Source organism: Papaver somniferum, unplaced genomic scaffold (assembly GCF_003573695.1).
Source record: "Papaver somniferum cultivar HN1 unplaced genomic scaffold, ASM357369v1 unplaced-scaffold_21, whole genome shotgun sequence".
In the NCBI taxonomy this organism is placed as follows: Eukaryota; Viridiplantae; Streptophyta; class Magnoliopsida; order Ranunculales; family Papaveraceae; genus Papaver; species Papaver somniferum.
Window position 1 is genome coordinate 9,080,660 of NW_020631041.1, and position 140,113 is coordinate 9,220,772.

The following is a 140,113-nucleotide window of genomic DNA, read 5'->3' on the forward strand; positions in this document are numbered from 1 at the left end:
AGAAATCACGCAAGGAAGCCGCGAAGAATGGTGCGCACAACCTCATTTTCTACACACAAAAACGCCTCCGTTCTCAGCCATCAGATCAGTTCTCAGAAGCATCCGATGGTCGCTCCTTCATAGAGCATCAAAATCTGAAGTCTCTGCCAAGCACCCCAGCGCTGAAATTCCAAGCCTTCAGATTAGATGGTAGTTGAATCCAACGGTTGCTCCCTTGCTGTTCATCAAAGTTTGATATCTCCGCCTTACACTACAGCACCTAACCTAATCTAGCACCGTTCGTTTCGTTGTATCACTTCATCCGACGGTCGCTCCTCGCTTGCCTCCGCATCACCGTCCGATCTACCTACCAGCTCCACATCTCACGGCTTAGTCTTGCTGAACATCAAAAATCGATGAACCCGACACACACTGGAACACCAAACCCTATACCAGCTACCCAAACGCACCCTTCTCCCAAACCATCGACTTCTTCCTCTCCACCTTACCATGTGCAGAGAGCTCTGCAACCACCATGTACGCCACCACCTTCTTCAACTCCACTGCCACCACCACACCTCCACCATCATCACCCCTATCTTTCTCCATCATTACCCCCTTGTTCTAGCCTCCTATTATATAGTTTTCTCCCCTAATTTCTCTCTAAAAACCTAGGGAAGAAATCAATAAAATAGGACGAGTTGGAAATTCAATTAGAAAGCATGGAGAGGAGCAGAGGACCAAGGGGAAGAATGGGTCGAAAGAAGACTCGTCAAATCACATGTTAGGTGAGTTTAATTTCAAACCCTAATTTCTCTGCCAAATTAGGTATTTGGGAAATTGTCCCCAATTTTCAATTGAAAAAGCATGGAGAAGAACAGAGATGATAGGGGTATGGTTGAATTAAGTAAATTAGGTGAGAAACCCTAATTATGTACTGTTTGATTTTGGGGATTTTTGGGGAGGAACCCTAATTTTGTAAATTTTGGAAATTGGGTCTGTGGGTATAAATAGGGACTGTGGTGTGATGTAGAAAGGTATGCTGGACTAGCCAGTGTCCAGGACTTTCAAGTTCTGTTAATGTTCAATTTCAGTTCAATTTTAGTTCAGTTTTCAATTTCAGTTCATGTGTGTTAGTTTCTTTCCATGTTTTTATGTTCCTGTTGATGTGCATGTTTTAATTTCCTGTTTTCATATCCTGTTGATGTTCCTGTTAAATGTGCATGTTCCTATGATGTTTGTGATGTTTGTTCCTTCATTGCTCAACTGTTGTTTGAGTTCAGTGTTAAGTTTGTGCACTGTTAAGTAATGGAATGTTAGATTAAAACCTGGGTGCATTGTGTTGATTGAGTAGTGGGGAGAAACTAGTGCTCACTAGTGACAATGAGCAAGCTAGTTCTCTTCCCACTCTAGATGAATGCCTTATCTTTGCTCTGTTAGCTTCACCATCTCCCTTGCCCTTGGCTTAGGCCTTGGTTCATTTTGCATTGTTCTCTGCTTGTTTTCTTCATTGTTTAGTCATTGTCTTGTAAATTTTCTCCATTGTCTTTCCTGTTAACTGCCTTTGTTCTTCATTGCCTTGTTTTGCCCTGTTTTGCTTCCCTGAGCAGGCTGCATTACCCTGCTGTTGTTGCCTCCCTTCCACTGCTGTGCAGTACTGCTGCTTTCCTTCCTCTTTGCCTTGTGCTGCAGCTGCCTTTTCCTTCTACTGCTGCAGCTGCTGCAACCCTTCTGCTGCTGCTTTCTTTGCCTTGTGCAGCTGTTGTGCTGCTGCTGCTGTTTTCTTTACCACTGCTGCTCCAAAGCTCACTTCAACACTGAGCCCAAGCTCAGTTCTCAGTTCTAAGCCCACTGTCCATTGTTTGTACAAACTGAAGCCCATTTCATTAAGGCTCAAAGCCCAGTTCATTAAGGCCCACCCACTGTTTAGGTTAAGGCTAAAAGCCCAATTCAGTCAACTGTGGGCTTAATCAAAAGCCTAATTCAGAGACCAAAGCCCAAGTTTACAATTCATCATTCAAAGGCCCAAAGCCTAGTGCACTTCAAGACCAACTGAGCCCAAGCTCAGTTCATTTCATTGTTAAAAACAAACCCATTAGACCCAATTTACTCAAAGGATAATCATAAGCCCAACATAAGGTTTTGAGACCAATATACCATATTTTCATGTTCTCAACCTTAAGACCATAATCCATTTCAGACCCCAATAGCAATTTAGAGCCCAAATAGCTAAACACAACAAAACACTCCCAATCTCTGTGGATCGACCCGTACTTGCACGAGCTACAACCGACGACCGTGCACTTGCGTTATTACTGTAGGCCCGCGTTTTTCTGCACTTCATTTTTATACGCTTCCCCGGGCCCACCAAGTTTTTGGCCGGGGAACATTTTGCATTTAAATTTAATATCTTTGAGGCCTGCCACTTCCCTCGTATCTATTCAACTTACTTTAACTCGGATTGATTCCAGAGGGGTTTGCTTAAATTGAAACGAATTCCCATTCTAAAGATTAGAAGCTGGTCTAGAAACAATCTAAGTGGAGTCATCATGCTTTTTGTTTGCTAGAAATCAATAGGTTTGATTTGGTTGAGTCAGCCTTGATCTGTGTTTGCTTACCCTTCCAATTTAGAAAATTCTATTGTATGCCTGAACGTAAAAGAGACGCACAAGGTAGATTTGTTAAAGAGAAACCTAATAGTTCGAAGCGTTTCGATTACCTTAATCTAGAGAGTCCGACTTTTGAAGAGTCTGTTTTTGAACGTCTTTTGACTGAGGAGAGAATCCATGTTGTTCCGATAGCGCCAGAATGGGAAACTTTGAAAGCTTTGTTGAATCCAACTAGGACTACTCGTCCCTCATGTATCAGGTTAGCTGAGACGGAAACAACTTATGAACTTAAACCTGGGACCTTACAACTTCTCCCAATCTTTTTAGGGAAAGAAAATGAAAACCCCTATTTCCATGTTAGGGACTTTGAGGAAATTGGTAGTACCCTCATGATTAGAAACTTAGATGATGATGCTTTGAAGCTTAGGTTATTCCCCTTTTCCCTGAAAGATAAAGCTAAATCGTGGCTATATAGTTTGGCTTCCGGGTCAATCGAAACGTATGAACAACTTACATCTGCCTTTTTGAACAAGTTTTTCTCTAGGCACAAAACATCGTCTATTAGGACGCAAATCTGCACGTTTTCTCAACAGGAGGGAGAAATTTTGTATAGGTATTTGGAAAGGTTCAATGATTTATTAGCCCAATGTCCTCATCATGGTTTAGAGAAGGTTAGGTTAGTTCAGATCCTTTATGAGGGTTTAGATTATCCCACCACAACCACAGTAGAATCTATGTGTACTGGTGGACTTGAGAACCAAACAGTTGATGACGCGATGACATATTTGCATGAAGTCGCCGAAAAGACCCAACAATGGGAAAGTAGTAGGGGACCCCAGAAAACAATTCTTCTCGGAAGAGGAAACGTTAATAGGGTAGAAGGAGGCTATGAATCAGATGCCAAAATTGTTGCTATAGCGAAAAGGTTAGAAGCTTTAGAAGTGGGTAACACTAGTGGTAGATTGGAGCCTTTTTGGGAAGGCCAGAATAATGAAAAGCAAGCCAATGCTCTATATAATAACACTAGGTTTGATAATCGTCAGAAGTTTGACCCATATTCAGAAACCTATAATCCTGGTTGGAGAAACCATCCGAACTTTTCATGGTCTAAGGGCTAGAGTCAGGGTCAGTCTAATAATTCTAATTCTCCCCCAGGACCTTAAACCACTACCCGGTACTCTAAAGTATGTGTTTTTAGGCCCATATGAGACTTTAACTATGATTGTAGCTTCCGATTTGGATAGTGATCAGGAAAGTAGGCTAGTAAATGTACTTCAAGACAATAAGGAAGCTTTAGGGTGGACTATAGAAGACATTAAGGGTATAAGTCCTACTGTGTGTATGCATCAGATTCATTTAGAGGAAGACTCCAAACCTTCTAGGGAGATGCAACGCCGACTGAACCCTAACATGAAAGAGGTAGTTCGAAAAGAGGTGCTTAATTTGTTAGATGCGGGTACTATTTACCCAATTTCAGACAGTAAGTGGGTCAGCCCTGTTCAGGTTGTCCCCAAGAAATCAGGTATCACTGTAGTCCAGAATGATAATAATGAATTAATCCCAACCCGAGTGACTACGGGATGGCATGTGTGTATTGACTATAGGAAATTGAACAAGGTCACAAGGAAGGATCACTTTCCCCTTCCTTTTATCGACCAAATGCTAGAGCGATTAGATGGACATAGTCACTATTGCTTCTTAGATGGCTACTCCGGTTATAATCATATCGTTATTGCCCAAGAAGACCAAGGGAAAACCACTTTTACCTGTCCCTTTGGTACCTTTGCGTATAGACGCATGCCTTTCGGGTTATGTAATACCCCTGCGACTTTTCAGCGTTGTATGATGAGCATATTTTCTGATATGGTAGAACGGTTTTTAGAGGTCTTTACGGATGATTTTTTCAGTGTTTGGTTCATCTTTTGATGAGTGATTGCATCATTTGACATTAGTGTTGACTAGGTGTAAGGAAAAGAATTTAGTGCTTAATTGGGAAAAATGCCATTTCATGGTTGAATCAGGAATTTTCTTAGGGCACATCGTTTCATCAAAGGGTATAGAGGTAGACAAAGCCAAAGTTGACCTTATTAAGACTTTACAGGTCCCAAAAACCGTAAAATATATTAGGTCATTCTTAGGGCATGCAGGTTTTTACCGTCGATTCATTAAGGATTTTAGCTTGATTTCTAGACATCTTTGCAATTTGCTTGCAAAAGATGTTAAGTTTGTCTTTGATGATGCTTGCTTAAAGGCTTTTGATAAGCTTAAAACTTTACTCACTACTGCCCCGATAGTCAAGGCACTTAACTGGAACTTACCCTTTGAAATTATGTGTGATGCTTCAGATTATGCTATAGGCGTTGTGCTAGGTCAGCGAGAAAAAAAATTACTCCATGTGATTTACTATGCTAGCAAAACTATGAATGATGCCCAGATGAACTATACAACTACCGAGAAGGAATTGCTAGCCACCGTATTTGCCTTGGATAAGTTTAGATCTTATTTATTAGGTTCTAAGATCGTAATCTATACTGATCATGCTGTTTTGAAATACCTTTTGTCTAAGAAGGATACCAAACCTAGATTGATTAGATGGATCCTTTTGTTACAAGAATTTTGTCCATACATTAGAGACAAAAAGGGTGCAGAGAATGTAGTAGGAGACCACTTGTCTAGGCTAGTTGTTAGTTCCCCTAATAATTCTCTTCCTATAAGGGATAGTTTTCCTGATGAACAATTGTTCTCTGTTTCCCAATCACCTTGGTATGCAAATATAGTGAATTATCTTGTTACTGGTCGAATGCCTCAACATTGGGGTAAGCAAGATCGTTCTAGGTTTTTAGCCGAGGTTAGGCATTTCTTTTGGGACGATCCTTATCTGTTTAAGCATTGTCCGGACCAAATTATTAGGAGATGTGTATATGAGAGTGACCAGTCTAGTATTATCTCCTTTTGTCACGAACATGCATGTGGGGGTCATTTTAGTGCTAAGAAGACTGCTGCTAAGATTTTGCAGTGTGGATTTTACTGGCCTTCGTTGTTTAAAGATTCCCATAGTCATTGTGTTTCTTGTGAGCGTTGCCAGAAGTTAGGAACCATTTCCCGTAGAAATATGATGCCTTTGAACCCTATTTTAGTGATTGGGGTATTTGATGTGTGGGGCATTGATTTTATGGGTCCATTTCCTATTTCGTTTGGTTATCTTTACATACTTGTCGCTGTAGACTATGTGTCTAAGTGGGTTAAGGCGGTTCCGTGTAAAACGAATGACCACAGGGTCGTAGTCCAGTTTTTGAAAGAGAATATACTTACACGTTTTGGTACGCCGCGAGCTATAATTAGTGACGGAGGTTCACACTTTTGTAATAGACCGTTTGCACTTTTAATGAAGCAATATGGTATTACCCCAAAAGTAGCTAACCCATATCACCTACAGACTAATGGTCAGGTAGAGGTCTCCAATAGGGAAATTAAGCGTATTTTAGAGAAAACAGTTAATCCAAATAGGAAAGACTGGTCGTCGAGGCCTACTGATGCCTTATGGGATTATCGTACTGCGTTTAAGACACCCATTGGAATGTCACCTTATCGTTTAGTGTTTGGCAAGGCATGCCACCTTCCTGTTGAGTTAGAGCATCGAGCCTATTGGGCTATTAAGAACTTAAACTTTTCACTTGACAAGGCAGGAGATCAAAGAAAGCTCCAGCTCAATGAGTTGGACGAGATTCGTAGAGATGCATACGATTGTGCTAAGGAGTATAAGAACAAAATGAAAATTGTGCATGATAGGAATATTTTACGAAAGTCATTTTCTCGAGGTCAAAAAGTTCTTTTGTATGACACTCGTTTGCATCTATTCCCCGGGAAGTTGCGCTCTCGGTGGACCGGTCCTTTTATGGTCCGTACTGTTTTTCCTCATGGCGTTGTTGAGATTGAGACACCAGATGATAGTAGTTCTTCGAAGGTTAACGGTCAGCGATTGAAGCCCTTTAAAGAGCCTTTTCCTACAGGTGATGTTGAGGAGGTCCCTCTGGAGGACCCTGTTTACCTTGATTGACCATTGAGGCGATTTTGTATGTTGTATAATATTTTTGTAGGTTTTTGGTTACACTTCATCCAGGTACTATATTTCCGACTTCTCTCTTTACTATTTCCTCATGTTACTTATATTTTTGGTACTGTTCATTAATTAGAAACATTGAGGACAATGTTAGATTTAAGTTTGGGGGTGGGGTAGAACTTTTTGTTACCTTTTCGTTGCAATAAATAAACTTCAGATCCTAGAAATTTATGCCTATTAAGGATGGCACTAACCAATCTAAGTGGATGGAAGCATTTTGGTTGTAGGAGTTGAGGAACCAATCTGACTAGATGGCAACATCTACAGAGTCTATTCATAAAAGCACAGAGATCAGGTGTTAGAAATAACATGATAGTTTCACCATATCTCGTTGAGTCCTTTTCACTTTTGTTTTTATTTTGTTTTGTTTTTAAACTATGTTTCTCTAAGTGATTAGGTGGGGCTCACGATTCAAGTTATTACCAATGCTAGGGTGAATTAGAGTGATTGAGATATATATATAAAAAAAAAAAGAGACAAAGAAAAAAAAAACAGAGAAATTGAGACCAGACCATCAGACCAACTGGAATAAATTCAATAAAGTCGACCACTGGAACCCTTGTATATGCCAGTTGTGTTGAACTAGAGTTAGGATTATCGACCACTGGTACCCTTGTATATGACAGTGTGTTGATATTAGTCAGACTAGTATCTCAGTCCATTAGGATAGGTTCATTTTGGCGGAGGCCTTCAGACAGATATGAGAAACACCGTTCACCTAGTAAACATCAAAACCATCTATGTTTTTCTCTATATCCATCTTCTTGATCTATCCATGTGATTAGTTTTGACTCCGGATATTGATGTCCATAGTGCGACTATCTGAGTAGAGCTCTGTCACTTATATATGAATTTTAGTATGCTTGAGTGCAAACTCGTGTACATCAATTGGAATTTCGCATCAGGGTACTTCCTCCTGTAGTCAATAAGTATGCCAACCAGGGAGATTCTTTAGTGCCTTCCAAGGTTCTGTGTAGATAGCTAGGGTCTGGAGTATAAAGGTTTTGTAGGTATACCTCTGGTAAGCCCTCCGGAGACAACACTCCGCCACTAGGGACACCTAGGGGTTTAAATTCTTATTGCATACGCTAAATGCAATCGACAATGCCTGCGATAATGAGTTAGGATTTTATTTCTATTTTATTTGTGCTCGAGGACTAGCAAATAATAGGTTTGGGGGTATTTGATAGACACATTTTTATGTCTAATTTGTCTCGATTCTATATGTTGTTAGAGCTCATTTTTGTACTTATTATGGTGTTTTATGTGTGTGTAGGTATTTTTGGTCAATAAACATTTTTGGAAAAATCGGCTCGAAAAGTTGTCTAAAGCACCTGGAGGAAATGATATTTGGACCCCCGTTTTGGATAAGGGGCACCCCCAGGACACCCCTTAAGGCAGCTGCTAAAGGCACCCCTAATCTGGATAGGGGGCATCCTTTATCTTCACCAGAATTTCGGCGGGAAAAAACAGAATTCAAATTCAGTTTTGCAGCGGGATTTTCAGGAGAGATTTTGCTGGAGTTTTGGCCGGATTCAATGGGCTCTTTGGATTGGATATATCCTGTTATGACTAAACAGGGCTGGTAGGTGTGATTGGATCGAATGAGTTGGGCTAGATAAGCCGGGAGAAGGAAACATAGGTGTTGCAGTCATGGGTTTCTGTTGGAGTATTTTTTCGACAATTCAGGGAGATTAAAGGCTAGAAAAGCTTCCCCAACACTCGTAGTTATCTAATAAAGAGTTTGGAAGTATTGGGAGAGGTCAAATACGCGTGAAGAGAGTTTGGCAGAAAGAAAACTCCGAAACTTGCTGTGGAGATAAACCAAGATTTTGGGGGAGATTTAATCGAGCTATGGCCTATAAAAGAGAGGGGATAAGTCATATAAGAGGGACGAAACCTTAGGAGAAGTTTAGAACACCACAGAGCTCTAGAGATCGAGTTGCAGGAAAAATACCTTATTCTGCTGCTGCTGCTGAAGAAGGAGAAAACGAAGAAAATTGGACCTACAGAGACAGTCGCAGTTGTGCTACACTAAAAAACTATCGTTCTTCTACAGTTTTAGAAGCTTGTAACAGTGACGTCTGTAACACCCTTACAGCGTTGCAAATCTCTGTGTTACACAATTTCTTCAATAAAACACCTTTTTGAGCTATGGATTATTATTTTGTGTGTGTTTTTGACATGAGGAGCTAAACCCCATTGCTGAGGCGATAGAGGAAGCTATTTTTCCAACAAAAAGTGGTATATTCTTATTTATTTATTTATCGCAATTATTTTTATGATTGTTTTGCCTTGAGTGAAAAATGTTTGAATGATTCTTGTTAAGCAATTGTTATTTCTTTTGATAGAGCATGCTTGGACCTAGGTTTTTGATGTTCTATGCTTCGGATTTACACTTGTTATTTTGAGAATCTACTTGTTGCAATAGTTTAGAATCAAATTGAACGAAAAAATTACATGAATACAAAGATTGGATTAAATCACTTTAAACTTGGAAAATAATGGAATCTTAGCCTCAGTGTTCTTTTAATATTGATACCAACTTTGTCGGTGTTTGTTATAATTATTAGCGAGTTTTCTATTTAATTTTGAGTTTAAGTCTAAAGTTATCCTTCACAAATTCGAGAATCGAATCACTTTTTACCACTATCTACAAATCACATCAACTGCTAAACAAGAACCAATATAAAAACAATAGTTGGATGAATAATATACGTAAATTCTAACTTAATAATGTGTACAAATTAAATAAAAGAAAGCATACTAGAACAATGGCAAAGCGTTAGACATGTGAGCTGGAGGTATCATGTTCAAAAGTTCGAACCCCAACCCGTTCCGTTTTTAGGAAGTTTTATTTCCACCTAACAAATTAAAAAATGGAGTTTCCTAATGAATCTGTCTGTGTGCTTTTTTCTTCCGAAGACACCAAACTTGTCATTATTTTTTGGTCTATTGCTATTAGCTAAAAAAGAAGATTAAAGTTACATACTTTTTTTTTGAAGCATGTAAATAATATAAATGCGATTAAACTGTTATTATACGAGTCAACGTGGTTCCCCTAGAATCGCTTAATAGAATTTGATTAAGAAAAGCCGGGTTCGCTCGGTCCTATATAGATGTTGAATAGTTTCCAGCTTAGCTATCGTCCGCCGCGTGGTTTGCTAGACCATCCGCTGCTTGATTTCCTTCTCTGTAAGTGTTCTGAAAAGCACAAAAAGGTATCTGACGAATTCGGTGTTTGATTTGTGTAACCATTTCTGATATATACCAAGGGGCCTCAGTTGATGTTCTAATGAAGTGTATGATACTTTCAGAATCTGCCTCAAATAGCACTTTACTCCATCCTCTTTCCGTGGAAGTTCTGGTTGCTAATATAGTTGCCCATGTTTCCGCTGTGAGTACTGAGGTAATTCCTAGCGGTTGAGCAAGAGACATTATTATTTGCGCATTCGAGTCCCTGCAAATGAAACATGTTCCCGCCATACCTGGGTGGCCTCTAGCCGCTCCATCAGTGTTGACTTTGATCTTGGTTGCACCAATCTACTTGAATTGTTATGGTTGTTCTGGTTATGTTTGTAGAAGTTCGAGTCGGCGGTTCTCCCGGGAGAATCGGAGGGGATCTTGTTAGGGCCCATTCGAATTCTTGTTGTTGCGCTAGAGCTCTTTCCATAATATCTTTGATAGTGGATGGAGCTTGATTGAACACGAGTTCATTTCGTGTTTTCCAGAGTTAACAGAATAGAAAACAACATGTTGTAATCGAAGACGTATTGCCCTGATTTTGGAGCATTTGTGATATTGTTGTTTGAGATGTTACGGTACAAGATTGGTTGTTTCCTTGGCTATGGTTTGATGATATGCGGGTTGAGAAGTTGGTCCATGTGGATGTTGCCACCGGGCAGTGAATAAGCATGTGTTCGGACGTTTCTGGTACAGAGTTGCATCTTGGGTTCATATTTTGGAGCATTAAAGTTACTAGCTGCAGTGGTTTTTTTTATAATGCCACACTCTTTATCTTATATTTTAACACGGGCCCCTAGCTCAGCTGGTCATCCCCGTTCCCCAAAGTTTCATGTGTTCCAGGAGGTCCCAGGTTCGAGCCCCCAATGACGTAATATTGCAGGAATTAACATGGATGGTAGAGTTAGCTTGCCCCCCTTGTGACACAATCTCAGCCCCCTCCCGCTTCGGCTTCCTTGGCTAGGTTATCCATGAGGCTCGCTGATAGGTTAGCACGGCAACCTGTTCAATTCATGTAGTAATGCGTTATTGGAGTTTAGCTTGTTAGGCTTCCAACTAGTTAATGTAATACTCTTTGCAAGATTAATCTAAAAAAAAAGAAAAGAAAGAAAGGTACTCCATATTTTGGGTCTATACTCTTAGAGGATTTATTTTCTATCGTGGCAACCGGCTAGCGGGTCATCAGTATTTTCATTGAATCTGTAGTGGGCCTCACTTCCTGGAACAAAACAATGTATTTAAAAATAACACTAGATAGTAACCCGTGCTTACCCACCGGGGCATAACACTTTTCTACTGAAGATTTAAACGCGCTTAACTTTTTACTTTTAGTGTTTTTAATTTGAAAGAGCCTGAAAGATTACGACTAAATTTGCTAAAGCTCCAATGCAAAAATATTGAAGTTCTATTTGTCGTTGCCTATCTATATGCTCGTAGCTATCAGTCAAATGATTATAGAGAAAATTGGGTTGGGGTCATATCTCCACCGTAGACAAGTTGAACACCATAGACATGTTGAACACCATAGAAAATATTGAAGCACTTTTCCTCCTTTGGTGTCTGTTGCATGACAAGTTGAACACCATAAACATGCTGCAGTTGAAAGGGGATGATATTTACAATTCTAGTGCTCTATGTGGAGATGATATGGAATCGCAAGAGCATATTTTCCTGCACTGTAAAGTTGCGCACATTGTCTGGTCGATGGTGATGCCAACTGACTGCTGGTCTTGGGTGATTCCAAGAAATTTCAATTCCCTGGCACAAGAATGGTACCATGGTCACTTCAGTGCTATAGGAAACTTCATCCGGGAACTGATCCCTGCGGCAGTGGTGCAAACTTTATGGGCTGAGCGTAACAAACGAATTTTTCAGCAGAAACATACGTTTAAAACAGATGATGACTTGGGTTTGGAAGTGCGTTCTTTGGTTTTATCTTGGGCAGCAACAGCAGGCAGACGTGTCCATTTAAACTTTGCAAACACAATCCACAACAATTGGCTTTCCATCTTTGTGTAGTTTTTGTTTAAACTTCCACTCCTGGTGGAATTGTTGTAACTCCTCTTTCTCCTCTTGATAAAATTCCTTTCTGTTCAAAAAAAGAAAAAAAAATAATATCTCCACTATTTTTGTTTGCGTTTGATTCCCTGTCCTTTGTGTGTATTTCTTCAATTTTGCAATTGTTTGTAGATTCTGTTTCTGTCTATTGATTTTGTCCCTTTATTCAATTACAAAATGTACTCAGGAAGGAGTTAGCAAGTAATGTTAAGTTAAATAAGTTAGTAATTCCAGCTAAAATGTCTATAGAATTTCAAGTGGTATCACTTGGATTTAGTTATCCGACAACGCAACTTTGAATACTATAGATGAATACATGACACAAAATATAAAAGATTAAGATGAATATATGACAAAAAATACAAAAGATTAAGATCAACACCATAAGGTGTGCTTTGACCATGAAACTGTAGTTCCTATGTACTGTCATAAAGTAGAAGTAAGTTCGAACTAACCCAGGTAGTTTTGGGAACAAACTACCAAGAACTCCAAAAATGTTCAGAATTGAAGTTATTAATGTTGAACACAAAACTGCATCAACCGCTCACATTTTAAACCAAATCCAATTTTAGTTAACAACAAAAATACCATGATTGTTAAGATCTATAACTTCAGAGATAGATAGACATGCGGTATCAGACAGACCTCATAACAAACTTGCTTTTCAAACCGAAGTAAAGTACCTTAGTGGGATCAGGATCACTCAAGACTCTTTCAAGCATTTGTGTATGAGTCAAATAAAGTTCTGGGTGTAAGCTTTCAATATCAGATCTCCACTTCCTACAGAGAGGCAAAGAATCCAAAAATTATTTTAAGATCCTGAAAGAAAATATCACATCTATTTTGTGAGTTTTAAATATGTGAGGCGTGCTCACCATTAGATTTTCTTTGAAGTCCAAGAATCATTGGATATTAGTGGAAATAGTCATTGACAACATTCGCCAGTGACATTCTAAGAGATATCTTACTAACAGTTGGTAATCCTTCCATTAATTGAAGAAATACCATTTCCTGATTCAGATGGATGCTTACAATAATCGGCAGATATTACTCATTGTTGTATGAAACTCAAATATGTCTTGTCTACTCCTGCATGTAATGCTTCATCATGATAGAAGTAACCAAACAATACGAAATTTTGAGTAAGGTTTGAAAAAGAAACTCACGTGTTACCTTATAGAGACTACTGAGAAAACTCATCCACATTCAAGCAAAACTAATACTCATGGTCCCCCATTCAACAATCAACAATGATACTCCATAATTATTTAGCTGGGCAAAAACATAGAGTTCAGAATCTTTTTAACGACTCGTTATGAATAATACAGTATAAATTATTAATTGTTGAACTTGCACACAATTTTGAACTACAATAAGAAATTTTTGGTTTTAGACCCAGTATTACCTCTATTCTCAGTATCATCTTCATCAATTGATACTGATTCTTTTTTTACGGTTGAACTAAACAACCACATCGCACAAAAAGTGAACATAATCATGAAAAGTAATTAGACAACAAAGAAATTTTATTGGATTTTCATATATGATCGATGTACTGCAAAGGAACAAAACTAATGGGTGTTACCTCAACACCCAAATCTAATGTGATAACTGTAGTACTTCGAAATTCAAAAGAAATTTATTGTTACCCTCTGCAACCAATGAGTTCCAACAGTTAGATAGAATTTTCATAAATATTTAATGAATAAATCAAACAAAAGAACAACGACAACTTTCCAAATAATCAAAACATCTCACTACAGAAATTTCATTGATGTAAAAAAAAGAAAAATGAATTGAAAACCTAGAAATGAAAATCACAATGTAAACACACTAATTCAACAAAACCTAAAATTCAAAAAAAAAAAAAAAACTCAAATAACTATGGATGGGGTACATAAGACCTGGAGAAAGAGATGGAAACCTCAGCAATACGAAACAACCCATTGGGTTTAACCGAAAGAAGTGAGAGGTTTTGTTTTCTTTTCCAAATTCGTGTGTTCCAGTTTAGTTGTTTTTTTTTCTCTGCGAGTTAGATAAACCTGATTAGTTAATGGGAAGCGGTGATAGTTGCAAATAGTAGTGGAGGCCTGGAGGGTGTATGTAAGTTGAGTAGAAGGTGCAAACATATATATTTGGTGGGGCCAGGGTGAGAGAGAAAGCTTTATTTTCCAATACTCTTATCATATTAATTCACATCATCAAAAAATGGAGACAAAATAAATGAGGATTGAGTATTTAGTTTCAACTATCATCTTGTTTGATTTGATACCAAAAATGCTCCCTGCAGATTACCCAAATACGCAAACTTAAATTAGTAAACTACTACAATCCCTTGTGTTTCTAAAAGTACAAAATGTTCAAAACTAATATATCTCATAAGAGATTTCTTTTTCCTTTGAAAGTTTAATAGTGGAACCAAGGCTAGCCGCTAGCTAGGACATCAATATTTTCAGTGAATATACAACAAACTTTACTGCTTGGAATAGAACAAAGTATTTAACACAATGTTAGTCAAATAACATACCAAAAATGCTCATAGCAGACTTCCCAAATAAGCATACTTCAATTACTCGACCACAACAATATTCTATGTCTCTGAAAGTACAAAAAGTTCAAAACTAAAATATCTCATAATAGATTTTTTTTTTCTTTAAAAGTTTAAAAGTAGAAACGAGGGAAGCCTGGTTAGATCCCTAGCATACACAAAGGAGTAACTAGCATGAAAAAAATATATGCATTGAAAAATAAGTATTTTGTGACCATTAAGGGGTATCTATCCCAGAATTAACAACCAAAATAAAATTAGAAATTCGTTAGAGATACGACATTAGATCCATAATTCATTCAGATGGAGGATATTCTCATACTCCTATTTTTATAATATCTCAAATTTTGAACGCTATTTTTTTTTAGAAACCGATAGATAGCGTATTTGAAGTTAATATTTTTGGATCTTTTTGTCTTATAAAGATCTACACACTTGCAAAAAATGAACACATTCTAAAACGTATAACTCAACCGCCTACTACTTTGAAAATCAACCGCCAAAAATCAACTAAGCTTCAAACGTTAAAAATAATATTGGTTGAAGGGTTAATGTTCCAAAAAAGTCATTTATTTACTACTTGGGTTTTGTTAACCTGTGCATCCATTCACAAGATAATACCCAATCATTGCATTGGTAAAGTGAAAAAACAATTAAAAAAAAAGGAGAAATAGGTTCAAAAAAACCGCCAACGGCTGAACAAAGCACACGGTGGACGAAGCTAATCCGCGGGCAGGCAGATAGAATCCACGAGCAGATTTAGAAAATACGCCAATGGGTAAAAACCCAACGGCTCTATTCTCAACGGATCTATCTTTCAAATGTTATAAAATCCTTCGTTTAAAACTATTTTCACTCACATGATTCCACTCTCTTCCTCTTAATTCTTCTAAACAAAATCTTGCTTTACAATGAACAATCTGGTCAGAATTTCCATCAACAGGTTTAAGCATAAAAGATATGGAAAACATGAAAAAATACCGAGGCCTGTCACAAAGGTAGATTATACTCAAAATCGTGATGAAGAGTTTGTTTCGCCGAGTGTCGTTGCTACTCCGAAATTAATTCCAGGTCATATATCGCGGAATTAAGAGCGTTCCGAGAATTATATTATATAATGAGAAGTTTTAAAGACTTAAATGTTGTTTATATTGGTTTACCCCTTGCATTCCGAGAAATTGTCAACAATTCTCAAATTTGTTGGAAAGTGGGAAAATCCCGGATCTTGGAGACTGGAATCACGACCAAGAAGATAATAATGGACGACACTAGAGAAATTGTAATTTATAATTCTATGTTAATAATTCTAATTTTAATTAATTAAAAGAATTGTTTCGAGTTGAAATTGAATTACATATATATATATATATATATATATATATATATATATATATATATATATATATATGTTTAAATTAAGCATTACGTTAACTTCACTGAGATATACTAGGTGGAACAACAACTAACAAGAAGGGTTGAAATTGTTCGACACCTTAAAGATTTGGAAACAATTTTAGAAACAAAAAAACATATTTTCATCTCTGTCTTTCCTCTTTGGATCTTGTTACTAACTCCCATCTGTTTCATCCCCGAGTCTATATCGATTGACTTGCATGGTTAAAGATACAAATTCACTTACTACTTTCTTAATTGTATTCAAACGATTTTCTATGTCGCATATAGCACGACGAATTGGGTTATGGGCATCCCTGCAGAATCTCTCGAGAATAACCACCCAAAAATTCACACCCTAATAGTGTGTTGAAGCAAGATGAGTTTGTAACAACACTTATTTTATACAAATTGATTCATTTTCTTTTTCAGTATATGGAGCTCGCCGAACTAACAGGGGTCGATCCATGTTTTGACAAATTTGTTGAAATGAAAAGGTTTTTTTTATAAAAAAAAAAGACAAAAAAAGAGTAAGGATATTTTAAGGTGTAAAATGTGTGAATTTGGAGTTGAAATGAGGATTATTTACAAAGGTGAAAAAGTTGTCGTTGGATGATGTCGTTGGATGTATCCTTTGGCGCTTGAAGTTTACCCTATGGTGAGTTAACATTTACAACTAGCGTACTATATTCATCTGCGTGGTTTGATTTTATCTGCCGGAGAATTTTTTTCGTCTGCGAGATTTTAGTTCAGACGCGCGGTTCTTCGTCGTCCACTGTCAACAAACAAGTAAATTGTCCATTTGCTCACTCGTTTTTCATGTTTGTTGAGTCCATAGTGAGAATTAAATGAAAAAAATCTCTTGTTTATGCACTCCAAAAGCATTGCTCTAATCGGACATATCTTAACCGAATTACAAACCCTACAATTAATTTCATATATCTTCTCTTATTTAAGGGAATAAATGTATGGGAATTTTGATAAACTGGTCCATTTCCAAATTCCGGTTTAAAAAGTTGCCCCTATTATTTTTAACTTTTCAAAACTTCCCCCCAGTTACAGAATCCGTCAAAAGTCAAATATCTATTGGTCAACCAAGTCAACACGTGGTCAAAACTCCACCAAATTTCCCAGTCCATCCCTTGGTTTTTATGACCTGTCGAGAGAGAGAGAGACTTTCATTTTCGTTTTTCTCTCTTAGGTTTCAGTTTAGGGTTAGCACCGGCGATTGAGAGAGAGATTTGTAGATCGTGATTGTTCTGTAATTTTAAGTGAAATCGAGAGTGATTCGAGATTGATTGAGAGATTTAACTTGGGTGTTTTCTTGATTTGAAGATGAACGAAAATGAAAAGAAGAAGAAGGTTGCAGACAGGTTAGTTTTATCAAAACCCTAATTTTGATTTATTCTTTTTGATGATAATTTCTTCGTTTGGGTGATGATTCTGTAGTTGAATGATGATGTTTATGTTATTGCATGATGGATATTCTACTTTATTCATCCTGATTTTGTAACTGTTATATGTTTATAAAGTTAGGGTTTGTTAGAAATTGGGTTTGTTAAAATGTAATTTTAAGTGAAATCGAGAGTGATTGAGAGATTTAACTTGGGTGTTTGCTTGATTTGAAGATGAACGAAAACGAAAAGAAGAACAAGGTTGCAGACAGATTAGTTTTATCAAAACCCTAAATTTGATTTATTCTTTTTGATGATAATTTCTTCGATTTGGTGATGATTCTGCAGTTGAATGATGATGTTTATGTTATTGCATGATGAATATTCTACTTTATTCATCCTGATTTTGTAACTGCTATATGTTTATAAAATTAGGGTTTGTTAGAAATTGGGTTTGTTAAAACTTGGGTTTTTTAAAAATTGGGTTTGGGAATTTTTAATGTTTTAAGATGAATTTTTCCCGAATCTGTAAAATTAAAAAAAAAAATCCTCATACAAGATAATTTGTTAACAGTATTTGATGCATGCTATTGTTTATGTTTGTAATGTATTTTTTTTTAAATTTCTTGAATTTGGGTATGATTCTAATGTATTTTTTATGATTCTAATGTACTTTGTATGCTTATTTTTCAATGTTTCAGTGGAAATACACCATACATGGATGTAAATTGTTATTATACACAGAGCCAGATGCAATTTTTATTGAAAAACCTGAACAAAGATGAACTGAGTTTGAAGATGCTTGAGAAAAAGATTCATAGTAGGTTACAACTGGAAAATATTGAAACTGTTGATTTAATGTGGATGGACAATGGAGTTGGTTATAGCTTAATGAGTGTTCAAGACTGCTTCATATTTTGAGAGAAAGCTGAAATGAATTGTAATGGTTGTTTAGAATTACAAGTAAGGATATTCAATCCAGAATGGGATACTTTGCAGGGAATTATGAACACACCTAAGAAGACTAGAGTGTCAAAGTCACCAATAGTACTAGTGAGAAGAAGCCCTAGACTGAAAGATAAAGGAGTTACAAATTCTACTTCAAAGAATTTGTTTGGTGATACAGGTGGTTCAAGTACCAAACCAGTTGTACTTGATAGTGATGAAGATGTAGAAATGAGAGATGCTCAAGATGAAGATATTGAAAATAGACAAGGTGATGAAGACATTGAAGATGTTGTTGTATTTAATCATGATTATTGGGTAAATCAAGCAATGCTAGATAGAGAAATGGGAGATGCTCAAGCTGATGACTATGTTGTTGAACTTGAGAACATTTGTGAGGATGAGTGCCACCATGTAGAGGACCCTGATGCTACACCAATATATGATAGTGATGAACATAGTGATTGTATGAATTATGATTCAGAAGAAGATAGTGCTGATTCAAATGATGATGCAAAAGAAGATAGTGGTGATTCAAGTGATGATGCTAAAGAAAACAATGATGAAGGTAATTGTTACACATTATTGCTTTATTTTTTTTGGTTGCCTTATTATGCTAACTCATGCTTTTTGATGTTGTTTAGGTAATCTTGAGAGCAAGGATGATGATCCTGAATGGTTCAAGAACTTTAAGGCTGAGAGGGCATTGAACTTTCCTGATGAAGTTATTGAACAAAGAGATAAGGGAAGAGATAAGGGAAAAGATAATAGAGGTAGCAGTTAGAAGTTATTGTACTAACTCAGTTTTGTTACATTGCTTGTACTAACTAATTTTTTGTTGTTGTTATAGGTACTGCTGAGATGAAAGATGATGACCCTGAATGGTTGAAGAATTTTAAAGCTGAGAGGGCAATGATCTTCTCTGAGGAAGAAGTTATTGAAAAAGAAGAGGAAGAATTGTTCCCAGAACAAGAACATGATGAACCTCTTGACTCCTCACAGATGGTGGTAGATACATTATTTCCTAATAAAAAGGCATTTCAAAGGCATCTTAGAGCCCATTGTGTACATGAAGAGCATGAATATAAAGTAAAGAAAAGTGATAAGAAAAGACTTAGGGTTTGGTGTCCATATAGAAAATAATGTAACTGCAATTGGTTTGTGTCTGCAACAGGATTAGATGCTGAAAACGGATTAATGCCATTGGGAATTGGTGTTTGCAAGTCTGAAACCATTGAGAACTGGAACCAATTCATCACTGATTTGAAGCCATCAACAGATGGTCATCCTATGCCTCCTACCTTCATCTCAGATTGGCAGAAAGGCGTACTTGAAGCTGGTCATGCTGTATTTCCTGGCAGGCCTCACAGATATTTTTGGAGGTATATTGATTCCTTAGTTTTCTTGTATGTTCATTGCATCTTATGATTTTTTTTTAGGTTTATTGATATGTTTGTATGAAATACACTGCAGACACTTGTATAAGAACTTTAAAAAGTACTATAAAGGACAGACTTTGAACAACTCATTGTGGAATGCTGCCAAAGCATACAAAAGGCATCATTACCAGGTAATGTATATTTCCAAGCTACTTTCATTTTTTATATGTAAAAAATTTTGCCTGTCATATGTAAACACTTTTGAGTGTTATATGTAAACATTTTTTACTGTCATATGTAAACATTTTTGAGTGTTATATGCAGCAACACATGGATGCTTTAAAGGCTGAAAATCCAGCAGCACATCAATACCTTTTGGATGATGGTCCTGAGTCTTGGTCAAGAGCATTCTTTTATGACACAAGTAAATGTGAACACTTGAATAACAATTTTAGTGAGTCTTTTAATGCAATGATCCCACACATTAGGGACAAACCTATCTGTAGAATAATCCTTTATAGTCAGTTGGTGAATCCTAAATGACATGAAAGGAGGCAAGAGGCTAAAAAATGGCCAGATGAAGGTTTGGTTCCAAAGGCAATGAAGTTGATAAAGAAGATGTGCAAGTTAAATGGTCCTTTTGATGTTAATCTATGTGTTTTTGGAAAATTATATGAAGTTACATATGTTCACAATTCTGTTTTCACTGTTAATTTGGAAGAAAAAACATGTTCTAGTCTTAAACTGCAAACCAAAATTGAAAGGATACAAACCAAAATTGAAAAAACATGTTCTAGTAAGGGTTTGTATGCATACATGCAGTCTGTGCATTGAAAGGATACAAACCAAAATTGCATAAGTAAGTTCACTTTATACATTTGTTTGTCTTTTTGCTCTTGTTAACTATTTACTTTTGTGTTTGTTAACCATTTACTTTTGTTGTTGAGCAGGTACCGCTCTCATTACTACTGTATGGTAGCATTTAGATCCACATATGAACCACATCTGAAACCATTGGATGATGTCAAATATTGGGTCAAGGTAAGCACTTTAAACTAGATCTGAAACCAGTAAATAAATTAATTGGTAGTTGTACATTTAATATTCACAATATTCTTCTTTATATAACATATATGATTCCTTTAGGTTTTCATTTTTCATTTCTCTTTATTGTTTTGTTGCAGGTAAAGATGGAGCTAAACCCTCTTAGAAGTGGCAGGAAAACATGAAGGCCTAGAGTTAAAAGAAGGAGGACATATGATGAACCTCCACCACATCCCAGAGTCTATAAATGTCGCAGGTGTGGGATTGGAGGCCACAATAATAGGGGATGTTCTGGTGGTGATGTTGGACAGAACTCTAAAGCACCAAGACAAAGAAATTAAGTTGATGGTGCAACTCTCACAAGCTTTGATACACCTGCAACAACTTCTTCAAGATCTAAGAAGAGGAAATCATATGATACTCCATGTGCATCTACTTCAAAACCAGCTGGAACTAAGAAGCAGAAAGTTTCTCAAAATCTCAGAAATGTTAGATCTGCTAAACAAACAGTGAGCCAGACTATGACAGATCCTAAAGGAAAGACAAAGAAACTTAACAAGGAAAAGAAAGGCTAAAGTTGCAATTTCCTTTTTTTTTTGGTATTTTTTATGAATGGTTAATTTGTGAACTTTTTAAGTTATTGTAAGAATGTAACTGATTGTGAACTTTGGTCTGTTTGAACATCTTTTGTTATGACATGATATGAAATGTAGTAATATTAGTTCTTAAAGCAACTTCTAACATATTACATATGGAGGTTTTTTCCTAACTGCTTACATATGGCAGCCGTTTGGGTTATAGATTCTCTAACCCTTTTTGTTGCAGCAATGAAGAGGGCATTTGAAGCCCATCTAAAAGATTCACAATCTTGACAGGAAAGGTAAGCTATGTTCTTATTGTGTTGATTTTTTCACATTTTCAGTATGAATTTGGATTTGCAGGTTGCAGAAAAGAAAACCTGATTATGTAGTGGACAATCATTGTAGCAGTGGTCTTTTTCTCCACAAGCACAACAACCTTTTGTTGATGGTAACATAATTTCCTTGGTTTTACAGTGGTCTAAAGCATCTTCAAGCCATTCAAAGTAACTGCAGGTAGGTATTGTGTACTTGAAGAACATTTTCTCATAGTTTTCAGTTGTTGTAGATCTAAGTAATGCTCTCACACCAACACATGGAATATGCTTGCACCTAGAATACAACCAAGGACATACTTGTGTGTCATGATTTCCTTGTTTACACATTGCACAATCAATCATGCCTTTTTTTCCTTATTCTTGCTGTTGCTACTACTTGGAGATTCTTTTTGACCACCACCCATTACTTGTTTGTGTTTTCTAAGTTTGAATTTGATGAGTAACTTAAAGAAAATATGGTTTGATTGATATGAATGAATTAGGGTTCTTTTCTGGTTTTTATAGGGTGGAAAAGATGAAGATATCCGTTTTTTTTGTCAGCTAAATCATGGTCGTTCATTTTGTGTGCACAGGATCATGCCACGTGTTTTTTGGCCGTTATGTTACCTGAATCCGTGTGAGTTGAACGTGCGACGAATTTCCAGCCTTGTTACTGGTGTGCGTGTGAGATGCACACGCGAGGGGTGCAAATGTCATTTGTAAGGTGACAGCTGACACTTAACCCCCTCTAACAAGCCGTTACCCATTTTTTGAAAAAAAAAGGGACACTTTTTTTTTGCTGTATTCCAAAATGGGGCACTTTATCAAAATTCCCTAAATGTATTCCCTCCTCTAATAAGCTATTACCTCAGCTTCTGGAAAAGTGGTATATCTACATTTTTGTTTATGTCCAAAGACATTTTGGGAATCATTTTTTCTGGAGCACAGTCTATGTAGGAGCTGTCGACGAATTTTGCCTCGCAATTGGTTTCGTGGTGTAGTTGGTTATCACGTCAGTCTAACACACTGAAGGTATCAGTTCAAACCCGGGCGAAGCCATTTAACTTTTTTTTTTTCCTTTGTTCCTCCCCCAAAAGTCCTTTTTATATTACTCCTCTCTCACAATTACTCTCCATTTTTCTATTCCCAAATCCAAAAAAATCCCCAACTGGTCTTCAGAGTTGTTGAGAAGGAGGAAGGGATCTTTGAATGGATCCACTCTAGAACTGCAAGTCTTCTTCATTCTAGAGTGTATCAACAAAAATGGGTGTACTGTTCAATGGAGCTCAGAGAAGTGATCTCAAACCAGGAGATCATATCTATACTTGGAGAGTTGTCTATGCTTATTCTCACCATGGTAATTGAAAACCCTTTTCTTTTCCTCTTCGTTTCATATTCAATTGACCTTCCTTTTACTACGAAGAACTCGATTTTGCATGTGTGTCTTTTCAACAGAAACCCTTGGATCTAGTTGTTTCTTTTGTTTTTGGATTATTTAGGAAGTAACCCTTTCTGGGTTTTTTCAATTTTTGGGATGTTTTTGGTTTTTTCTAGTAATTGGCTTTGTTTTGATGTTGATACTATGTTTAGTTGATAGAGACATGAACCCTAAAATGGAAATTGAACTGTTTTTTGTATGCAATTGGCTTTGCTTTGATGTTGATCCCATGTTTAGTTGATAGAGATTATGAACCCTAAACTAGAAATTGAACTGTTTTTGTCTGCAATTGGTCTGTGGGAGTCTGATTTTAGTTCATGAAATGATTAAATTTTGTGTTTTATGTGTCTAGTGGGTGTTTTGGTTGATTAATGGTGTTGGCTTCGAAAATTTGTAGCTGGAATGTTAAGAATGTATTTGTTTTGATTTTGTTTCGACTTCAAACAATGTAGGAATCTATATGGGGGGAGATAAAGTAGTACATTTCACTCAAGAACGGGATGAATCTTCGGGTTTTGGAGCTTCGTTGAATACGTCTGCGCCAACTTCGAGTATTCCGTCAAACTTGAAATTGCCAAACCCCTCAGCTTCAGCTTCGAATTTCCCATCAAACTTGAAATTACCAAACCCCTCAGCTTCAGCTTCGAATTTCTCAGCAAACTTGAAACTGCCCAATCCCTCCTCAGGTTCAACTTCGAGTAATCCGTCAAATTTGAGTTCTTCCAATTCCTCTGGTTCAGGATCAAATTTGGGTTCGTTCAATTCCTTTGGTTCGGGGTCGAATCTTGCATCAAGTTGTTCAAATTTCCCTGATTGCGGATTCAAAAACCCAAACAGTGGAGTAGTACTGTCTTGCTTAGACTGTTTCCTTGGATCAGGAAGCTTATACTTGTTTGAATATGAAGTTACCCCGTCCATTTTCTTTGCTAAAGTCAGGGGTGGGACGTGCACTACAGCCAAATCCGACCCTACGGATATGGTAATTCACAGGGCAATGTATCTGCTTCAAAAGGGTTTTGGTAACTACGATATTTTTCTAAACAACTGTGAAGACTTTGCACTATATTGCAAGACAGGTCTTCTGACTCTCGATAAGTCGGGCGTGGGAAGGAGTGGACAAGCAGCTTCGGTCGTTGGAGCTCCGTTAGCTGCCATACTTGCAACACCTCTGAGATTTCTAATGCCAGCTCCTGTCGGGATGGCGGTAACTGCTGGAATGTACTGTGTGAGCAGGTATGCTACTGATATTGGTGTCAGATCCGATGTGATCAAAGTGGCTGTGGAGGACATGTCAGTAGATCTTGGTTGGGTGCGTAATCCTGGCAAGGAAGCAGCTGAGGAGGATGAGGAGGTTTCTAAGAGAGAAATCCTAAACCATGGACTCGGCTCTTCTTCAAATCCAAAGCGGAAAAAGTCTAGTTGACATCAATTGGTTCTATGCAAGTGTGAATAGGTCAGTGTAGATATTTCCTACTTGACCTGTTGATGAGATTATCTCTTTCGTCTGTTGTCGAGTGGGTTTCGTTTCTAGTTAAATTTGTGCAGATTGAGACGTAACTTGTAAGGAATCTTAGTTCTATCATATAATAAAACCCAGTAGATTGCGAGTACATTCTCTGTTATTTCTTTTTCTTGTATAAGAATTATGACAGGTATGTTCTCTTATGTGAATTTGAAGTACTGACATTGGTAAAATTTCTGTTCTAAGCTTGTTGAAGGGTATTCATTACATTTTGCAGTTCTTGGTCATCTGACATAATAGGCTTGTGTTGTCCTTTCTTGTTTTCCTCACTTGTTGGTTTGGTGAAACCAGTCATGCTTGCTAATTCATTGACAGCGTAATTTCCACCAGCAATATTCCCCAAAAACAACGGATACTTTTAGAAAACTCTACGATATTCGGCACTTTGATACCCACGACTTCATGTAGAAAACTCTACGATATTCGGCACGGATACTTTTAGAAAACTCTACGATATTCGGCACTTTGATAGCTTCTGGTGACCAGTTTTGCAACCTCCATCCCAGGTGTATTTGCCTGTGTTGCTGGACTAAGTTCTGTAATTTCCGTCTGCGGAAGAGCTTTAACCAGTGATGGTAAGAGTGTCGTTGTTGGCCGGGGGATAGGTAAACACCTCATGGCATGTTGCAGTTCTTCAACTGCAATATACATCTCTCTGATTGAGAACTCTACACTGGAAGATTTCTTCTTTGTTTTGATCATGGCAGTCGGCTTTCTGAGAACTGCGGAAGCATGAGAGCTCAACCTTATACAGATATTTATGAGATGCTTCTTTGTTCTCTCATGTGCACTATATTTCAGTTGCAACTGTACAGAACATCTACACATTGCGCACATCTTCTAGCCAAGGCCGCAATTTTCAGATACTGATAATTCCATGAATGCCAAATTCAGAAATTGGCCATGAGAGGGCTCCCATGTTGCTAAATTAGCCTGCGCACTTCGAGCAAACTTGCACAGATGATGAGGTAAACTCAAACAAGCTCCTGGCAATCTCAAACATCCAGATCTGTCCACTTTTGCAACAAAGATGATCTTCTAGGAATGAAGAATGTAAAAAAATTGCACAACTCAGAAAAGGTTTTTCTCTTCTTCTTTTTTTCCCCTTTGATCTTACAGAGTTTTAATTACTGGAGAAAATTTTATCTCATTGCATTAACCTGATTGATTTTTTAGAACATTTATCAAAATTTCATAAAGAATTGTAAGTTCGTTGGCTGGATGTTGGAGAACCAACACCATGACCGGCTTCAGATAAATAAGATTAAATCTTGTGGTAAACAATTGAGAATATGAATTGTGGGGGTTAAATCTTGTGGCCTTGGGTCTAATTTTAGTTCAAGAAAAGATTAAATCTTGTGTTTAATGCTCCTTTAGTGGGTGTTTTGTATGATTAATGATGTTTTAGCTCAGTGTTGTTCCGGAAAATTTGTAGCTGGAATGTTGAGATTGTATTTGTTCTGATTTTATTTTGACTTCAAAAAAATGAAGGAATCAAATTCATTGAATCGTCTACCCCAAATTTGAGTGTTCCATCAAGCTTGAAGCTCCCCAAACCATCTCTGCTTTGAGTTCAAACATTCCATCAAACTTGAAGTTGCCAAATCTGTCAGGTTCAACTTCGAATGTTCCGTCAAATGTGAGTTCATTCAGTTCCTTCCACATCAAGTTGCTCAAATTTCCTGACTGCGGTTACAAAAATCCGAATAGTGGAGTAGTTCTGTGACTTCTGTCTTTCTTAGACTGTTTCCTTGGATCAGGAAGTTTATACTTGTTTAAATTTAGGAAGATCGAGTCTAAACTTGTAAGGATTCTTGGTACTGTAATATAATGAAATTGAGTAGATTGCAAGTACTTTTGTCAGTTATTTCTTTTCCCTTGTATAAGAACTACTACAGGTTAAACGTCTTAAGCGAAGAAGTAAAAATGCCAAGCCATGGACTCGGTTCTTCTTCAAATCCAAAGCGAAAAAAATCTAGTTGACATGAATTCCATCTATGCAAGTGTGAATAGGTCAGTGTAGATATTTCCTACTTGACCTGTTGATGAGATTATCTTTTTCGTCTGCTGTCGAGTGGGTTTCCCTTCTAGTTAAATTTGTGCAGATTGAGTCGTAACTTGTTAGGAATCTTAGTTCTATAATATAATAAAATTTAGTTGATTGCGAGTACATTCTGTTATCTCTTTGTTCTTGTGTAAGAATTATGACAGGTAAATGTTCTTATGTGAATTTGAAGTACTGACAATTAGTAAAAATTTCTGTTCTAAGCTTGTTGCAGGATCTTCATTACATCTCGCAGTTCCCGGTCATCTGACATACTAGGTTTGTGTTGTATTTTCTTGTTCTCGTCACTTGTTGGTTCTGTGGAACCAGTCATGCTTGCTAATTGATTGACAGCATCGACTATGTATTTGCTTCTTGCACTAATTTCCACCAGTAATGAAAATATGGTGACAAGTTTTAGAATAAGTTCTGTTATCTCCGTCTGTAATGGTAAGAGTGTTGTTGTTGTACTACACTTACTGGCATGTTGGAGTTCCTGTAGTGCACTACTAATCTCTCCAATTGAAAACTCTGTATTTGAAGATTTCGACATTGTTTTTTTGATCATGACAGTCAGCTTTTTGAAAACTGCCGAAGAATTTAAGCTCAGCTTTATACAGACATTACTCAGATGCTTCTTTGTTCTCTCACGTGCTAATATTTCAGTTGCAACTCCGCAGAGCTTCTACGCATTGAGCACAAGGCCCATTAGAAGGCTCCCTTCTTACTGAATTAAACCCTAGATACTTCGGTCAGCAAAGAAAAGACGGTCAGATTAGAAAATACAAATCATCCGTTAGATCAATATACTCAACGGTCTCAATTAAACCCTAGACCAACCAGACAGATTTGTACAAGTCTTATAAAAAAGAATAGTTTGTCCCTCATTTCTTAGTAAGTTCCCAAATCTGAATCCGAGTTAGAACCCAAACCCTAACCCTGAGATTTATCAGAGATCTCGATCTAGAAAGTCTTTGATCATGATAATTATGAATACAAGAGCAACAACAATAACTTGTCAGCACCGATGATATCTCCTCTCAAAAACTCAAGACAAGCTTCAAATCTTCACTTCAAATCCTCAATTCAAGTCCAATGGGCAACCGTTATTGCTGACATGAATTGTAAATGTAGATATTCCTAGTTGACCTGTGGATGAAATTTGAACTCTTGTCGAGTGGGTTTCCCTTCTAGTTATCTGTGAGCATAATGATATCTCCTTTCGAAAACTCAAGACAATGTCTAATCCTTATTTCTCTACAGTGTTTCACCACCAGAGGTTATCTTTCTCTGTTGAGTTTGCCTGAGTGCTTTGGCGGATTGATCTTCCCTCCGGTTCTTGGGCATAGAAAATTGTATCAGTCTAGAATCTCTGCATCTTCCTTTTGAAGCTCCTAGAAATCTAAAACATAAAGATCTTCCTTCTGTTCAGTTTTGCAACAAAGCAAAGTAAATGCCAAAGCATGGACTTGGTTCTTCAGGTCTAATACGAAAAAATTATAGCTGACATGAATTTGATCTATGTAAATGTGAATAGTGGGTTTCCCTTCTAGTTTGTGCAGATTGAGCCTAAACTTGTAAGGATTCTTGGTATTATGATATAATGAAATTGAGTAAATTGCAACTACTTTTGTCAGTTATTTCTTTTCCCTTGTATATAAGAATTACTACAGGTAAAACTGTCTTACGCGAAGAAATAGATAAATTACTACTCTTAAGCTTGTTGAAGAATCTTCATTTCATTTTTATCTTGCAGTTCTTGATCATCTGACGCAACAGGTTTGTTTTGTTGTTTCTTCTTTTCATCAATTATCGATACGGTGAAACCGGTCATGTTTGCTAATTCATTGACAGCACCGAATATGTCCTCGATTCTTGCACTGATTTCTACAAGTAACGAAGTTATGGTAACAAGATTTAGAACCTCCATCAAAGGTGTATTTGCTGCCTGTGTCGTCGGAACAAGTTCTGTTATCTCCGTCTGTGATTTAACGAGTAGCGGTAAGAGTTGTGTTGTTGGTGGTGGGATAGGTAAACACTTCATGGCGTGTTGAATTTCTTGCACAGCACTACCCATCTCTCCGATTGAAAACTCTATAGTTGAAGATTTCTTCATTGTTTTGATCATGACAGTCAACTCTCTGAGAACCGCCGAAGAATGAGAGCTCAACCTTATGCAGACATTGCTCAGATGCTTCTTTGCTCTCTCATGTGCATGTATTTCAGAATTGATGCAACTGTTGAGAGCTTCTATGCAATAAGCACAATTTCGAGTCAAGGCCCCGATTTTCAGGTACTGATTCCATGGATGCTGAAACCTGAATTGGCCATGAGACGGCTCCCATCTTGCAAAATTAGCCTGCGCAGTTCGAGCATACATGCATTTAAGAAAACCAAAAACTGAAGAAAAGAGACTGCAAAGTGCAAACATTTTGGAAATATGGGATAGTTATTCACCAGTGAATCTTCCGTCCCTTTCGTGTTCAGCGCAGATTTATATTTGAGAATTCTCTTACAGCGTTCTTCGTCGCCATCTATTAGCGTCTTCTCATCTTCGAAGTATTTGAGTACACATTCTGCATTTGAAGTTATTGATGAATTGGTCATCTGATGACATTGTGTTCTAGCATATGATTTTAATGTGAACTTACCATCCAGAGAATCAGAAATCTTTTCCAAGTTACAGACAATGAGAAAGTGCAGATCCTGACCAGCCCAAACGGGACGAATAAATATGCAAATGAGCATGCAAATGGCAGTTCCAAGTACAACAGTCGAAAATCGGTGGTGAGCTAATTCAAACAGTTCTTCAACACGGTAACCGGAAACAGAAACGAGGCTGAAAGTCAGAACAAATATCATGGCACCGTAGTCGAATCTCTGTTTAACTATTGGGATAAACCTAGAAAAGGTAGCTGCCGAAGCTGCAGGAAAGAAACATGCATAGTTAGTATAAGAAAATACATGCATGAAACTCAAAAAATGAAACACTACCTCCGTTTTAGGAAAAGTGATACTTTCCGACTAAAAATATGCGAAATCGAAAAATGAAAGTACCACTTTTCCTGAAACTGACAGAGTATTTGTTGCAAGTACTCTCATACGCACCGAGAAGGAAAACTGAGGTTCTGAGGATTGCAGCTTCAAAAGTTTCTCCACAGTGAGCGGCAACCCAGTGAACCCCAATAGCTAGAGCTCCTGCAAGAAAAGTTCCAGCTACCCGGTTTAAGCCTTTTGCCAGTGTTGCACCTATGAGAACAACAAGATGAAGACGTACATCAAGTTCGATTCAGGTATCTTAGACGTACAATTACTTTCATGAAGAGATTCATGTAAAATTTTGCAGCACTTACCAACAGTGTATTCAAAAACTACAACAACAGTAAGAACTGCCCACATAGCATTACTACCAATACTTTCATATAACGGTCTCATATAGTAAAACAGCGAAACGACCGTAAGAGCTAAACCCACTTTCAAACAGTGAAAAACTCTTCTCGGATCCTCAGATCCTACTCCGCAAACTTTACCCCAACCCTGTGATAATTTTGACATGAACCCTGAAAGTAAACCAGCAAATCCTAACCAAAATCTCTTAGCTAGTCCACGCTCACTCCGATCTTGTACCTCTTTCGATCCATGATCACCCGCTATCTGTACCTTACACTCCAACTCACTAGACACTTCTCCCTCATTAACCATCTCTAGATGATAAATGATTTTCCCAGCAGGCTAGAGATTGTTGTTGAATGTGCACCGAAGAAAGAAAAAGTATCGATAGTAAGTAGGGAGAAGCTATAACGAGTTAAGGAAGCACTTGAAATGTATAAATAAGGTCTCCTGAGTACAAATGTTGGGTCACAATGGAAGCTTATATAAGTATTGCAATAATCTTGCTATTTCTTAGGGTCTCAGCATGCACACATGTACTGCAATTATCATGTCTTCTCTACAGCGTCTCTGAACCGCTAATGTAATGTAAAAAAGAAAAATGCATGCTTTTTCAAAAGCATAACTTGAAAAGTTTCAAAATTCTTTTACAGCTAAGTTAGTGGTGCTAAGGGGTTGCAACTTTCAACAGTATACTCAAATTAGTGGACACAAAACTATTTGCTATAAAAAGATCAAAGCTCTTCACTTGTTTTTCAGCTACATGTGCCATGAAATTCATGTTCGCGATAAGTAACGAATCAAAACTTGCCTCGCATTCATCAGTTATCATCACCATAAGTACTATTATCCGATCCACGCGCTTTTTTTATACGGTTTATTAGCGAGCTTTCGGTGCTCCACATTAAAATAAGGACACGGTGACCTCAAGGTTAAGGACTAATTGAACAAGCATGGGCTATACATCACCAACTGCACTAAGATATTTTTAGACAATTGATATGCATGTAAGATGAAGTGAAGTCACTCTTAGAGTTTTCAGTTGTAATGCCATGCATAATGCATATTTTTAGAACTTCTTTCCCAGTTAGTGGGAATTTCATATATACAGATAATTTCATAGATAAGAAAAGTTGGCAACTGCACCAACTCTACCCACTATGTAGTAGCTAGATTTTGCAAAATCAAGCTTTACTTGGGTGAATACATTGTGCGGTTCGGGTAGGCATCGAACAAAAGTAAAAGATCAAGGTTGTACTGATCAAGAAGTCTTGAATCGATTCTCGTTAAACATAGGACGGTTCTACACATCACATAACAGCATTTTGATAGCAACTTCACAGAATAAAGCAAAGTTAAAAAAAAATAAGTTCTTTAGACCAAAGTAGTAAGGCCAGGATGGATATTCCTGCAGACATAATATACCTATAGAAATAGGGCATGACCTAATTTAGAGCCTTCTTCTCTAGTGGGTTTTTGCTTAGATATGAAAATGACAATTAGGCATGTTAGGGTATACATTTAAGTAACATTTGCAAGTTAGGTCAGTTTAATCTGTTCATATTTTCAGTGGTGAAGGTGGGATGATATCACTTGAAAAAGCAGCACTTATCTCCACCTTTAGTTGATCTGAAAAGCTAACACAACTATCAAAAATGACTTTGTTTAATATGCTAATTTCATAAATTAATATATGGAGCTTAAACTAATACTGTTTGTAGTGACACTAAACATGGATACAACTAATGTTTATTACAATTTTATGACAACAACAATTTTTTAGGCACTGACAAGAGAGCCATAATAAGTGGATTCTTAGCTTCACATTCTTGTCTTAAGTTTGCTGCTAATTCCCGGAGATTCTTCTGCGTAAGCATCTGTTTGTCGAGCCACTATTCGGCTAGAATCTACGCAAATCTTTGACGACGTAGACGCACGTATAAGTTTGCCGTACCAGAAGTTCACACCCATGTCACATTGCAGAATTGACCAACTTCTCGGAGAACGGATTGAACGAACCCAATTGGCGGCTTTCACCGCTCCCTTACAGGAGCACCTCTAACAATTTATAGCAGCACTATTGGTCATCTTCAATCTCATTTCAACTGGCAGTAAGTAATGCAGAAGCTTGATGGTTTGCCTGGCTTTTCACGGCCACCGTTTTTAAACACTTGAGGTATTCTATGATGTTTAACCGCGTTCTTTAATTCAAACTGATTGGGTGTCGCACTGGAGATTTTGCTGGTATTCTTTCAAATGTGGGATAATGCTGTCAAGAACTTTAGTTGGCTGCTGCTGCTTACTTGAATTGATCCCATCTGTTTCTGTTTGCTGTAAGAGGTTTGCTAGAGATAAAAATACATCCATTCTGGTTACGTCCCGGTGTGCCTGTACCTCGACAATTAACCTTGCCCAGATCTTATCGTTGCGAGCTTCCATCACTCCCTTCAGGATAGTTAGTCCAAAACCTCTTATTTTGTCTGCTATCTCGAGAAAGAAGCCCCGTTCTTCGCAAAGCATCTGCAACAATAAATCCTGCAGGTTAACACTGGACTCCAAAACAAGCTTGTGCAGTTCTTGTAGTGTATTAAGGATGACTAGCTAGGCTTCTTACCTCTACTAGCATTTGACCTTTGGAGCTGAGATCTTCAACCAGAATAGGGCAAAACATGGATTTTCCGCCAACTTCAAATGCCCAAGTAGCACCACCACCAAGATTTGAGTTTTCCTTTAGAACTACGCCGTTGTCTTCACTGATAATCTGAAATTGTTGCACATTTCAGAAAGTTAAGACAATGTCTTGAGCTGATTCTAACATATGCAAAATTGAACTAAGGAGGTAGCATTGTTACCTTTGGCTCCTCAGCTTGTTTGAGTGTGTCTGAGTATTTAGTCACACCTTGCAAGAAGAGCATGTGTTTGATAGTGCGGTCCAACAAGGAGTCGATGCTACACTGTTAATAGAACAAAAAATCAACAAAATCAACAAACTCTGCCCAAAAATATAAAAATTTACACAAAATGCATGCACCAAGATCCAGAAATATACCTTAGCTCCATTTGGCACAATCTCTCGCAACTCCTTAACACGATCTTGTATGAGCTGACGGTCTTTCGGCCTTGGTCTAGTGCTTTCTCCAGGCCTGGCTCTTTTCCTGGTCACTTTTCCTTGTTGTCCAGGTTCCTTGGAATTTGTGGTAACGGCACTCCCGGAATTGATGCTGTAACTGTCTTCAACCCATGCTCCTAACTGGGACTTCACAAGATTCTCCTTACAAGTTGTGTTCATGTCTGACTTCTCTATTTTCTCCGGGTTCGATTTAGCTGCGAAAGTGTCCATACTTTCTGCTAAGCAAGAAATGCTTGACGACTGAACTTGATTCCTGTATTCTGATGCACCTCCTGTTCTTGTTACTATACTTTCTGACAACTGCTCCTCTGACTTCGGCTTAGTATCCAAGAATGGATTACCCACAATTTCATTGAAAAGATTTTCAACTGAAAAATCTGCAAAATAATCTGCCTGGCTAGCAACTTCTAAATTTGAGATGCATCCAGAGATACCGCTACTCAAAATCGGATGACTAGCATTATTTGCTGGCATCAAAATATCATCCCAACATTCCTTCTCTATGCCACAACTAAAATCAAACTCCATGTTATCAAATAGGCTGCTATCAATAGGAAGTTGCATGCGAACATTCAAAGATTTCTCCTTCTCATCACATGTGTTGCGAGAATCCAACGTACTAACTGAATTTTGCATGGATGAAGCTGAGAAATTGACTGGGATACTGTCAAAAATTTGAGCCTCAACCAATCCAGATGGTGCAGCTGCAGCTCCAACTGCTTGTTCAAGATTGTCATTTGGTAATGCAGGCAATCCTGCATTACCCTGCTCTAGCTGTTGAGAACTCCACTGGGACATCCTTGGTCGAACGTCAGATGGAAATGCCACATTTGCTGTGCCATATCCAGCAGTCCTACTAGCCTCTACTGACTGTGCATTATTGACGGTACTACTTGGCGCACTGGAACCTTGCAAATTATGCAATGCAGTAATAATTGAATCCTCTTGCAAATTCTGAAATTTGTTTCCACAAGAAACAAGAGGTTCTGGATTTGAAGGGAAAATGTGCTGGGAACCCTGCATCCCCATCCCAGAAAGCAATTGCTGCTCGAATGAAGTCAGTGCATTCATCCTTGGATTTCTGGTGGCAAAATTCTGGGTCAAACTGGGATGTGGTAACTCAAGTTTAGGTGTTGATAATATCACTTGAGCTGGTTGAAATTGGTGTTTATGGTTGTTAAATGAGGACTGATTTGTCGAGTTGCCCATTCCAGCAGCATTATACAACCCTGAGGTGAACGGTAAAGGCAACGAAAGAGTTTTGGCTGTTTGGGTCCTTCTAATATGGTCATTGCTGGCACCACAACTGGAGTAATAGTTCTCAAAATCAACCGCAGATGGAAGGAACCCGCTCGGATCATACATTTCACTGTTCAAAACCGAAGGCGCGTTGCCTGAGAGAAGAAGCTCATCAATTCTCCCAAGATGTTGAAACAAACTTTTGATTTGATTCGCAAATTCCAACCTTTCTGGTATCTGTAACAGAAGTAATGACATAGTTAGCATCAAGTCCTTAAGGAATACTAGTTTAAGTACAGATCAAGTATAGAGTTTTTGCAGGTACTGACCCTTTGGGTAGATCCGAACTGAATTACGCCTAGTGGAGCTACAGAAATTACTGCAATTGTCTGCAAATATATGAAACACCTATCAATAAATTTCTATACCTTCTGAGATATATGCAAGAACATACAAATGGAGAGTAATTGAAGCAGAAAGAACATGTTCTTACCTCAATTCCGGAGGAAAATTGCCGGTAGAACTCAGAATTATCCTTTATAAACACAATGTACACTCAAATTAGTGCAACATCTTTACAATGTTCAAACGAACGGGCGAATGAGGAACAGAATTGGATTGAAAAACACAAGACAAACATGAACATAGTTCAATTTACCTGAAACACAATTTGACTGTCTACTGATTTCCACTTCCCGCAGTAAGTATCAGAAAACATCCATCGATCTTTACCCGTAACAGCGACTTCTCCAATTATTCTAAAACCCAAGAAAAAAAAAAGCAAAATTTAACGATAGTGAACCCCAGATGAACATGGAAAACAAACTGAAGAAGAAGAACAAAAAGACATACCCTTCTCCCATGATGTGAGCTTGTTGAGACATTTTCTCAATCAATATACGGACCTTTTCATCATAGTAAGCATCTTCCAATGTCAAGAACCTGGTGGTATCAAGCACAACCAAAAAATCACTCAACACCAACTTAAAGCTTCAAATCTAAACCCCTATTTTACATCCATAGCCAGAGGGGGCAATTGCCACTCCCCCAACCAAAAATTATTCAACACCAACTTAAAGATGCAAATCTAAACCCAGGGGAGGGCAGTTGCCCCTCCCCAACACATAAATCACTCAAAAGAGCCAAAGCCCACTAAAAGCTGAAAACTAGAACCCCCATTCACACCCATAAACCAAAGGGGGGCAGTTGCCCCCTCCATTTATAAAAGGAAAAATAAAAAGTAGAGAAACAAAAATCAATTTCTAGTACTAGAAGCTAAAATGGAAGTAGTTTTCTAACTTACATGGAATTTCTGAGATTAACACGCCAGAAGACACCATAAGACCAGCCATTGTTGGAGCAGAGATTTTTCAAAACCTCTTTGAGTTGAGTCACCATCTTTCTTTGTTGTTCTTGATGTAAAAAAAAAAAAATCAAATCTTTTGAGTGAAAATAATGAGATTTTTTTTTATCAGTGGGTTTGATTAATCTAACTTCCACGGCAAGATCCTCTTCCTGATTGTGTCTCCCAGAGATACCCGTGTCTCTCAAACTCTGGTTCTGTAATTTTCAACAACAACCTTGTTTCCATTAACAAACTTCCAGATTTCCTTTCAAATACAGATGAACAATAATAATAATAAGTTCTTCTTCTCCCACCCTAACTCCCCTTAAGCTTCTTCTGAAACAGGGGAATAAGTGCAGAAAACAGGGGAAGAATAAGTGCTTAAAAACAGGGGAATAAGTGCTTTTTTTGAATTGAAGTTGTTTTGTTTTTTTTGGAAGTTCAAGTGTTGGAAGTTGAGAAGACAAATCTGAGTCTTGGTTTGGTGGTATATATAAGTTTGAAAAATGAAAATGTAAGTGGTAATGATTCAAAAGTGGTGGTGGTAAAACAGGGGGAAAAGTGATTTTAAAAGAAGCTATTTTAAGTTTTTTTTACTTCCAAGGAAGAAGAAGACACTTAATTTGTGTTGGCAGAGAATGTTTGGTATCCACTAAACACAAAAACAGAGCCCTTTATACCGGTCATAGCCAGTCAGTCAGTCAGTCATTTCATTTGAAGAGAATCTACTGCATTTTTTTTTACCACTGACTGACTTATCTTGAAAGTTGAAAAAAAAAAAGAACCCATAATTATTATCAATTATTAATTACTAGTAAAAAACAAGAATAATAATTCGATTATTTTTTGTGGGTTTTGGAAATCAAAGTTCTTATAGGAAACAACAATAATTATAGAGATAATTAGTGTTTTCATTTTGAAGATAATGATCATTTCCACATTAACCTAAGAGCATAGGGTATCAAATCTCGAGGACCTATCGTCGAGATCTACTACGTAGCCGCACCTATCCGATTACCTATCAAAACACAGAGGTCTTGTTGTTTTTACATCAAAAGTGACACGTCTGAATCTAACATCATGTTTGTTTGGGTCTGACTCGCAATCTGAATTGAACGTATTTGTTCGGGATGATTCAGATGCGGATTGTTTGTTTTTTTTAACATTGTTACTTTTCTGATATCTGAATCGGAGTCGTTTTGTACTGACTCGTTTGGTACATACTTGACTGTAATTGAAGAATCTATTACTCTGCTAGTATTTTGTAATTTTTGATTTAGATATAAAGAGCAAGATTCAAAAGCTATGAGTCATATTCAAGAGTCAGAGATCCAGTCTCCAGACGAGTCAGTTAAATCAGAAAAAACAAACAATGTGTAACTCATTATATCAGAACCTGACTTATTGCAACCAACTCCAAATTCATTAAATACAAAGAATTTTAGCAAAATTTTGAATTTAGTTAGATATGTGTCAAATAAATCAGGTATAGTTTCGGCTGAGTCAGACATCGAGCCAGATTGACCAGATCCAATCAGACAAGGTGATCACAAGATCGAGCCACGTCGTGGCGCCCTCGCCATAAGGGAACAAATAATGTGCATTTCTATCCTTTTCATTGTCATGTTTTGTGTAGATTAAGATTCCGTTTTTAGGTGGGGCGGTAAGAAGCAGTAGGGTTCTAGGTGGTTCAAACTCTATGACCTTGCAGAGTGCAGCCTAGTAACACAAAAAAAAAAAAGTGCAGCTGCAATGAACTCAGCACTGTGGTCAAGAAGAATCTGAATTCATACATGACCAATGAAGAAGCTGTCGATCTATAGTACTACCATAAAACCTAGAACCCCAATTGATGTTGTGACCACCTGAAAACTGTCATCTCCTCATCTTCTTCTTATTCCAATGCAGCTGCTGGTCCTAAACATGCACCAAAAAAGAACCTATAGGTGATAGTTCTTGGTTTAACCTAAAGCTATATAGAAATAAAAACAGTGATTAAACAACAAAAGAAGGAAAAGAAGCAGAAGAAGAAGATTAGGGTTTTGCTTTTTAGTTTTACTGCTACTCCTTTTGCCATTTCAAACCAGACTCATGTTAACACGCTGCACTCGCGGTGATGCCATTTTTAACCAATCAGGAAGTCATTTAATTTGTACTGTACTCTACAGTAAACAAAAACTCATACTCTCAGGTTAAAAAAATATAAAGATGAATAGTACGTTTGTTTGCAAATGCTTTGTATAAAAAGTATACATGTTTTGTATATGGTTTGGATCTTTTAACGAAGCATCATCAAGTGTAATAGTACTAGAACCATGTGGTTCTCCACTTCTAGCTGCCATGATCCATGCATAGTGATTCAGAGTAAGTGATTGACAAAGGACTCGCGGACAATCTTTTTTACTCCAACTTCAAAATGTATGGGTGAGAAAAAACCGTTGAGAAGTAGTGACAGAAGCAGGATTGAAAATCTAGACAGACTAAAACAGTAGAGTCTACCAAATGCGAGTTTGATATCATTGTGAGTTTTAGAAAAGTGTTTTTCCTGTTATGCTCTCACCCATAGTTCCGGGTTGCGTAACTGTTGACCCATTTAGGGTTAAGTAGGTAAATTTGTAGAAATTTATCACCTGGTTTTATGGTGTAGTTTGTAGAAATTCAAACCTGGGCGAAGCCGAAAGTTGATTTTTTTACTTGCAAAATCCGCCATTTACTGGTAGTGGCTGACCAGTGGAAAATAATTAAGCTTGTAAGTCCCCAAAGATCCATCCAAGTGAGGAAAAAGGCAGCAGGCTAGGTGCTCAGCATTTTGACCCTTAATCCAACTACTACTACTAAATGCAAATTAGTGAATGCAATTAAAAGCAAAGCAACATGAAAATTTATATGATTGTTTGACTTGAAGGAAAAATTATAGCGCATGAGATATGGAAATGATAGAAAGAGGACCCATCTTAAATATATGCTTAGTTTGAGAATCTTGACTTGTTAATTGCTTTAAACAAAAACTGAAGTATAAATCATTTTTGTTTATTTTTTTGTGAAATCTAATCTTTCCAAGTGAAATATTGGCAGACCATCTCTCAAAAGGGTAATCAAAGATATCATCCAAAAAGAAAAATAAAAATTTGTTGATTGACATCACCAAATCATACATGTATAAAAGTATTTATTAGTTAATTGTGAAACAATAATAAGGTGATGTGATTTTATTTTATTTTTGACAGGGCATGGTATCCAAGCCTTTTAGAGCATCTGACTAATCCCTCGAGCAGATTATACAGTCTTCTGGTATCCAAACTTCTTAGAGCACCTGGTTAATTTCTGGAGTAGGTTAAAACTATAAACCTATGTATCCATACCTGACTTGGTTAACTGTCACTAATATTTTAATCATTCAAATCAACACCAATTTTCGAGGGCTTATTTTATTCGGCCGAAAAAAATTGAGCGGCCGAATAATTTAATCCTAATTATCGTTTTAAATATATTAATTTGTCTCCCTCTAAACTAAACTAAACTTCTAATTTTTTTTTTGATTTGGTAGTCATAAAAAAGCCTCATATTTTATGTGTGCCTATGATATCCGGAAACTATAAGACGGCCCCGGTGGTTACGACCACAGGGGTAAAATATTGGTTGCCCACGTGGAGATATCGGACGAACCAGCCAAGTTGATGCGAGGAGTCTGCGAAGCATGGAATCAATCCTCGAATCTTCTTCTCATTTTTTTAGGTGTGCATAGAGAGGAGGAGCTTGCTGCCTAGCTTGGAAATGAGAAGGATGATAAAATGACCCACAGACTAGCAAAGTGAAAGAAAATTAAAGCCTGAAGCTCTCTTCAAAAAGCTGCGACTCCACTATTGCAATATGCATCATTTCCAGAGACCCTTTGTGTTCATTTCTACATAGCAAAAGCTTATGATTTTGTCTCCTATACAAAACACACAAAGTGTTTCGTTTCATCATGGCCGTTGAGTTGAGTACCACCAAGTCAATGCCACACTTAGAATTTGTATCCAAAAGATTTCTTTCTTTTCTTTTTCTTTCTTTTTTTTCCTTCACTTTGAGCCTTTGCAGGTATTGGAAAGAGTAGTAGTAGAGACAAATTGCAAACAGAAGTGTGTTTTTTGAAGTGTTAGAAAGTGCTAATGAGTAAGGTTTAATTTTAGTACCTATAGAGCAGCTTCATGAATCAATATCCTCCTCCCACATGAAAATTTGAATACCAATGTTAGTAGTGCTCACTAGCTATTGTCAGTAGTGTAGTATTGTCATTACTGATCTTTACTTTCTTCACTTTTTACTTTCCCAAAATGAAGTTATTATCTCCTTTCAAAATGTCATTATACAAAAAGCAGGATTAATCCAGAGGATGCCAAAGTATTCCCAAGAGATTACCAATCTGGAGGATCCAACGGCGAGAATTGTCTTGTTTTATATGAATTTGGTAACCCTTTATATCAACCATGTATAAGAAAATTGCTTTGTTTTACTAATCCAAAGCAGAAGAAAATGCGCGAGAATGGAAAATCTCACATGAGATTACTAATCCAGAGCCTCCCGTGTTGAGAATTGCTTTGTTTTATACCAAATGTGCAAAAAAAATAAAATAAGTCATGGATATAAATAAACTGACAAGTACCAAAGTCCATGAAATCTAACTAATCTCAAAAACCGTCTCGCAAAGTCAGGGTTATTAACTACAAGATCATAAATGTGGGTTTTATCTCAACAACAACCTAATGCGGAAAAAATAAGAATAATCTACACCATGAGCTTAAACCATTTGTACGACAAAAATTATGCCAGGTGACTCCAAATTTAAGGTAAATAAATATTCCAGTTGATGGTAAAAAACCTAAAAGCTGCTCTTAGTTGTTATATGCATGACAAATTAAGATTCAAGGTTTTAGCTGAGATATGGAATCCAATGACAAAATGTAAACTTGATAAGATATGAATGCGATAATTCATGAATGTAAGTAATATAGTGGACAAAAAGGCAGAAGAGGAAGATCCTAACAATATATATGTCGAGAAAGAAAATCCATACTGCATCTCCTTTTTGTTTTCAAAGAAACAAAAACAAAAGAGTACTTAGGTTGTTATATATTATAAAAATATTATAATACAATATGATCTATCTATATCCAGTACAGATTTCGTTTCAAACCCATCTCCACCAACAGTGAAGCTGTTTCGCACTTGGTCATCCCTAATCTGCTTAGTTAGTGCGGCTTGAACTTGATTAGTTAAGATTAGTTTAGTGTTTTAATCTCCAAACAAAAAGGAGGGTGGTCTTTTGTCGTCATGTGCAGATAAGGTTTACCAAACTTTATAGTTATTCTCAAATCTCATCAGGAATCTCACAGTACTCCATGTTTTTTACCCATCATCCAATGTAGTTGGTTCAGTTGTATTCACTTTCTATTTCCAGGAGCATTTGGAAGAAGAAGAAAAAAAAATGACAATTTTATTTGTATGTTGTAACTCATCCAACTCATTATATTTCAATATGAACTTAGGGTTTTGAGCTCAGTTAGGATTCGAGTCAGATAATCTGACTTCTGACTCGGATCCAGTTAGATGTTGAATCAGTAACAAAGTAATTCAGTTAACACATAGCCTGTTGATCTGCTTGGAAATCAGTTAGTTTATCTGTTTTTTAGGGTTGTTTTTAACTGTCGTTAATGTGAGTGTGGAATTCAAGCAAGTTGATGCATGCCTTGGATTCAACTGTGTCTAATGGCTGCTCTGCTCTTGTTGAATAACCGTTTATAATAAAAATCAAAATTAAGTACATAAATGATGTTCCTATTAAAAGTACCAAATGAAACTTCATTTCTAAGTCTCTCTAATTGCATGTATATTAAAAATCCGAAAAGGCGATATAGGCTAGATTTGAAGGTGGACTTACATGGTGGTCTAAGTTCTACGACTAACACTTTGATGGTACGTAGCTTAATAGTAGGTTCAACTAAGTCATATTTATACAACCAACTACCAATATACTAATACTTTCATTTTGGTGGTCATCTTTTGTGTGCTTAATCCTTCAACCCCTAACCGTGGATGTATTCTTGTTAAAAAAGAGGGCATCAATGTTAAATAGTTCCCGGCAATGATGTTTGTTTCCTCATCGACAAAAATCTTGCTTTTGGCCTACACATAGATTTTGTATTTCATAACTATTTGTGTTATGTTATTATTTCATGACTTTAGCACAAAACTTCCAATTCCATAGACCAAATATAACTATTGCATTTGGATCCTGGATTAACACCGGACATGCATGTGGATTATGGCGTGCTTATGGATTGCAGCTCACAAACACATGAACTCGACCATGGAACAGGAAATCCACACACTACCAAAACTTCGCTCTGATACCATGTAAGAGACATCGAGATACACGTAATGTGCGACTATCTCTAATACTTTTTATCCTGACATAAATTTGGAAATGGCACCTGAAACTTTAAATCTTCGAAATGCTTAATCGGGTGAGGTGACTGTTATAGTCCGAAAGTATAAACTAACAGTTGAAAGTATTTGTATAATTGAAAGTATTTGTATAATTATACAGATCTATGTGAACAATGTGGACAGTTTGGAAACCATATGGATACATTGCTTGCTTGCCAAAGTGGCTTTAATTTCACAGAGATTTCAGAATCAAAATAGTAACCCTATCTCCATCTGGTCGAAATGATTTTTAAGTAACAGTGACAAATCATCATATATGCATACATAGGTCGACAGATGATCTCCATCCATTGGTTGACAAACAAAAGTTACTAAAAGGACGTGGTAGGGACATTTGCCCCCACCCTGAAAGTTAAAAAAGTTACAAAAGCATGACGTCACCTAAATGATTTTTACAGCTTTCACTCAATAAATAAGAAAAGTGAAAACTCTCTATCGAGCAGGGAATGTCTGTCTGTCCCTGTCCTTTTTTACCTTAATTTCAAAGATGAAAAAAAATAAAATAAAATGAACGGTTAGTATTTGATCAGAATGATTCTTTTTACTGATCGGATTAATCTTGCCCGTCTAAATTACTGACAGACTTGGTTTCTTTTTTGCATATTTTGACTGACGTGATAATGAAACAAAGGAGGGACAGATGATGAAATCTGTCGGTTGATAAGGAGACAAGTGGCAGTGATAGGAAATTGTACTATCAAACAAGTCGAAACACTACAAAATAGTGGTAAAGCACCACCACATAGGGTTCGGACCGCTAGATTCTCCTCGATCATCACAATCACACAGTAATAATGTTTGTTAATACAGCTCATAAGATTAGAATTTACATGACTAATGATATGATAATGGGGCTAGCTATTGTGTACTACTATGGAGGAGGAGTGGTCCTCCGCCTCCTCCGATGGTGGTGACGAGTGTTGCATCTGTTCGATCGTTGTTACTCTCTAATTAGGTAGTAGTAGTCGTCAAATCATTACTACCATGAGATCGATGTTCATCGATTACGACAATTACTAAAGTTTTTACATGGGAACCGAGATTAAATATGAAACAAAGTAAATTTACAATTCTTGTATACAACATAGTTAATATCGGCCAAGATCTTGCAAAGAATCTCATTTTCGGTTTATAAACGAGACGTTTTCTTAATCTCGTCGAGACAAGATTTGACTGAGAAACTCGTCGAGATTCCACTGATATCTCGTCGTGATAAGTTTTATTTATAAAACTTAGTAATATATAAAACAAAGACACTGAAATTTCACAGAGAATCTCACCGAGATAAAGTTATCTCAGTATCTCGATCCCAAACTGAAACAGACCATGACCCGAAAATATTAACTATATGAACCATCTGATGACGTCAAAACCGTAAACCTCAAAAAGGAGAGGGATGACCACTTTTTGGTGACCGTCGTGTCCTTCCTCAATTGCATAGGACATAACAAAGTGTGAAATGCATGAGATAGACGGCTTTAGGATTATTTTTGCAAACACAGTAAGCCAGCCGATCAGCAGGATGATTACAGTCTCTACTCATGTATGTTACATTACAAGAAGAAAAGGAAGTTATCATATCTTTGGTGTAGTTGATAAGATGAATATCTTCTCTTCTGCAACATAAATGAAACATATTGATATCGTCGGCAACACCTTTATTATATCTGTTTGTACAAGTAGTTTATTGCATCACATGTGGCGAGCCCATTTCAAAATCACAAAATTGGTCAATTAGCTCAATAACGACAATTCCTGGATGAAAAAGACATGTAAGATTTGATACTGTTTAAATGGACGAGAATGTAAAAATAGGAAGGATGTAAACAGTTTCATCCTATCCATTTTCAAATATTTTTTCTTATTTTTAATTTACATCAGGATGCATCCAGTTTCATCCTTGCTTTTTCTTAAGTTTAAGCCAGGATGAATCTAGTTTCATTTTTGCAATTTTTTTGGTGTCCATTTCACCCATACTAATTTTTACTCGTCCATTAGAATCATGTTTTAAAAATATTTGGACAAATGACCCACTTTACGTTTCAAAATTTTCATAGCGGCTAGAGCTCCGTCTTGATCAGTATCTCATGAAGTTTGTTGAAATAGCTTTTGCAGTTAAGAAGTCTCCTGCACAATTTCAAGGAACAAGGCCCGTACTAGCAGAGTTATTAAGGTTAGGTATAAATGCATTAAAGTTATAGAGACCCGTCCGGAGGAGGAGGAGATCATATGCAAAAATAATTACCAAGAGGAGATCATAGGAGCGGCCAAAATTAGGGCTTGACATTGGGATAAAAGTTGTCATGCGTTCGGTGGCAAGCTTGTAGGGCTGAAGTTTGCATCTCGGGAAGAGGGATGGCAATTGATTGTTGCAACCCTTCTTTTGGCAGCCAGCGGCATGCAGTAGGGTCGGCATGGCTTTGGCATATTTTAGGCGCGGGCAAAATTAAGGTTTTGGCAAAAACCGTGATGTTTGGCCTTGGGCCGGAAGTTTCCATGCGTTAGGTGGCGAACTTGGACGGCTGAGATCTGCATCTCAAATGGAAGGGTAGCTGTTGATTGTTGCAACCCTTCTTTTGGCAGCCAGCGACATGTGGTAGGGCCGGCATGGCTTTGGCATATTTTAGACGCGGCCAAAATTAGGGTTTTGGCAAAAACCGTGATGTTTTGCCTTGGGCCGGAAATTGCCATGCGTTAGGTGGTGAACTTGGAAGGCTGAGATCTGCATCTCAGATGGAAGGGTAGTCGTTGATTGTTGCAACCCTTCGTTTGGAAGTCAGCGACATGTGGTAGGGCCAGCATGGCTTTGGCATATTTTAGGGGCGACCAAAATTAGGATTTTGGCAAAAAACGTGATTTTTGTCCTTGGGCCGGAAGTTGCCATGCGTTAGGTGGAGAACTTGGACGGCTGAGATCTGCATCTCAGATGGAAGGGTAGCCGTTGATTGTTGCAACTCTTCGTTTGGCAGCCAACGGCATGTGGTAGGGCCGGCATGGCTTTGGCATGGAGATGTGGCTGGCATGGTATGCCATTGGCACTGTGGTGCGGATGGCATGGTTGGCATGCCTTGGCGCGAAGATGTGGATGGCATGGTATGTCATTGGCACCATGGTGCGGCTGGCATGGTATGTCATTGGCACCGTGGTGCGGCTGGCATGGTTGGAATGCCTTGGCGCGGAGATGTGGCTGGCATGGCATGCCATTGGCACTATGGTGCGGCTGGCATGGTTAGCATGCCTTGGCGCGGGGTTGTGGCTAGCACGGCATGCCATTGGCACTGTGGTGCGACTGGTTTGGTTGGCATGCCTTGGCGCGGAGATGTGGCTGGCATGGTATGCCATTGGCACTGTGGTGCGGCTGGCATGGTTGGCATGCCTTGGGGTGGAGATGTGTCTGGCATGGTTGGCATGCCTTGGCGCGTCACATGTAAGGTTTTACGATTTTAACCCTAAGCTAAAAACCACCAGCCTTATAGAAATCACAACCAGATTTAAATAATTATCTTGCTGATAGGATATTGTATTTTTCTTATTGGTCCAAGAAAAAAATTATTCTTACAAGTTGTTGATCGGAAGAATGTAGTACTATAGATATTCAGAAGTCACAAACCATACATCTCTTACAAACACACACTTAAGGAGGAGATGAATGACAGTTTTATTTTCAGAATCACATATTGGATATATATGAGTCTGATGAGGAGAGTGTTTCAATACCAAATACTCAACTAGGAGAAATTGTGAGATAATTTCTGCATGAAAATTATAGTTTACATGGAGGTTTCATATGCCATATCACATGTTGGTGTTGAAAGAGCAAAGCAATGAGTTGAAAAATTTACATTTTGTTGGAACTCATTATAAGTTTACCTTATTTTATGAGAGACAGCTGCAGAAAATCCGAAACATGAGCATGTATTAAATGACCATTACTGGTAACCCAAATATGATATTGTTTAACAATTTCAAAAACTTTGAGAATGCTTATCCAAATCTAAGTACCATTTGATAGTAAATTATATGTCAAAAGATGTTTGTTGGTGAAATACCTATATTAGAGTACTTGAAACCACTTAGTAGTTGGTTATGTTAAAAATCATCAGGCCAATTTCGCAAGCATAGCTAGATTAAACATTTGAGTATTTTTAAAACCTAATCCACCAAGTATCTTAGGAAAGGATAAGGAATTCCATGACTTATAATAATTACCTCGACAAGTTGATTTTATTCCACCAGCATTTGTTGTTGAAGTTGATTCATCTGTTTTATAATGGTGTTTGGTATAAGGAAGTAATTCATAAGAAAATCAACCATAGATTTAATGGTTGATTGTATTTGAGTAGATCTCCCAGCTTGATATATTATTTTTCTATGCTAACCCCACAGTTAAGACTTCCTCTTGTCTATATTTGTGTTGAAACATTGTATATTATTTCTCGAAAGTAAATAATTCAATACATAAATACTTCTCAGTCCTAGCATTTGCAAGATAACTTTGGATGTTGCAAAATAAAGGTTATAACTTAAACAAACACTTTATTTGGAATAATTAATAAACTGACAGGAGGGAAGACTAAACTTTAAATTTATCAAATTATGTATCTAATATGACCTCTTACTTCGGTACACAACATACAATCATTCGCGAAAAATAAATAATATAATAATCGAGCTATGAATTTCTGTTTTATTCATTTGGTAAATCTTCCAGTTTGAGAATGTTTAATTAACCGTCTAAAGCCTTCCATGTAGAGTATAAAAAATACGGTGATAAGAAATCACCTTTTCGGAGTTCACTGGAGGGGAAGAAGGCTGCTCGAGAACCATTTACCAATAAAGATACCGAAACAATGTTGATGCATTGATAAATTAATTGACACCACCAATGAGTACAAAATCCCATTTGTTTCATAATTTGAAATAAAAAAAAATCATCCATGCGGTCAAAATCCTTGGACATATAAAATTCATACCTATAAGCCCCTAAAGTTGTGTCCATTTCATATATGCAATCGCTTCAGGAGCTGATAGACACATTTTTTTGTCTGATATAATCTCAATTGTATATATTGTTAGTGCTCGATTTTGTATTTATTTTGGCTTTTTATGTCTTTGTAGGTTTATTTTTTGCGCCGCCGACGCGGATTTGTATTTAGATTTGTTTTAGGTTTATTTTTATTTTGCTCTTTTTTTACGCGTTTTGGTATTTTTCGATTCTTTTCAGATTTGGAGCGAAGCTACAAGGAAAGAAAAGTACTATAAAAGGAAAGCATCGCCAAAGAAGGAAAGAAAAGAGGAATCTGAAAGGAGTGAAGAAGAAGATTTTGTATATAGTTATTTTGTTTATTTTTAGAAACTGTAAATAGGATTTTATTTTTGTAATTTTTCTTTTCCTTTTTGGACATTTTTATTTTTGACTTTATTTTTGGACTGTACATTATTATTATTTTGAAACACTAAGGAAGGGTTAAAAATTAAATATAAACTGTTTGCAGGGAAGGACGACAGTTACGATACTGTCTCGGCCCCTCGGGTTCGTACACTGACATTGGAGTCGGTGGCCTGAGTCGACTTCAACGGTTCATCGCCCGCCTGGTACGGGAGGTAAGACTCTATCCATCCACGAATCCCCTGTCAGTGGGTTTCATTTTGTGTGACAACTCACACCCCTGCAGTAGAATGTCGAACTGGTATTACAATAGCCAATACAATGAATATCCGACTGAGTTTCAAAATGGACGTTACTACTTTGACCATTGTGTGAATAGTAGTTGGGAACATCAGCCTTTTGAATATTATGGTCCATACCATGGTGAGCCCAATTACTATCCACATACGCACCGGTCATATGAGCAAAATTCTTATATTTCTCCTTTAGAAGAGTCTCTCAAGAAGTTAGAAGAGTCGACACGTAGGATAGCTGAGATGAATAACATAGTTTATGATGAAAGAAAACTTTCTTTAGAGGAATCCCTCAAGCTGATAGCTGAGACGAACGAAATAATTGCTCGAAATAATCTTAATTTTCAATACAGTGTCTCCAATAATACCCTTGAAAATGAGGATAGTTATTTGCATACACAGGATAACGAGGATAAATTGGTTACACTACTTGTTTAGATGAGGTTCAACCATTTTCATTTTATTATAATGATTATGATGAGGATAGTGTTGATGAAGAATTTGAAATAAATAGGCATAGTGATCAGGAATTTGCTACTCCAATTGAGCTTAATAATAATATTATTTCTAGTTCAAATCCAAACAATTTTAATAATTATTCACCTATTCAAAAAGACGAGGATTTGACTAGAGATACCCCCGTTTTAGACGATGTAGTATTTCCTTTTGATTACGAAGCTAATAATGGTTTAGAGGAACGAGTATATTTTGAGTCTAGCGATTTAGAAACAATATACTTAGAAAAAGAAAATGAACTCGTCGAGATGAGTGAGGATGTACCCGATTTAGAAGAATCAATTGACCATTTTCATGAATTAGATGACCTTGAAATTAGGGAAGTTGTGACTAGTCTTTCTAGAGACACTGAAAACTCTAAGTTTGGGAGTGATTATCATTCTCCATGTGATTTAACTCTTAGAAAGGTCCCTCACTTGGGACTTGACATATGTGCCTCAACCATTTTGCAAGATTATCTTCATACACGTTTTCCTGAACCTAGTGATGTCCACAAGAAATTTCAGTTATTAGAAACCCATCCTCTGGTTGATGTGGTTTACCCAGGCTATGATACCCAGATTGACTTTGTTTTCCCACCAAATATTTTTCTTCCAAATGTGGGAATGTTTGATTTTCAAATGTGTCGACTATTAAGTTTTGAGACTAAACCTAATTACTTTAGGAGATTAGAGTCGACATACTTGTTTAAGGAAGATCACCACTCTCATTGTGGTCAGCTGTGTAAGTCAAATCTGATTGACTTAGAGGATCCTCGATTATTCAGGTTATTATTATGTGCTTCTAAGTTTTTATTTGAGTTTTTCCAGACTCTAGAACCTGAACATTTGGATCTAACCTATGAGGAAATGCAACCCATGAAAATATTTTATTTGGACCCAGTTATAGATCCTGAACCTGAACCACAACTAGATGTAGCTGTCTTAAACAGGAAACTAGACAAGGCTGTGCTTTATTTGTTCATTTTCTTGGCATGTTGCAGATTCCTTTTACTTGTGATAGCTCTATTTGGTTTTGATGATTCACATATATTTCGGCTATTACTTTATGATTTTATAAGGTGACTAATCCTTTCTTAGTCTGGCTGAAGAAATTAAACTTAGCACTTCTTGGGAGGTAACCCATTCTCATGCAACACGGTAATATCTTTCCTTATCTCTTTTGCTTCAAATGGTAACAGTTTATCCTTGTTCATGCTTTTAATTTGATCTTTAGAACATTGAGGACAATGTTAGATTTAAGTTTGGGGGTATAGGAGAAACTTTTTAGTTGCACAATTAAACTCCAGAGCCTAGAAATTCATGCTTACTAAGGATGGCACTAACCAATCTAAGTGGATGGAAGCATTTTGGTTGTAGGAGTTGAGGAACCAATCTGACTAGATGGAAACATCTAAAGAGTTTATTCATAAAATCACAGAGCTCAGGTGTTAGAAATAACATGATAGTTTCACCATATCTCGTTGAGTCCTTTTCACTTCTGTTTTTATTTTGTTTTGTTTTTAAACTATGTTTCTCTAAGTGATTAGGTGGGGCTCACGATTCAAGTTGTTACCAATGCTAGGGTGAATTAGATTGATTGAGATACAAAAATAAAATAAAAAAGAGTTGAAAAAGAAAGAGTTGAAAAAAAGAAGAAGAGAAATTGAGACCAGACCACAGACCAACTGGAACAAATTCAATAAAGTCGACCACTGGAACCCTTGTATATGCCAGTTGTGTTGACCTAGAGTTAGGATTATCAATCACTGGTTCCCTTGTATATGCTAGTGTGTTGATATTAGTCAGACTAGTATCTCCGTCCATTAGGATAGGTTCATTTTGGCGGAGGCCTTCAGACAGATATGAGAAACACCGTTCACCTAGTAAACATCAAAACCATCCATGTTTTTCTATATCCATCTTCTTGATCTATCCATGTGATTAGTTTCGACTCCGGATATTGATGTCCATAGTGCAACTATCTGAGTAGAGCTCTGTCACTTCATATGAATTTTAGTATGCTTGAGTGCAAACTCGTGTACAACAATTGGAATTTCGCATCAGGGTACTTCCTCCTGTAGTCAATAAGTATGCCAACCAAGGAACTTCTTTAGTGCCTTCCAAGGTTCTGTGTAGATAGCTAGGGTCTGGAGTAAAAAGGTTTTGTGGGTATACCTCTGGTAAGCCCTCCGGAGACAACACTCCGCCACTAGGGACACCTAAGGGTTTAAAGGCTTATTGCATACGCTAAATGCAATCGACGATGCCTGCGACAGTGAGTTAGGATTTTATTTCTATTTTATTTTTGCTCGAGGACTAGCAAATAATAGGTTTGGGGGTATTTGATAGACACATCTTTGTGTCTGATATAATCTCAATTGTATATATTGTTAGTACTCGATTTTCTATTTATTTTGGCTTTTTATGTATTTGTAGGTGTTTTTGGAAAAATAAGATTTTGCGGCGAAATTGGCTCGAAAAGTGTTTTTTGCGTTCATGGGAGGACATTTGCTATTCGGACCCTCAATTTGGATAAGGGGTAACCTAATTACTAAGGGGCATCCCATTTTCAGGCATCTGCTAATCGCACCCCTACTATGGATAAGGGGCAACCATCTTCAACATTCAAAAATCAGGTTTTGACGGGAAAAAAATGCAGTTAAAGAGCAGTTTTGACAATCGTGATTTGAAGAAGTTTGAGGTCGATTAAACCTCTGATTTTCATAGGATAGACTCCTTATGGGTCTAGGAATCTGATATGGGTGTTTAAATCGATTAGAATGGGCTCAAACGACAGATTTTTCTCACAACAAGAAAATATGGAAAGTCACGTGTGTGACCTGTTTTAGGGAATTTTAGAGTGATTAAAACGTTGTAAACCTTCCCAAAGATTTGTATCTATCTAAGGAAGAGTTTAGAATAAAAAGGAAAGCTCAGAAACGCGTAGAAATCCTAAAACAAGAAATTGTCGCAACTTGGCCGTGAAGAGAAGGAAAGAGATTTTGGAAGATTTGGGAGAGATTTAATCGGTATTTTTGATATAAATAGATGTCTTGGGTCATATAGAAGAGGTGTCGAGAGTTTGGGAACCTAAGGAGAGCCAGAGAAGAAGAAATCATAGCTTTACCAAACTCTGTTTCTGCTGTTGCTGTTGTTGAAGAAGAAGAACAGCTGAAGAACATTGACCCTGGGTAGACAGTCGCAGAAAAGTGTCGATGTTTAACAGCTGAAGAACATTAAGCTGTTCAGGGCAGTCTTATTCTAGGGTTTTAAAATCAGCGACAAAGCAACAGTTTTTCTGTAACAGTTTCATTGTAACAGCTGTTTTGCAACACCAATATATTGTTGCAAACAATCTGTGTTATTACTTTTCACTCTTTTAATCATCTTTTGAGCAACAAACACATATTTTGAGATCATGATTAATATGAGGAGCTAAACCCCAACACTGGGATGACGGAGGAAGCCATATTTCATACGTGTGGTAATTATATTTAATTCTTTTTATGACTTTTTGCATTAATTTAATCGTTTTATGATTTTTCTTAATTAGTTGTGAAGTCGTATGATGATGTATGCTTGGTCTAAGTGCTTTTGATGCATCATGCTAGTGATTTACAGTTAATCTTTTTAAAATCTACCCTGGAAAAGAATTAGAGTCAATAAACAAGAGTTATAATTGTCTAAGAATTGATTTTTGAACCACATGGTATGAGGTTTGGTGGAATCCTGAGTCTTAGTAATCTCTCGACATTGTGACAAACCTTGTGTATATATTTTTTTATTTTTATTGTTTTCTATTATAAAGTCTGAAATTGAGTCTACACAAGTCCGAGTTGAACGAACTTTATTTACCACTTAAAAAACTACATCAGGAGCTATCTAGCACAAACGCTGGTTGCCAATGAAAAAGCAGGGGTACAACAACCACACCCAATATTTCGATTAGCAATCTGTATGGACTAACTCCAATATACTTTCAGGAGAATCAACAACATTAAATCTTAATAAAGTATATCAAAGATTTATATCTCTCCTTCTTGATTCAATTCTTACACAAGCAAATATTAATATGCGAGTCTAATTGAATACAACAGAAATCACTTGAACGGTACAGAAGACCAATGTTCAAGGATCAATCAATTTCAATCAATAACAAAAGGTCGGATTTCCCAATTGATTGATTCAAACGCATAAACTGTGACCGTAAATGCAGAAAAACCCCGGGACCTATTCCAGATTGAACACACACTGTATAAAGCCTCTACAAACACTATCCTACTACAAACTAACTTCGGTCTGGACTGTAGTTGAACCCCAATCAATCTCACACTGATACAAGGTATATTTGCGCTCCTTACGTCTCTGATCCCAGAAGGATACTACGCACTTGATTCCCTTAGCTGGTCTCACCCACAACTAAGAGTTGCTACGAACCAAAGTCGAAGACTTTAATAAACAAATCTGTATCACACAGAAAAGTCTATGGTAATAGATAAATATGTCTCCCACAGAAATACATACGATTTTTGTTCCGTCTTTTGATAAATCTCAAGCCAAACGATTGTACTCAATACGATAGAAACAGCAAGATCAGATCACACAACTACAAGAAAGTAGTATCGGTCTGGCTTCACAATACCAATGAAGTCTTCAAGTCGTTAACCTACAGGGTCTCGGTAGAAACCTAAGGTTAAAGGAGAATCGACTCTAGTTAATACAACTAGTATCACACAGGAGGTGTGGGGATTAGGTTTCCCAGTTGCTAGAGTTCTCCCTTATATAGTCTTTCAAAGCAGGGTTTGCAATCAATGTTAGCTTAGTAACAAAGCATTCAATATTCACCGTTAGATGTAAACCTGATTAGATTCAAGTTAATATCTTTAAACTGTTAGATCAAAAACTTAGCTTGTTACACAAAAATGAAACGCACGATTTTAGGTTTGTGTAACCGTACCCAAACATGTACATCTAGTTGGTTCAACAGTAGTTAACCAAATGGTTATCCATATGAGCACTTCCATATTAACGATATTCTTCTTTACCATAACTAGTTCAAATGACTCAAATGAACTAGTTAGAGAGTTGTTCAATTTCTTAGATCTTATAGAAGTATACAAGACACAATCGAAGCAAAAACGATTTGATTCACTCGAATCGATTCATGAACTTCATAGTAACGGTTTGCAAACTTGCATTCCCTAGTTAATATAAGTATAAGTTCACGAATAATCGTTTTTAGAAAATAACCAACCTATGTACGCGGACTAGGTACGCGGACTAGGTACGTGGACTTAAATACCCGGAATAAGTTTGTAAACATTTCACAAACTGCAGCAGATTTTCTCGGGACGAGAACCTCCAATAGTTCGCGGACTGGGTTCCAGTTTTTTCTGAGCAGAAAAGTACACATACTTTGGTTCAAGGAATAAAGACTTATACATATATGTGTTACCACACAATGCTTATGCCCAACAATGGTTATATATTCTAAACTCTCATTTCAATCATTGAAACATTCTTAGAGGACGTTATATAGTTGTTGTTCACAAACTATTTTTCGTCAAAGCCATTTTCAAGTAATTGAAACATAATATGACATTCGTCACTAGGTAAAGATGAACTTGGCCAAAGCGAAATCTTACTAACGTATATTTCGAGAAATAGATAAGCGATATAAACTTGGCTTGAAATAGAAAATGTGTATAATCAAAGTCTATATAGTAAACAAACTTTTGTCTCAAGATAGGAGATAGAGTAGATAGACTTTTGAGTGATAGATAAGTTCAAGTCTCCACATACCTTTTAGTCGTTGAAGTTCCACCAGTTCCTTGAGTAGTTCTTCGTCTTGTATGATGATCGCCATGGAGTTCTTGATCTAAACACACTTTCTATCCTAGTCCGAGACTTAACTATAATAGACTACAAATCAAGACTTATAGTTTTGATAACTAATATTGACAAACATGCTTGAGATAGCAACGCATGCAAAGTCGACCGATCAATGCTCTGACAGCCAATGCGATACTAATTTAACAGTGATGGGTTTGAGTGTGTCATGTATAAGGATGATTTATGATGGGTTTGAGTGTGTCATGTATAAGGATGATTTATCGTTAAATACATCGTAATGGCCTCTGAAGCTTTCTCTGTCACTATAATAAGCTTTAGCAAGTTGCAAGTTTAGGACCGTGGGATATTTAATTAAATTAAATCTTATTAAATCTGAAGTGGTAATAGAAAAGATCTACAGTAATAAGTTTTTGAATCTTAATGGTAATAAAAAAGATGTGTGGTAGGAAGCTTGAAGAGGTGAAAAAAATGATAAGGGATTCATAAATGTGGTGGTCAGTTAGGTCTCTTTAATTCTTTTTTTGGGATCATATCTTCCGATTAAATAGAGAGCTTTTACCGATTTACTAAATTAGTTTTGATTTTGGTTACTAAGGAATGGTGTTCCAGGAAGTTCATCTATAAATATTTTATGGATGACCAGTTAGGTAACAATGTCCAGGTAAAATCCGGGTTTATTGAATATATATATAAATTTTAAAGTTGATGGATCATGAAAACAATTAATATATTAACTTCACTTTTGTTTCAATTATTAAAAAAAAACCTGATTGTTTAACGTAGGTTTCATTCCTCCGAACATAGATGGGAAAAATTTGAGCCATTAATTAATACAAGAGATTTACATTGTGTTTAAATATTTTCGTAGATCATCCCATAATAAAACCGATGGAAATAAAATATTAACCAAGAAAATATTAAATCTTGAGATGCGCGAAAAAGAACTGGAAAAAAAAGAAAAGGAGTTGGAAACCAGTAGATATATTGTTATTGTGTTTGAAATAATGCCTAAAAACATTATGGCGGGTGAGTGGGTGAGGTCGAGTTAGCGAAGATTTGTGCATATTGCATATTGTGTATAATAATTCTAACTCAATACTTTTGTTGTACCATGTTATTCGACATCGCCTGCATCATATCCAAATTACTAAAGTCGAAAAATATAGAGTTATGAAAAGGTTGCGATCGGTTAAACAATAAAATAACCAATCTACTGGTTCGTGTCAGTTCAACCACCCATGTCAGCCGAACCAACCGACAACGTATCTTTATATAATGCTAATCGTTTATAAAAATTTATTTTCGAAATTGAGTTTGAAACACATGTTAATCTTGCAGGCATTGGTTCAGTTCAATACCAATATATAGAAAGTTGACTTCGAAAAACATTTCTTACTTAATCAAAAATATGAGATTAAACTTCCTGTTTTTTCCAAGTAGAATATATTGCATGTAAATGTAAAAATAAATGGACAATTTTAGTTTTTAATAATATTTTATTTATCCATTTACAAATGACCAAACACGTGATTTTATTTCATTACTCAAGGACATTCTAAACAAATTAATAACAAATAATTTTATTGTTCAAATTTAAATACAGCTGAACACATATTACTACAATTTCTTTATTTGTAATGATAACCACATGATTTTCTCATTCTAACGCAAAATAAAACATTATCAAAATAACATGAAAACAAGATACAATTTGTATAAACCATAAACAACGACTAAACTTTAATAAATTAACTAAGATATATATATCTTAGATTTCAGTTATACAAGTTAAATAGACCTTTTTTTTCATTATTAAAAATATTGACCGTCGAGTTAAGATCCCTTAAATCTACCCCTAAAGTTGACAAATCTTTGTCCAGGTATTTAAAGGTTAAGCTATCTAGATTCTATCAGGACATAAAGCCATCCCGGACTAAGAAAATGACACGGGTGATCTTATATCTGATTTTCTTGTGAATTGCAAAGTCTTTTTTTTGTGGCAATCACTTTTCTGAAGCTCTGCTGGTTTCTATATCTCTCCTCCCCTGCAGATAATCGACTATCCGTTGGAGTTGGATACCATCGGTCTATGCTCACAAGACCTCTAAGAAGCACGTCAACATGTAATATATAATCGATCTGTTTTTCTCTGTTCTTTTGCTTTTGTAACTTTAAGAAGCCTTTGCCTCTCATTGATTGATTATGTTTTTGTCTGCAGGTATCGAAAGAGATGATTGGACTCTTCGAGTTAGTTGTGGTCCTGATCCTTCGTGGGACCATAACCAACTCTGGGCATTTTTATGCCGAGGTTAAGTAAAAAAATGATTCATAGATTCTTTTTAGTGTTGAGGTGCCAAATCTAATACCCAAAGAGAAGGTCATAGTGTTCACTCAAGGAAGCGACACCTCTTATGTTTGAGAATGTGGATAATGATTTTCAATGTTTGGAAAATCAAAAACATATTATTCAAAAATCTTAATTAAAAGATTATCGATATTTCGGTTTGGGATCACCTTGTGTATCAAGGAATATCTTCGAACAATAAAATATAAGAATTATGATTACTTAACGTTTGGTACCCAGTAAATGTCCAACACCTAGCTTTGGTACCCAACATTTGAAATATTATTAGTTGGTACCTTGACCAACGGTTGACTGTCAAAGTCAAACTTTGACCTGACAATTTTTAAATTTTATAAATTCATATTAATTGATATTGTTCATTTATCCATATTTTCCGTGATGCCTCTAATGATATAGTTTCATTTTTCATGGTTCATTCGATAAGGGAGATGAATATCGGACATCTGCTGCTGGTGTCAAATTCATCTCAACCCGATCTTAACTCCACATGCTTACTCCATTTTTCTTCTACGAAGTGCAAACCCAATTAGTCAGTTGAAAAAGCGGGGTTACAACAACCACACCCAATATTTCGATAAGCAATATGTATGGACTAACTCCAATATACTTTCAAGAGAATCAACTAGACTCAATCTTAATAAAGTATATCAAAGAGTTATATATCTCTCTTTCTTGGTTCAATTCTTACTCAAGCAAATAGAAATATGCGAGTCTAATTAAATACAAGAGAAATCACTTGAACGGTACCAAAGACCAATGTTCAAGGATCAATCAATTTCAATTAACAACCAAAGGTTGGATTTTCCAATTGATTGATTCAAACGCACAACCTGTGATATTTCAATTATAAAGATAAACAATATAATGAGGAAAAGAAATAACACAGACACAAGAATTTTTGTTAACGAGGAAACCGCAAATGTAGAAAAACACTGGGACCTAGTCCAGATTGAACATACACTGTATTAAGCCGCTACAGACACTAGCCTACTACAAATTAACTTCGATCTGGACTGTAGTTGGACCCCAATCAATCTTACACTGATCCAAGGTAAAGTTGCGCTCTTTACGTCTCTGATCATAGAAGGATACTACGCACTTGATTCCCTTAGCTGATTTCACCCACAACTAAGAGTTGCTACGACCCAAAGTCGAAGAATTTAATAAACAATCCGTATCACACAGAAAATTCTATGGTAATATATAAATCTGTCTCGCACAGAAATACCTACGAGTTTTGTTCCGTCTTTTGATAAATCAAGGTGAACAGGAACCAATTGTTAAACCAGAGTTATATTCCCGAAGAACCGCTCAGTATTATCAATCACCTCACAATAATCTTAATCGACGCGGCGAAAGAAGATATGGTGGAATCACAAACGATGAGACGAAGATGTTTGTGATTACTTTTATATCTTGCCTATCGGAGATATCAATCTCAAGCCAAACGATTGTACTCAATACGATAGAAACAGCAAGATCAGATCACACAACTACAAGAAAGTCATATCGGTCTGGCTTCACAATCCCAATGAAGTCTTCAAGTCGTTAACCTACAGGGTCTCGATACAAACCTAAGGTTAAAAGAGAATCGACTCTAGATAATACAACTAGTATCACACATGAGGTGTGGGTATTAGGTTTCCCAGTTGCTAGAGTTCTCCCTTATATAGCCTTTCAAATCAGGGTTTGCAATGTTAGCTTAGTAACAAAGCATTCAATATTCACTGTTAGATGAAAACCTGATTAGATTCAAGCTAATATCTTTCAACCGTTTGAAAATAACCAACTTAAGTACACGGACTGGGTACGCGGACTTAATTACCCGGAATAAGTTTGTTTTCAGTTCACAAACTCCAGCAGAAATTCTCGGGATGAGAACTTCTAGTTCCGGTTTTGCTGAGCAACAAAGTATGCATACTTTGGTTCAAGGAATAAGGACTTACACACATATGTGTTACAACACAATGTTTATATCCTTCCATAGTTATGTAATTTAAACTCTCATTTCAATCATTGAAACATTCTTAGAGGACATTATATAGTTGTTATTCACAAACCATTTTTCGTCAAATCCATTTTCAAGTGATTGAAACTTAATATGACTTTCGTCACTAGTAAAGATGAACTTGGCCTAAGCGAAAGCTTACCAACACATATTTCGATAAATAGATAAGCGAGATAAACTCGGCTCGAAATAGCAAATGTGTATAATCAAAGTCTATATAGAAAAACGAATTTTGTCTCAAGATAGGATATAGATTAGATAGACTTTTGAGTGATAGATAAGTTCAAGTCTCCACATAGCTTTTAGTCAATGAAGTTCCACCAGTTCCTTGAGTAGCTCTTAGTCTCTGTATGATGATCGCCATGGAGTCTTGAGCTCAACTACACTTCCTGTCCTAGTCCGAGACTTAGCAATAAGTAGACTAGAAATCAAGACTTATAGTTTTGATCACTAACATTGACAAACATGCTTGAGATAGCAACGCATGCGATTTTGACCGAGCAGTGCTCTAACAATCTCCCCCTTTGTCAATTTTAGTGACAAAACTATCAGTACATATGGAATACAAAAATAGATAAATAAACTTTTGTAGATTCTCTTCCACATGCCTGATCTTCTTGGTTCTTCAACATTACTCGAAATCTTCGTCATTTCCAAGTACTCCAATGATCCCAAAGGTTGTAAGTTTAGTATCATCGTTGTTGAAAAACCTTAGTTGTAACAATCAGAAAAAAAGAATTCTCAATCATTGTTATATAGTGTCATGGTATTATTACACAGCATCAAAGTTCAATTGTATCACAACTTCGATAACAATACTATGGTGATATGTATCACTCCTCCTTAATGAATACTCCATCTCACATGGAAACCACTCCCTCTTACATAATGATCCGAAAACCTTATGTATTTGTAGTGTGAACTACACATTAATTCTCCCCCTTTTTGTCAATAAAATTGGCAAAGATACGAAAATTAGTGGGATCCTAATGAAATTTTCATAGAGACATTTCATGACCAAAAGAAAGCACATATCAACTTTTTAGATGCAATCGTATATCCGAAGCTAAATGCTTTCATCAAGGAGTTTATAAGGATACAAGATAACCCCTATAATATTCCACAGCTGCACTCCCCACAAAGATTTGGCAATTAAGCGCAAGTTCAATTAAGAACTCTCCCCCATAGAATGTCATTCCCGAAAGAACAACAAGTGCGACCTTACTTTCATAAGAAAAGAAGGATTTCTTCGGACATAACAAATCACATACGAATATGAATTCAAGTCCAAAAATACTCAATTAAATTAACTACAAGAGAACCCATGATTAATTCAATCGGAAATGCTCAACATAAGAGAACTTACGGAGATGCACAGTATATACATAAAAATGGATCAGGGAAGATCAATACTGCAGAATAGACAAGGATTCATTCTATTTTCCATCACTATTTGCACAATGACATACAATAGACGTAATCCTTGTAAACAAAAGTTCACCCTATTTTCCATAGATATTTGAATATGACATATAATAAGATTGAAACTTTTGTAATATCAAAAGTTCATTCATTCTTTTATCAATACATGTATATCGACATACAAAAGACTTAACTTTTGACAAGGTATGGGACAATCATAGTTCACGGATGCAAACAAATATATCACATAATAAATTGCAATATATAAAACCATAAAGATTTATACTGCAAAAATCATCTCCAAAACAAATTTTTAGAATTTAAACAAATAAACCTAAAACATGAAGATGAAAACGTTGGACATAGCTATGTGTAATCACAATAATGGCTATTCAAAACTCTATTTATTCTTCTAAACAAAATAAGAATAAAATTCTTATAAGAAGGTTTACTAGACGTTAAGACCATTGAAGAATTCTTTATCGTCCCCGAACTCCTTTTCGTCAACAGCGATTGGGACATAAGGTTCATGAAAATAGGAGTTAATATCAATAAACCTTCTTGACTGATGTCGAACCAGGGCCTTCTGATTCTCATGAGTCTTAAGCACAAAAGCCTTTATTTGTTGAATCTCCTTTCGTGTCTCCTTCAACACTTCAAGAACATCAGAAAAATTCTGAGAATTTGAAGGAACATCTCTTGGCTTCCTCACATTCCTTCTTTTCCTTTTCAAAGTTGGAGGCAACAGAGATTTCTCTTTTTCCTTCATGATTGATGGCTTGGCAATCATATTAACATCTTTTCCATCAGAAGACATGATGCTTGGAGTATCCATAAGCGTATTGGTTTGTGATAGGAAATCACAATTCAACTCAACAAGTAGTCTTAAGATAAAATAAGTTTCAGGGAAGGAAAACGGAATGTAGGGTTACGCAACCTTTAATAGGTTCGTGCACTCAAAATTACGAACCCTAGAGAGAGTAGAATTGTCGAGAATAACCCTCATTTATTGATAGACAGGAAATTCCAATTTTGCATCAAAACAAAACTAAGAAAACATAAAAAAAAAAAAAATTCTAAAGCCTGAGAGATGCACAACCTTGTCTCTTTTGATCAGGCACATGAGATAATATCTATAAATCAACACAATCAAGTTGTGTTGTGGTGAACAACAATTTGTCCATCATGTTCCTCTTGAGAAGAATCCATAAACCTCTGTCTATCAAAACGATTGGACCATACCTTCTTCTCTAATGGTCTTGTTTTATTCTTGGAAACTAACTTCTTAGACGAAGATAAAATCTTATATACCTCAGCGGTCTTTTGAGCAAGTTTAAGCTTGCTTGCTAATCGATTTGCTCTTCTTTGAAGTTTGTTGACATGTCTCAATTTGTGTTTGTACTTGTAACACTTTTATAGTTCATGACCTTTGAGTGAACAATACGAGCACATCAATCTTGAATATAACTTAGGCATCTGAGATGTGCAAGCTGCTAGACACATAGTTGAACCTGAAACATTATACACAGAGTTTCCAATAGAAAGATCAGTTTCATCTTCCAGATTGGTTGAGTTTTCTTTTGAAAGAATATCAAGATTTATCCATGTATTGCTAGAATTACCAAAATCAATATATTCACAAAGAAGTGAAACAATTGGTTTTTCGTCTTCATTAGAGTCATAGTTGTCGGACATTTCATCAAGAGTTGCAGCAAGACCTTTGTCCCCAGTTTTTTTCTTTCGATTTGGACACTCATTAGCAAAATGACCAAAGCCTTTACACTTAAAGCACTGCCGCATATCCTCGTCATCAGTTTCATCATTATCTCTATTTTTAGGAGGAACACGATTATGTGATTTATCTGATGACTGATTTATCTCTGGAGAAGCGTTTACTTATCTTCAAAAGAAGATCCCTAAACTTTCTTGTGATCAACGAGACTGACTTGTCAAGATCTTCGTCTGATGAATCAGTCTCAGAAAGATCATCTTCATAGATGTAAACACTTTTACTTTTGTCAAGTAATTTAGTGTTCTTTAGTGCTTTGAAAGCAACTTCCTTACTAGACTTGGACGTATGCTCATGATCAAAGATCTTTAGCTTCCCAACCAGAGCATTCCTGGACAGAGTTGCGAGATTATTTCCTTCAACGATGGCATGCTTCTTAGAATCGTATCTAATTGGCAACGATCTGAAAATTTTCATCACAATGTCTTTTTCAGGAATGGTCTTACCCAATGCAAAAGATGCATTAACAATTTCAGACACTTTGTGATTAAACTCATCAAATGTTTCTTCATCTGCCATACGATGGTTTTCCCAATCAGAATTAGGTTTTGAAGCCTATCTTCTTTCTCGCTGGTATTTCCTTCAAATACGGTTTCCAAGATATCCCAGGCTTCTTTAGACTTAGTGCACATAGTCACATGGTGCTGAAGATCTGGGCTAATGGCATGTATGATAGCATTTAATCCGTCAGAATTCTGCCTTGCAGCAAGGATTTTTTCTGGACTATATCTACCAATATCATTCGATATAGATACATCGCCTTCTGTATTAACCGGGGGGATCATAGCCATTAACAAAACGTACCCGTGTTTGAAAATCACGAGCTTGAAGAAAAGTACGCATAGCAATTTTCCACCATAGGTAGTTTGAGCCATCGAAGACTGGTGGTACGTTTATGGAGATAGAATTCTTGTCCATAGAGTCAGATCGCTATAAACACAGACTTGTAAGGTCTTTAAACGTGTTTGCCGGCCCTGATACCAATTGAAAAAGCGGGGGTCTAACAAGCACACCCAATATTTCGCTTAGCAATCTGTATGGATGATAGGTGTTTAAAAACACCTCTCTAAATATCAATTGATTATGCTTTCTTAGCTAGTTTTCTTGTGAAATTGTATTATTAGCTTTCTTTTATATTTTATGGGAATTTTAGAGCTTATTTCCAAAAAGAACAAGAAATTGTCTGATTGGCCACAAAAGAGACAAAATTATCATTGCACGAGAAACCACTATGGTATGAAGAAGCAACTACCTGAAGTCCATGAGGAATTACTTGAGGCGGCCAAGGAAGGCTGCTATTTGATTCTAATCGGGTTTATGATTGACACCCATGCAATTTATTCAGGGCTACCTCCTTCCTTTTATATTCCACGAACAGAGAAGCACTATTGGGAACCGGCGACTGATAATTATCATCTTGATGGTGATTAACTTAATTTGAAGAGGTTCTCGGCTTTGGAATGGTTCAGTGGTGGATTGCTGAGAAACTCGAGGGGAATGGAGATGTTTTCTGCCCTAGTTGGCTGTTGATGATAATACGAGGTTGGCTGTAAACTCGAGTAGCAAAACAGGTCGCTGCTGCCATTTAGGATGGTGACTACTGGTGGTGATGATGAAAGTGAATATGGACGGTATGGAGAACATGGCTTGCTGCCGTCGATTGAAGACTGAGATGGAGCTGGTGGTATGAGTTATATGGCAAATTCTGAAGCAAACCAGTTAAAGAGAAGGTGGAACTGTTGCCAGTGATTTTGTGGTAATCGTCTGGCTGAATTGATGGTTGTATATGAGTTCTGAATGGATTAGACGACATGGGTTTTCTTCAATTTCAATTGTACAGGGAAATGGAGAGTGTAGAAGATGAATCATGGACGAGAATAAGACCACCAGGTTGTGCACTTCAGATGTATGATAAATTGGCTGAATGAGCAGTTTCTTCTTGTTCACTGTCAAGAGTTTAAGACAGCAAAGCTCGAGTTCCTATGGCTGGCCAAGATGATTCCGGAGATATATTAGAAGCTCAGAATGGCAAGAGTGGGATGTAATGGTGGTGAAGTTGGTGATTTCAGGGACAAGAAGAGACCAAGATGGAGATGACAAGGAAGGAACTGACTTGAGTTTGCTGGTCACAATGGGTGGCACTGATGGTTGAGTTCGACTGAACAGATGGGTGAATCTCTACAGAAGCAAAGAATGACAGAGCTGAATGAATTAAACAATAGATGTATGTTTAGGATGTTGAATGAATTTGCAGGAATTGAGCTGAGCTGCTGTTGTCGACTGATGGAATGGGAACAGAAGAGAACTCGAGACCAAATAGAATACATGGCAGTGGATGATGAGCTTGGACTCTGGAGCTGTTGTGACAACCGATTAAAATCGAGATAGAATGCATGAACGTTGCTGTGGTTGTCGAGAAGAAGGCTGCTACAAGAAGTTTGAGATCGAGAAAAGATGGACTTGCCTGTGGTGATGCTGTTGGCAGCGATGAATGGTGCTGATAATTATTGTGATGCAGAATGGTGTGCTCGGGTTTGTATGGGATTTGAGAAGAAGTTACTGAGAACAGGGAGAGCGAAACTGAGTAGTTAACCGGAGAAGCAAAAATCCAGAGAGAGAAGTTGGCCGTGAAATGATAAGAAGAGGAATAAAATTTATCATGTTAGTTCCACGGAACTGACAGGCCATTTACAGGCTAATGAATTTTGGGCTGGGCTTTTGGTTCTGGTATCAACTCTTTTGTGCGAGAAAGATTTGGGACGAACCTACCTATCCATATACTACTAATTATAGTTAGTTTAAAGAGAAGTAAGGAATTTATTTTTGCGAGTTCGACACCTCGTTAATGGACTAACTCCAATATACTTTTAAGAGAATCAACTAGACAGTCAGACTCAATCTTAATAAAAGTATATCAAAGAGTTATATCTCACTTTCTCAATTCAATACTTGCTCAAGCAAATAGAAATATGCGAGTCTAATTGAATACAAGAGAAATCACTTGAACGGTACCAAAGACCAATGTTCAAGGATCAATCAATTTCAATCACCAACCAAAGGTTGGATTTCCCAATTGATCGATTCAACGCACAACCTGTGATATTTCAATTATATAACAAAATATAATGCGGAAAAGAAATAACACAGACACCAGAAGTTTTGTTAACGAGGAAACCGCAAATGCAGAAAAACCCCGGGACCTAGTCCAGATTGAACACACACTGTATTAAGTCTACTACAAACTAACTTCGGTCTGGACTGTAGTTGAACCCCGATCAATCTCACACTGATCCAAGGTACAGTTGCGCTCCTTATGTCTCTGATCCCAGCAGGATACTACGCACTTGATTCCCTTAGCTGATCTCACCCACAACTAAGAGTTTCTACGACCCAAAGTCGAAGACTTTAATAAACAAATCTGTATCACACAGAAAAGTCTACGGTAATAGATAAATATGTCTCCCACTGAAATACCTACGAGTTTTTGTTCTGTCTTTTGATAAATAAAGGTGAACAGGAACCAATTGATAAACCAGACTTATATTCCCGAAGAACAACTCAGTATTATCAATCACCTCACAATAATCTTAATAGCCTAGCGAAAGAAGATATTGCGGAATCACAAACGATGAGACGAAGATTTTTGTGACTTCTTTTATATCTTTCATATTGGAGAAATCAATCTCAAGCCAATCTTACGATTGTACTTAGTACGATAGAAACAGCAAGATCAGATCACACAACTACAAGAAAAGTAGTATCGGTCTGGCTTCACAATCCCAATAAAGTCTTCAAGTCATTAACCTATAGGGTCTCGGTAGAAACCTAAGGTTAAAGGAGAATCGACTTTAGCTATTACAACTAGTATCACACAGGAGGTGTAGGGGAGTAGGTTTCCCAGTTACTAGAGTTCTCCCTTATATAGTCTTTCAAATCAGGGTTTGCAATCAATGTTAGCTTAGTAACAAAGCATTCAATCACTACACCAAATTCCCGGAATCGTAACAGCAATTCGTAACGGCTTACGGGCCGTTACGAATTTCCCGTTACAAATGCCCGTTACAAAATATTCGTAAAAGGCTGAAGTCGTCACTAAATTTCTAAAAATTAGTAACAGGGTTAAGCCGTTACGAAACTTTTTTTAGGCGTGCCAGTCACACGCTTGGTCATACCAAGGTGGTAACACCTTTAGAATGTGCGTGTGCCATTCACATGCGTGCTATTATATTTCATCTTACACCATATATGCCTAAGGTAACATCTCTACCCTTCATTCTAGTATCGAGATGCATCTCAATAATAAAACCCTAAATTTTATTGCCACACCATGTTTTTCTTCATCTCTTTCTCTTTCTCTATCTGTTTAACTCCGCCTCTTCGTTCCTTTTCCTCTCTCTCGATCTCTCTACACGGTGAGAAGATACAAATACTCAAAATCCTACAAAAAACAAGATCGAAGGAATCTCATTCATCTTATTCTTCTTCTTTATTCTTCTTACGTTCTTTGTTTTTATGCTTCTCAGAATGAGAAATTTTTCATATCAATTAAGAAGAAATCTAGGGTTTCAGTCGAAGAACGAGAAGATTCGGATGAGGTTTGAATGGATCTGAAATTGAAGATGGGTTTGATTCAGATGAGGTTTTCGGTTTTGTGGATTGTGAAATGAAGATGAGGATCTGTATCTTATCTTACAGGAAAGGAGAAGAGGTTGATGCTGCTACTTTTAAACAGATGAAATTAGGAATTAGGGTTCCTGCATCTGTTGTTGCTGATAATTTGAGAGGGGTTTCGTGGAATCAAAATCTGTAGCTGTTATAGTTGAAGATCGAAGATGGAGGTTCTAGTGTTTTCCACTGTTAAAGGAAGAACGGATTGATGAAGAAATTGAGTTAAAAGAGAAAAGAAGATGAGGTTGAATTCAGAGGTTTGCGCTAAAGGGTTCTGCTGGATTTGTTTTGAATCTCAGGGTATTTCTTTAATTCATTTGATTATTATCTTTGTTTATGTTTTTGGCCTTTTTGGTAAACCCTAGTCTAATTTGTGATCTTGGATTTTGAATTTAGGAGTCTGATTTGGTTATTTAATACAAAAAGTGTTAATGTATTTGAATTATTATGACAATAGTTTTGGAAATCGAATTGGCAGAGCTGTTAATGTATGAAACACAGGTTCATGACAGAAAAGAAGATAGGTTATGCTGTTGCGGTAGAGATGGGAGCAAGCAGCTAGTTATGGATGAGTCTGAGCTGAAACAGATGGTGGTGACCATGGCAAGCTGCAATGGACTGAAATAGATGTATATGTAGGATGCAGTTGCAGGTAGAATCTTGTGTGTTTTGGGAGCAGAAGCTGATGTTGCTGGTAGAATGAGATGTTGAAGTACAGCTGAGATGAAATGAGTGGTTATTGGTGGGTTGTTGAAAGCCTGAGATGCTGCTGCTGCGAAGAATAGATTAAGGAAATGGTCGCAGTCATGATGAAGCGGACTTGGAATTTCAGGTGCAAGCTGGAATGTGATGGCAGTTGTGGTTGATGCTGAAATGAAGTGCAGGAAATGGGTTGTGCGGGCTGAAGGGAAGGTGGCAGTAATACTGGAGGGCTGCGAATTGATGTCGGACTTGAATGTTACAGGGAAGAAATGATGTTGGTGTTGATGCCGTTGCTGTTAAGGCACTCAGATGCGAGCTGATGCTGATTGATTCGTGTTTGCTAATCATGATTTATCTTTTCCTCCTGCTTACTTGATGACCTTAATCGAACCGCTATAAAAATTTGTTTACAGAATTTAATGTTTTTGTTTTCAGAAATTGATACTAGTGATAGTGGATTAAACACATCAAATAGGTGCTTCCAGATTACAATCTCTCCACAAGTAAGATTTTTCTTACTTTCTTATTTAATTTTTATTTTTATGTATGGGCATATAGAAGTGAACCCTAAACCTTGGGTTTTCTAGTAATCAGGAAGAAGACGGTGAGGAGACATCTAAAGGTATGGCAGTATTGCTGATAGAAAAGGACAGGATAGTAGAAAGACACATTAAACAGTTTTAATTTAGTGCATTACGCGAAGTTTTGTTACTTGAATCGCGTTACTTAACATTTTGATGTTGTTTTATGCTGCAGTTTTGCTGCCTTTAGTTTTTGCTCACACTGAAAAGTACCCAGATGAGCCACCACTTCTGCACGTGAAAAGGTTGGTAAAACATACATATAAAGACCGGTCCTATAGTATATTGCCTCATGTTCGTGTTTCATAGTCAAACACCCTACTGTTGTTGATTATGGTCTATTGAAATACCATTCACTATTTACACCGGCCATGTATATTTGGTCGAGATACCTTTAGGATCTCGGGCATGTCGTTGTGGTTATTCTTGCATATTGTGCTAATGCCTTGGTAAAATGACGGACAAATGGTTTTATTGGTTACTTTGCTTGATTATACTGTGTTGGGGGGCTACCTTTTTGTTGGGCCAAATCCCAAATTGACCTGATGTTCACTTAATTATTCAGCCCTTACTGAAAATATTCATACTCACTCACCTACTAACAAACTATAAGAGATTTTTTTCATGCAAGTTATGGATTTTTTTTTTTTAAAGTTCTGTAAGTATTATCTGATGATCCAGTTAGTCATTAATTGTATATCTCTAACCAATTGCTCAACTTGTATGGTAAATTATCCGGTCTACCCGATATACCCATGTTCAACATACTAAATATTCTTAAGTACTTCTCAGTCGTGACCCCCATCTTGGCTATCCTTGTTGTATTTACTTTTTTGGCTTCTTATTATCCTCCCTACCTAGATTGGTTCAAGCAACTAAGCTATTCTGGGTTTATTTTGTACAGTTTAAAAGGAATACCGTTAGAGCATCTCCAGGCGTTAAAACAAAAGCTTGAGGAGGAGGTAAATCCATGTATTTTCTAAATCTAATCCTTACCAAAATTATACTGTAAAGAAACAGATCTTCTTAATGCCCTTAATTGTTTCTGATTGAACTTCTGACCTTCATGGTTTACTTGATTAACCTGAAGCCTAGAACCAGTTTCTATTAAAAAAAACAAATGATTTAGGTTCTCAATAACTCGATCCTGATAATTTTCTTCTATTATTCCTCTTTTCTTTTCATATTTGCTGAAGCTGATTTTGTTTATTTATAATGTCGTATTATGTGACTAAATCGATTTTGATCATGCTTATATGTCCTTCTAATTAGATGTTAGGACACTTATGCTTACATTGTTCTCCTATATTTTGTGAATGTAACTTATTAGGAAAAATATTACTTCATGTGCTTCTTAGTAAAACTATAATTGACATGAATGTTCCAACTATTTAAAATACTCCAGCTGAAATAAATATATTTGCATCATCAGTCTTTTGCTGTGTTCATCTTCTATCAAAAACAACTGCAGTTAAAAATGTTTGACCCACTTTTGTGTTATTTTAGGCATCCAAAAATCTTGGCATGGCTATGAATCTGAACTGCTGTGTGTCACATACCAAGTAGTAGCTCTATATAGGGTGTGGATATTCTTGCTATTTCATTTCTGTATGATCTACAATGTTGAGAGCATGTGACCTCTCTGTATGTTCAGTTTTTTATGCTTGTACATTTCATAAATTTGGTAGCTTTATAGATTTTCTGGTTTGTTTCATGTAGTATGGGTTGGGCATAATGAACTTAAAGCGAGCGATTATGAAGAACGTGATGAAGAATTCTTGGCAACTAGTGTTTGGGAAGTATCTGCGAGCTTTGAGTAAGTTACTATGTAGTGTATGAGCTGAACTTATAAGTAAAAATGATTTGGAACTTTATGTATTCCCTTAGAGTCTGATACTTCACAAAATATAATTTGGTATTTAGAGAATTTGAGTTCTTTTTTGATGTGAATTGATTGAACGTGATGTTATGAATGTATTGATGGAAGAAACTATTTTTGAGTGTGGACGATGGATAATGTAAAGTGTATGCAGTTGGAATTCCGACGTACTTTCAGGACGACAATGAACTGCCGGTCAATATTGACCTGGTCAAAATTGGTCGTTACTGACTGGTTTTGACCAGGTCAAGGTTGACTGGCAGTAATTTTTTTGCTCTTACGAAAAAGTTCGTAACGACTGCAAGCTGTTACAACCTGCCACGTAGTAACGGCTTCGAGCTGTTACAATATGCCACGTAGTAACGGCCACAAACTGTTACGACGGTTGTGTTACAAAAAACATTCATAACGGCTTTCAGCTGTTACTAGGTGGAAAATTCTTAACGGCGTCCACCTGTTAGGAGGGACCTTACAACCAAAATTCGTAACGGCCTAGAAGCCGTTACAAAAAAATTGTAATACCCAATTTTGCAACAGGCGACAGCCTTTACAACCTGTTTTAGTAACGACTTAGGTATGTTACGAATCCAAGAATTTGGTGTAGTGAATATTCACCGTTAGACGAAAACCTGATTAGATTCAAGCTAATATCTTTCAACCTTTAGATCGAAACTTAGCTTGTTACACACAAATTAAATGCACGTTTATTTAGGTTTGTGTAACCGTACCCAAACATGTACATCTAGTTGGTTCAACAGTAGTTAACCAAATGGTTATCCATATGAGCACTTTCATATCAACCATATTCTTCTTTACCATAACTAGTTCAAATGACTCAAATGAACTAGTTAGAGAGTTGTTCAATTTCTTAGATCTTATAGAAGTATACAAGACACAATCGAAGCAAAAACGATTTGATTCACTCGAATCGACTCATGAACTTCATAGCCACGGTTTGCAAACTTGCATTCCCTAGTTAATATAAGTATAAGTTCACGAATAATCGTTTTTAGAAAATAACCAACTTAAATACGCGGACTGGGTACGCAGACTTTAGTACCCGTAATAAGTTTGTTTTCAGTTCACAAACTCCAGCAGAAATTCTCGTGATGAGAACTTCCGACAGTACGTAGACTTGGTACGCGGACTCTAGTTCCGGATTTCTTGAGCAGCAAAGTATGCATACTTTGGTTCAAGGAATAAGGACTTACACACATATGTGTTACCACAAAATGTTTATATCCTTGTATGGTTATGTAATCTAAACTCTAATTTCAATCATTGAAACATTCTTAGAGGACGTTATAGTTGTTATTCACAAACCATTTTTCGTCAAAGACATTTTCAAGTGATTTAAACATAATATGACTTTCGTCACTAGTAAAGATGAACTTGGCCAAAGCGAAAGCTTGCCAACACATATTTCGAGAAATAGATAAGAGAGATAAACTCGGCTCGAAATAGCAAATGTGTATAATCAAAGTCTATATAGCAAAACGACTTTTGTCTCAAGATAGGAGATAGAGTAGATAGACTTTTGAATGATAGATAAGTTCAAATCTCCAAATACCTTTTAGTCGATGAAGTTCCACCAGTTCCTTGAGTAGTTCTTCGTCTTTGTATGATGATCGCCATGGAACTTGAGCTCAACTATACTTTCTATCCTAGTCCGAGACTTAGCTATAAGTAGACTATAAATGAACACTTATATCTTTGATCACTAACATTGAAAAACATGCTTGAGATAGCAACGCATGCGAGTTCGACCGAGCAGTACTCTAACAATTACGTTTAATCAAGCGACTCTAATTGAGTTTTGATACTAAAATATGACAATAAAACTTGACATACCAATGCTTGGTGGGTTCAATCGAGCAATGCTCTAACATGCCATATAGTGACCCCCGCCAGATTTAAATAATTATCGTGCTGATAGGATATTGGTTTTTTCTTATTGGTCCAAGAAGAAACTTATAAGGTTATTGATCAGAAGAATGTAGTGCAACAGATATTCAAAAGTCACAAACCATGTAACTCTTGCAAGGATACAATTAAGGAGAAGATGAATGGCAGTTCTATTTTCAGAACCACATGTTGGACACATATGAGTCTGATGAGGAGAGTATTTCAATACCACATATTCAACTGAGAGAATATTGTGACATAATTTCCGCATGAAAATTATTGTTTATATGAAATTCTCATATGCCATATCACATGTTAGTGTTGAAATACCAAAGCAATGACTTGAAAAATTCACATCTTGTTGATGCTCCCGAATGAGTTGGTGATACCTATAACTCACAATAAGTTTAGTAGATTTTGTGAGAGAGAGCTGTAGAAAATCCGAAGCATGAGGATGTATTAAATGACCATTACCGATAGCCCAACTATAATGATTTCTAACGATTTGAAGACCTTTGAGAATGCTTCTCCAAATCCAAGTACGATTTGATGGTAAGTTATCGGTCAAAATATTTTTGTTGGTGAAATACCTATATCTAAGTACTTGAAACCACTTAGAAGCTAGCTCTGTTAATAACCTCCATGTCAATTTGGAATCATAACTAGATTAAATATTTGAGGATTTTTAAAACCGAATCCACCAAGTTTCTTAGGGAAGCACAAGGAATTCCACGACTTATAAGAATTACGCCAACAAGTTGATTTTGAAAAGACGAGGTACCCAAATACACCACGATATTTTCACTATCAATATATAAGTTTTTTACCAAGTATGATCGTCTATGGACAGAGTTGAAACAATACACAAACTTCGGTACACACTTCGTGTGATCGTCTATCGATACGAGATCGAGAAAATACAATAACAAGATCACTTGTGTGATTGACTATGGATTCAAGATCGAGACGATATGTAAACGAAATGATCACTTGATAATAGGTTCGATAATAAACCGAAACTCTATAGGATGAATATAAAGTGTTACGAAATTAACATAAAAGTGCAATTTACTTTAATTATAATAAAACAATTATAATGCGGAATAATTAAGTAAATGGCATATCAATATTTTGTTATCGAGGAAACCGCAAATGCAGAAAAGCCCCGAGACCTAGTCCAATTAGACTACCCCTAGCTACTTATTTTCCTCAATATCCCTGCGTCTTCGACTTCTAGAGTCACGCACGTGAATCACCAATCCTTTAGATCGTATTCCAAATAGTAAAGGATAAATCTATTCGATAACCGCTCTATTTAATCTTGGTAATAAGATATTATGAGTCCTTGACAAATTCTCTTTTATTTAATCTAATAAAAACCTTTGTCTGGTTAGATCAATCTATCTTTTGATTACCGAAATAATCAAACTCTATATTTGCAATCAATCAATATAGATATCAAGGAGAAACTATAAGGTGATGCCGATCTCACGCAACTAATCAATCAAGTCTATCAAAGATAAAATACGGTTCTGGTTGGATCCCAGCCGATCAAGTGCACACAATTCACAAGATACGAAAACTAATAAGAAAAACTTTATCGTCTTCAAAACTTCGTTTTTCTTCAATAACCTGCACAACACCACTTGAGACCTCTTGTGATCAATCACACATAGAACAAAGTCTATTAACAATGGATTATCACAAGATGTCTTTAGATCCGAAAAAGGTTCTAAAGATCCTGTCAATACTTTGATCTAGTTTGAGTGAGCCTTATATCAGAAAAGAAGGTTCTCAAGAATAAACATACTAGGTGCAATCAGAGTTTCAGCAACTGTTAGTCAATCAAATCAATAATCTAAAACTAGAATAACAATGCAGTTATATAGTTTCCCACCAATGGTACTCGTAGAGCTTCTTGATCCTACAGAAGTCTTTAAACGAGCGGTCGTAAGAGATTTCGCCTAATTAGGGTACTTTCCTCTCCAGATAGACAACTCTACCAGAAACAACAAGAATGAAGTTTGCCTGGCTTTTAGGATTGCAAGAAATGAAAACTCAAGTATTTATACACCAAAGTTGTTTGGACAACAAGGAAATTCCAAAAACGAAAATATTCTCAAGATATTCACATTAAAGTACCTAATTTCGGCTTTCCTATTTCTACTTAAATAACAAACCATATTTATGGAAACTCTCATAGAAAACTTCTATTATTAGTCTAGCACATTAACTAATAATACTTTCCATAGGATATGCTTTAATTGCTGGTAATCAAAACATATATGATGAAAATTATAACTAAATGCTTTCCACTTTTTCGGACATGGGATCACGTATCAAGGAATATCTTTGAACAATTAATGATAAGAATTATGTACATGTTCAAATAATATCGACATCTATAAGCTTATCATCATAGCAAACCCAAAACACTAATTCACACACATCATGAAGAAATATGTGATTCATGGACACTTGGTTTTTCTCATGGAACTGATTATACCATCACTCCAAAATATGTTGTGGCCAGTTATAACATGATTCCAATATAGGCTGTAATCGGTTACACCTTGCTTCCCGAAGAAACTTGTGATCGGTTATACCTTTCTTCCCAAAGGTAGCTTGTGACAGATTACAACTAACTTCCAAATTCATCTTGTGACTGGTTATACCTTGGATCCCAAAGTAACTTCTGACCGGTTACAACTTATATTCCAATATAGCTTGTTATCCGTTACACCTTGATTTTCAATATAACTTGTGAACGATTACAATTAGTTATATTATATAGGATATGGCCGGTTATACCATAAATCTTAACAAGTTAAGATAGGTTCTGCCTTGTCATCTTATATTGGTCATTCAAAAGATATTCAATAAAGAACCTGACCAATTATGATTTCCTTTTGATTATGAAACAAGTTCATATATGTACTTCCTTTAAACAAATGTTATAAAAAATTCGCTTAAATTTTGAAATCATAGCTATATCATGCATACATAATCAAGCCAATATAGACAATAGATTATGTCGATGTCGTATTTACGAAGTTCAAAAGATAAGTGTTATACTTCGTAATTCAATAATTAATTTCTTGATACTTTGATCATAATATTATGACCAAGTATAACCACTAGAGTATTATTTATATACATCTTCGCATGTTATGTTTTTCAATATAATCTGACTTGAAAGATACGTTAGGAACGGAAACAAGATCGAGTCAATATTAGTAACCTCAAGAGGAAGGATGATATCGTCGTTATATTCGTTACTTCTTCACTTTCTTTAGGTCTTCGGAGTAATACTTGTATTATCAACATGCCTATACTTTCTAGTCTAACCTAAACTAAGTTGACTGTAGTATTTAATCATGCACGCGACTCTAGATGATACTAAAATATGACAACCAAACTTAACATACCCAACGCTTGGAGGGTTCAACCGAGCTATGCTCTAACAGATTTCATTCCACCAGTATTGTCGTTGAAGTTGATTCATCTGCTTTATAGTGGTGTTTGCATAAGGAAGTAATTCATATGGAAATTCGCTATAGTACTCATGACTAGTTGTATTTGAGTATATCTTCCAGCTTGACTTATTATTTTTCGACGCCACCCTTGTCTATAGTTGTGATTAAACTGTTAGAAGTATAAGCGTCTTTACTTCTTTTATCTTTTACTTCAGTAACTGGTGTATTAGGAGTGTTAGTTTTATCTTTATCTTTGAGTCATTAGGTTAGGTCTTATCTTTTAGTCAATTTGTTCCTATAAGTAGAACAAGATGTCATGTTTCTCAAATCAATGAATACAATTATCTTGCACTACAACTTCTGTCATGGCATCAAGAGCCAGGGAGAAACCTTAGCGGTTTCTCCAATCCTTAGACCTATTTTAAATAAACCCTAAGTTCTATCTGCATTTGATCTTCACCTACCTCACTATTTTTCTGAATCTTACGGTACTGCCAATTCAATCCCATCTCACCGTTATTTCCTTTCAGGCGACTGAATCTGTTGTTCAACAACAATAGTTAAAGCCCTCTTTCTAAACCTAAACACCTTTTACCCTTAAACACCAAAGTTCAGATGTACCAATTCTCTTACAAACTCCCAATATCAATATTTATTTCTTGTTTTTACACATACTTTACTTGATCTGGAACCCCAAAATCAGATTTGAAATAATTTCACTTATACAAAGTGCTTCCGTTGAATCACCTTTTGACTACTTGTTTGAGGGTGAAAACGGTTTCTGCTGATTTCCGTAATTTCGTGTGTTGTGGGTGAGAAACGAGTCTAAACCCTAAACAATGTACTGCAAGGGAGTACTTTGATTCGAGATATCAATCTGTACAAATCCGGCCTAAACCAAGAAATGGTCGTTCCAGACTTGCTTCGGTCACAAAGTGAAGGAGAAGGGTTGGTCTTAGGGAGGGAAGCGAAGAGAGTGTTGAGACCATAATAGTTGATTCCGGAAGAGTAGTTGTTTGATGACTTGTATCAGAAAGTGAGACCTAGCAGGTTGGAAAGCTAGCAAGTAATTTCTGAGTGTGGTATTCTCCTGACCAAAACTTGTCTTTGGTGGAAATAGGTGAGACCTATTTATACAAGTCGCAACGAAACGTACCCTGGTCTCGTAAGAAGTGGAAATGGTTGAGTAAATGGAAGAAAATGGTAACTGTTAACACCTGGAATTGATGTTTCTATAATGAAGGAAATGTTTCACCATTACTTCTTGTATTTACTAACCGCCTCACCCTTATGACACTTTCCTGTAACGGGCGTAGTGTATGCCACACGCTGTAAACCGCCAGACCAATACCCTGATGAGCGTCCCCCAGTTTGTGACATGTTTTGATGTCTCGAGTGTTTTCGTGGAAAACGTGTAGCGTGGCCAAAGGATTTGGCGTTTGTAGCCAAGTTGGTGTCGTGACCAAAGAATAAGCATCGTAGCCAGGTTGGAGCCGAGACCAGAGAGTTAGCATCGCAGCCAAGTTGGTGTCGTGACCAAGAGTTAGCATTACAGCCAAGACATTGCCACGAGTCATTCGGTGGCAGGTTTGTACGGATGAGATCTGCATCTCAAGAGAAAGGGTATCCGTAGATTGTTGCAACCCTTTGTTTGGAAACCATCGGCATGGTTGCAGCGCTTGCATGCTCTTGGCACAGCCAAATTAGGGTTTTGGAATCGTGGCCAAGAGATTTCCACAAATCTTTTGGTGGCAAGTTTGTATAGCTGAGATTCACATCTCAGGAGGAAGGGTGGTCGTTGATTGTTGCAACCGATCGTTTGCGACCAGTAGCATGGCTTAGGCGTGGCCGAGCTAGGAATTTGGCGTAGTTTAGGCGCGGCCAAAACTATGGTTTTGGCTTGGTTTAGGCGCGGCCAATTAGGGCTTGGAATTGGGCCAAAAGTTTCCATGCGTTCGGTGGCAAGCTTGTACGGCTGAGATTTTCATCTCAGGAGGAAGGGTGGCCGTTGATTGTTGCGACATTTCTTTTGGAAGCCAGCGGCATGTGGTAGGGTCGACATGGAATTGGCATATTTTAGGCGCGGCCAAAATTAGGGTTTTGGCAAAAACCGTGATGTTTGGCCTTGGGACGGAAGTTGCCATGCGTTAGGTGGCGAACTTGGACGATTGAGATCTGCATCTCAAATGGAAGGGTGGTCGTTGATTGTTGCAACCCTTCGTTTGGCATCCAGAAACATGTGGTAGGGTCAGCATGGCTTTGGCATATTTTAGGCACGGCGAAAATTAGGGTTTTGGCAAAACCGTGATGTTTGGCCTTGGGCCGGAAGTTGCCATGCGTTAGGTGGCGAACTTGGACGGCTGAGATCTGCATCTTAGATGAAAGGGTAGCCGTGATTGTTGCAACCCTTTGTTTGGCAGCCATCGGCATGTGGTAGGGCCGGCATGGCTTTGACATATCTTAGGCGCGGCCAAAATTAGGTTTTTGGCAAAAACAGTGATGTTTGGCCTTGTGACGGAAGTTTCCATGCATTAGGTGGCGAAATTGGACGGCTGAGATCTGCATCTCAGATGGAAGGGTAGTCGTTGATTGTTGCAACCCTTCGTTTGGTAGCCAGCGGCATGTGGTAGGGACGGCATGGCTTTGGCGCAGAGATGTGGCTGGCATGGTATGCCATTGGCACTGTGGTGCGACTGGCATGGTTGGCATGCATTGGCGCGGACATGTGGCTGGCATGGTTGGCATGCCTTGGCACAGAGATTTGGCTGGCATGGTATGCCATTGGCACTGTGGTGCGGATGACATGATTGGCATGCCTTGGCGTGGAGATGTGTCTGGCATGTTATGCCATTGGCACCGTGGTGCGGCTGGCATGGTTGGCATGCCTTGGCACGGATATGTGGCTGGCATGGCATGCCATTGGCACTGTGGTGTGGCTGTCATGGTTGGCATGCCTTGGCGCGGAGATGTGGCTGGCATGTCGTGGCGCCAAGATATGGCTGGCATGGCATGCCATTGGCACTGTGATGCGGCTGGAATAGTATGCCATTGGCGCTGTGGTGTAGCTGGCATGGTTGGAATGCCTTTGTGCGGAGATGTTGCTGGCATGGTATGCCATTGGCACCGTGGTGAGACTGGCATGGTTGGCATGCCTTGGCGCGGAGATGTGGCTGGCACGGCATGACATTGGCAATGTGGTGCGGCTGGCACAGTTGGCATGCCTTGGCGCGTAGATGTTGCTGGCATGGTTGGCATGCCTTGGCGCGAAGATGTTTCCAGTCAGTATTGAGGGTTCTGCCATGGAATATAGCGTATATAAAAAAAAAGGTACCCCGGTAATTTTCACGCAGGCGTGTTGACTGATTCAATAAATGTGCTAGTGGTCGTAGTGACGTCATGTCAGATATAAGGTTTTATGATTTTAACCCTAAGCTAAAAACCACCATCAACATTAAGTCCCCTTCTTAGCTCGGAACATGAGCATTGTTGCGAGGTAAGCATAAGTTGGTGACAGACAAGGACAAAATCGAGATGGCAAGTCATGAAAAAATGGTCAGGAAGATCCGGCTAACCTTTTTCGAGAGGTAAGGTGAATTCGTGATTCTTGTGTTGGTGACTTTGCGTAGGATCTGCTCGTGGTGCTGCTAGCTAGGCCGCGGAGTGGTAGAGGTGGAAACTGTCTTCGGTCCAGGTGGAAACTGGCTTCAGTCCGCGGAATGGTGGAAACTAGCTTCAGTCCCATGGAAGGATGACGACTGGCTTCAGTTCCGTGGAAGGATGTCGACTGGCTTCAGTTCGTGGAAGGATGACTACTGGCTTCAGATCCGTGGAAGGATGGGAACTGATTTCGGAACTTCGGCTACCATACGGTGGTGATGGCGCCTGACAACTTTGTCTAAATTAGGGTTTGGCATGCCGAAACCCTAATTAGCGCTCCTTACTAAAATCGTTGTAGAATTATCGTACGAACTCGGATTTTGACGGTCCGCCCCTCCATTATGAACGAAAAAGAATTTCTTATCTCCCAACGAGGGAATATTTAGGTTTTGATCTCGTTGCGGTCCCGAGATCAAATATACGCCGAAACACTGCAGGCGAAAGCCTCTCCATTATGATAGTCCGTCCCTCCATTATGAAGAATTCAGGAGGGATGTTGCGGGACCGAGGTGGCATAGTCGCGCCCAGTCATCTATTCCCGTTCATGGAGCAAGAAGGAATCTTTATTCTGTTCAAACTCTAGAAACTCCGTCCGCATGAAAAGAGTTATGTACCCTCTTCTGTTTTCTGTTGCTCTTCTGGATCTGTGCTTTCGCCTGCAGTGTCTCTCCAGTGGATTCCAAATTTGTCGAACTCCATTGCATTCTTGGGATGGATGGATGATATATATGCTCGGAAACGATCATGTCAGGGATAATCTTGGGGATTGTGGTTGCGTTGTCGGTCCATCCTTGACTTTAGGTTGTTCAGTGTCTGGACTTTCTGATCGCGATGATGATATGCTGTGGATGATTGTATGGTAGAAATCTTTCGAAGACATAGGATAAAATAGATGAGTTGGGAGACATTATGTTGCCGATGTGCTGCTATCAAGTCTTCAAGGACTTTGTTCCAAGAGACATCCTTCGAACCAGCTTCTGAATCTTGGACTATCGCATGGAATGGGATGCGGTGCGCAGTCCCCAGTTATATTTCTGTTAGATCCGATGGCATGGACGAATATGTGAATGTATCTTTGTGGCGTGCTTTTGGAGTCTTCGATGCACATGTACGGCTTCATGTTGAGAAATTCATGCGGCTCGTAAAAATTCGGCAGTGATGATGTTGAAATCAGAAATAACCAGGTTGAGGGGAGTGAAAGCGTCCAATGCTGGTAGTCCCCATGTGTAGCCTACTTTCATTTCATAGCCTTGAATCCATGTCCACGGGATTTGATACAAGCTTATTGTACTCTTCTGGATGTGACGATGGGATGCTCAGGATATCACATGGACGAAATATTCTGGATAACGAAGAGGTAGGAATGAGAGAGTCATGTTGTTTATCGTGGCTCTCTCTGTTTCTTCAAGAAAATTGTTTCAACCGCGTCTCTGGAGTTATCTCATGATTCTTTGATGGTCGTCGGGATGGACTGCGATGAGCAGTCCCCAGTCGTATTTTTCTTTAGTTTCTGAAGTTTTTTTCCTCTGAGCAGGCTTGGGATCCATCGCGGTCTCGTAAAGTGCTGAAGGCGTCTTCTAGACAAAGAGGTGATGATATTCTTGCGCTACACCCTTGAAGAGTAGATGACCTTGTTGTGGCTATGGCCTTTGGTTGACTGTGTCTTCTGAGCTTTGACAGTGAAGGGATTTCATGTGGATCCTCAGTCCTCAAGTATGGTTTACATGTTACCATCTTGTATAGTCAGTGGGTTGACCATGATAAAGACATCACCATCGTGCGTTCGTACCGGTGATTTTGTTACTTCTTCTACATGAAACTAAAATATGGAGGAGTACGGGTTACCTTTGTAGTGATTGCTGCTGCGGTGAAGCTCTGGCTAGTATCAACAAATGAGCAGCAACAGTTCTTGGTAGCAGATGTAATCAGAAGAGACTACATTGTCGTGGAACAAAATAGGTTGGCTGGAATTGTATGGGAATCCATGAAAGTAAAAGGATTGGATGGATGTGTAAGCGCGCAAACTGTCCATAATCACAAGTTTTGGCGGAATGGATCAAAAGGTAGCCATGACTACGAAGATTGGCTGGATGCGATCATGATCCTTGACATGGGGAGTATGGTGGCACAACCCTTTGCAGGAAGGAGTGGCGGCCACGGTGCGATCCTTGGCAGGAGGGAGAGACGTTGAAGCGACTTCGGCTCTTGGATAGGACGTTGAAACTTAAGGAGCCAAACGCTGAAGCTTTGGCTTCGGATCCTGGAGCAGCTTATGGAGAGAACGCTGAAGTGGAGCGGCTGCTGGAGCGAACGCTGAAGCGGAGCGAACGTTGAAGCGGAGCGACTGCGTCAATCAGCGTGCTGTTAAACTGGACACACTTCAAGAGAACACTGGTTAGGAGTCCATAGTTTCATCTATCAATCGTGCTTTCCAGGAGAGGTTGGGGTTTGAAAACGGCTTCTCTGGATGGAAACAGCTGCTTTCCTGATGCAGTGCGATTGAGGGCTGTAAATATGTCTCGACACTGCGCCTTGGGGAAATATAGAACCTCATATAAGTGTTTCATCATAGACATCATGATTTTGTGGGCGAAGTCCCCGGAAATCATGCAGCTCCTGACAGGAAGAGAGTCTTTGTGAACTTGATAGACACATTTTTGTGTCTGATATAATCTCAATTGTGTATATTTTTAGTGCTCGATTTTGTATTTATTATGGCTTTTTGTGTCTTTGTAGGTGTTTTTAGAGAAATAAGGTTTTGCGACAAACATTGGCTCGAAAAGTGGTATTTGCACCCCTGGAAGGAATTACCAAAGGGACCCCAGAAGTATGTTGGAGATACCCCAGGACATGTGTCATTTACACCCTTCAAATGGATAAGGGGTACTCAGTTGTTAAGGGCCACCTCAAGGCAACTACTATTCGCACCCCACCAGAGGATAAGGGGCACATCTTCTCCGTTTGAAATCAGTTTTGGCGGGAAACTGTGTGCAACGTCTGGCGGATTTTAGATTCGAATTTAGAGATGTTCCAAGGAGATTTAATCGCATATTTGTGTTGGGCCGGACTCTGATTGACCAAACAGGGTTGATACATGCATTTGGATTGGTTATAATGGGCTGAATAATTGGGTTGATGTGAAACAGAGGGGAAGGTTATCACGGGATATAGATATGGAAGTTACGCGGAGATTTTCAAGGGTTTTACGGTCAGATTGTGTTGTTACCTTATTGACGGGGAGATGACGTGTTTTGGAACTGAAAGAAGGAATTAAATCTTCACACAATCAATATTTATCGAAAACAGGAAAAGGGAAGATATTTACGGAAACTGTGAGAGAATCTCGACCCTGTTTTGTTTCAATATGGAAGTTACGTGCATGCTTTAGAGGAGCGAATATCTTCTGGTTTTGTTCTGGGAGATTTAGGAGAGTTTTGACAACTAAGAAGTCGCGTAGAGAGATTGCAGGAGATTTCCTCGCAACTTGCCGTGGGGGAAAAACAAGGATTTACTCACAAGATATTCGATCCTGTTGTGCATAAATAGAGTTGGCTGAGGTTCAGAAGGGGAGAGAGAGGAGTTTGGGGCCTTTACGTAGTTTAGAGGAGGCTCTGGTACGAAGAAATCACGCTGCAGAGAAAGTTGCAGCAGCAAGAGGAATAAGACGAAGCTGAAGAACATTGGACGATCCAAGTCAGTCGCAGAAAAGTGTGGTTTATCCACGGCACACATAGTATCGTTCCCAACAGTCTTACATCTTCTGTATCGTTAGTAACAGTCGATCTGCCACGCATATAAACGTTGCAATTGATCTGTTTTGGTGATTTTCTTTGTACTTCCATCTTTAAACACTCTTTGAGCCATGTTTCTATCTTTGGAGAGTTTGTACGACATCATGAGCTAAACCCCAACACTAGGATGACGGAGGAAGCCATATTTGATACGTGTGGTAATTATATTTAATTCTTTTTATGACTTTTTGCATTAATTTAATCGTTTTATGATTTTTCTTAATTAGTTGTGAAGTCGTATGATGATGTATGCTTGGTCTAAGTGCTTTTGATGCATCATGCTATTGATTTACAGTTAATCTTTTTAAAATCTACCCTAGCAAAGAATTAGAGTCAATAAACAAGAGATATAATTGTCTAAGAATTGATTTTTGAACCACATGGTATGAGGTTTGGTGGAATCCTGAGTCTCAGTAATCTCTCGACATTGTGACAAACCTTGTGTATATATATTTTCTTTATTTCTATTGTTTTCTATTATTAAGTCTGAAATTGGAGAAGTCGTTCATGATCTTTACGTGTGATGAAATTGGATTGATGACTTCCTTATATTTGGTGTTCAAGAGCAACGCGAGCCTCTTCGTTTATAAACGCACGTTCTGCCGAAGTGCCTGCACCGGATGTTAATAGTATTCCTTGCCATCTCCATCTAGGGTTGACGTGACTCTTGTGGTGGACGCTCCTTTAGTGTATTGAGAAAAATAGGTATCTCTTTCTGAGTTGTAGCCATGTCTGTCTGAGATTTACGAGATCCTTCCATATTTCCATCAAATCAACAGCGATAAAAGGAGGTCGGCTTCTTTTTGCTCCTCCAATCTCTCGTCCTGATGGTGGAGTAGCAGCGGCTCTGGTGACGGTCACACTTGAAGAAACGTTGGGGGTGGCAGAAGCGGCTCTGGCTCTGGTGATCGGAGGTGTAACGCCTGAAGTGACATTTTATGCATCGCTGGTGTTGACAGATGGTGTATTAATATCACTTTGTTAGGAGTCATGAAGAATATGTGATCCTTGCATTCGCGGCTTTGCATAAATTTGGTTTGGCCATTGAGTGTTGGCGTCAGCGCTGCAACTTTGGCTACTGATCGGTAGCGGTGGCACTGCAACTTGTTCCGTGAGACGGTGCTCTGGATGGCTATGGAAAGGGGGATGGCACTGCCCCGGCCGGCTAAGGAATGGCCCATGGAGTTGCTGGCTAGGACGCGAGTTTTAGGCGTCGGCTTGAAATGGAGCCGTCGGTGTTGGTTTTGAAGTTGAGCCGCTAGCATTGGCTCGGCGTGCGCTATCTTGGCTTGGTGAACCGTCAATGTCGTTGGCTCGGCTTGTGATTCGGAGCTGTTAGTGCCATCGGCCATGGGCGGAGAAGTTGCGCTGGAAAGGTGCAAGCTGCTGGCACCGGAAAGATGTAAGTTGTTAGCGCTGGAAAAGATGAAAGCTTCCGGCGCTGGAAGGATCCATGCTGTTAGCGCTGGAAGAGATGCAAGCTTCCGGCGCTGGAATGACGCAAGCTGTTACCGCTGGAAAAGATGCAAGCTTCCGGCGCTGGAAGGACGCAAGCTGTTAGCGCTGGAAAAGATGCAAGCTGTCGGCGCTGGAAGGATGCAAGCTGTTAGTGCTGGAAAAGATGCAAGCTGCCGGCGCTGGAAGGACGCAAGCTGTTAACGTTGGAAAAGATGCAATATGCCGACGCTGGAAGGACGTAAGCTGTTAGTGCTCGTATTATTGGCTCCGTTTCAGTGTCTTGGTGCTAGCGGCGGAGTGGTAGCAATAAAGCAGGCGTACATATTCCAGGTACGTATCTCCAGGTTTCTTATTTATGTTTGCTCTCCTGTTGTTGGTGTAAACCCTAACCACAGGCATGTCCGCGATAGTTTTATGGGCGACGCCGTCCTGACCGCGGGAAGTCCCCAGTCACTCCTTGTCATGTGATAACTGGTAACTGAGCCGTTTGGTGACTGAGCCATTGATCCCCGAGAGGATCGTTTGCTTTCACCATCTTAGAAGTCCCCAGTCACCCCTTGTCGTGTGATAACTGGTAACTGAGCCGTTTGGTGACTGATCCATTGATCCCCGAGCGAATCGTTTGCTTTCACCATCTTAGAAGTACCCAGTCACCCCTTTTCGTGTGATAACTGATAACTAAGTCGTTCGGTGACTAAGCCATTGATCCCTAAGCGGATCATTTGCTTTAACCATCTTAGAATCTGGGTTGAAGAATGAAATCGGGAATTGGAAAGTGAAATTGTAACCGAGAGATTAATCTCCCACTGTGGTCGCCAATTGTTTGAGGGTGAAAACGGTTTCTGCTGATTTCGGTAATTTCGTGTGTTGTGGGTGAGAACCGAGTCTAAACCCTAAACAAGGTACTGCAAGGGAGTACTTTTATTCGAGATATCAATCTGTACAAATCCGACCTAAACCGAGAAATGGTCGTTCCAGACTTGCTTCGGTCACAAAGTGAAGGAGAAGGGTTGGTCTTAGGGAGGGAAGCAAAGAGAGTGTTGAGACCAAAATAGTTGATTCCGGAAGAGTAGTTGTTTGACGACTTGTATCAGAAAGTGAGATGCTAGCAGGTTGGAAAGCTAGCAAGTGATTTTTGAGTGTGGTATTCTCTTGACCAAAACTTGTATTTGGTGGAAATAGGTGAGACCTATTTATACAAGTCGCAACGAAACGTACCCTGGTCGTGTAATAAGTGGAAACGGTTGAGTAAATGGAAGAAAATGGTAATGAGTAACGCCTGGAATTGATGTTTCCATAATGAAGGATACTTTTCATCATTACTTCTTGTATTTACTAACCGCCTCACCCTTATGAAACTTTTCTGTTACGGGCGTAGTGTATGCCGCACGTTGTAAACCGCCAGACCAATACCCTGATGAGCATCCCCCAGTTTGTGACATGTTTTGATGTCTCGAGTATTTTCGTGGAAAACGTGTAGCATGTTTCTACGTGTGGCGTGGCAAAAGGATTTGGTGTTTGTAGCCAAGTTGGTGCCGTAAACAAAGAATAGGCATCGTAGCCAGGTTGGTTTCGTGACCAGAGAGTTAGCATCGCATTTAAGTTGGTGCCGTGACCAAGAGTTAGCATTGCAGCCAAGACATTGCCACGAGTCTTTCGGTGGAAAGCTTGTGCGTCTGAGATTTATATCTCAGGAGGAAGGGTGGTCATTGATTGTTGCAACCCTTCTTTTGGCATCCAACGACATGTGGTAGGGCCGTCATGGCTTTGGCATATTTTAGGCGCGACCAAAATTAGGGTTTTGATAAAAACCGTGATGTTTGTCCTTGGGCCGGAAGTTTCCATGCGTTAAGTGGCGAACTTGGACGGCTGAGATCTGCATCTCAAATGGAAGGGTAGCCGTTGATTGTTGCAACCCTTCGTTTGTCCGCCAACGACATGTGGTAGGGCCAGCATGGCTTTGGCATATTTTAGGAGCGACCAAGATTAGGGTTTTGGAAAAACCGTGATGTTTGGCCTTGGGTCGGAAGTTTCCATGCGTTAGGTGGCGAAATTGGACGGCTGAGATCCGCATGTTAGATGGAAGGGTAGCCGTTGATTGTTGCAACCCTTCTTCTGGCAGCCAGCGGCATGTGGTAGGGACGGCATGGCTTTGGCATATCTTAGGCGCAGCCAAAATTAGGGTTTTGGTAAAAACCGTGATGTTTGGCCTTGGGACGGAAGTTTCCATGCGTTAGGTGGCGAACTTGGACGGATGAGATCTGCATCTCTGATAGAAGGGTAGCCGTTGATTGTTGCAACCCTTCGTTTGGCATCCAGCGGCATGTGGTAGGGCCGGCATGGCTTTGGCGCGGAGATGTGGCTGGCATGGTATGCCATTGGAAATGTGGTGCGGCTGGCATAGTTGGAATACCTTGGCCCGGAGATGTGGCTGGCATGGTATGCCATTGGCACTGTGGTGCGGCTGGCATGGTTGGCATGCATTGGCGCGGAGATGTGGCTAGCATGGTATGCCATTGGCACTGTGGTGCGACTGGCATGGTTGGCATGCCTTGGCACCGTGGTGTGGCTGGAATGGTTGGCAAGCCTTGGCGTGAAGATGTGGATGGCATGGCTTGCCATTGGCACTGTGGTGCGGCTGGCATGGTTGGCATGCCTTGGCGCGGAGATATGGCTGGCACGACATGCCATTGGCACTGTCATGGGGCTGGCATGGTTGGCATGCCTTGGCGCAGAGATGTGGCTTGCATGGTATGCCATTGGCACTGTGGTGCGGCTGGAATGGTTGGCATGCCTTGGCGCGGAGATGTGGCTGGCACGGTTGGCATGCCTTGGCGCGGAGATGTGGCTGGCATGGCATGCCATTTGCACTGTGGTGCGGCTGGCATGGTCGGCATGCCTTGGCGCGGAGATGTGGCTGGCATGGTTGGCATGCCTTGGCGCGGAGATGTTGCCAGTCAGTATTGAGGGTTTTTCCGTGGAATATAGCGTATATAAAAAAAAAGGTACCCCGGTAATTTTTATGCAGGCATGTTGAATGATTCAATAGATGTGCTAGTGGTCGTAGTGACGTCATGTCAGATGTAAGGTTTTATGATTTTAACACTAAGCTAAAAACCACCATCAACACTACTACAAATATTATTGATTATTGATCAAAATTGATGATTGGGTTCCCAGTTTAAATTTCTCGCATCAGTTGAAGTTTCATACAAAGAATCAACGAAGGTCTTTGATAAAGTATAGATTTGTCGAATCTAGACAAGTTTCCACCGGAAAATCAGTTGAAGAAGATGTTCTCTCCATTGTTTGTTTTGCTGGTGAACGATATTTGAAATCAATACGAGAAATTAGTAAATGAAGTTAAAATTATGTGATGAATGGTGAGATTATGTGATGAATTGTGAGATTAATGGGATTAAGAGTTTTTGAAGGAATAGAAAACTTGGATTATTTTCTAAATTGTAATTAGAAGTGGACACGAGAACACGAGAAGAGTTTGATATGTAGAAGTTGAACACAACATCTTAAAGAAGTTGCACCTTATATGCTCGTGCAAACTCCTCTGTGAATGATCTGTGGTACCTTACATGACAACAACACTTGGGATTTTTTCTACTTGAAATGAATGGTTCACTATCCTTCATAATGGGTCTCATTTTACTTAGTTCCACAAGGTAAGAAGTCTCTTATCAACTGATTTTTTAATGAAATGATTTGTGCGAAATGGTTTTAATCACAATCTCATGAAAACCATTCAACAATTGTCTTCAAAACCTTGTTACAACATTTCAATACCTATATTCGAATTTGTTTCAACATGATCCACCTTCACTTAGACATTTTATCTGTTAACCAACACAGATTCAACATTTTATCAGTTAACCAACACTGAACATTACCACATTTTATAAGTTAACCAACACTGAAGATTACCATATTTTATTTGTTAACCAACACAGATTCCACATTTTATCAGTTAGCCAACACTGAAAACTACATTTTATCAGTTAACCAACACTGAACACCATAACACTTTATCTGTTATCCAACACAGAATACCATCATATCTTATTTGTTACCAACAAAGATCCCACCATTTGAAGAGGAAGGCCAACTTTATTTTACTACTAGAGTGAAGAAAAATGGAAGAATGAATGATATTTTACAAGATTGCTAATGGGGGGCGCCGGATTAAGTGGGGGTGTACCAAAATTAAGATAAGACAAAACAGGTTTTTATATAGAACAATTCAATGTTTGCCTTGGCTTGGTACACCCCACTAGATCTGGCACCCCCCATTAGCAGCCTTGATATTTTGTGTCTATTACGTGTTTACAAATTGATCCCTTTTGTATGGGCATCAATTTGAGGGGGAGAATTCGGAAGGACAACTTTCTCACATCCACTTGAAGAGCAATTTTCAATACAAGCTAGAAGAATGAAGATTTTTTTTATTTGCAAGATTTTATTCACTTCTGTTTTTCACTTTAGGAAAACTGATGTAGTTACTCCCTATTTCAGTTTGAGGGGAGGGTTAGAAGTATAAGTGTCTTTACTTCTTTTATCTTTTACTTCAGTTACTGGTGTATTAGGAGTGTTAGTTTTATCTTTATTTTTGATTCATTAGGTTAGGTCTTATCTTTTAGTCAAATTGTTCCTATAAGTAGAACAAGATGTTCTGTTTCTAAAATCAATGAATACAATTATCTTCCACTACAAATTCTGTCATACTTCTAACATAAACATTGTATCTTGTTTACCGAAAGTAAATAACTTAACCCCGAAATACTCCTCAGTGAGTTACATCTGTTGCATTCCTAGTATTTGCAAGATATCTTCGCATTTACTAAAAACAAACAATTGATCTGAAATAATTAATCAACTGATTGGAGAGAAGACTAATCTTTGGAATGACGTCTATCAAGTTATGTATATAGTAACATTTTTCCTCAGTAGATAATATACAGTCATCCGCGAGAAATAAAAAGATACGTCTGGTTTTACTCCTTTGACCAACCTTCCAGTTTGAGCATGTTAAATTAATCGGCTAAAGCCTTTTATGCAGAGTATAAAAAAGATACTACGATAAACAATCACCTTGTCCAAGTCCACAGGAGGGGAAGAAGGTATGTGTCAGAGAACCAATCACCGATAAAGATACAAAAACAATATTGATGCATTGATAAATTAATTAGTTGACACCAGTGTGTACAAAATCCCTTTTTTTTTTGTAGGTTAAAATGCACTAACTGAAGACTAACTTAGGGAGTTAGTAATCCTTACATCACAAAGAGTAGAGCAATCTAGTGTTGGTCCTTTGTCGGAGGTCCTGGCATTAGATTTATCTACTTCTAAAACATAAACAATACAATAAGGAGGATTAAAGCTCCAGTCAATAACAGTTCTGTAGCTCTTAGCCTCTTTAGCTAGTGTATCAGCTACATTGTTGGCAGTTCTAGGGGTAAGATGAAAGCCTTTAAAGTTTTCACAAAAGGAGAATTCATGGCTAACTTTATCCATAATAGTTTGGTTCTGCCAGGTAATTTGAGATGGATCTCCATTCAGGTAGTCAAAAAGATTCTTGCAGTCTCCCTCCATACTAAAGTCCTTTAGGTTCAGAGGTAACGGCCAGAACGCATCTCCCCGATAGGCAATGTACACCATGTGAGTACTCTAGATATAATGTAAAAAAATTCAGCAGTTTATGGTAAAAAAAGAAAAACATGAAAGCTCCTAATTCTTATATGACAAATTAAGATTCAAGATTTAGCTGTGATATAGAATCGAATGACAAAATATAAACTGAATGTGATAATTCGTGAATATAAGTAATGTAGTGGACAAAAAACTCAGAAGACAAAGATCCTAAAAACATATACGTCCAGAAAAGAAAATCCATATTGTATCTCCTTTTTGTTTTCAAAGCAACAAAAACAAAACAATACTTGGGTTGTTATTTTGGCACAAATATTACCAACGTACATATTGAAAAAATCCGAAAACAACTGCTGGGAGGGTGGTGGATGGTTTACAGGTATAAGCATGGAATACAATGAGATTCCTTTTAGTAAGGGTGGACAAAACTCACGTCCGTACCATTAAATAAGTAAAAAGAAAAAAAAATGAATTCTTAATACATGAAACTCTTAAAAACCTTTATCCTATTAAAAAGGAAATCGTTGACACAAAAAAAAAATCGTTTCAATATAAAAACTTTGCGGAGAAACCAGGGAACATACCATCGGTTTGTTGTACTAAATCTAAGAAGAGATTTTACACAAATTCTTAGATGTGTTGCAATCCACCAAAATTTTAATAAAATTGAGAAAGCAAAAAAATATTCGTTGTGGATGATAACAGAGATTTTACAAAAATCTTAGAGAATCTCCATCATCAATAAAGCATCTCTAAGCTTCTGGATATTTTTTACAGGTTGATGCAAATAAACCTTTTCCTTGAGGATCGTTCGAGCAAATGTCTTTTACTTCAAATTCTTCAGGTATAATTCAATTTCAGGAAAAAAACTTAGATTTAGATTTTTGATTTATTGTTTTTGATAAAAATAAAAAATAGTAATTCAGGTACAATTCAATTTCCCCTACAGGAAAAAAACCCAAAATTTACTATCTGGGTTTGTAATTCCAGGGTTTTGAAACTCTGTATTTTTTTGTTGCCTGTTGGTGTGTATTTGATTTCTTTAGTAATTATTTGAGTGCAATGTTGTTTATTTTTTGTATTAATAATCATTTTAGTCCTGGTGTCAATGAATTTATTGAAATCTTTAGGGCTGCTGGGAATTGTTATAGGAGATAGCGTAACCATTTGCAAATCCAATTGCAAGGATGTGGTATTTTGACAGTTGGGGTTTTCGCAATTGAAGATCCAATATTGTGGAAAAGAGTTAGGAAGAATCACAATCAATGAATCTAAAAATTCAGGTCTCTCTGTTTTCTGTTGATGTTGGTGTTACTAAATCTAACAAGTAAGAATTTATCGGGTGCAGTCGGTTTATAGTCATTTGTTATTAAGTTCTCCATTTATTTTCCTTTTATTGGTTAGTTCGCTATTTTCTACAACTCTAATTTACACCTAAAATGTCCTATTTAACTAGATTACTGGTGCAGCAGTAGGGGCCGACCGAGAAGGCCAAAAATAACGAACAGATATATTTGTTGGTTTCACTGTTTGGACAGTTACTACTAATATGCAACATTTATTTTTGTCTCTAAATATTCGCAACGGAGGTATAAGTCACAACAATGAGTAACTTTTATATATGTTGCAAACAGACCCATGGAGCTCTTCTTCTTCGCCCGTTTCTGACCCGTTTTTCTGGGTAGTTTTGGAACCAAAAAGATTCGTGTAAGATCTAAGTTATGTAAATTCCTTTAAACCCACATACATTAAATTGATTATGAACTACTATGTAAGAATTTCGGAATAAAACGACCTAAAATTGAACTATTTTGTAAAATTAAAAAATTTAAGAACATTTTTATTTTTATGGAAATTTCAATCGGGAAATTATTTGATCATAGATGATTATTCCCGAAATTTCTTTCAATTTACGAGAAATACAGTGATTAATAGCTCTCTTATGTAAAAAGATTGAAGGAAAACGATTGAGAATCGAACGATTTTGAAAAATTAATTTGTTTCTTCTTAAACAGTCGGCCAATTAGCCATGCATGAGAGATTTATATATATATGCTACTTGCAGGACTATTGATGTCTTTTTTTTTTGATCGGTAAAGTGCAGGACTATTGATGTTTCTGCACACTTGCATACAATGATAATGGAACTGTGGAAAACTGTAAAGATCTAGAGATATTTGAATATAAGGACGTCACTGTAAAAGACAGTGTCAAGAACCATGGATAGTGGTATTGAAGACTTGGAATTGGACGATTACCACAGCAACGGAACCACCAATGATAGATGTCGGGTACATTATAAAATGTAAGAGACTTCTGAACTTTAGAGGAGTTCAAAATATTTAAGATATAAAATTTTCTATTCTAGTTAGGGTCATTGGTATTGGTATTTGATTTGAAGGTTATTGTTCTCCGCTTAGGAATGCTGGATCTGCACTAGACCATTCACCATTTATCGGTAGTGGCAAAGTCGTGATAGATGCAAAATACCTAGATATTTGAGGACAGATAATCTTATTGATTTCCCATCTCTATTAAAAACCATGGATAGTGGTTTAATTAACACCATAACCAAGTCTTAACTAACTCTTCTTGATGAGAGTGTACTGACTAATAGATAGTACAATATATAGGTCATTGGATTAGCCTATTTTAGTGTAATTTAATTGAGAGTGTACTGACTGGATAATACATTGGAATCATGTGCATGTGCATGTTATTAATTAGAAATACTAATTTATGTCTTCTGGTTTTACAGAGAGTGAATGACTGGAGCTGGCATTCCTTCTTCTTACGATCTTCAATCGACTGTTTGTGGTTCTGTTGTGTTCGCCTAATCCAATTCCTTACATATCTACTTACTCTTATCGATGGATATTTGAATTTGTCGACTAAATTGGCATTCAAACTATAATTTATGTTAATTCGAATAATTACTTTGTGGTCGTAGAGTGAATTTGCAGATATTATGATGAATAATCCACTGCAAATACATTTTCTTATTGTTAGAAGTCAGTTGTGAAATTTTTTAAATTTTGGATAATCTCAACAACTTTTAGTATCTCAACTTGCAGACACCAAAAACAACTCTTTCACTCTGTGAGTCCTACAAAGTAGTAACAGTAACTGAAAATAGCGTATGAATGACCAAAAATAGCAAGAAGAGGAGAACATAATGGGCATGGAGGTTTCATACAAAATTAGCCTCCACCTTTTGATGCTGGAGATGTTTTTGATGCTCATAACTTAGGAATAGCAGTGGGTCATATGCTTAAAGAAACTTCAGTTCATTGTCCCTTAGGTTACTTACTAATCCTATGTTCTGGACAACGCAACTAATGATTTTCTTTGCAAAGCAACTGTTTTTTTTTTTTCAACAGAAATTCTTTTGGGATTGAAACATGTACGTGAAGTTGATAAAAGAATGTGATTTTTGTTGTCAAATTGAAGGGAGAGAATACCACTGCTGACTGAGATGGTGATGTAGACAATAAAAGTGACATGGTCTTTGCGTAGGAGGAGGTTCAATGTGGACGACCTCCTACTGTTCTCTCTGACAAGTTGATTGAAGTGTGGTATCCGTAAATTCGCCGTTGTTGGCATCAATGTGGTAATTATGTGGCTGTACGCAGTAAATAATATTTGTATTCAGAGTTCTCAAATTGGTTTATCGCTGTTTGCGTTTAAGTGAGTAAAATCCCGGTGACCTATACTCTGGATCAATAATTCAGTAATATACATATCTCAAGGATCTGGCTGGGCGGTGAATAGTTTAGCTATTACAACGTTTGGTTTATTTGTCCCTAAAGTAGTGTTGTTTACCATTTGCAATGACGCGTGAGCTTTCAACCATTACCAGCTTTGTTTAAGGTATTCTTTTTAATTAGGAGACACGATATTACGTCAATAGGGAAATCAGACTTTCACAAATGTTCCGATGATAGGAAATTATTTGTTTCCAGCTTAATTGAGGAAATTGTGTTAGAAAGGAAACTGGGTTATTATTCATCTTTTGCCTATATATACACTTCATAAACTGTACAATTTATTCAGAACAGTTTCCGTCAAAATCATGGCAGCCTATAATCAACATCAACTCAAAGAGTTTCGAAAAATAAGTAACTAGGATTGCTAGGAGCTTGAGGCAGAATCTTTTGCTCCTAAAACCTTTCTATGTAACATTACGTTCCATTAATTTAAACACGACAATATTTTCAAAAAGAAAAAGAAAAAATTGGTTATTCAGAGAAACAGACAACAAAAGGGAAAATTGGTTTGTAAGCACCAGTAAAATTTCAAAAAAGAATAAAATAATTGATAAACATTCCAAAAAAATAAATATGGTTTATATATTTTTGCATCGCTATGAGATATACGGTTACTAAAAATTTCAAAAAAAGAGCTTATTGGCGTGGGGCGAAGCCCGACACACACCAAATCAAAAATTCACTGCACTTGGGCAGCACCAAATCAAAAATACATTTCCGCAATGGGCGCACACCAAATCAAAAATGCGCATCACCACGGGCCCGGAAAAGCCCCACGTACACCAAACTAAAAGAAGAAAAAAATGCCGGTGCGTAGCACGGGCAAATCTAGTAACTATAAAGTTAGGTGAACCTTATCCGCGCATAACGACAAAAGAGCGCCCTCCTCTTTGTTTGGAGATTAGTCAAGAAACTAATCTTAATGAATCAACTTTTAGCTAGCTTCACTAACTAGCAGATCAATTTGCGGTGCGAAACAGTTCAGTGTTGACTGTTCACTGTTGCAGGAGATGAGTTTGAAATGAAATCTGTAGTTCTGTACTGGATTGGATATCAGCAGGATATAGATACTTGTGATTCAAGCAATATCAAACCGAATCTAGGGCCACTGGTTCAGTTGAATGACCGTTGATATTAAAAGTTAAGCTTAAGTACATGAATATGCTCCTATTAACTAAAGCATAGATATAGCTCATAGCCGTCCGTCCATTCACAACCTGACCCAAGATGAAACATAATTTGGAAGCCTCTAATTAAAATCTGGAAAGGCGGTATAAGCTAAGATTCGAAGGTGGACTTATACGGTGGTCTAAGTTCTACGACTATCTAGCTAATAATGCTTTCACTCAATGTGGCTTAATAGTAGTAGGTTCAAGTAACTCATATTTATACAACTAACTGCCAATATAATACTGTTATTTTAGTTTGGTAATCATCTGCTGTCACCAGCTTAATCTTCGAACCCCTAACCATGGATGTATTCTTGTCAAGAAAGAGGGCTTGCATCAATATTGAATAGTTCCCCGTCAATGATGTTTGCTTTCATTGACGACAAAAATCTTGCTTTAGCCCTACCATAATGACAATCGCAAGATGAAACTTAGTTTATATAAAGACAACTCTCTTTATTGATGTTTAGAAAATTTCTCAAAACTAAACACAAGCTCTAATCTTGCTCATATGATCAACCACAACTTTGGTGATCATATATATATAGAACTATGAATTCCTTTTCCTAGTCCTATTACCTTATTACATGTCTTTCCTTTTCTTAGAACTAGATGACTTCTAATTCCCTTAGGATTATATCAATTTCCTAATCTTGTCCTAACCAGCTTGTTAGTGACTTCTATGTTGAAGTTTAACCAACATTCTCCCCGTTAAGCTTCAACCTTACCCGTGAAATTTCTTGTACTCCAATCAATTGTCTCATTTCTTCAAACTTGATCCGAGCTAATGCCTTTGTCAATATATCTGCTTTCTGCTCAGTTCCTGGTATGTGTTCAACGTTGATGATTTCCTTCTCGATACATTCTCGTATGAAATGATACCTTTTGTGAATGTGTTTCGTCTTCCCATGAAACACTGGATTCTTAGTGAGTGCAATTGCAGACTTATTATCAATCTTGATGAGAACTTTTCCAGGTTCTCTTCCTTTGTTTTCACCCAACAGTTCTTGAAGACATATTGATTGTTTAGCTGCTTCTGTTGCAGCCATAAACTCAGCTTCACAGGATGAGAGGGCTACAGTGTCTTGCTTCTGTGAACACCATGTAATAGGTGCTTCACCTAGATAAAATATATGACCATCTGTACCTTTTCCATCATCTTGGTCAATATTATGACGGCTGTCACTATACCCAACAATTCCTTTTGATCCTCCTCGACCATACTTCAATCCACAGCTGATTGTTCCTCTTAGATATCTCAATATCTTCTTTATTACATCACCATGAGACTTGCGTGGACTCTGCATATAACGTATTGCTATTCCCACAGATAAATCCAAATATGGTCTTGTGTGTAATAAGTATCTTAGGCATCCAACATTTCTTCTATAACTCGTTGAATCAATCTCTGCTTCTTCTTGTGCCTTTGAAACTTTAAGTCCAAACTCCATTGGTATCTTAGTTGGATTACAAGTTTCAAGTCCTGCTTCTTTCAGAATTCTCCTTGCATAAGCTTCTTGTTTAATCTGAATCCCATCTACTCCTTGATGGACTTCTATGCCAAGGTAATAAGTGAGTTTTCCGAGGTCTGACATCTCAAACTTTGATGACATTTCTCTCTTGAACTCTTTGATCATCTTAAGGGAGTTTCCAATCAAAAATAGATCATCTACATAGACTGCAATCACAAGAAGTGTTACCTTTTCTTCTCTTCTGTATACTGATGTTTCTTTAGAGCACTTAACAAATCTGATTTCTCTTAAGATTTGATCTAACTTTGTATTCCAGGCTCGAGGAGCTTGTCTTAGACCATATAGAGCTTTTGATAACTTATAAACCTTATGTTCTTGTCCTTTTACTTCAAAACCTTCTGGTTGTTCAACATACACATCTTCTCGCAATTCACCATGTAAGAATGCTGTCTTAACGTCTAAGTGGTGAATTCCCCATGAGTTTGATGTTGCCTCTGCAATTATTAAGCGTATTGTTTCAATTCTAGCTACTGGTGCAAAAACTTCATCAAAATCTATACCTGATTCTTGTACATATCCTTTAGCTACAATCCTTGCTTTGTATTTATTGACAGTACCATCAGCATTCCGTTTTATTTTGAAGATCCACTTAAGACCAATCACTTTTACCCCACCTAGCTTATCAACTACAAACCAAGTCTTGTTTCTGTTGATTGAAATAATTTCTTCTCTACATGCTTGTGTCCATTTAGTCGAGACCTTTGCTTCCTGAAAATTCCTTGGTTCATCATTAACAGAAAGTAGCATAATCTCACATTCTTCTGCAGCTTGAATAACATAATCCTCCAGATATTGTGGCTTTTGTATCTGTCTTGTTGATTTTTGCAGTGGAATGGGTTGAGTTATTTCATCGATCTCCTCTTCTTCTTCTTATTCTTCTTCTTCTTCTTCTTCTTCGTTATTCTCAGTGTTTTCATTATTCTCTTCTTCTTCTTGATTAACATCATTGTTTCCATTGGTATTGATGATTATGGGTCCTTTGCCTTCATCAATTACTTGACTCCATCTCATGTGACACATTCCTGGATCCCTACTTGGTCCATTATTAGTTTCTTTCCAGTTCCAGTTTGCTTTTTCATCGAATACCACATCTCGACTCACTATTACTCTTTTCGTTGTTGGATTGAATAATCTGTAAGCTTTGGATCCAGGCTCAATTCCTAGATGCACAAGAGTCTGAGATCGATCATCCAGTTTCTTAAGAGTTGCAGAATCAACTTTGCGTATGCTTTGCAACCAAACACTCTTAAATGATCTATGTTTGGTTTTCTCTTTCACAAACTTTCATATGGAGTCATGTCTTTCAGAGCTTTCGTAGGTATCCTGTTTATTAGGTATGTGGAGTGTCGTACAGCTTCTCCCCATAGATAATTAGGTACCTGCATAGCCTTTAAAGAACTTCTTGTCATCTCCATTAGAGTCCTGTTTCTCCTCTCCACCACTCCGTTTTGTTGTGGTGTATATGGTGTTGTGAGTTTCCTTTTTATTCCATTTGACTCACAGAACTTGTTGAACTCTAAGGAAGTGCTTGGTGTTCTTTGTGTTGGCCTTGGTTGGCAAACCAATTTCTATACGGAAGTATGTACGATTATTTATGGTGCGATTGTGCCTAAGAGATGGAATATTCTGAGTATTTGCATTCGTTCTGATTCGAAGAGTTGCATTCAAGCTTTTCAAAAGGGTGAGATGCCTTAGCAGCTGGTGCAGAAGTGGAAAATTGCGAAGTCTTACTACATCAACGTTCGTTATATACATAGATATAGGAAGGTTAATTTCTCAGTTGATGCCTCGGCAAAGCAAGCCTGTTTGCTGGCTGAGGACATTTTTGAGTTTTATGAGGGTAGGCCAGGTTTTATTCCATCTGTGGAATGGCCTGGAAGGGTTTATTATCCTTTCAAATAGGTTTTCCAGTGAGTGGCATCACGGCTAGTCATTAGGAAGACTTAGTCCCTGTACAGTTTTTCGATTTTTTAATTTTATTTGACCGAGTAAAAAAAAACGAGTTATCCATCCCAACTGGATCGAATCCAACAACCAAACCTTCCCTGTTTTTCCCAATAGAGTGAGCCCAATCAATTTCAGCGATTGAATCTCAGTATATCACCTCAAATCTTCAACCCTAAATCTGCGGGTAAATAACAAAATTTTCCGCCTTTTCTAAAATTCAAATCGGAGAAGATGACCTCCCCTTATCTGTGGATAGTCTCCCTTTAGTAATCAAGGGTACAAATAACAATTCCTGGGATGCGAATAGCAATTTGTGGGGTAAAAAGAGTAATTTTGGGTGCCTTTATCAACTTCTCTGAGGTGCCTGGGGTGCCTTTAGTAATTTTTTTCCGGAGCTTCAAATGTCACTTTTCGATCCAATTTCTCCGCAAAAGCTTATTTCTCCAAAAATACCTACAAAGACATAAATTACCAAAATAAGTACAAAAATGGGTACTAACAATATAGAAAATCGAGAACGAAATATACATAAAAATGCGTCTATCATATATCCTAGCAAAAATCACACAAGTGAGTTATTTTTTGAGTCACGTAGATTGATTCTACTTTCTTTTTCCAATTAGCGGCGGGTACATCATGCAGGATTTGGACAATTACACTTTGGAAACCAGAAATTTGACTATACGAAAGCAAAAAAGTTTATATGATAAGCGCATATCCATAAACGAGCTTAAAATCCCACTTGCCCTAAAATTTTAGGTTTGGAAACCAATTGGACCGGACACCCATGATTTTAACAAGCTCCATCCCTACTGGTGTTGCATCTATTTGGTGTTACTCTCGAATGTTGGGACCGCGACATCAACGTTCATCGATTATAACAATTAGTTACCAAAGTTCTTACATGGAAAATCAGATTAGAAAGGAGTTAACTCTCAGAATACCTGATGTAATAAAATCTTAACATTTTAATTTTATTTTAAATAAATATTTAAAAAATAAAATAATGAAAGATATGATAAGTAGGTCATTTCGGAGGTATAGTTAAGGTTGGTTAATACAATTTTCAGAAACCTTCGTATTTAGTATATTGTCATTCACTATTGAAGACAAACTTATTTTAAATGCTGGTCTAAAATTTTATTTATCATGAAAAAATATCAATTCTGCACCTTATACTATTAGAGATGTTCTAATAGAAAAGGGAGAAAATGTCTCATACTTTTTTCTCCTAAAAAAGAGGCTTGGAACCTCATTCATATATTATATATTGATAAAACTTCCATACCTTTGTTGTAATAAAGGTTTGAATTGATTATAGTGTTCATCCAGAATTGATAATTCAGATTATTTAGTAGAGTGCTTTTTTACAGCATTCCGGTTACAATAAGAGGAGATATGAGCTGCTTCCGTAATATCATATCTGTTTTTTTGGAACAAAACCATCAACTCTAAAGTTATGCAAGTACTAGGGTTAATCCCAAAATCCTCACTGATAAAATATCTTCTCTCCTTAGATTTAGAGTATAAATCAGTTAATAACCTAATAATGGCTTCAGAGCTTTGGGAGATAATGTTGAAACCACTTCATTGAGTTTCCCAATGCAATGCAACCTATTTCCTTTCTCTTTTAGATATTCTATTGTAGTGCAATCAATATATCCTCCCTCCTTCATTTGTTGTTGTAAAATTTGTGAGTGTTAGATCAATTAATTACAGAAGTTGTAATAGGATTAAACATACAGATTGTTATGTTTATCTTAATTTCCATGTTAGATTTTTCTCTATTTGGCTCAGTTGTAGCAATTACCAACTCTTCATGATTCATAGGGTTATAATAAAGACTGCAAAATGTTATAATTTGGAGCAAACACATGCACGTAGCTATTTATGTATTCGACGATGTCTCTCGCAGTGTTTGCACTATTCTAATTTACTTTACTAAGCACTAGGTCGCATCTAAATTTCCAAACATGGCAAGTTACTATTCCATAAAATTCAGGCCATCCTACTGCACTCAAGTTTTTATTCTGGTTGTTGAACCAAGTGTTAAGCCAGTCATGAAAGTTGTCTAGTCCACTTGTCTAAGTTTCAAGATTAATATTCAGATATATCCATACTCGGGTAACAAAATTACAATGCATAAAAAGATGAGATAAAGATTCATCACCATTACTACGTACAAAAAGTAAAAATAGTACTTATGTCAGGATATTATTGCTCCCACTCTCATACTATTTGGAAGAATAGAATCAACAATTTTCCATATAAAGAGTTTAACAAAAGGTGTTACCTACATGTTTCATATGTCGCTCCAATCGTTTGAGTTACTTCCCATTGTGTTAATTGACCCATTCAACAATAAATTTACATGTATTGTTCATAATCCTGGTTGCTATGTTTGTGTATCCTTTGGTGATGCAGAAAACCGATCAAAATTTTCCAAGAACACAATCTTTTTTTTTTAAATCCACACCAAAGTCGGCTTTCCCCTTAGTAAAAGTGGTCTTCCCCTAACAATTATCAATTGGTATTCTCATACCATGTTATGGTTATACGTTAATGGGCCTGTTTCCACACGGGCCTCCTTTAGGTAGGGATCATCGTTATATATCACCAGCATCCGTCAGTCACTTTTGCAAGTAGCAGCAGCTAGTGGAAGTGGAGTATCACCAGTTCTTCAATTACTCCCTTTTCCCTGTCAACAAAATCTAGGGTTCTTCTTCTTCTTCTTCCATACATTTTGATGAGTTTCATGAGATTCTCCGTCAAATTCTTTGCAGGTAATAAACTTTTTTCATTCATTTCTATGTAGAAACTTGATTTTTGTTAATTAGATGTCTAAATTGGAAACTCTGATTATGGTTATACTGAAATTGGTTTACATTAGGAGCTTAATTAAGAACTGAATTGAAAACCCTTTGAATATCTAACAGCGTAGGTGCTTTTACTGATCACAGAAATTGAGCTTATTCATGTTCCATTAACAAAGATGCAATTTCTAGATTTGGTTTGATGAGAAATACTTAGATTGTGTTTTCTTGATTCAGTTTCAGGATTTCAGATTAATTAGGTTATGTATGATATAGAGGTAGGCGATCTTCGTGAATTCAGGCATTGGATTTGTTAATGAAGCTGATCTTTGGAGGAATGTAGGAGAAACACCGGTATGGTTTAAGCGTATTCAGCTTAGAGAAAAGAGCAATACCGTCCCTTTAGTGTCGAGCCTCCTAATTGCATTGCCGTTTGAATGCGAAGTTTTTTGAAGCTGCTTTTATCTCTTTACACATTCGCTTGTGGTTCTTGGAGTAGTAATTTCATAACACAGTGAAGGGATTAGTCAGAGTTCTGTGAGTATCTGAAGTGGAAGAGATTTTGGAAGTCTCTGCTTGGGTTCCCTGAATATGTCTTTGTTAATTAGAGTTGGACCCGTAGATCTAAATGCCACAAAAAATGTGTTCCTCTCTGCGGTACGTTATGCAACTTCAGTTGATGTTTCATCTCTAAGTTTTGCAGTTCAACTTAAAACTTCGGCTCAAGAACAAGTGGACTACATGCTAGTTGCAGATGAAGATATGCCATTAGTTGTAGCTGACAGTGAGGTAATATCGGAAGTTGAAATGGGTCTTTCGAGACTGCTCTTGTTATTCACAGAACTTTTGATTTCTGTTCCTGTAGAAAGTGGTATTATGTCCGAGGCAGATGAAAATATGGTCTTGCAGAGTTTATTGGATATTGAATGGATGTGCAACATGTTAACAAAAATGGAACTATTGAGGGTTTTTGTTTCAAGTTGGTTTGACGCGTCGTGTAAGATTTTGAGTGCAATTGAAGGCGAGAAATTTGATTTCATAATGTGGGGTGTCAAACTGAAGTTGATAGAAATTGCAGGGAAGGTGTTGGATGCAGTGAGTTACGGAAATGTGATTCTTCCGTCTGCTAGTCGGGTTGCATTGTTGAAAATATGGCTCCCGTACATGAGAAAAATGAAACCCCTGCTGGATTTAAAGGTTAGTGAAGGCATAGGTTTTACGCACAAGATGGATGAAACATTGTGTGAGAGTATCGAGGGGGCAATGGTATCTCTGGTATCAGCACTGCCATCAAATGATCAAGCAGAAATTCTTTCTGACTGGATGGTGAAGGCCAAGCAGTTAAAGTTTCCTGACCTGAGCGAGGCCTTTGAGGTTTGGTGTTATAGAACCAAGTCCGCAAAGAGAAGATTGCTGGCAGGATTCAGTAACGTTGACGAAGCCACAATCAGTCTTTGATAGTGTTGTTGTTCTTTTCTTTTTCTTTTGTTTGATCAGGTTGGACCTGACATTATTCTATTTCAACATAACTCGAATTCATTTATAAAACGATTTCGCAGAATTTTTCTTGTCAATGAGTGAGGAAAAGAAAAAGATAGTAATAAAATTCTGAACCCCTGAAATTTCAGTCATTCATTAAAATTCAGTTGTTCAAAGAAAAACACAAGGTTTTAAACAATTTAGTTACACCAGAGAGATATCCTGTCATAACTAATGTGATACGGGATTAAGGACATGTCCCATGAACAGCACTGCACCACTTTCCTCTTCTCAAATTATGAACATGAACGGATGATCAGCTACACAATCAATGGGAGGAGGACGACGCTTGCACCGCATTTCCTCCTGTTGACGTCCAACAACAGCTGTAGAAGCAGCAGCTTCGGTTCCATTTTCATCAATTTCAACAAAACACTTGTGATAAACCTTTGAAACATGAAGCTTACTAATAACAGTATTCAGCATCTCAGTCAGCTCTGCCTTAAATTTATCAAAAGGCAAATCTAGTCCTCCTACTTTTTGTAGAACACTTGTTGCTTCAAAATCAAAACAAATTTTGAACTTGGGTATCTTGAATTGTCCTGTTGGAACCAATGGAGGATAAACTGGGACATACTGATCCAGAAAAGCTGCAGGATCAGAACTCAACTTCCCAATAAGTTCACCCAGCCCATCGCGTTGCTTGGGTAAAACTATGTACATAGAAAAATATGAAAGGGTTTTCCAGTCCCTTTCGTGATGGAGTTTCAGTACTTTGAAGTCGTCAAAACAACTAATATATTGGTCCTTCCTCGATGACATGAAGGGAACGTCTACTTGTTCTTTTCCATGCAGGAGATCAAACTTTGACATCTCAGTTAGCGATGGTTTAAATTGATACTGGTTGCAAGATCCTTTGAAATAGAGTGCATTCGCCAATATAAACTTTGTCTTACGATCGACTGCATCAGCAGGTAGGAGATTTTTAATTAATCCAATGGTTTCCTCTTCAGCCCATGCATTCACCTTCTTCAGCACTTCCCCGCTCTGATTAGGATGACGAAACAATGAAATCAAAACACAAATCAAACGGAGAACAACAAAAAAAAAAATAACAATAATGCAAGGAATTTTCACACCTTATTTTTGAAAATCCACAGTCCCGGCTTCTGCTTTGTAAACTGCATGCGCAACTTCTTGGAATGCAGGTTTTAGGGAGGAGCTGACCCAAACACCACCAACGAAAGATAGTTTAGGACCTTTAGGTCCTGTTCTTGTTTCTCCCAACATGCTAACGAGTTGAGAAGGATCGGAATTCAGTTTGTTGAGACTCTCACAACTGAGGAACTCTAATATATTGTTTCAAGGTTTCACCAGTTGCTCCAGAAGCTAGTAAAGCAAGCGCAGTGTCTGTGGAGAACGGAGAGAATACAAGATTGCAATCCTTCGATTCGCCTAACCACACTTCTTTGACGAGTTTCATGCATGGATTGGTAGTTTTGACGCTCTTTTCCTGTAGTTCATCTTCTATTACCATATTTCTCGTGGATAATGATACAGGAGATTTGAATGAAGGAGGGTTTACTTTTAGTTTACGATCCATGTCTATCTATGATCAAAACACATTCTGAGACTGATACTGAGAATAATGAGATTATAACCAAGAGTTTGCAACTAAATAAAAACTTAGCAGAGATTGCCAAAAAGTACTAAGAATTTGCAAACTATTTCGCCCTGTTGTTTTTTCGAGACTTGAGCCTCTATTTGTAGTGTTTAAGAAATACACACATATATAAGTCTTCTGCAACTCGGATATTGCCAAAAATAGACCTGAAACTGAAAGAACTTCCATAAACTAGCAAAAGCGAGATCGACTTGGAATGCATGTATGCATGCAACTCAAAAACTACGCATCAACAAGGAAACTGCTGGAAAAAGACCGAGACTATGTAAAGGTGGCTAGCTAAACTGCGAAAATCTCCATAAACCAGCAAAAACTGACACCAAATGATGTAGTGCTTTACCCAATTTGCGTCTCTATGCTCCAGATATTCCGGTCACATTCTTGTCAGTGGCATCGTAGATGATGTGAAGCCACTTGAATGATGTTGGAACTTGGACTACCAGAATTCTTTTTTATTCAGCACGAGCAAGACTTATGGTCAGGCGACAAATATTACGGCACGAAGTAGGTTATCAAAAAATAGATTTTGAATCACAACGATTGATTTTAAAAATCATTTATAGAACACGATTATAAGATTTTCCGGGCACAAGAATAATATAAAATGGGAATCACCTAAAGTTTCAATTAAAATTATTTATCACAAGAAATCCTACAAATATAGTGTCCCTAGAGAGATATAGGCTAGTTTGATGAAGGATTAAGGACATGCCCCAGGAACAACACTGCACCACTTAGCCCCTCTCGGATCAGAAACATGAATGGATGATCCGCTACGAAATCAACTGGAGGGGGAGGAGTGACCCGCCTGGCACGACGCCCCTCTACCATCAAAACAGAAGCTGTGCAAGCAGAAGCTTCGGTTCCAACTTCATCAATTTCAACAAAACACTTGTGATAAACCTCATCGACATTAAGCTTATTCTCAAGATCAAGGTTCACCATCTCAGTCAGCTCCGCGTTAGATGCATTAAAAAGCAAAACTAGTCCTACTTTCTGTAGAACACGTTTTGCTTTAAAATCAAAACAAATTTTGAACTTGGGAATCTTGGATTCTCCTGTTGGAACCAATGGATGAGAAACTGGGACATACTGTTCCAGAAAGGCAGCAGGATCAGAGCTCACCTTTTCTATAAGTTCTCCGAGCCCATTGCGTTGCTCAGGTAAAATTATGTACATGGAAAAAGATGGAAGGATTTCCTCATCCCTTTTGTAAGGGAGTTTCAGTTTATCATGACAACGTATATATTGTTCCTTCCTCGATGACATGAATGGAACGTGTACGGATTCTTTTCCGTCAAGGAGATCGAACTTTGACATCTTAGTTAGTGATGGTTCAAATTGATGTTCCTCCCAAGATCCTTTGAAATAGGGTGCATTTGCCAATATTAACACGGTGTTTTCATCAACTGCATTGGCAGGTAGGAGATCTTGAATTAGTCCGTTGGTTTCCTTTCCATCCCACGTACTCACCATCTTCAGCACTTATTCGCTCTGACCAAGTGCATATAAATTAATTTATTAGAACATAAAGAATATAGCAAACAAGAAATAAAAACTAAACAAGAAAAATAATGCGTACTTGTTTTCGAAATCCACCGTCTCAGCTTCTGCTTTGTAGACTGCATGTGCGACTTCTTGGAATGAAGGTTTAAGCGAAGAGAGGGCCCAAACACCGCCAACGAAAGATAATTTGGGATCAGTTTGTGATTTTCCCACCATGTCGACGAGTTGAGAATGAGTAGAAGTTAGATCGTCGAGGCTTTCCCAGTTCAGGAAGTCTAATATCTGTTTAAGGTTTCGCCACTTGTTCCAGAAACTAGTAACCCAGGAGCAGTGTATATGGACAAAGGAGAGAATACAAGATTCTGATTCTTAAATTAGCTTAACCAAATTTCTTTAATGAGTTTAATGCATGGGTAGACGCTCTTTTTGGGTACTTCTCTTTCTTTTAGTTTCTGATCCATGTCTATGATCAGAACAATTTCTAAAAAAAAAAAAGAACGTAGAGTAAGTAAATAAGCACTGTTAGTCGATCTCTATTTAAAGAGTACACATGACTTGTTACCAAGTACATGAAAATTCTTACACCAATTTTTTTATTTTTTTTTGGGTAATAAACATGGTTTCTTAGTTTGACCTAACTCTAAGGAGAACCAAAATAACGGTGGGTTTGGATGTAGAATTTTAAAGGTGGAATTTATGGGTTCAGGAAATTTGGTAAAATTACGTTTTCCTTTTTATGTTTGTTTGTCTGAATTCTTGGAATCACGTTTCCTACGGGATTCAGTTTTCCAGTAAATTCTCCATATGGAGTCCGACCCCTCCCCCTAAGATTTGTTAGGAAATTTTGTAAGGAATTTATGGATCCAGCTTCTTTTTTTAACTCTAAATACCATATATACGCAATTTTGAGCGGTACAAAAACTTTATAAGAAGAAAACTCTATAAATCCTACGAATTTTAATTGAGTTTCCAAACACGCAAGGAATTTGCATGAATCCAAGAATTTATAATCCCATGGAATTATAAATTCCCGGAAACGGTGAATTCTGCAAACAAACCCACCATGAGAAAACTTCCCTAAAGTAGCAAGATAGTTGAAAAAGAGACGGGCATAGTAAGAGCAAGTCTTATGGTGGAATCCAACCTATTCCAAGTGTGGAAAATCCATGGAATGTCAAGTCTAATGGCTTCCAAGTTGGTGTCTTCCACAGAAAATCCAAGCAGGGTTCCATGATTTGGTGGAATGGTCCGTGGAATCCATGGAAACGCTAATAAGAATAGCGTAAAACGCTATTAAGAATAGCACGCTAAAAGACAAAAAACGCTATTAAGAATAGAGCTTAGCTCCATTAAGAATAGCGTTTTTTTTACTCGTAGATTTAAACTGAGTTGTTGAGAATCTAACGGCTGAGAAAAAAGCTCTATTCTTAATAGCGTTTTTTTAACGCTATTAAGAATAGCGTTTCTACTATTCCACCATTACACTTGCGCTTTCATCTACAATTCCAAGTGCTGAGGTGGCATGAAAAATTGAAGATGGATGGATTTCACCATAAGACTTGCTCTAAGGGGCTAAGCCCCTCCCTTAATTTGGGTAGAACAGTTTCAGTATAGACATTAGGTAGAACTTTACTACTAGCCCAATAGGTAAATAGAAAATAGCCCAACCATATTAAACCCATACCAAATTTATGTTATCATTATTAGTGAATAAGCCCAAAAAAGCATGTGTGTGTTCTTTGGGAAAAATTGTAATTCATGCACAACTTAAACTTTGATAGTCCTTCGGATTTTCAGTTTTTGTTTTAGCTTGTCAATCTAGACTTTTGTGTTGCTGTCGAGATTGGGGTTTCTTTCCAATATTTAAAGACTTCAATTTGGTTATATCTTTTAGTAACCCGTTATAGGGGCGGCATGGTTTATTAGAGGGGGCGGCATTTTAATAGGACAAAAAGGGTCATTACATGATCATTCAAGGTGTCCCTTATAAAAAATATTGGAAAATGACAAATTAACCCTCATAATTGATAACCTAATTTAGTGATGATAATCAAGTTTAGTGTTAATGATTAATTTCACTTATATAAGTTAAAAAAAAAGAGTTTAGAGGAGAAGGTCAATCTCAATCAATTGAAGAGATTACCAACAAAATGAAGAACCAGGACCTGAAAATGACCGGGTATACTTCTAAATTAGCCCCAACTAGCTTTTTGTTGCTCAAAGTTATCTAAAGTACGTAAAAGATTCAATTTTTTTTTACATTTTCAGAGCTAATTACGGTTGGAATTTTGCTCATAACCAACCGTAAATCGAAGTTACGGTTCGTAAAAGATGAACTACCAACCGTAACTGGTTAAATTTGAAGAAAACCCAATCGTAAAAACCAGTTACGGTTGGTAACTAAATGCTCGATAGCAACCGTAAATCAGTTACGGTTGGTAACCAAATGCTCGATACCAACCGTAACTGAGTTACGGTTCGTAAACTAAAATGGTTACCAACCGTAACTGAAGAAAATTCTCAGATATAAGAACATATGGTTGGTAATTGAACTATTACCAACCGTAACAACATCAAAATATCCAGTTACGATTCGTAATTGAGTTTCAATCAACCGTAACTCACATAAATCCAGAAATTTCAATTTCAATTTTCATCTAAAACCCTAATTTTTGATAGAAATTAAACTTAAATCGAACAAAATAAACCAAATCGTAGCTGAGTTTTCAAAACATACCTCATATAAGTCATTACACTACATTTGATTAATTTTTGAATCGTCGATTAATCGAAGACGATGAATTTTGAGTTTTAATGGAGGTTACGGTTGATGGGAGGAGGAAAAGAGAAGAAGAAAGAAAACAAATTTTCAATTTAGCTTTGATTTAGGTTAAAAAATAGGGGTAGTCTAATTAATTCACACCCCCTATAGGACATCCCCTAACCAACTAGAGGGACATTACTATCACATTGTCGCCCCTCTAATAAACCAAGCCGCCCCTATAACAGGTTACATCTTTTACTAGCCTATATCGCTCAACTGTATTCACCTTTATAGGTATGCCGCATATTAAAAAAATTGCGTCCTTTGTCCACGTTAGGGGAACTTGCATGTATCCGTACCCCATAAAATTTCCAACTAGAAATTGACGTTTAATTCCAAATTAGTTGGGTTTTAGACATTCTAGTCCTGACACCTCAAGCCCAGTACTAGGAAGTCCAAATTTACCAAGTGAAAACTACAGGGAGACCCATTTTCCCAGATTTTTCCACTGTCAAACCCACGGACAGAAAAGTTCAGGCGCGCACCCATTTTCCCGTCAAAAATTCGTAGCAGACCCATAATTTATGAAATTCTGCTTCTCAGTTTTTAAAAGGTCAAACTACCCTTTTCTTCGAGCGACGAACAGAGAGAAGCGAGAAGAAAACAATGGTGAACTTCGATTCTTCGTTTTTAACATTTGGATTTTTCCCTTTGTCAAATCTTTTCCCAAATCCTTTTCTGAATAATCTTCTCAATAAAACTAGGGTTTCTGTTTCAAAATCTGCGGTTTAAATCTGGGGATTTTGGGTTTCTGTTGTCTTTGATTATTCGAGAAGTAAAAAGAAATTAAAATTGAAGTTGAAAAGGGTAAGAAGTGTGTTGTAGTATTTCGATATCAACTGAATTGGAAATTTTCATACCTTATTTGTCTCCATTTTTTTGATCTCAATCGGAAATTTATGATTAGATTTGAATTAAATATGTTATGCATAATGTCTTATGCATAACATCAGTTTTGTTTAGATGCATAAGGCATCATGCATTATTTTGTTTTAGCTGCATAATGTCTTATGCATTACTTTTTCACTTTTCTGGTTATGAATCAGTTTTGTTTAGATGCATAAGACATTATGCATTATTTTGTTTTAGCTGCATAATGTCTTATGCATTACTTTTTCACTTTTCTGGTTATGCATCAGTTTTTTTTAGATGCATAATACATTATGCATTATTTTTGTTTTAGCTGCATAATGTCTTATGCATTACTTTTTTTCACTTTTCTGGTTATGCATCAGTTTTTTTTAGATGCATAAGATATTATGCGTTATTTTGTTTTAGCTGCATAATGTCTTATGCATTACTTTTCTCACTTTTCTGGTTATGCATCAGTTTTTTTTAGATGCAGAAGACATTATGCATTATTTTGTTTTAGCTGCATATTGTCTTATGCATTACTTTTTTCACTTTTCTGATTTATGAATTTTTATGCACGTGCATAATGTCTTCTGCATCATTTTGTTTAGTGCGTAAGACATTATGCCATTATTATTTCTGCATAAAACATTATGCATTATTTTTGTTTTAGCTGCATAATGTCTTATGCATTACTTTTTTCATTTTTCTGGTTATGCATCAGTTTTGTTTAGATGCATAAGACATTATGCATTATTTCGTTTTAGCTGCATAATGTCTTATGCATTACTTTTTTTCACTTTCCTGGTTATGCATCAGTTTTTTTTTAGATGCATAAGACATTATGCATTATTTTGTTTTAGCTGCATAATGTCTTATGCATTACTTTTCTCACTTTTTCTGGTTATGCATCAGTTTTTTAGATGCATAAGACATTATGCATTATTTTGTTTTAGCTGCATATTGTCTTATGCATTACTTTTTTCACTTTTCTGATTTATGGATTTTTATGCACGTGCATAATGTCTTCTGCATCATTTTTTTTAGTGCATAAGACAATATAAGGGAAAATTTAGCTGCATAACTTTTTTTCTGTTTCTTCTACTTGATTTTTTCTTCTTCGTCTGTTTCATCCATTTTTGTTGAAATGTATTCTAGGGTTTAGTCAAAAATGATTTACTTCTTTGAATCATCGATTTTAAATGATTTATTTCTTTAAATGATGGAGAAAAAATCTTTGCAGATCCGTTACAGATATTAATGGAGGAATAAGGAAAGAAACCGGCGGAGAAGAAAAAAAATTATGCCCAAAAACGATGAAGGGTAATAGAGTCTTTCAGTACGTTTTAAATATTTTTAAATAATTATGGGTGCGACTGTATCAGAAATTAATTGTGGGCCTGGCGGTAAGAATTTTTTTTTTTGGGGCCTGCGTCTAAGTTCCCCATTTACCAAGGGGAACTTAGGCGCAGGCCCAAAATTCTTTTTTTTTTTCTTACCGCCAGGCCCAGAATTACTTTTCCCTACGGTCGCGCCCAACATTATTTAAAATCATTAAAAACGTGCAGAGTTCCTCAATTACCCTTCAGCGGTTTTATTAACTCTCAAAAACGGTCGGAACCATTTTTTCTTCATCCGTTCTTCTCATTTTTTCTTCATCCGTTTTTCTATTCCTATTCCTCCATAAACACTGTAGCGGATGATTGATTATTGAAGTTGATCAAACCCTAAAAATCAATTTCAAACTCTAAAAAATATTAACCCTAGAATTCAGTAGAACCAAAATGGATGAAACACCGACAAAAACACGTCTTCAGAAATCAAAAGAGAAGAAATTAGGTACTAAAACTAGTTTAATCGATCTTATTCTTGCATGCATTCGGTACATTTGATTTTATTGATTTTCGATTTTAATTTTTGTTCTTGATGCTTTAGATGAAAAAGGAAAAATGAAGTCGAAGAAACAAAAAAAAACCGGTGAGATTTATCATTAGCTTCATCTGTCATTGTTTGATTTTGTTTTTTTTTAATTTATTTTTTTTAATCCTGAATACCCATAATTTTTTTTGAGTTATCACTTTATTCTTCTTCGATTTTAACATAATTTTCTCCTCAATATGATTTTACCTTCTGATGTTGAAGATGAACAAGAAGAAATTGATAGTGTCGAAACACTGAAGGAGATGCAAATCAAGGCAAAGAAACCAAAGAAAGCTGCACCAAAGGAAGTATTGGGTGATGCAGATAATGAGGATGATAATACAAATAAGCAATGTGTTGTCTATAAACAAGGTGCGTTGAATTCCTTCATGTTCATGTTATGCATCAGTTATGCACCTTAACAAAAATCAATGCATGACATATTATTCAGTTCCAATATTAAATACATGACTAGTTATGCACCTTAATAAATCAATGCATAACATGTTATGCAGCCCAATATATGAATGCATGACCGGTTATGCATTTTTCAATATTGAAAAGGAGTTAAGCAGGGTTGTGTTTTTAAATGCATAATAAGTTATGCACCTTAACAAATCAATGCATGACATATTATTCATTTCCAATATTAAATGCATGACTAGTTATGCACCTTAATAAATCAATGCATAACATGTTATGCATAGTTTAGACTTGTTGCATCACAGGTTATGCATATATAACAATGTTGTTATATTTGTTATGCATTCCTTTGTTGTTCTAAATAGCAGTTCTAAAATGCATTTTTTTTTGTTTTTTTTACGCAGTTAAACCTAAAACCAAATCTACAGTTCAAGGAGGTACTTACAGAGCAGGTTTCCTTAGGGTAGGTCACTTGTTTAGTAAGATAAAAGACAGAGGTGGTTTGAATCCGTTGCAGGCTAACATGATGAATGTGTGTGTGTTTGGAAAGTTCTATAACTGGTTATATGCTGCAAACATGGCATACTTGGATTGTAAGAGCAACAAGCTGATGGATGAAGTCTTTCTATCATATGACCATGAAGAATTGAATCAACATTCATTCAAGTTGTCTGAAAACAAGTCAAGAAATGCATAACTTTGTTTTAACAACCCGTCTGTTGTTGGTAGGTTGAGAAATTTAACCTGGGAGTCAAAACTAATGGGAAAGTAGTTAGTAGTTCTTGTCAGAACAACTTATGTTATCTTGTCGATGTTTATAAATATATTTATTATATATCAATGCTGGTTTCAGTGCTTCTATTTGCTGCAATCTTATTTCATTTAACTGTACTATGATATAAATCTTACAAGGAAAATGAAGGAACAACAGGTTACATATAAACATCTAAATAACAAGTTATGCAACAAAATAAACCTGAATAACATGTTATTCCTAATAAAATAAATGTGCATGACTTGTTATGCAGATGCAGATGCATGAAGGAACCACATTTGCATGAGTCGTTATGACGCCATCTTTAAAAGAATAAATGCATAACAGATCGTGCATCGTCGAAAAACAATGCATAAGAGATTATGCATCTTCAAAACAATAACGCATAATACGTTATGCATCATAAAAACTAATGCATAACAAGTTATGCATCATCAAAAACTAAAGCATAACCCATTATGCATTTAAGAATAAAAATGAAAACATTATCTGATAGAAGCAGAAAAACACACAGTGAAAAAAAAAGTATTTTTCATAAAACCAATACAAAAAAGAAACTAAGTACAGAAAAAGTACTTGTTCATAAAAACTAATACAGAAACTAATGAAACAAAATAAACCTGAATAACATGTTATTCCTAATAAAATAAATGTGCATGACTTGTTATGCAAATGAAGATGCATGAAGGAACCACATTTGCATGAGTCTTTATGACGCCATCTTTAAAAGAATAAATGTATAACAGATCGTGCATCGTCGAAAAACAATGCATAAGAGATTACACATCTACAAAACAATAAAGCATAATACGTTATGCATCATAAAAACTAATGCATAACAAGTTATGCATCATCAAAAACTAAAGAATAATCCATTATGCATTTAAGAATAAAAATGAAAACATTATCTGATAGTAGCAGAAAAACACACAGTGAAAAAAAAAGTATTTTTCATAAAGCCAATACAAAAAAGAAACTAAGTACAGAAAAAGTACTTGTTCATAAAAACTAATACAGAAACTAATGAAAGAAAAATGAATAAGGTTCAAACATAAAAGTAATAGTCTGAAGAAACAAACAAGATAATTGCTCTTCTTTAACTTCCCTTAGGCTGCTTCGGCGGCTTCGGAGGCTTCTTGTAACAGGTAGGATTAGTACATGTTTGCTTGTTATGATGACCAAACTCAAAACAATTACCACAACGAATATCTCTCCTGGGCGGCTTCTCATATCTGCTCAAATGCCTATTAGCTTGTGGTCTCCCTGGCGGCCTCCTAACATCAGGTACATCGATAATATCATTACCTTCATAAACTTCAGGCATGTTATAGTTCGGAATAGGATGAATTGCATGATTGTAGGCATTATTGAAGTATGAAGTAGTGAAATAAGGTTCAACAAAATCATATGGATTAGAACCAGACATTGTTATCGATGTGAAAGCATGCACACATGGAAACCCATAGACGCGCCACCTCTGACAGGTACATGTCCTTGCCACAAGGTTAACACTATGAGAACTGTCCCCTCCTTCCACTTCATAAACATGAGTATCGGACTGTATAACCAGCCAGGTTAAACACCCATCAATAAGAGCCTTCATCTTATTTTCATTCTTCGGTGTGAGAATTGTTATGAAACTATTACCCGTATTCCGCCTTTCTGACATCATAATCATCACATCCTTCCTTATCTGATCCAGAAGAGCATTTGCAGGGAGCTTCTTGTGTATCTTCATCCAACTATTGAAGGATTCAGCAATAGTATAAGATGTCCTACCATACGTACAACCCTGGAAAAAGGCATTTGACCACTTCTCTGGAGGGATATCTTCAATATAGTCGGCAACCCAACCACAACCAAGACCCCTAATAGTAGCGATGACAGTTTGGAAACCTTCGCGACTAAGAGCTAAGCAGCAGCTTGAAATGAATCAATAATTGCACCATACCTTTCGTCAGATGCATTAATAGGTAAGTTCATCTTAAGATGATAATAGCAGAAACTATGGAAGGCTCCAGGAAAGTAAAATGGAATCGCTCTCTTTAATCCTTCTGCACGATTAGATAAAAATGTGATTGGCCTTTGATCATGATCAAGAACATTACTCAAATTCCTCATGAACCATTCCCAGTTATCATTATCTTCACCAGGTACTAGGGCCATGGCTAGTGGGAAGAAGCCTGCACAGAAAAAAAATATAAAATCAAGCCAGCGTCTACATGAAGTATGTGCAACTAAAAAAATGCATAATGGCTCATGCATCTAAACTAAACAATGCATAAGATATTATGCATCTAAAACAGAAATGATGCATAACCAGAAAAGTGAAAACAAATAATGCATAATGTCTTATGCATCTAAACTAAATGATGCATAAGACATTATGCATGTGCATAAAAAGGATGCATAAAATCAATAAGTGAAAACCATAATGCATAAGACATTATGCATCTAAACTAAACAATGCATAAGACATTATGCATCTAAAACAGAAATGATGCATAACCAGAAAAGTGAAAACACATAATGCATAATGTCTTATGCATCTAAACTAAATGATGCATAAGACATTATGCATGTGCATAAAAAAGGATGCATAAAATCAATAAGTGAAAACCATAATGCATAAGACATTATGCACCTAAAACGAAAAATGTATAATGTCTTGCATATAAAACAGAAATGATGCATAACCAAAAAAGTGAAAACAATAATGCATAAGACATTATGAAGCAAAAATAAATAATGCATGAGACATTATGCACATATATAAAAAGGATGCATTATCAGAAAAATTATCATTTTCAGCATTGATAGCGGTTGCAGCCATGAGGCATCCTCTATATGTCCCTGTAAGAAAGGTAGCATCGACATAAACCATGGGGCGAAGGTAACAGTATCCATGGATGCATGCCTCGAAAGCAATAAAAAGACGCACAAACTTATTTGAAGGTGCCTCATCTTCTAATTCAGCTGAACTATCCTCGTTCGCTTCATGTTCATCCGTTTGAACTTGAAAATCAATCCAACTCCCAGGATTTGTGCTGCGAATGGAATCTACATACCATGAAAGATGCGAATACGACATGACTTCATCACCAAATATATCCTCATACACTTTCTCTCTTCCGTTGTAAGCTTGGTAGTATTTCACATTGATCTCGTAGCTAGTTTTGAAAAACTTTGCCAAATTAGATGCTTTGAAACTCGGATCACTTCGGATTTTATCCTTGATCATACTAGAAACAAATTTACTACTGAGCCTATGGAAAATCCTTTCAGTTCCAACACCACAGGTATGGCTGCTCTCATATTTCTTAACCTTAGGCATCCTGTTTTCAACATCAACAGCACAAACCTTATACTCCCAAGGGCAATTTTCTTTTGAGCATTTTGCATAGAACCTGCTAGGTTCATTCTTCTTATATACAAGAACACGCCCAGCTTTTAACTCGTATTTCTTCACTACGATACGTACCTCTACTACACCTCCAAAAAACACTTTACCAACTTCACCAAGTAATTTATCCCAACCTTCAGTCCTAAGAACCTTGTTAACAGGCACAAAACCATCTTCAAGGAAATTCACCATAGCTTGTTCGGGTTCAGGTTCTATTACACGACTACTTGAAGCTCTACTACGACTTCTGGAAGAATTACAGCCAACTTCAACAATTAAATCAAAGCTCTTCTGACCTTTACAGTGGCAACGAGATACAAAACATTGAAGCAGAATATCAGAATCAACTCGCACAAACTTGCTTCCATCATTAAAGGAAAATCTGACATGATGCGGTAATAAACGAGTCCAGTTCTGGCAAACGGCTGTCTTCAAAGACTCCAAAGTTGTGTTGACATCAACAGGATGTGTTAAGAATTCACTGAAGTAGTGAATTACAGCTAGTGCACTACCAACAGGCATTTTCACCCTGCAAAACACAAAAGAGAAAAAACCAAACATATCTATCCTGCATATTGCTTCACAAAAATTCTTACTCAAAATTAAAAGATCAAATCAACAACAGCAAACAATCTACATTAACCATAATCAGATGAGAAATCAACAGGATATCAAAATCAATAACAGATAACAGATCAAAAATAAGAATGGAAAAACAAATCAAATAAAAAATCCAACAGAACAGAAGCAAAACCTAGTAAATTGGTATGTCAACATCGGAACATGAAATCGAAACAAAAAAATTTAATCGAAAAGATCTACATTGATGTTAACAAATTCAAAACCTAGAAAATAAACAAAAATTCAAAAACAGGCTTAAAAGATCTAAAAAACAATTCGAAAAACTAAATTAAGCTTCGAAAACATAAAATAATAGATCCTAATCTTACAGAAACTAAAACATAGAATCGAACCAAGATTAAACAAAAATCAGAATCAAAGATTGAAATAAAAACGAACGAACCTGAAGCTTTGCTGAGTAAATTGAATCTCTCTCGGTAATCAAGGACAAGTGAGGCTAAAGCTTTGCTGAGTAAATTGAATCTCTCTCGGTAATCTCTCTCGATAATCAATCTCTCGAAAATAAACAGGATATACTGAAACTGAAAGTGAGGCTAAACTGGGAAATAAAAAAGAAAATAAACGAATTTTGAAAACTCTGGACCTGCAAATAATTTGTTGGATGCTTTTGGGGGCGCCCGTGAGATTTTGTGAGGATGGGTTTCACAGTAGGAAAATGTGTAAGAATGGGTCTCCCTGTAGTTTTCACAATAATCAAAACCACACCAAAGTTACCCCTAGCCAAAGCCCATGCCTTTTTATCTTTTACTCTTTACACGATGTAAAAATTTAGGAAAACAAAATTAAATAAAAGTAATTAAAATAATAATTTTTTAATTAAATATCTGCAACTACAGAGAAAGAGAAAGCAGAGGTTCTTTCTTTTGATTAGATCTCTCATCTCCTTTTTCTCTTTTTTCTTTATCTTTACTTTAAATGGTGTATTGAATTCAAACTCTTTTGCTGAAAGAAGAAATCAAGAAGAAGAAGATTATAGGAGGAAGAGAAGAAGAATGGGGAAATTATATGTAGAAACAGTACCACCACCAGATCTAAACAAGAACACAGAATGGTTTATGTATCCAGGTGTATGGACAACATACATCTTGATTGTCTTCTTCGCATGGCTTATGGTTTTATCTGTTTTTGGTTGTAATCCTGGCATGGCTTGGACTATTGTCAATCTCGCTCATTTCGTGGTAAGTACTCTTACTATGTTTCCTCTGTTTTTGATTCAAATTTTAGGGTTTTGTTGAAAATTTAGGTTAATTTGATTGATTATTTTGTGAATTGATTGTCTGGGTTTTTTTTCAATTAGTTGATTTGGTTTGGGTTTTGCTTAATTTGTGAAAATTCTTCGTTTTAGGGGTATGGGTCTGTTTTTAGGGGGTTATTCTAGCTAGGTTATTGGAGACGCTTGAATTCTTGTAGAACGATAGAGAATTGAAATTGAGTATGCCCTTTAGGATTAGGATCAGGTCGATTAAATCAAAGAATTTACCATTTGAAAAGGGGAGAGTATGAGCTGAACAGTAACCTAATGTCATGTAAATCAATGAGCAAATGAATTCTAGATCCAATCGGTGTGAACTATGTAGGAAAACCATGCTATACTCGATTACACTGCTAAGGTTTGAGTAAGATTTTAGGGTCTCTCCATCCTTGACCTTATGGAACTGTTGTTGCGTGGATTGATGGTGTCTCCGTCCTTGACCTTACACTGTTTTGGGGGTTTATTCTTAGCTTAGGTTACTAGAGGACACTTGAATTCTAGTCGAAATATAGAGAATTGAAAGTGAGTATGCCCGTTTATCTGAGACCTAGGATCATGTCGATTGAATCCAAGAATTTATCATTTGAGTTGAACAGTAACCTAAAATAAATCAATGAGCAAACGAATGTTAAATCCAATGGGTGTGAACTTTGTAGGAAAAACCTTGCTCTCCTTGATTTCACTGGTAAAGTTGAGTAAGGTAATATGGTTTCTCCATCCTTGAACTTATGGAACTGTTGTTGCTTAGATGTATTAGATTGATGATGTCTTCACTTAGATTGGTGTCATTAGTTGTGTTTGTTCTAGCCATTTCACTTGCATTGATATTGATTGAAGGACATTTTTGAACTATTCATGTTGATAGAGTTGTAATCGTGGAGGCTAATGATTTTCAAATGTTAAATAGATAACATATCAGTTCTTCCACTGGAAGAAAGGAACACCATTTGCTGAAGATCAAGGTATCTATAATGGATTGACTTGGTGGGAGCAGATTGATAATGGCAAGCAGCTTACGCGTAATAGAAAGTTTCTCACTTGTGTACCTGTCGTCTTGTGAGTAACCTCTTTTTATAAATTATACTTTCAACCAAAATTTTGATTGTGCAAATTAGTTTCTAAGTTTGTATATCCTGTTTCATTGATAAACTGCTACTAAATGCACGTCAAAAACTCTTGGCATATTTGTATGTTTAGAAATACCTTTTGTTTCTGGTAGATGTGGGATTTAGTTAACACATATGAAATGTTTAGCATAGAAAATTAGTAATTGGGGGTGCGGTTGGGTAAACAAAGATAATAGATGGAGTAGGCTATCTGTTCCAGGAATGCATATAGATTGAATCGTTGTTTTGGTCACGAAAATCCTGCAATTGAACCGAGAATACTTGCTTTTGACTCTCGAGTTTCCTTTGGGAGTCTGATGTCTGTTGCATCAGGGCTTTGCATTTCTTTGGTGACTCCCGTGTAGACACCACTGAGAAAATAACATTTTTAGTTTTCTTTCTCTCTGTTCCTGTTCTGTTTCTTTATTTAAATATACCTGCACTGTGTCTGAGACTTTTTTAAAGCATTGAAGTTTCCTCAATAAGATAATTTTGTTGGGTAAAACACTTCATCATGAAAACTTTGAAGTTGTTCTTATTGAGAGCTGAAAAACCTATACGTTATTCTGGATTAGCTAACCTCATCTAAGATTACTTGCTGTGCACCAGATAGCCCCTTGCTTCCTTAAGTATGGTTGCAAGGAAATATCGGGAAATTGGTATAAAGGTGCTAAATTGATACATTGGCAAACAGTTACCATATTTATGATGTATAAAGTGCTTCGTTTATAATTCTGATTTGCCAAAACATTCTTTATCAAAGTTAGTGTGCGAAATGATCAAAAAACTAAAATTGCTTGCGTAGCATCTTCAAAATCACATTGTTTCCTGAATTCCTCCATCATGGGGATGGATGTCTTGAGTAGTTGAGTTCAAAAGTCCACCCCATGTGTAAAAATCCCTCTGTATGTTTTGAAATACATTTCTTTTTTCTGGCAGCTGTAGGATTTAATGAACAGGGTGTGAAACGTTTAGCTTGGGGGTTAGGGATTGGGGGTGCAGTTGGGTAAAGAAGAGAATAGAGATAGGTGGAGTAGGCTGGCTATGTCGGGCACATATTAGATTGACTCATTGTTATGGTCACCAAAATTTTGTGGTTGAATCAAGTCTGATGTCTGTTGCATGTGGGTTTTTGCATTTCCTATGAATTGTTTCCTCCATAGTGGGGTTGGACGTCTTGAGTTCAAAACTCCACCTCATGTGTAAATATCCCTCTGTATGCATCTAGCACTTGTTTTCTTTGTGTTATAAACATGTTTACTTTCTTTAAAATCTGTTTTAGGAGAGCAAGCTGAATCAATATCTTATCCAATTTTTGTGTTTTCATGGGGCAGGTATTTGATAGCTTCACACACTACTGATTATCAAAATCCAATGCTCTTCCTCAACACTTTGGCGGTGTTTGTATTGGTAGTTGCCAAATTTCCGAACATGCACAAAGTCCGTATCTTTGGAATTAATGCAGAACAGTGAGAGATGAAGCACGTTGTATAAGCAGTAAGCCCTATAGATGCTTTTCGGTTTTCTATCTGTAAAAGTCATTTCGACCCGTTTTCCTTTTCCTTTTGTTCTTTCTCTATGGTTATATATCCCTTGTACAGCAGTCGGAACTGGAAAGGGTGCTTACGTTATTTGTTAATCAGGGTTCTTTTTCCCCTTTCTCGGGACTCCATTTGTTTTGTTTTTCTTTCTTAATCTTTTACATGATCATGATGTCAGATATATGCGAAAATAGTTGTATGATAAAAATCTTCCTTATTACTGTAAAAAGAAAAAGAAGGATATTATGCTGTTATAATCATTATCATTATATATAGGCGACAGACTTCAACTAGTTTTCATATGTGCCTGAATTTTAGGATCTCCTTTGCGTATTAATGGCTATAGTTAAATTAGGTTTCCCAGCTGGAACACATTCTTGTCTCATGTCAGAGTGGTGGACCGTGGACCGTGGACCTAGTACCAAAGTACAATGATTCTTTCTAGTGACACTCTTGGTTTGCTCTCCCCATGTGAAGGGTAATGTGGCACCTAATTGTGTTGTTCACTGAACTTGCAGGACCAGAGGTTAGTTATTCTGCCTTCAATTTTCATGCCCAATTAGTATCTAATTACTTCTGTGACTAGGTTGTCCATCATATAGCCCTGGCCGTATTAACTGCAGAAGTGTGTGCATGTGTTTACATATTGTTAGTTAAGGCGATCAGAATGATTACCTGTTATTACCCATTTCACTGTTTGAGCTTGAAGTCATCAACGTCGACATAATTGTATTGTTGTTAGATTTCAAACTCTAGTTCCTAGGTCTTGAATCCTGTGTACAGATTGCTCTCGTGTTCCCTAATACATCCAAGCTACATCATGGGATGGTAAAGACAAGCTTGCTAGATCAATGAGACAAAACAGATAACAATGTTTATAGGGTCATGGTTCATGTCCTTTAGAACCCTAAAATTCCCTGCCAAGCTAGTTCTTGCCTATGTTTATGTAAGAGCAGATCATTCTATTAAGATTGGTTGCTTTTGAATTTTATCATTTTATAACTAGAGTAGAGATGGTGCCCTAGTAAGTTGTATATCTATTTAAAAGTAGAATGAATGTATTGTTCACATGTTCAGAACTGTATTGTACTTTGTTTTAGTTTACGATAAGATGGAATCGTCAAAAGGTTCCCTAATTTGATCATACTTTGTACATCATCTGAGGCTAATTGATTTACCTTGATTTCCTCATTATCGACGATCTTTTTTTATATAATGTGCCGATGTTTCGCTTTTCCTTTTTTAATGTTTAATTACGCGTCGCAAGTGTGTCATATCTCAGTCTCCCAGGAGAAACCAAAGGAATCTGATCGCTCTGGCATCGAAGGTTTGATTATTGCGCTTTAGATCTTATCGTTTCTGATCTCAATTACTTGTTTATATGTTTACATCATCATGACTACTTGTGGGTTATCTTGACAATTAGTGGGTTATTTGCTGTGATTATAATACCATCTTGTATATAGTTTGTACTTTCAAGTTGCTAGTATTATATACAAAAACCCCTAACTAGGATTTACGGTAGATGTCGTAGATTAACTACACATTTCAGCACTTCATCTACACACTAATTAGAGCAGTTGGCATAATGTGGAGATTTTATAACTTGATCAGAGAGCTGTTGAGTGCTCATCAATGGTGGAACCCATTATTATGACAAAACGTAATTAAGGTCTACATTATCTCCTTAACCAATCTTAACATAACCATGTTCTAGATCATAAAACCCTATATTGGCACAACTTATTACACCCAATTAAGTGCTAAACAGTAAGGAGCAATAAAGTTTTTTTTATTTTTTTTTATTTTTTAGAGAAAGATCATTATCAATTTCTACTACTACTATATTATTATAGTAAGATAGAAGATGACTTTTTTTTTCTTGGATGGCAAATGGATTTTGTGTCAAGTGGGGAAGATTATTCTCTTCTTTCTCCTCCTCTACTCTCTAGTTGTAGCTGCAGAGGCAGAGCACACTTACCTAAGGGAATGTTTTATGGGTCCTAGTGAGCCCCAAAGAGTGGTAGGTTTGTCAGGTCTGCTAGGGTGTGTTAAAACCCTAATTGAGAAAAAGATATGAATGGAAACAATAATAGTACATGAAAATAGGGAAAATGTGTTGGCTCTAGAGAAAGAGAAAGAGTGGATATGGAAATCATTAGGTGAGCTTTTAGTTGAGGCAGGTGATAGTCTTTAATAAGTAATCACTAGTGTGCATAGTAAATGTTTTCAAAATTTAAACCACAAAAAACAAAACATAGTTGATCCATTCATTTCTTAAGATAGTATTAGCCAGCACAATTTCAAACGGGATTGATATCCATAGTCTGAATTCGAAACTAACTGATATAAATATAAATAGATTGCTTGTTTGGTTTTCTTGGTTATAAATGTCTCTAAACTAGAAATGGAGAATTATTAATATCCCGGAACTGAATTTCAAACCGAATGGTTCTTATCCATCTACCGGTTAAAATGAAAATTTAGGTTGCTTGCTTGGTTTTCTTGTTTAGAGACTGAAGTGGAGGTACAGAGATGTCACTTGTCATATATAAAAATATATATACATTTCGTAGTGGGATACCATTGATTGATTGTGCTACCATATGAATGAGATGTAAAGATAGAATTGCAGTACAAATTGTTGTATAATATTAGACACAAAATTTCATTTCATGTATAGAGCTAGACTCAATGCTGTTTTGCTTTTATATGTTGTTGCAGCTGTCCTGACCACATGGCTTGAATAAAAGAATCTCGTATGGTGGTGATGAGACCCTGACAATACAGACTTGTTTTTATTACTGTGTCTTCTCTCTCAGTGTGTGTGTGTAAATCTGAGAGCCAGGCATCATCATTCAACCCTCTTAAATTAACCCACTTTTTGATTACACCAATCCCCTTAATCCCAATTTAATATAAAAAATTTACTGCAAATCAGACAACAAAGATCTTGCTAGCTAGGCTTGGTAATACTTTTTACAACAACAATTTACTTGGAAAGTAAAATATATTTACCAATTAAATAATATATGATTCAGTTCGCAAATCAGAAACGTACATATCAATAACAAAGAAGTGATCAAGAAATATAAACACCTTGGATTGATGAAAACCCTAGCTAGCTAGTTAAATTTGCATGCCAAAGCATAGCCTTCTTGATTGCATAACTATGGCTTCTTCATCATCAAATTGCATGGACTTGTTGATATCTCAATAGCTAGCTGCTAGTAGCTCCTTACTTTGTTATTGAAGTTTCTGATATGATCACCTCTTCTTCATTCTCTAATAATAATACTATTATTATTCTCATCATCATCATCATAAACACTTGAAATAAACAATGACACCCTTTTTGAAGCCGACCTAAAAAGAGCTTCATAACTTCACTATTATGAAAGAGTGAAGAAGAAGGAACTAAAAGAGAAGAAAAGAAAAACCCCATTGTATGATGCCATCTGTTAGTTCTAAACAACTCCAAACCAAGTAATAATCCACACTCTCAAAAAAAGAAAAAAAGAAAAAGACCTTGACTGCGCCTTGAACTCTAAACCCTGAAATAACCCTGAAATAACGAAGGAATGAAAAGTAATGCCAGATTCTTCTTCATTGTTTTTTTTCTTTCTTTTTGTTACCTTTACCATGAACCACCACCTAACATTCCACTCCAATACCCATTTGAATCACCTTGTGCTCCTCTATTGTTTTGGTGATGATCAAATTCACTTGTATTAGACACTTGCCTTAAATCCTCGAAAGGAAACAATGGTCTACCGGAATTTTCTTGATGGTGCACACCTTGTTGAATACTTCCATAACCATCAACACCAAAATTGAGAGTTGTTGGTTTATAATCTTGTAATGTAAAAGCACCGGACGGCGATGAGTAAACCGTGTTTGTATCTTGGACAGATGATGGAGCCATAGGCATAAATGAACCATAACCCTTTGAATTAATCCCATTCCTTAGAAATTCCAAAGCTGATAAATGAGTAGTGGTAGTAGTTGATGAAGTAGGAATATGGTTACTATTGTTTGTCTGATCCATATTGGGTAATTCATGAGCAAATTCAGACATGGTATGGTAATGATGATCTGTACTAGTTGAGAAAGCTAAGTTAAGATCTTGCCCTTCATGGATCTTAGGGTTTTGGTGAGATACTGACTTCGCTGATGACATATTTATCATGGGAGGTTGAGTTAGATCAGGTAGTTTCTTGGTAACCGAAACAGATGATGTAATGGAAGAAGAAGAAGATGAAGATCTTCGGTTTTTCCTCGAACCGCCGCCTACCGGAACATTCCTTAAAGAACCACCTTCAGTCCAATACCTTCTACAAGTCTTGCAGAAATACCTAGGTTGTGTGAGACTGTAATTGTTGTAGTAACAAAATTTAGTGTTTGTAGAATTACACCTTGGACAGTTTATGGCTTGTTCTTTGTGAGGTCTAGCCCTTCTTTGTTGCTCTAACATAGCAGTATTATTAGCACCACCACTATTCATATTAGGGTTTGATGCATTAGACACCATCTGATTCTCCATGGGTTTCACAAGTCCAACATCCTGACACACACAAAGAAAAAGAACAAAAAAAAAGTGAATCAAACAAACAAAACACAATTCAATGAAAGTTTATTACAACTTTCAAGATCAAAACAAAGGGTATGTAGTCATCACTAAAGAGAAAGGAAAAGCAAAAGGGAGGAAGAAGAAGAAGAAGAAGAAGAAGGAAAAGAATGGATGAATGAGTTTGAATACAAACAGACAAATGAAAATACTACTACTACTTCCACCATGGTAGAGATATAGAGATGAAAAGAAAAAGTGATGAAAGAAAAAAAACTAAAAATAATACTAATAATACCAAAGAAAAGCTTTCTAATTTTCTTACCTTTATTATGACACAAGTAGTAAAAGAGAAAGAAATAAAGATAAAGTGGTGGTAGTGATCTCAAAGTACTTTCAAGAACCATTTAAGTCTATGAAAATAAAATTTGAAGTTCTAACAAACAACAAACATAAAATCAGAGATAAAGTAAAAGAGAAAGAAAGAAAAAGAAGAACAGTTGATGATGGGGTATATATATCTATCTAGTCCATAAAAGTATAAACATATCTCAATTCACAGGAAAAAACATGAGATCTTCAAACCCTAATTCAAACTCATCAACAGGAAAGTAAAAAAGCTTCAAAAAATGGATCAAGAACTGCACAGATCAGATGATATATAATACCTGTGGCCACTGAGCTGTATCCATGGAAGAAGGAAGAAGAAGAAGAAGAAAATTCAAGAGTGTTGATGATGTCTTTCTTGTAGGTATAGAGAAGAAAATAGTGAGATAAGAGAGAAGAATGAAAAGAAAAGAAAATTGATCAGCTAAGTTGAAATTGGTCTTCGGAGTGATGAAAGAATGTTTTTGTTTGGGATTAGTCTTTATGTCGTGTGGTGTGTTGTCTTTGCTTTACACTATATATCAAGAGAAAGATCATACAGATACACATATGGTTTGGTTTTGGCTTGCTAATTCATCTTATTATAATACTAATTATTTTTAGATTAATTTTTTGACCCTAATATTGAAAAACAGTATAATGTTAAACTATTGAATAAGATAGTAATATAAATATTCTTTGAGTGCAATTGTAGGTAGTGGGTTATGACTTGTGAGCAGCATGTGTGTATGGATGAAACCCTCTATCAGATGTGGTTTGTGGTTTTTACTAGACTAGACTTGTTGTTGTGTTGCCATATTTTAGAAATGCATAGTGGGTTCTCTTTTTCTGACCAGAGAAACTTGTTTGGTCCTTTTAGTCTTCCTTCATGATCCCAACCATGATTCTTCTCTATAACTTGATCCATTTTTTAATTCTTTCTTTTTTACTTGTAAGGGAAGGGGGTATTGTTTTTTTGAATGTGGGAAAATCATATTCCCACAATGAAGTGATGAATGAACAGAGAAGTTTCATTCATGTGTGTGTGTATTGATCACCAAGGAACTAATTGAGCTGGTTTTGTACGTGTGGGGTCATATTGAACTTCTGAGTGCCTTTTGCTATCATGGACATCTATGTATATATATATATATGATATAGAAATGGAGGAGAGAAAAAAGGCAAAGAGAAGAAGAGGAGGAAGAAGGAGCCAAAGAGCCGACCAAAAGCAAGTATGGTAGGGTCAAGTGGTGAATGGGTGGGAGGGTGCATGGAAGAGGAAATTTTGGGGGGTTTTCATTTTTCAATCTTCAATTTTTTTCAAATCAACAAGATTGTAGAAGAATATTATATTTTTGTGTATCATCATCACCGATATCTTACAAAATCTTAGTGGCAATATATGTCAAAGGTTGTGTGAAGAGAATAAATTGCCAACCTAGAAAAATGATAGTGTATTGGCTAGTATATTGTATTAAATGTATAGTGCAAGAGTATTCTAACTCATTTGATGACTTAGAAGAGAAGTACTCTAGAAACTCTTAGCTCTAGTGAGTGGTATTAGGTTTGTTTTAGCTAGCCAGCTATTCTTGTGGTCATTAGATATGTACTACCTTGTTTGGCTGGCTGCTATAGCCTTGATTGTATTAAATACCTACTAGAGAATTTGTTGTCAGTCGATAACCATGCTGGCTGCTCTGATGTAAATTTTGCATAAGAAGAATTTTTCCAGCAGAGTGGTTAATTAACATGAATGTTACAGGAAGTTACCAATTTCCACCTACATTAAAACAACCTTCGCTACTGGGTCCATTAAATTTATAATCCACGTGAAATTTGGTAACCCTCGATAAATTTATCAAAAACATCAATGCCAAAAATTATATTTGTACAATTCGTAAAGAAACACTAGACCACATCATTAAACAAGTTTTAGAGTTTAGCTTTTTGGTTCTGAATTAAGTTGGATTGATATTTTTAGGCGTCAAAAACTTACTATTCTCCCGTTTCCACCCTTTCCCGTTTGTTGCTTTGATTTTTCTTAAGCATCCTTTGATGGTGTTGAAAGATGAGAATAATGTGGAATAGAGAATAGATGGGGATGGCGGGCTGGATTTGACTCAAGTGGTCAAGCTCAGCTATAGGACTCTTGGTGTGTGTATATACTTTGTTAATTGATTGCAAATTGGACTAATGGTGGACGTGGATGATAAAATTCAAAATACTACTACTACTCCTGAACCTGAATAGCTATATATCATGACTCTACAGAAGCACTAACAGATATGATCTATTCGGAAAGAGATTGAGAGAGACTCATGCATCATCGTTTGAGTGGCTGACAATTTGGTCAATAAAGGTTTGAAATTTTTAACCTTATTTCCACTATATCACACAATTTCATGAGTGCTCCTAAATTTGTGTTTCATTTTTTCATTTCTTTTTTTTAGGGATTGTGATTGTTTTTTCCCTCTAGCTAGATAAGCTATGCTAGAAATAAAAACTCATAAATAGTACAGATACATATGTTCGGAAATTTGTTATGCAAAATGATGTTTTTCTAGTAAAATGGTAATGTCATTGCGTATTATCAAACATAATTTGATTTTTATTCGGTTAGCGTTGCACCCAAGTTAGAAAACGGAAAGAATATTTTGCCATCTAGTCCAGGTTATGGGGAGGTTAGCCCCTTGCCTAACTCTTTTGTTTTTTTTTTGATCGGTAAAGAATTTGCCTCTCTATGATTTGAATTCAAAATTTATCAGTATTGTAATTTGATCGTTGATGGGTTATATAATACAAAAGCAAACTAACGAGGGGTTTTCGATACGATCAATATATATATTGCTTCATGAAAGAAAGGGAAAAAGCGGGGGATATTGATCTTGTCTTTAGTTTTTGTTCATGTCTCTAATATAAGCTCAAAATTTTACTTTCTTTTCATTCTATCCAAAAATATTATACAACTACAAAAACTAATTTTTTTAAAAGTAATTAAACCCTTTGTTGGCCTTTACATGTCTTTGTAATGCTTTTAAACAAAAAAAAAACATGCACCAAACCTTTTTTAAGATCATTCAGTTTTTCTTCTTTTTCTTCCTCTCTTCGATCATCAGTCTCAATGTCTCATTCTCTACTTTCTTTCTCTTATTTGTAAACCCCTTTTTTCTTTATGGAATCAGATTTTGTCTTTCGACAACTTCTTATGTAGTCATCAAATCCAAAACAGGAAACACTACCACTCCAATAACTAGCAGTACACTGTCTTTTGTGGTTTTTGACCATAATATATAGAGACAAATTATATTAGTAACAAAATGAAAAAAGTTCCCTTTTCTTTTTATCGATACATAAATTAACGATCTGGTAAATTTCATATCAGATAGTAGACTGTAGATATTACCATACAACGGTAGAATTGTCCGGCATTTTATAGTTTCATGGTCTCATTATGAGGTTTCTTGGACCTACTACGTATGTTGATGAATTGTCATGATCAAACATGTTTTATAAAAGAACATTAGTTTTCAATCGATCAGTACGTGCACTATATACATATTCATTAGGGTTGGCAGCATGCGGCATCATGATGTTGGAAGACAAGAAATAGATCATGTTTTACCAAATTTTCAAGTATGTACAGGAAGAAGATTAACATATTTTTCTTATGAGCCATCAATAAGGAAAAAAAAAGACACCCCTTGGGAGAAGGATCATTTGCAACTTTCCTGCTCCTCTATTTGTTCCCTAGAAGTATCTTGCAGTTTAGTGGGTCAGGCACTTGGCGGTTCTATGAATGTCTAGGGTTCCAATCCCTCCTCACTTGCAACGGGCAACTGCCTCGAAGGGGATTTTAATTTGTACCATAACTTGTAAGGACCGGATTGAAATATCTTCCAAGATATACTTGAATCATGATCAAAATTGCACGAATTGTATCATTCCTACCTCCAAGAATTTTACATGAACTGGGAGAAACAATAACTTTAATAAGGGTAATATGGTCATTTAGAACGGAGAGCCTCCAACTATTGGCGCCAAATGAAACAACAGCAACCGTTTCTAAATAAGATGAACCGTTGTAACTGAAACGACGGGAACTCCAAAGGACACATCTCTTTGTAGGAGACACTTTGAACACCAAAAGACACCTGAAAACCCTATAAATAATTCAAACCAGTAACCCATTAATCACCATCCCAACTCATTTTCATCCACTCCTCGATCAATATTCTGTCGTTTCTCAAATTATCATGGCATCTTCCAGCAATCGGATGACAATTGAAGAGTTGCGATCAACTCACAGAGTCGAAAGACAGATGTATCGGAGACTAACGATGGACATGCGTAAAGAACCTCTTGCATGTATGGCTATAATGGCATTATGGCTGTTTATGGAAGAACTGGGATATCCCAGTGTCATTTCTACGTTACTGACGTACCAAAGTGATATTCTTGATTCAGCCTTGTCGGAAGCACAATCGTTAGCGCATTATATCGTTACCAGAACACCACCTCCTTCTTCTTTGATTGATATGCCGATAACGTTAAGATTGATTCACGCTGTCGGATCTCGGAGGTTTATACCTCTGAAAAATCTGTTCGAACATGGGACAATTCCGTATATCAAAGTCCAGAAAATAGTAAAAGATGTTTGCGGTGCGTTGTTTGAAGACATCTTCAGAGAGGCGATGAAATCAAGGAACAATGCTACTGATACTACCGTGCATAGCCAGAGATTATTTGAGGAAATTTGCGGCTCTTCTTCGTTGCCTACTGTCGAGGAACCACAAGCAGTACGAGTTATTACTCCGCCGAGTGAACAAACTATGTTGGTTACATTCTCTAGAGAATTTCCAATAACTACTGAAGATCATGTTCGAGAGTATTTTGTCGTGTAAGTGTCATTTTATACATCCAACGTTGAGTATATTTAACAACTTCCTCCGTTTCTGAAAAAGTGAAACTTCCACTTTTCTGATTTAACCTCTTTTTCAGTCAAAAATGAAAAGGTGAAAGTATCACGTTTCCTGAAATGGATGTTATTTAATTAGTTTGATTTACTTGAAATTATTACTGCTGCAGGATGCATGGGGACTGCATAGAAAGAATCCATATGCAAGACCCGAAACCACCACAAAGACAATCAATGGGCGCTAAGATTATTTTGAAGGACTCCGAAACAATCCATGAAATCCTTGGCGGCAAAGAGAGCGTTCGGCTTTTAATCAATGGACTTCATGCGGATGCAAGGAGATGTGAACTGGGGGAAGGCAGTCAATAGTGATCGATGATTATAGAATCTGTCCTGCATCAATGCACAAGAAGCAGTTTCTTGTTGGGTCTTTTTCTTAATGTTTTGCAAGATCTTGTTTTTGTTATTTTGATGCGCATGAATTTTAAGTAACTATATATGCTGAAAAAATTCAGTGGAATAAATCAGTTTAAATGTGAACTGCCATTTTATATAATCTTCTATCTGCCATTTTATATAATCCATTTTATATAATCATCAAAGTAGAAAGGGCAACCCGAGATCATCTACTCTGATTCTATGTTTCATGACTTGGCCGTCTTCGGGGAACAGGCTCTAACCAAGTGTAATGGGCTTCTTAACAAATCAAGTATTAAGCTTCTTCTTTCCCTTGAAGTATTGAAATGTCATGAGCCTGCATAATGAGTTTGAATGCACCAACTTTTTGTGAAAATGCAGAACATAATGTCATTTTAAACGTGTTAATAGAATTTGTCTGCTGAATTCGCCATCCAACCCAAGGTGGTGGGTTTGGAAATGACCATCTGCTGCTACTGGTTGAATTAGTTTGGATCTCCAGTTTCGAGAATGATCGAAATGTCTACTCATCCCTTTGAAGTAGGCGGATTTTAACATTTGGGCCATGAGTGACCAATCAATTAGAACCATGATATTGGGCATACCAAAAACTTTCAAGGAATACAAAGAACTAGTCATAACTTGGGTGACCTTATAAGGGGTACCCTATGGGGTGGTTCAATTACCTATATGTCCTTAAATCCTTTAAATTGCTACTAATTTATCCCTAATCCTAATACAAAAATCTATAACCATAAACCTAAAATCAGTTTCAACCCCTTCTTCTTCCTCCTCATCCTCCACAGCCGAACCCACCTTCTCCTTTTTTTTTTCATCGTATCATCGCCGAAATTTAATCGTCGATTCGTGAAAATTTAGTCGACGATTAAACTCATCTATATAATGGTTCGCCGTAAGCCAGTATCTCGTTCTAATCGAGCGATTGAACAACCCATTGAAGAATAAGAAGATTTAGAGAGTGAAGAAGAAACTCAAAATCAACCACAAAATCAACCGGAAAAAGAGATTGAAGAAGAACCAACTCCAGAAATGAGAATAAGAAGGTTAGTTTTACAAACGCATCTCGTATTTGATGTTTTTGATTGGTTTGATTGATTTAATTCGTCAAAATCATGTTTCTACGGCGGTTACAGGGTATGGTTCGGCGCAAAACAAATCTTAGATGTGCGGCGAGCTGTTCTTGAAACTGAACCCTGAAAGTGCATATGAACGGCTCGGCGTATATCTGAAATCCGTTTTGAGCCGAACTTAGTGACACAGAGACTTATATTTAGGATCGGCTTATTCGATGGTGTTAGTTTTGTGCCGAATATGTTTTGTGAATTTCAGAGATTTTGCATGTGCGTAGGATTGGCTTGTATGGTAGTTTTAGTTTTGTGCCGAATAATTGTTGTTTGAATTTCAGAATTTTTGCATGTGCTTAGGATCGGCTTGTATGGTTGTATTAGTTTTGCGCCGAATAAAGGTTTCGATTCATAAGTCTAGATTCGGCTTATTCGATAGTATTAGGGTTGCGCCGAATATCATTGTTAAAATTTCATAAATTTTACTAGTGTGTAGGATCGGCTTATTTATATGATATCATGTTGCGCCGAATACATGTTTGAGTTCATAATAATAGATTCGGCTTATTCGACGGTATCGGTTGTGAGCCGAATATTTAGGATCGGCTTATAATTGTTTTGTGGTATGAGCCGATCCACTCTCTGTGTAAGCTACTAAAAATTTCAAGACATGATTCGGCTCATATGTGTTATTTAGGGTAAGCCGAGCCATCTTATTTTATTACAATTTTTTGGCTTTCCAAATCTCTTTGTTGTTCAAATTAGTCTTATAACTTTCATACTTGTGTCAGGACCAATGCATCTACAAAGAGGAAGAAGATGGAGGTAACACCTTCTACTTCTAAAACTCCCGATCCTAGAGGAGGAGGTAAGAAAAAATTGGGAGCGGGAGGTAGAGGAGGAGTTTTAGAAGAAGAAGCTGAACAAGTAAGAATTGAAAGACAAGAAGAAGTAATAGCTGAAGATGAAGAAGTTGATGATAATCAAGAAGTTCATCAAGAAACACAACCCCAAGGAAAACCCAAGAAAGACAAGAAAGGTAAGAAGGTGGCAGAACCGAGAAAGAGAAGAACGATGATGATCGACGGATCACTGGTTTACACATTCCTGATGAAGATGACGTAATTACACCTCGATCAGATGGTTTGCCTCATGGTCTTCCGGAAGATGGAAGAAATGTGTTGATTGGTTATGCCGATTCTTGGGCGAAGAAAATTTACGAGACTCCTGATCACAACCGTGCAGTCCGAGTATTGAGACACCAGAGGGCAGCGGAATGGAGTGTTGATGAAGAGGTTCCTTAGGTGATTGCTTACGTACAACGCAGTGCTTTGTGGCCTATCATCAATTTTGGACATAAGGAATATGATAGTGTGTCGGCCTCTGCATTTACCGAGCGCTTTTGTCCAGAAACTTACACATTTCAATTACCTTTTAGAGAGATGGCAATCACTCCTGATGAGGCTAGTAAGATTACAGCCCTTAAAGCAAGGGGTGTAAGTGTGGATGCTGGTTTTTATGACATGAGTTGGGATGATCTATAAAATTTGTACCTGGAATGCCTTGGTTGGGGTTCAATGAAAACTGAGTTGGAGTTTTGTCGATCAGTTAAAGATGTCGATACCGTTTGCATACCATGTGGCAGAAATAAGAAGAATAAGAAGATCAAGTTGACTAACTTGAAAAGGGAGTTTGAGAACACAAAGGAAGGAGTCACACAAGGTTTGTTGATAATGGATCCCGTCAAAGTGAAGCAAACCGGAACTGCCTACTTGCTTTATACTCTTGGTAGAGACATCTTTCCCGACACTACCGGAAACAAGGTAAATGCTAATTATCTCCAATTGGTAAAGAATCTTGAAACTTGTAACAAGTTTGCTTGGGGAACGGCTACGCTCGCTTACCTACTGGACCAACTTGCCACCGCGTCTAGGTTGACAAGTACAAACATCGGAGGGAACTTCACTTTGCTCCAGGTAACTTTTGGGAGTTCAGAGTATGGTTCGGCTTATAACCATAAAATCTTTTAAGCCGAAGTTTTTACTTACTTGGTTCGGCTTATAATACTTGATCCATATAAGCCGAACAGTTCTCTGAGTTTGCAAACTTTAGTCTTACTTTGATGTTTCCAAGTAAAACTTGTTTCTATCAATTCAATTCCTTTGATTTTTTAATGTGGTTCTTTGGATGTAGGTGTGGATATATGACCATTTCCCAATTTTGAACTTGGCCAAAGTATTTGAGAAAGATGTCGATTATGTTGATACTGAGCCAACTGCAGCCCGGTACGCGTACGAGGACTCCAAGAAAAGGAACAAAAAGAAGTTGGTGGCAAGTTTAAGAGAGACGTTAGACTGTCTTGGTGTTGATGATGTCACTTTTCAACCATATTAGAAGGAAGATGAAGAAGATGAAGTTGTTGAAGATGAGGATATGCCGGTAGGTATGTATCATGGGCCATTGTGGTATCCCGGTGGTTATGTTATATACGATCCTAGGCGAGTACTCCGTCAATTAGGATGCGTCCAAAAGGTTCCTTTGTTTGACGAGAAATTCAGGTTGTTACCAAAGAGTGGTAAGGGAACTAAAAGCACCACTTCATCTTGGGAACCAAAGTATGATCCTGATCCCACCGTTGAGTTTTGGAATAATTTAGACAATCACACATTAGATGCGTCCAAGTTAACACCTTTACTTGATGATCCATGTGAAGAGGATCCGGGCTATATGTATTGGTATAACCAAATTTCTCATCCCTTCATTATCAATAAAAAAAGGCAAAAGATAGCTGATAAGGGGAAGGCGAGGCCAATCAAGATCACCAACAAGTCTACTTCCGAAGATGTAGTCAAGGCTTTCAAGATTATGGTAAGAATGACTTCACTTTATACTATTTTCATATATTAGTTATGGTAAAAATGTCTTCAACCTCATGGTTATAAGTTGTTGACAAATGAAAAAATAGGTTGTCGCGGGTAGGGAGATGTTGAAAAAAATGAAGGCCGAACTTGGTTGCAAAACACCAATGACCGTGGAAGAACAAAAATACCTCATCAACAAGTGGGATGCAATCATCAACAAAGGACAAGGACCCGAGGAACCCGAACAAAGGCCTACCACTAAGAGGTCTCGACAAGTTGGTGAAGGTACAAGCCAAGGTGGTGCTACCGTCCAACCCGGTAATGATGCGTCGGAAGATGAAGACCAAGGTGGAAGAAGAGGTGGTCGTGCAACTAAGAAAAGGGGTCGTGGTTAAATGCCCTTTTATGTACACTTTTATGGTACACTTTTTCTTAAGTTTTAAGTACACTTTTATGGTGTTGCAAACACCTTTGCTTTTAGTTCCTGAACTTTGTTTTTAATGGTGCTGGGATTGGGTTATGGACACCTTCAATTTCATGTTTTAATGAATAGCTTAACAGTTATGCGCCGAATTTATAGAGTTCGGCTTATCCTCTAATGTTAGTTACGCGCCGAATCATTTGTCCTTCAGGTTTGGCGCATTCGATAATCACCTTATGTGCCGAACTATAAACATTTACAAGTTTCGGCTTATACGATATCCTCAGTATGTGTCGAACCACGAACAATATTTTAACCCAAAAATTAACAAATTCATGTTCGGCTCAGACGATAATCATATTATGTGCCGAACCTTGAACATAAGAGGTTTCGGCTGATATGATATTCTCCATATGTGACGAACCAGTAACAATATTTCAACCCAGAAATTAGAAAATTATGTTCGGCACATACGATTTTGGATATGTAAGCCGAATTAGTAATGATTCTATTCCGGGCTATTCAGGATGTTGTTCGGCTTACTATGAAACTTTCATATAAGCCGAACTAGTGTCTAGCAAAAGGGTTGGAATTGGAAATTATAGGTTCGGCGCATGCAGTAAACAGATTCAGTAAGCCGAACCGTTCATCAATTGGTAGATTCGGCTCATAGATGTGAGCCGAACCTCAACCTGTTTCGCCGAACCATGATTCAAAAAACCTAACTTTTGATAATTGAGAGCTATAGAAGTGAGATTAAGTATAGGATATAAGTGTACATGTGTATTAGAAGCATTGGGTTCCTCATCAATGTCTTCATCATCAGGATTTGGCTCATAAAAATCATCATCTTGAGTTTGTGTTTGAGTTTGAGCTTGAGTTTGAGTGGGTGTAAAATCATTCTCATAATCTAAGAAATCAGCCATTTGGGAATCATTGGTGTAGTTGATGTGTATTTTCCTAGGTTTTTTAGATGATATATGACCCTCCTCATCCTCCATTGAATCAAGAATTAGAATTTTCTCACTTTCTCCTTCTCTTTCTCTCCTTCTTAACTAAACCAAAACTTTGATTTTTTTCCTCAAATTTTTCATCTGAACAACTCTTATAATTATGAAAATTATTTTAATCACTAAACAAAATATTTAATCACTAATCAAGATTATTAACACTAATACGTAAAGGGCAAATTTGCCATTAAAAAAATTTGGATTAAGGGGTTATTTAATTTTGCTATTTCACAACCTTTTTTGTCTTCATTCAGTATGCCTTGGAAGATTTTGATATGCCCAATATTATGGTTCATCAATTAGGCAAGATTTTGAAGTTAGGTGAGGTAGGCCTTTCTGGTGTGGACAGTGTGGTAGGGTTGGAGTTGGGCTGCGCCATGAGATTATAAGATATATAGATTCACTTTCCAACTATCCTATCCAATCAGCTCCCTTCATTCACCCAATCACGGCAGTTCTAATAAAAAATACCAAGGAAAACAATTCACTTGATCGCTGACAGAAACGTAATGTTTTTCCATTTGTTCATCTCCCCGGTGGGTCTGCATTTTTCCAGCTGAATTCTGCCCTCAAGGCTAACAAGAGTGGTCTATGTAGGGTGCGTGTACGGCGTGCACAAAAAAAAGAAAAAAAAACAGGCACACTGTTGCTACTCGTTCTAACTCCTTTTAAGAAAAAGATCGGCACGCATAAATTACTCAATCGCCACTTTATATGTCACGAACAAAGGTGGCAGGAGGCATGTCGACGGCATCACACCATGATCCACGTCTGGTTTTTGGGCATCTAATTCGCTGGTACCTTTCTGCACCAGCAAAATGAAAGTGGCCATGTCGGTAAGACGAACGAGAGATAGCAACCACAAATAAAAGTAACATTTGTTGAAAACATAAGAATAAACAAATAGGAAGCAGTTGCACGCACTATTTCATATATTCAAAATCTTGAAAATTCGTCTCAACTATTGTTATTGTGAATGGATGCATTCTGTTCCATTTTTTATTGACACCAACCTACTGCTTAGCTTAGCTAGAGCATCATCATCATTCACTGGGTATTAGTCAAACAACATGTTGATAAATCGAGGAGGAAGAGTCAAAATATGTTAGTGTTTTGTTTGTTTACGTACTGCTTCAACTTGTGATTCAAATATGACTTGGGCCGGCGGCAACTGTTTTTCGTGTTGACTCCGTAAAACTGATGGAGTTCGTTTACTTACTTTTGGAAAACCGACACTCGTCTATATTTGAAACCGAGACTCATTCGAGTATATTTCCGCCAGATACAACTGGTCATGTCTACGACTCATCTTAGATCTGGGCCTGGTTTCTAATATAATCCCGTTAGATGAATTGACCATTCTGCCCCTAGTGTCACATTCAATCTCCCAAATTAAAAGAGCCTCAAAGATTATAAGCAAAATCCGTAGTCGATTTCACAAGCTCTCTCTGATCACCACAAGCTCATTTTAAGTTCCTGTACAAACACAAGTCTTGGGCATAAGCCTCAACTAAGCACATGCCTCTTTCTCAGCTTCTCAATTACATTCACGGCTAGTAAATTGAGTCTGAATCATGCATGTCTATCCAAAAACATGGATAATATTCCCTGAGATGCACACACTCAAACAAAAGGAAATTCCAACAAGAATTCGGCATCCATACGACGTATGTGACCTTCCATCCGCAAAAATGAAGCTCAAATTTAGCTCCCCTCTTGCTCTGTACAAGATTTCAAGGACTTTTTTTGACTTTCACGTGACTTGTCCTTTTCATAGATCAAAGTTATGAATATTTATCTATCTCAACCAGCGTTGGCTATAGATAATATTCTAGCTACCTTGTCAATACATCATGACAACGTTCGCACACAAATGAAGTGATATTTACTATGATTTTGATTTGGAAGTACATGACACGTGTCTATTTCTCACTGCAAAAGAAAGTAAAGACGGAAAGAATGAATAAGAGGATAAAATCAACCTACCTTATCCTTCCCTACTTTTAAAAAGATGGGAAGAGTGCCCCGCACATCAAATAATATCTATTTTCATTGACTTGAGATCAGAGAGTTCTGTTATAATTAAGTCATTCATCGACCAAGATAAACACAATTCTCAAACTAAATCTTTTGCAAACCTCGAATTCTATGGTCTCTCTCCTCTGCTTTCCTCCCCAGACCAGTTGTATCTCTCTCCTATGACTGAAACAGCCCTTGTACGACCGTCCTTCTTGGCTTTCGCTATGACTTTGGTGGTGCTCAACCTCTTAAAATTCTAGAATCTTACTTCTACCTTTTCACCGATTTTAGGTAGGCACAACAGGGGAAAACGATTGCAATCAAAAGTGAGAGGCACATTGACTACTACTAGATCAATGGGTATTTTATCATGTTGTACAAGCGGTTACTCTAGAATCTTACTTCTACCTTTTCACGGCTTGTTGGGTCCTTTAACGAATATCCTAGTTTCTTTTTCAGAAAGAAAAAACCTCCCAAAAAAAAGGAAATGAAATCCAAATACGTGAATGTAGTTTTACAACAGTCGTTCAAGACTTTTAGCTACTATTCTCTAGTTTTTTCCATGAGCAAAAATAATACACGATCGTACATTTCATGAGGTATACAATTGCGTTTTGGCTGCAATGATCAAGATCCATATATTGCGCGCAACAGAAAGAAATAATTATGATCGAAAAGGAAAAAAAAAATACAAGAATATGATGATCGTATAAAGTACCGCACATAACATGGTTTTTATCAGTAACAGTAAGTAGCTGTGTACGTATTAATCTTAATTAATAGTACTAAGATGCATCTTAAGAGAGACAAAGAACAGTGAGACCATATGTAATATATTTGTTTATTAATAATAATATCGTCTTCATGATCTTCGATCCGTACAATACACAGACAATGTTATTGAAGAGATATCTGTCGGCCAAAGGACAGTACAATTATAAGCTTGCAGCTAAGATCGTTTGTTTCATTGTAATTTTAATTCAAGTGGTTTAATTTTTAGTAAGACTTACTAAATCAGATTTTGACATGGAAAACAATTGGTTACCATCACCCAATAATTATAGATTTTTTCACAGTGATTTTGACACAAAAAAAGATAAATTTTTTTTATCAACAGAGAATTCAGTATTTCGAATCATACGTATCATCACCAAATAATTTTACCACTATATATTACGATAAAATAGATTATACCAGAAAGTATTCGGTACTTGCGACTCACTCGTTCTTCTGCTGAACCGATCTTTTGTTCTATACTGTGAAAGACCGAGTAACAGTGATGAACTCGGCCGAGCCGATTTACCGGACTAAAAAGAAATGATTTAGTGACAAGTTTTTTCCTGAAACATCTAGTTTAACAACTATTTCAATACCCCAAATTTCTTCACTTTTCCTTAATCTATTTTGGTGACGTGTACGATCATGCACACTTGTGATGGTCTCATGTGTTTACACGTGTAAGGAAATCTTCAAATTACTATTTTTCTAGGTCATCTAATAAAAACAAATTTATACTAATAGTCAACAAAGGCCGAAAGGTTAACACTAAAATAGTCCAAACATGAAAGTTAGACTAAAACAGAGGGTGTCCATCATACTAGAATGACACAACTATCCTCATCATCAATGAATATGATTGATTATTGTCCTTCTTCTTCTACTTCACTCTGCTAAAGTTAACTGAATTTACCTGCCTGACATTAATTCAGTACAAGTACTGCTACCACATTATAAGTGTGAGTGATAGTAAGTTGACAGCTGACAGGTTGAGTGAACCATGAATTGACACACCCACGGTAATTTGAAAAGCATCACGAGGCCTAAATAATGTGCGACTCTTTTTTTTTTTTTTTTTTTTTTTTTAACTACTAGATTATTGTTCGTGTTTAGGTTTTAATCTGCTTGTTTATTAGTGATTTCATATTCAGCGTTTGTTCAAAAACAATATTATCGGGAAATATTATGGTTTGATCTTTATACAAGGGCAGGCTCAAGAAGATTCACCTCCTAGGACCAAATCTAATGGTCATCAAATTTACCTTTCAGTTTTCAATTAAATTCAAGAATTTTTTTTTTTACTTCACTAATAAGTTGTTTAGATACCGAAAGCAAAATGCTTCTACTTTTTCATAAATCAGAAGAAAAATGTTTTTTTTTTGCTTCACAAAATGTTAATTTTTTTCTTCCAGAAAGTCATTTTAAAATTGTGTAGCTAAATTAATT

General features: G+C 37.0%; 10 protein-coding genes, 1 non-coding gene and 1 pseudogene across 14 annotated transcripts; 6 read left to right on the forward strand and 6 right to left on the reverse strand.

Annotated features, from left to right (window-relative positions):
• Window positions 1-3,152: 3,152 nt before the first annotated feature.
• Window positions 3,153-3,252, reverse strand: LOC113340388 (annotated as a pseudogene).
• Window positions 3,253-22,592: 19,340 nt separating this feature from the next.
• Window positions 22,593-22,665, forward strand: TRNAV-AAC. The gene has a single exon. It is a non-coding gene; the product is annotated as a tRNA-Val (tRNA).
• A 40-nt stretch (window positions 22,666-22,705) lies between these two features.
• On the forward strand, window positions 22,706-24,770 carry LOC113340278. The gene is made up of 2 exons (XM_026585483.1): window positions 22,706-22,963; window positions 23,497-24,770. The coding sequence occupies exons 1-2, from the start codon at window positions 22,870-22,872 to the stop codon at window positions 24,465-24,467; spliced, it is 1,065 nt and encodes a 354-aa protein (XP_026441268.1). The 5' UTR covers window positions 22,706-22,869; the 3' UTR covers window positions 24,468-24,770.
• Window positions 24,771-27,385: 2,615 nt separating this feature from the next.
• On the reverse strand, window positions 27,386-30,491 carry LOC113339861 (aluminum-activated malate transporter 10-like). The gene is made up of 5 exons (XM_026585085.1): window positions 29,964-30,491; window positions 29,719-29,859; window positions 29,262-29,534; window positions 29,068-29,186; window positions 27,386-28,969 (listed from the first exon to the last, which is right to left on the reverse strand). Exons 1-5 carry the CDS (start codon window positions 30,310-30,312, stop codon window positions 28,325-28,327), a joined length of 1,527 nt encoding a protein of 508 aa, XP_026440870.1. The 5' UTR covers window positions 30,313-30,491; the 3' UTR covers window positions 27,386-28,324.
• Window positions 30,492-31,647: 1,156 nt separating this feature from the next.
• LOC113340193 (transcription factor LHW-like) lies at window positions 31,648-36,184 on the reverse strand. The gene is made up of 9 exons (XM_026585405.1): window positions 35,673-36,184; window positions 35,222-35,311; window positions 35,028-35,127; window positions 34,863-34,904; window positions 34,699-34,758; window positions 33,050-34,606; window positions 32,853-32,954; window positions 32,615-32,761; window positions 31,648-32,520 (listed from the first exon to the last, which is right to left on the reverse strand). Exons 1-9 carry the CDS (start codon window positions 35,765-35,767, stop codon window positions 32,209-32,211), a joined length of 2,505 nt encoding a protein of 834 aa, XP_026441190.1. The 5' UTR covers window positions 35,768-36,184; the 3' UTR covers window positions 31,648-32,208.
• Window positions 36,185-66,210: 30,026 nt separating this feature from the next.
• Window positions 66,211-69,823, forward strand: LOC113340333. Of its 4 annotated transcripts, none has more exons than XM_026585540.1 (6): window positions 66,211-66,787; window positions 66,945-67,692; window positions 67,784-67,811; window positions 67,946-68,015; window positions 68,675-68,732; window positions 69,490-69,823. In XM_026585540.1, exons 2-6 carry the CDS (start codon window positions 67,609-67,611, stop codon window positions 69,607-69,609), a joined length of 360 nt encoding a protein of 119 aa, XP_026441325.1. In that variant the 5' UTR covers window positions 66,211-66,787; window positions 66,945-67,608; the 3' UTR covers window positions 69,610-69,823. The 4 variants fall into 4 exon arrangements, 2 of the variants coding, with proteins under 2 accessions (XP_026441325.1, XP_026441326.1); XM_026585541.1 differs by having other exon boundaries at window positions 66,966-67,692; XR_003355447.1 differs by having other exon boundaries at window positions 66,211-67,692; window positions 67,777-67,811.
• Window positions 69,824-100,655: 30,832 nt separating this feature from the next.
• On the forward strand, window positions 100,656-102,453 carry LOC113339755 (BTB/POZ domain-containing protein At3g05675-like). Its single transcript, XM_026584981.1, has 2 exons — window positions 100,656-100,792; window positions 101,060-102,453. The coding sequence occupies exon 2, from the start codon at window positions 101,414-101,416 to the stop codon at window positions 102,278-102,280; it is 867 nt and encodes a 288-aa protein (XP_026440766.1). The 5' UTR covers window positions 100,656-100,792; window positions 101,060-101,413; the 3' UTR covers window positions 102,281-102,453.
• A 139-nt stretch (window positions 102,454-102,592) lies between these two features.
• Window positions 102,593-103,591, reverse strand: LOC113339556 (serpin-ZXA-like). Its single transcript, XM_026584803.1, has 2 exons — window positions 103,460-103,591; window positions 102,593-103,348 (listed from the first exon to the last, which is right to left on the reverse strand). The coding sequence occupies exons 1-2, from the start codon at window positions 103,589-103,591 to the stop codon at window positions 102,593-102,595; spliced, it is 888 nt and encodes a 295-aa protein (XP_026440588.1).
• Window positions 103,592-104,669: 1,078 nt separating this feature from the next.
• Window positions 104,670-105,461, reverse strand: LOC113339557 (serpin-ZX-like). The gene has a single exon (XM_026584804.1). It carries the CDS (start codon window positions 105,459-105,461, stop codon window positions 104,670-104,672), a length of 792 nt encoding a protein of 263 aa, XP_026440589.1.
• An 11,693-nt stretch (window positions 105,462-117,154) lies between these two features.
• LOC113340385 (ORM1-like protein 2) lies at window positions 117,155-120,437 on the forward strand. Its single transcript, XM_026585587.1, has 3 exons — window positions 117,155-117,508; window positions 118,490-118,638; window positions 120,023-120,437. Exons 1-3 carry the CDS (start codon window positions 117,323-117,325, stop codon window positions 120,159-120,161), a joined length of 474 nt encoding a protein of 157 aa, XP_026441372.1. The 5' UTR covers window positions 117,155-117,322; the 3' UTR covers window positions 120,162-120,437.
• A 2,783-nt stretch (window positions 120,438-123,220) lies between these two features.
• On the reverse strand, window positions 123,221-125,736 carry LOC113340072 (dof zinc finger protein DOF4.6-like). Its single transcript, XM_026585292.1, has 2 exons — window positions 125,465-125,736; window positions 123,221-124,793 (listed from the first exon to the last, which is right to left on the reverse strand). The coding sequence occupies exons 1-2, from the start codon at window positions 125,486-125,488 to the stop codon at window positions 123,867-123,869; spliced, it is 951 nt and encodes a 316-aa protein (XP_026441077.1). The 5' UTR covers window positions 125,489-125,736; the 3' UTR covers window positions 123,221-123,866.
• A 3,635-nt stretch (window positions 125,737-129,371) lies between these two features.
• On the forward strand, window positions 129,372-130,611 carry LOC113339378. Its single transcript, XM_026584664.1, has 2 exons — window positions 129,372-130,059; window positions 130,248-130,611. Exons 1-2 carry the CDS (start codon window positions 129,416-129,418, stop codon window positions 130,444-130,446), a joined length of 843 nt encoding a protein of 280 aa, XP_026440449.1. The 5' UTR covers window positions 129,372-129,415; the 3' UTR covers window positions 130,447-130,611.
• The last annotated feature ends 9,502 nt before the right edge of the window (window positions 130,612-140,113 follow it).

Coding starts and splice junctions, on each gene's coding strand:
- LOC113340278 (XM_026585483.1), top strand. CDS start 22,870: ATGGGTGTACTGTTCAATGGAGCTCAGAGAAGTGATCTCAAACCAGGA. Junction 22,964..23,496: donor CTATGCTTATTCTCACCATG/GTAATTGAAAAC, acceptor CAAACAATGTAG/GAATCTATATGGGGGGAGAT.
- LOC113339861 (XM_026585085.1), bottom strand. CDS start 30,312: ATGGTTAATGAGGGAGAAGTGTCTAGTGAGTTGGAGTGTAAGGTACAG. Junction 29,860..29,963: donor AGTTTTTGAATACACTGTTG/GTAAGTGCTGCA, acceptor TTGTTCTCATAG/GTGCAACACTGGCAAAAGGC. Junction 28,970..29,067: donor AAGGGACGGAAGATTCACTG/GTGAATAACTAT, acceptor CGAACTGCGCAG/GCTAATTTTGCAAGATGGGA.
- LOC113340193 (XM_026585405.1), bottom strand. CDS start 35,767: ATGGTGACTCAACTCAAAGAGGTTTTGAAAAATCTCTGCTCCAACAAT. Junction 35,312..35,672: donor GTTAATCTCAGAAATTCCAT/GTAAGTTAGAAA, acceptor TGATACCACCAG/GTTCTTGACATTGGAAGATG. Junction 34,905..35,027: donor ACAGTCAAATTGTGTTTCAG/GTAAATTGAACT, acceptor GTGTTTATAAAG/GATAATTCTGAGTTCTACCG.
- LOC113340333 (XM_026585540.1), top strand. CDS start 67,609: ATGTTTTTGTTTTCAGAAATTGATACTAGTGATAGTGGATTAAACACA. Junction 67,693..67,783: donor AGATTACAATCTCTCCACAA/GTAAGATTTTTC, acceptor TCTAGTAATCAG/GAAGAAGACGGTGAGGAGAC. Junction 67,812..67,945: donor CGGTGAGGAGACATCTAAAG/GTATGGCAGTAT, acceptor TTTATGCTGCAG/TTTTGCTGCCTTTAGTTTTT.
- LOC113339755 (XM_026584981.1), top strand. CDS start 101,414: ATGTCTTTGTTAATTAGAGTTGGACCCGTAGATCTAAATGCCACAAAA.
- LOC113339556 (XM_026584803.1), bottom strand. CDS start 103,591: ATGTTGGGAGAAACAAGAACAGGACCTAAAGGTCCTAAACTATCTTTC. Junction 103,349..103,459: donor ACAAAGCAGAAGCCGGGACT/GTGGATTTTCAA, acceptor CATCCTAATCAG/AGCGGGGAAGTGCTGAAGAA.
- LOC113339557 (XM_026584804.1), bottom strand. CDS start 105,461: ATGGTGAGTACGTGGGATGGAAAGGAAACCAACGGACTAATTCAAGAT.
- LOC113340385 (XM_026585587.1), top strand. CDS start 117,323: ATGGGGAAATTATATGTAGAAACAGTACCACCACCAGATCTAAACAAG. Junction 117,509..118,489: donor TCAATCTCGCTCATTTCGTG/GTAAGTACTCTT, acceptor AATGTTAAATAG/ATAACATATCAGTTCTTCCA. Junction 118,639..120,022: donor ACTTGTGTACCTGTCGTCTT/GTGAGTAACCTC, acceptor TTCATGGGGCAG/GTATTTGATAGCTTCACACA.
- LOC113340072 (XM_026585292.1), bottom strand. CDS start 125,488: ATGGATACAGCTCAGTGGCCACAG. Junction 124,794..125,464: donor ATACAGCTCAGTGGCCACAG/GTATTATATATC, acceptor TGTGTGTGTCAG/GATGTTGGACTTGTGAAACC.
- LOC113339378 (XM_026584664.1), top strand. CDS start 129,416: ATGGCATCTTCCAGCAATCGGATGACAATTGAAGAGTTGCGATCAACT. Junction 130,060..130,247: donor GTTCGAGAGTATTTTGTCGT/GTAAGTGTCATT, acceptor TTACTGCTGCAG/GATGCATGGGGACTGCATAG.